At 43.9% G+C, this 131609-nt stretch overlaps 2 long non-coding RNA genes across 2 annotated transcripts; one reads left to right on the top strand and one right to left on the bottom strand.

The window, feature by feature from the left end:
- The first annotated feature begins 10478 nt into the window (after positions 1-10478).
- LOC122938194 lies at positions 10479-93086 on the top strand. Its single transcript, XR_006389987.1, has 4 exons — positions 10479-10597; positions 61198-61571; positions 91189-91313; positions 92321-93086. It is a non-coding gene; the product is annotated as an uncharacterized LOC122938194 (long non-coding RNA).
- LOC122938195 lies at positions 91398-114328 on the bottom strand. Its single transcript, XR_006389988.1, has 2 exons — positions 114088-114328; positions 91398-92448 (listed from the first exon to the last, which is right to left on the bottom strand). It is a non-coding gene; the product is annotated as an uncharacterized LOC122938195 (long non-coding RNA).
- Positions 114329-131609: the final 17281 nt, after the last annotated feature.

Here is a 131609-nt window from a genome sequence, read left to right as displayed (position 1 = left end):
GAGACCGTATCTCATCTGTATCCAGTCTAGAGGCGGTATCTCATACTATATCCAAGCTAGAGGCCATATCTCATCTTGTATCCAGCTAGAGCCTGTATCTCAGATTGTTTCCATGCTAGAGGCAATATCTCATCTTTTATCCAGGCTAGAGGCCGTATCCTCTTGTATGCAGGCTAGAGGCGGTATCTCATCTTGTATCCAGGCTACAGGCCATATCTCATCTTGTATTCAGGTTAGATTCCATATCCATCTTGTATCCAGGCTAGAGGTCGTATCCCATCTTGTATCCAGGCTACAGGCCATATCTCATCTTGTATTGAGTCTAGAAACCATATCTAATCTTGTATCCAGGGTAGAGGCTGTATCTCATCTTGTATCTAGGCTAGAGGCCGTATCTCATCTTGTATCTAGGCTAGAGGCCGTATCTCATCTTGTATCCAGGCTAGAGGCCGTATCTCAGATTGTATCCAGTCTAGAGGCCATATCTCATCTTGTATCTAGGCTAGAGGCCGTATCTCATCTTGTATCCAGGCTAGAGGCCGTATCTCATCTTGTATCCAAGCTAGAGGCAGTATCTCATCTTGTATCCAGGCTAAAGGTCGTATTTCATCTTGTATCCAGGCTAGAAGCGATATCTCATCTTTTATTCAGGCTAGAGGCCGTATCCCATCTTGTATCCGGTCTAGAGGCCGTATCTCATCATGTATCCAGGCTAAAGGTCGTATCTCATCTTATATCCAGGCTAGAGACCGTATCTCATCTTGTATCCAGTCTAGAGGCGGTATCTCATACTATATCCAAGCTAGAGGCCATATCTCATCTTGTATCCAAGCTAGAGCCTGTATCTCAGATTGTTTCCATGCTAGAGGCAATATCTCATCTTTTATCCAGGCTAGAGGCCGTATCTCCTCTTGTATGCAGGCTAGAGGCGGTATCTCATCTTGTATCCGGTCTACAGGCCATATCTCATCTTCTATCCGGTCCATAAAATTTGCTATTACTACTTTGTTTCTCAGTCAGAGGCATTTCCTTATCGGTCCTCTCTCATCGTGGTCTTCTGTTTCTAATTGTAAAACACGTTATCTGAAATACGCTCTAAAAATATTATTTTGTGGATTATCAAATGTTTTATTAATGTATTATTGTACTTCACTGTACATTGGGACATGGAAAGGTCTCTCAGTGGGTGAATGGGGAATGAGCCCCTAGATGTCCTGTTACCAGATTTATACTGCTTAGTGATCATTCCTTCCTTTCTGCGCTTTTTCTCTTTCTCTCTCAAAGTGTGTGTTCAGAGTTGGAGAAGAGATTATTACATGTGAGCACATGCACCTGAAGACTTTGGCCCTGCAGGATTTTTTTTAGCAGATTTTCAAAGCTTGCTTTCTGTGACCTCCTTGCAGCTGCAGGCTCTGGGCTCAGTGGGCTTTCCCCGTGTCCCACTTTCCCTTCTCCTTCTTTCAATGCTCTCAGCTATGCACCTGCGCCCCCTCCTTCCTGTCTCGTGGCGGTGAAAGCTGTAATTTCTATAAAGAAATGTAAACTAAAACAAAACACGGATCCTGGCCGCGTGCAAACGGACAAGAATAGGACACGTTTCTTTGTTTCTTAAGAGCTAGAGGAATGGACAAACGGTGCGCTGTCTGCATCTTTTGGAGCCACATTGAAATGAATTGGTCCGCATCCGATCGCAAAAAATCCACATCAAATTGGATGCGGACCAAAAATACGGTCGTGTACATAGGGCCTAAGGCTACATGTGCAGGACCGTATGTATTTTACACTCTGCAGACAGTGGACCCTCAAAATACGGATACCAGCCGTGTGCATCCCACACTTTCCTCAGTCCCTGTTAGGCCTCACGCACACGACCGTTGTTGTGTTCCGTTCCGCAAAATGAGGTTCCGTTGTTCCGTGATCCGTTTCCGTTTTTGTTTCCGTGTGTCTTCCTTTATTTTTGGAGGATCGCCAGACATAAAGGAAGGTAAAAAAAAAGTCTAAATCAAGTTTGCCATGCAAATGATAGGAGAAATAAGGACACGCGGACGCGGATGACAATCTTGTGTGCCTCCGCGTTTTTTCACGGTCCCATTGACTTAGGTCCGCAAACCGTTTTCCGTAAAAAAAATAGGACAGGTTATATTTTTTTGACGGACTGTAACCACAGATCACGGCGCAGAAAATCACGAAAAACGGAACAACGGACACGGAATGAAACAACGGTCGTGTGCATGAGGCCTTAGGCTGTATGATGGTTCGCTCCGTATCTGTATCTTAAAAAATATTGGTGACGCCAGTCGTGACAGGGGAATTCGCAGTCTTAAACTTGACTCCAATTTGACAGTTAAAAAAAAAAGTTGTCTGCGATTAATCAATCATTCATTCTTCAAAGCTAAACCCCTGTGCACCTCTAGAGACACACGGACAATTTATCAGCTCGCTTAGTCAGCATTGCTAACACCGATCCTCCGCGTGGTTAAAAGGTCAACTGCGTTTTTTTACCTCTGCTTAATTTCTATGTAATTGGCAATTGCTCCAAAAACAGCTCACACAACTTAAAGGGGTATTCTAACCATAGACATTAGTGGCGTATCCACAGAATACGAAACAGAAATACAATAGTTATCGTCCTAGCTCCATGTTGGGATCCTGGACCTGATCAGCTGCATTTTGTGCATTTTTTTAATAGTTTTTAATGCATTTATTTTGTGTGTGTTGCTTATATTTTTGCTATTCGTTTAATAAGCTTGTGTGCTTCTTTTAAATTTAAAGGGGTATTACCATCTCAGACAATGGGGGCATATCACCAGGATATGCCCCCATTGTGTGACAGGTGCGAGTCCCACCTACATCTAGAATGGATTCCTAAAGGTTGTGGAGGGCGCACTGCGCATGCGCAGCCACCCTCCGTTCATTTCTATGGGTCCGCCGAAAATAGCCAAGCGCTGGCCCCATAGAAATGAATGGGAGCGATGGCCGTGCAAGTGTGGTGTGCTCTCATTAACTTCTAAGGGGAGAGCGCTTGGCAGTGGCCGGACCACAGAAAACCAGGGGTCCTCTGGCCACCACCTTCCCCGCTCTGGTCTCGGTGTAGGTGCAGGTCCCAGAGGTGGGACTCGCACCTATCAGACAATGGGGGCAGTATCCTAGTGATATGTCTCTATTGTCTGAGATGGGAATACCCCTTTAATGTATCCACAGAATATGCAATAAATGGCTGAGAGATGAGGGTCTCACCTCTTGGACCCACACCTATCTACAGAACAAGGGGACCTCCAACCCCACATCCCATCTGGCAGCCGCCCCACCAAGATGAAGGAGGGTCAGGGACTCCAGTTCTAGAGATAGGTGTTGGTCCCAGTATCAGACATATGGCTAAGGTGGGAATACCCCTTTAAATGGGGTAGAAAAATCTGTCTGCCTTCTTTGATAAACAGCGCCCCTCTTGTCTATATTGGTTGTGTCTGGTATTGCAACTCAACCCCATTCACTGAAATACTATATACAGCCCATAGACAAGGGGGGCACTGAAGGGCAGCTATAGGGAGAACAGAGATATTAGTGGTGCCCATCTCTGAGGGACCTCGAAAGCCTCTTTGTCACATAATAAGTCATCATTTTTATAAATGACAGTTGTTTTTTTGTAGAAAACAGCCATATTTTTTTTTTCTCCGAATCCCATACAACACCTTCAATATGCAACTCCACCGAAAATCCCAAAAGTCCTCATTCTAGAAAAAGAGTATTTGCCAGCAGGTTCAACTCTACTAAACCAGACATACTGCTTGGTAGGTTCGATTCTGCTGATTAAAATGATACCTGTCTTGTGAAATTTGGTTGTGGCGTTTCTGAGAAAAAATACTTTTATTCTTCATACAAAAGAGACCCTCAGTGCTTGGAGGGGCGGGGCCTATCCCCTCACTGTGTCTGTTTTAGGTTGTTATGGCTCCGCCCCTTGGTGTACTGAAGTTCTCACTTGCCTAGAGAATAAAAATATTTTTTCTCGAGAACGCCACAACCGATTTTGACAAGTCAGATATCATTTTAATTAGCATGGTCAACCCTACCCAACGGTATGCCAAAATCAATAGGGTTCATCCTGCTGACAGATGCCCTTTAAAAAAAAAAAATTCCCCCACTAACAAGATTTCTCACCTATCCACAAGATAAGTGATAAATGTATAATTTCTTGTGTGTCCACCACTCCTTTCACTTCTATGGGACTGACGTGGCAGTCTCATAGACAATGAATAGCATGCCCTCCAGTACTCCATTTACGAAGGGGATATGGTGACCCCCATTCTTATGCTTGGTGGAGACACCATTGAACATACATTTCTCACCTATCCTGTGGTTATTGAGAAAAGTTTTCTGCAAGCATATCATACAATTTTCTATTCCAATTCCCCAAATTACTCTGCCATGCAGCTCAGGATCCTAGAAAAGCTGGGTGGCATGCCTTGGGGGAACCATAATGTGAGCCATATTGATTTACAGCTAAGAAGTGCCTGACAGGAGATGACAATCCTATATTTGTATATGTATCATCACTTTTCCATAGCTGCTGTGATATAGGTTGTAGGCCTACAACCCCATCTATATCAGTAAGGTGTAAGCTGATAATTGAGGCTCCCTTCAGCTCCTAGACCAGGTCACTCCATATTATTGGTCATGTTTTTTGGGGTGTGGTACATTGCTTTTCACTATACATGCCGCTTATATATAAACTATGGAAGATGTGCATGAAGCTGTGGGTATTATATAATAGCTTATATCAGGGGCTCCCCGCTGAGGACTCCATGCTGGCTACAGCCAGTCTAGAAGATTGTCCATCCGTGTGTATTAGAGGAGATTAGAAGCCATCTCCCTGGAATTTTCTTGTCTTTGGAGCTTTCCAATCTCTTCTCAATACGCAAACAGAAAATGAACCAATTTGTTACTCAACCAGATGTGAGATAGGCGGTAATCTCTCTATTACTGCAAAATGCAAATGACTACTCCTATAATGGGAGATCATCCTTGCCCCCATCCTTCCCTGGAGATCCCCCCCCCCCCCTCTGACTATCCCTGGAGATACCGCGATCCTTCCCATAGATATCCATCCCGGCTTCACACTTCCCTGGAGATCCCACTTTCTTTCTGTCCTTGTAGATCCATCCTTCCTAAACTGTAGATATCCATCCTTCCTAGGAGATCTTTTCTCTCATCTATCATTGGAGATTCTGTCATCCTTTCTGTAGAAGTCCACCCCTGCTTCCATCTTTCATTGGAGATTCATCCTTACTTCTGTGCTTTGAGATCACTCCATTTTTCTTCTAGAGATCCACCCCTCCTTCTATCTATCCTTGGAGATCCTTCCATTCTTCCTACTGAGATCCATCCCGGCCTCCATCCTTCCTTGGAGATCTATCCTTCCATCTATCCTTGGAGATTTCTCCAGCCTTCCTATAGAGAGCCAGACCTATCCTTGCTTTCATCTTTCCTTGGAGATCCATCCTTCCTTCTATCCTTGGAGATCCTTCAATTTTTTTTATAGAGCTCCATCCTTTCCTCCATCCTTCCTTGGGGATCCCACCTTCTTTCTATCCTTGGATATCCTTCCATTCTTCCTACTGAGATCCATCCCTGCCTTCATCTATCCTTGGAGATTTCTCCAGCCTTCCTATAGAGTTTAAGACCCATCCCTGCTTTTATCTTTCCTTTGGAGATCGAATCCTTCCTACTATCCTTGAAGATCCCTCCATTCTTTTATCCCAGGAGATCCCTCCATCCTTCCTATAGAGATCCATCCCTGCTTGCTTCTTTCCTTTGGATATCGATCTTTCCTTCTATCCTTGGAGATCCCTCAATCCTTCCTATAGCGATCAATCCCAGCCACCACTATGTTCCTTGGCCCATCATACTGTGTATGCCTGACATACTAAGCCAAACTATTGGAGGGGCAAAAGTCCTGGGTCCGGCACCACCTTGTGACATCCATGACACTTTCTGGCACTGTTATTTTGGTACTGTATAATGATTGTCAGTAGTAGATGGTGGTACTACTTGGGCTCTGTATGGAGATATTACCGGTATATATTATATAGGCAAAATCTGACAATAACGTTTCAGCACTGTATGATTATATTACTTGGGACACATATTTCAGTATTTTTTTGATGCAGGTATTTTTTAGCATGCTAGGGTGTTATTATTTGGACACCGTATACTGGTATTGTTTGGCACAGTCTGGTGCTATTATTTTAAAGAGAACCTGTCACCAAAAAATTCAATGCACTCTGAAAGCACCATGTTATAGAACAGGAGAAGCTGAGCAGATTGATATATATTTTTGTGGGAAAAGAGTCAGTAAAACTTGTAATTTTTACATTTGCGTCTGTAGCCCTGTGAAGTGCTATTGGTACGAGGAGGAGGGGTTATCACAGATAACTCCTCCCTCTTGTACCAATGCTGTTAACAGAAGGTAGAAAAAACATATAAATGTATAAATTACAAGTTTTACTGAATCTTTTCCCACAAAACTATATATCATTCTGCTCAGCTCCTCCTGCTCTATAACATGGTATTGCAGCATTGGTATTGTATTGCATTTATTGGTGAGAGGTCCTCTTTACCATAGTAGGGTATTATTTGGTCACTGTATGCTGATACTATTTTACTACAGTATACTGGTATTATCTTAATACAATGTGGTGGTATTATTTTGGCACAGTATGGTGGCAGTATATTGGGCAGTATACACTGGTACGGTGGCATTCTGTTAGCACAGTACGGTATTATTTGTGCACTGTATGGTGTTATTATTTTGTCACAGTATGTTTATTATTTTAGCACAGTAGATTCTTACTACCTAGCCACTGTATGGTGGTATTATTTTAGCACACAATGGTGTTGCCAGCGATACCAATACCAGCAGAACTAAATACCACAGTTCAGCCCAAAATTCTGCCGCCCACACTGCAATATTCAACTGTATCACAGTCTTGGGGACGGTGATACAGCTGAATTCAGGAGAGCAAAGGCCAAGTGCATAAGTACCTGATGCTTCTAGCATTAATTATTATGTAGACCTGTAAGGTCTATGGCCAATCCGTCCCTGGGTGGCATTATTTTGGCACAGTTTGGGCACTTTATCATGCAAATGTATGGACGCTGTAAAGTGAAATATTTTGGCATTGAATAGTTGTATTAGTGGCACTATAAAGTATTTTTATGGCTCATTTTAGCATCCGTACTCCTATTTGCAATCTTTCAAACACAAGATCCCCCCCCCCCCCACCACCAAGGCCGCAGCAGTGCAATAGTTAATTCTATATTACATCATAGTTCTCTAAATGGAAACACAATTTATTTTCTTCAAACCAAAATTCTGCAGAAAAAAATAAATATCTTTTTGGCTCGCGAGAAAGGGACATTTAAGTCTTTTGCAGTCTTTAATTTGGGGGTAAGCAGCTCCTCCCGACTTGGAGCGACACGTTGTGAAACCGGTAACTGAGCCCATTTTGGACGGCTTTTTTTTTTCCAGGAAAGCTCCGCAGCTACTTCCCCGAACATCATCCAGCTCTGTTCAGAATGTTTGGCACGCCAGGCTCCAGCTGAAGCTCAGACTCGGCTCGGGGGTCAATTCAGTTTATAGCAGCCGACTGCGCATTGCTGGGATTCAAGATGCAAAACCTCCAGGTCTGCAACTAAAGTCAAAGGCACATTGTGCCGGCCTGCGAAGAATCTGCAAACGCCAGCGGCTTCTTGAGATGATCGATTTTCTTTTTTTTTTTATAGTGTTAAAAAAAAAATTCAAAAATTTCTCCACCCTTCTTGGCCTTTTTCAAAACCATATGGCCTTTGTTCCCAGAGCAATGCCAAAAAGAAGAAGCCGTGGAGACGTGTCATCAATACATTCCTCCCATGCTTATGAAACGTGGGGGAAGGGGTGACTACGGGTCATGGCAGGGCCAGATTAAAGTTTTTTTTCCAAGCATTTAATACCGAGGGGGGTCCTATTCTTTGTCAGTATCAGTATGGGATCGGTGGGGATCTGACTGCCGGCACCCCCACTTATCAGCTGGTTGAAGAGGCTGCAGTTCTTTTACCAAACACAGCGCCACACATTATATAGTGGTTGTGTTTGGTATTGCAACTCAGCCCGACTCAGGTCATGTGACTGAAGAACGTGATGTCACTGGCCTAGGAAGAGGTTGTGGCACTTACCGGAGTTCCGTGGTCTCTTCAAACAGCTGATCGGTGGGGGTGCCAGGAGTCGGACACCCCACGATCTGATATTGAGGATAGATTGAATAAACTGGGGATAAATTGATGGAGACCCCCAATCTCGCCCTTTACATAGGACATAGAATTTGTTTTCATAAGCCAGGGCCCCTACATGAACAGATATTGATGGAAAATCCGTTTAAATTTTAGTTGTTTTTTTTATTCTGCGAAATGCACTTGCTTTTTACCCTAAAAAGGTGACATTTCAGAGATTTATGACTGACCCTTCTACATAGCCTATGATATTCATAGATGTGGTAGCGTCCTGCAATCCGGCTGCAGGACCCCACCCCCTGGCGCGCTCGCGCAGTGATACAGGAGAGGTATTTAATCATGTTTTTTTTAACAACTGGAAGCTTAAAATAGTGACGGGCTGTAAAAGCCTTCTTAACAGTTCCAAAGGGAACACACAGAGATACTGGAACAATACCGCGGGCAGGGTCTGATGGTAAGACCCTTTGTTCTCGCCCATCCTAATTCCTGGCAGTAACTGGCACTGGAAGCTTCACATGTTGTAATGGGCGACTCGGCAATTTTAGCAAAGGTTAAAGGGAGCACCTTGTGTGTTTCCTCTGAAAACAATGCCGCATACGTGCCAATAATACTGGCCTAAACAGTCCCAGATCCCTTTCAGACCCCAGAATGAAGATGTCCGTAATATTATTCAATTATTACATTCATTATTATTACATTCCTACAATTCTTTTTATTTTTTTGGGGAGTGCCTCCCCACCTCACTAATTAAGAATTCATAAAAATGGCAAAATATTTCAGGCCATGGAAAGATGTGGTGCTTCTTGTTGTCTGCTTGTTAGCTTTGCTATATAGACTGGGACAGAGTAAGCAAAGTCATCTCATCTTTAGAGGGAATGATATTTAATAACAAATAGTGGCTTTACTGGACTTACGGTTTCTGCCTGTTAGCTTTGCTGTATAGACTGGGACAAGGTAATGAAAGTCATCTCATCATTAGAGAGAATGGGATTTAATAACAAATGGTGGCTTTATTGCACTTCCTGTTTCTGCTTGTTAGCTTTGCTGTATAGACTGGGACAGGGTAATGAGAGTCATCTCATCATTAGAGAGAATGGGATTTAATAACAAATGGTGGCTTTTTTGCACTTCCTGTTTCTGCTTGTTAGCTTTGCTGTATAGACTGGGACAGAAACATAGAAACATAGAAACATAGAATGTGTCGGCAGATAAGAACCATTTGGCCCATCTAGTCTGCCCAATATATCTGAATCCTATGAATAGCCCCGGCCCTATCTTATATGAAGGATGGCCTTATGCCTATCCCATGCATGCTTAAACTCCTTCACTGTATTTGCAGCTACCACTTCTGCAGGAAGGCTATTCCATGCATCCACTACTCTCTCAGTAAAATAATACTTCCTTATATTACTTTTAAACCTTTGCCCCTCTAATTTAAAACTGTGTCCTCTTGTGGTAGTTTTTCTTCTTTTAAATATTCCTCCTCCTTTACCGAGTTGATTCCCTTATGTATTTAAAAGTTTCTATCATATCCCCTCGGTCTCTTCTCTTCCAAGCTATACATATTAAGGTCTTTTAACCTTTCAAGAGTAAGCAATGTCATCTCATCATTAGAGAGAATGGGATGTAATAACAAATGGTGGCTTTATTGCACTTCCTGTTTCTGCTTGTTAGCTTTGCTGTATAGACTGGGACAGGGTAAGCAGAGTCATTTCATCATTAGAGGGAATGGTGTTTAATAACAAATGGTGGCTTTACAGTACTTCATGTTTTTTGCTTGTTAGCGTTGCTATATAGACTTAGACAGAGTAAGCAGAGACGCCTCATTATTAGAGGGAATGGTATTTAATAACAAATGATGGCTCTATTGTACTACTGGAAAACTAGGTAGTAAGACTATACACTAAAAACATTTAGTTCCATGTATGCAGCTCCCCTGGTCTCCATTTCTTCCTACAGGCATAAACTCCCATTCATTTTAGCTGCCATATAATAGGCATACCCTGCCACACTGTGTAACTAACAGTCATTCGACTTCTTATGTCTTTTTTTTTTCTTTAGCTTTGAATCATTTTCATGTAGAATTCTAGGACAGGTTCTACATTTCTTCCTGTGAATGTTCCCTTTAAATGATATTGACTACATATAGAATATATACTAATGCAGATATTTGCATTGAGGCAGCTGACCTGTTCACCCTGATGTTTGTTCTTTTAGATAAAGCACAGAATGCTTTGAAGGCTGGGACACATATGGCATGCAGGCCGAGAAACCAGACTTGATTGGCTTGCAGAGATGCTGAATGTAATATTTGGATACTTATGATCCTGTACAAGTAAGTGGCTTCAAATGATTAGATTCACGTTTTTGGGATATAGTTGATTTAATGAGGATCTGTCCACTCTCCTGACTTGTCTGTTTTAGTAAATACGTACCTGTCTTCTTCAAGAAATAATTCTGGAGTATTTAAAAAAAAAATATTGCTGTGTTGTGCCATCCCTCTGTTATTCCTACTGGAAATGTATTTCTGACTTGACAGTGGGAGCAACCAGTTGGGTGTGTGTTCATATATACGCCAGCACTGTCAAATCAGTGCTGCCAGTACCAGACAATTCTCTGTTTGAAGGGGCAGCGGCCCTTGAAGGAGCACTGAGGCTTCTTCATACTACACCAAGTACAGCGCCGTACATTGTATAGTGGCCGTGCTTGGTACTGCAGCTCAGTGGCATTCACCTGAATGGGACTGGATGGATGGGACTTCACTGACTGAGCACCATGGTCCCTTATAATAGCTCATCAGCGGGAATGTTGGGAGTCAGAACCCCACCGATCAGATATTAATGACCCAGAATGACTTCCCAAGCATAGGTTCTCAATATTTTAGAGGGCCTGTCACCTCTCCTGACCTTCCATGTCTAAATAGCCTCATGCATTCCCCATGTAATAACAATTCTGGAGCATCTATTCTTATGGCTCCATGTTGTGCCATTCCTTTATTATTCCTTCTACAAGTTAGTAAATAATTTCTATTAGCCTTCAGTAAGGGTACAGAGGGGTGTGGTAACCAGTTGTGGGTGTGTACATGTAATGGCAGCACTGATTGGATAGAGTGAGACTGTACAGGGACACCCCCCCAACTGGTTACCACCCCTCTGTACCCTTACTGCAGACTGCTAGCAATTCCTTCATAACTTCTAGCAGAAATAATAAAGTAACAGCACAACATACAGACATAAGAAAAGATGCTCCAGAATCGTTATTACATGGGGAATGCACGAAGCTATTAAAACAGGCATGTCAGGAGTGGTGCTCTTTAAGTTACAGAAGATGGTTCTTGTCTGTCTCACAAGTCCATAGTGGAGATAGATAAATAAATAGATAGAAAGATAGATAGATAGATAGATAGATATGAGATAGATAGATAGATAGATAGATATGAGATAGATAGATAGATAGATAGATATGAGATAGATAGATATGAGATAGATAGATATGAGATAGATAGATAGATAGATATGAGATAGATAGATAGATATGAGATAGATAGATAGACAGATAGATATGAGATAGATAGATATGAGATAGATAGATAGATATGAGATAGATAGATAGATAGATAGATATGAGATAGATAGATAGATAGATAGATAGATAGATATGAGATAGATAGATAGATAGATATGAGATAGATAGATAGATATGAGATAGATAGATAGTTAGATAGATAGATAGATAGATAGATATAGATATGAGATAGATAGATATGAGATAGTTAGATAGATAGATAGATAGATAGATATGAGATAGATATGAGATAGATAGATATGAGATAGATAGATAGATAGATAGATAGATAGATATGAGATAGATAGATAGATATGAGACAGCCATGTCTCTTCTTGGTGAGGTAGAGGACTGTGTAGGTGACTGAGTGACAGAAAAGCAGAAGACGGGACATGAAGCAGAGGAGATGGGTATTTGCCTCGAGGATTGCAGTGACTGGATGTGTACAGAAGAAGGCTGGAGACTGAGGAGTTACACAGGAGCCATGAACGTCTCAGACTCTTTGGTAGTTGTCCTGAGGATATTGGGTGTTACTCGGGGGTGTAGCTCTGTGGGGTGCAGAGCCGGCCTCTGAGGACCGCACCAGTATTATAAATAGCACATGGTAGGTGGGGCCTGTGACAGATTCTTCATGGCTTTACTTAGGAATATGTCGATTGAATCAGCGCTTCCAGTAAATTTGAATTAGGTTTTCCAGCGAGTTTGTCTCATTGTCTCCTCCACCTCATCCACCGGTGACTTACCGATGACTGCATTGTCCTGATGTAATGATGAACGGCGCCAGGAATATCACTAATGCCCTTCTGCAGCCACGGGAAAGCTTTTTCTAATTAGATTTACCTAATGTTATTCTTACTGTCGCCTGACTCACGGCTGCGGCAGGAAAGGATTTATAAGCCGGGTCAGCACTGGGTCCTAAGTAATTGGCTGGGTGAGGTGATGGGAGGACTTGCTGGTGGGCGTCCTGTATATGGAGGGTGGAACTTAAATGGGTTTTCCAGGAATTAAAAAAAAATTCAATACTTAAATATTATTTTATAATAAATATTTTCACAAATACCTTTCATTACTTAGAATGGCTTGTTTTGTCTGGGGAGCAATCATTAGGAGAAATAATAAGGGTGGATTAAATGTCCATTGCGACAATATAGAACCACTATAGAAGTTTTATACGACTTTTATATTTATTTATTATTTTTCTATTACTTTTATATTTATTTTTCTATTACTTTTATATTTGTTATATATTTATTATTTACTGTTTTTATATTACCTTTTCATTTATTTATTGTATATTTATTATTTATTATAATTATTTTTATCATTCTGTGCTGTTCTGTTCTTCTATTATTCCTCCTGCATTTTTATAAATAAATTGACAACTGGGCCTTGCCATTCCCCTGGTCAATGGGTTGTGTCCCTACACAGTCAGCACAGATTGGATAAGGTCAGAATGAGCAGGGACACACTCCCAGTTGGTGACTCCCAGCTGTCAATTTATTCATAAATTTCCAGGAATGACAAAGGAACAAGCAAATGCAGAGTTATAAGAGAAGATGCTCCAGAATTGTTATTTCACAAGGAATACAAATATTTTGTCAGGAGAGGGGATCGGTCTTTAACCTTTTACTATTTGGATCGGTCATCGTCAGTGTAAATCTCCAGTGCCCCCGATATCATTATAGGAAGCCTCCTTTTTTTCTCATTCATTCTTCTTCATCAAGCAATCTAATCACTACAAGAGCTTGTAAATCTCCGGATCGATGGTGATGGTGGCTCATTAGTCGGACGGTCCCACCCGTTTATTTTACTTACGGGTTACATTGAGTTCGAGGTAATGGCGTTCATGGCGGAGGCCGTCTAATGAATAATCCGTCTGGATCCATGGCCCTGGGTCAGGCTTTAGTTCTCTTCCAGTTCAGTGGTCTGTCGCCGCTACATCTGAGGCTCCGCTTCATCTTTAGTCTGACGGGGAATTTTTTTGCCAGAAGGGACTTTGATATCACATTCTTTGAACTGTATCCTTACAGTTATTAAATAAAGTGGGACGATATCATTTCTTTTTTATCTTTTAGCCCCCCCCATCCCCATGATATAAGCCGAATGATCAATCATCCAGCAGCTGCCTGACCTGAATCACACTACAACGTTCCTTGAGCTTTCACCTTATTGTTAAGAAAGATTTAAGCAGCCAACACGCTTCAGGCACCGCTTATCTCTAGATAAAGAAGGTATATAGACTGATAAAATCCAACCTCAAGGAACCTCAGGACTATCTCCCTAGATGTGAAATCGCTTAGGACCCCCGCCCCCCCCCCCCCAATCATGGTCTCTTTTATAGTATAATTGGTTCTAGTTGATGAGTTCCCAATAATACCATAATATTCAACCAATTGCCCAGTATATAATTGTACGAGGGTAGAGAAATAAGGCTGCTTTCTACCAGAATCTACACCACCTTTTTCTATAGGTTACGTCTGGTATTGCAGCTTAGCCCCATTCGGATGCAATACCAAACACGGCTTGTGAACAAGCCTTGTGTTTTTACTCAACCTTTTTACTAGAGCTAGATTTTTTGGTATAAACATATAGGGCATTATTCTGGCTACTTTCAGCCACCACTAGGGGGAGATAATGAGCTTACTGCACCTAGTTATACATTGAACTCAATAATAACACAGTATGCAGTAAGCTCCTAAGCTCCCCCTAGTGGTGGCTGCAGGTAGCCAGAATCATATCCTCTAATTTGATATCTTTGCAGAGGGTTTTGAGCTCTGTAACAGAAAAAAAAAGGAGCTCCGACCGCCATAAAAACCTATGAAGAAATGATTCACTGCAGAATGTCGTAGCTAAAACTGAACTGGTGTTAAATGGCGAATGTTCACATTACGGCAATTTGTGTCTCGATTAAATTAGTCGCTGTGTGTTCTACAAATAGAGTCCATGTAATACCCACCAATTATCATTTTTTTTGCAAATCCTCAGGGTAACGACCAATTACCCGGTGTCTCCTTGGCCGGAGCACACGCTGGGTTTCCAGTAGAATCATCTGAATGTTTTTCTTGGGTGGAATCCAGTAAATAAATATGAAATGAACGTCAAGAATTTGAAACCGGAGACAGCGTCCCCTGAGGTTTTTTTCCCCGGCGTGTCATGCTGTCTCCATGTGACTGATACACATCTGATTCTGTGTGTGGTGACTGGAGAACGTTCCGGATCGGGGAGAATTGTCCCCAGGGCCCGAGGGGGTGCTTGTATTTATTGAATTACATTTCTATACATAGAGCGGACGTAGTAATGAGGGAGATGCGGATGACTCACTAATTGTAGATGGCAATTCCTGCTGCAACGTATGGACCATTCACCTACTGCTTTAGAAATCTGATTATCACTGCTGGTATCAAGCTTTACAGCCGGTATATTTCATTGGTATCGGTAATATACTCACTCTTTTGTGCTCCAGTGCTGTGGATTTTGTTCCTGCACTGGCAGAGATGCGCAGAACGTACAGCCGTCTGACCAATCAACCAGTAAAGGTGGCCATGCACTTCAGATAAGTATCTACTGAAGCTGCCAACCATCTAATGTGTAAAGCGGTGTCCAGACCTAATCCTTTCCCACCTGGAAGATGACTGGGAAATGAAGGATCAGGCAGTTGGACTTCAATATGACTGAGGTGCCTGGCAATGGCTTATTCTCCCCTCCCAGTAGAGAACTGGTGGTCCATGTCCTCTGGTATCTGGCCTCTCCTTGTAGGCCACAGCTGCCAGAGTACTCACCCCTCCTGCTGCACTGCGCTCCATGCCGCTTGCATCTCTCCCTGACCCCTTCCTCCTGCTCTGGCTGGTGTACATTCCTACAGAATGCACATGCTATTCCTGTCCCTTAAAGGGCCAGCACACACAGGCTAATCTATCTCCAGCCTATGGCATCTTTCCTTATAGGAAGGTTGCTGGGCAGTAGGTTCCTAGCTTATCTAGTTCCTACAATGGTGTTCTTATTGTGTGTTCTGACTGCTCATACCTGACTTCTACTTGTAAACCTTATTTGACCCAGTGCTGCCTGTTCTGACCTATTGCTGACTACTGTATTGACCCAGTTCCACTGTAATGCATGAACTCTGCCTGTCTTCACCTCTGCATGCCCTCTGAACACACTTCTTCCTTTCCACTTGGTGCCAGTCACCAGTATCTGTTGATCCTCCGTGGACACCAGCCTCTAATCAGAGACTAGATCTAGGTGTCATGGACTGGTGGTCCCTGCAGCACAGTCCAGATCCCTATATGGAGGTGACAGGGTGAATATCAGGGGACCACCTTGACAGCGTCCTTAGAAGAAGCCCAAAGACCAATCTGTTCTATGCCACAGTAGTACCTGTTCCGTTACAGTTTGTTACCCAATCCTTGGGTTGACTGACCATTTTTCTACACTACACCACATGATACCCAGCATTTCTAGATTTCCACCACCAAAAACCTTAGATCGTCTGGATTACCCTTACGTGGTACCATGTATCTATATCTTTTTGAGTCTTGTTGCTGAGCTTCTTGGCCACACTTTTATGACTCCATCTTTCCTTGATATCCTTCCCAGTAGATGCATAGGCATTTTTTTGTATTGGTTGTTCACTAGCACAATTGTACCACATCTACTCCCATTTGGTCTTTTTCATTCATGCTGAACATTATCCATGGAATTGCTCCTTGGACCAGGCCCCCAAAGGTGGCCATACAGATGGTGATGGTGATTAGTTTTGTACTTGAGTCCATGGCATTTCACTTAAACCATACATGCACATTTTGGATGGACCAACTATACGTTAGTCATCAGACAGATGGGTCCAGGCAAAGATATTTCAGGTAAAGGATAAACTAGTCTACCCTCTTCAATACTTGACTCTTGTCTTCAAAGTAATAAGGCAAAAGGACAAATAAGTAGTTGGGACCATAGTCTTGCGCCATGGGTGCTTCAACCACGATGGTAACCTCCACGTCAGTGTTCCCCAACCTGTGACTCTCCAGTTGTTGTAAAACTTCAACTTTCATCATGACTTGACAGCTATCGGGGCATGATGAGGGTTGTAGTTTTGCAAAAACTAGAAAGCCACAGATTGGACTGCTCTATATGGAGTGGACTGTGTATGTTCTTGAGTTTTTGTTGGTTCCTCCAGGTTCCTCACAATCTTAAGGAAACAATAATCATTCTGGTCAGTTCATTAGCTTCCTAGAAACTGACCCTAGTGTCTATGGAAGTTGGACCAAGGGTCCCAATGAGATTAATCAGTAATACATGACCTAATATTAAAGCCATAAAGACGGGAAAGAATTGAGCATACTTACCAACATTCTGTTGGTAAATTCGGCCTAGGCATGCTGCATACCCATCTAGGAATGCCCCCTTATGGTTGAAATTTACCTAAGCCCTATCCATTTTGAGGCAAGGACAAGTCAAATGTTCTAGCATTGTCTCTGAAAATTTCATACAATCCCAGCAAATTTTTTACTGTTGGCAACTATGATTGAGCCATATCGATATTATAAGGCAATTTGGAACATGTAGACATTGCAGTATCCCACTAAAAGTAACTGATTAATAGGATTTATCAAAGAGAGCCCCAATTGATCAACACTGAAAGAAATTGTTTCTATATTGTTTAGGTGAGAGCACTGGAAGGTTTGGAGGGCACTCACTAAAAATAGTGCACCAAATAAGGGTCTGTATGGTCCACATATGAGGTGAACCTACAATCAGGGAAGAGGTTTCCACACTGGACAGATCAGTGCTGTACAATGGACTCTATGGGGCACATTTATTAAGACCAGCGTTTGAGACTCCGGTCTTAATAAGCCCTATACCTGGAGGTGGATCCGCCGGAGTTATGAAGAGGCACAGGCAACTTCTTCAAGCATTAGAGGCCATACAAACCCCTCCTCTAAAATTTGAAAAATGAATTACAATGACACCATTTATAACCCCTCTAAGTTGCACTATTCGGGGTGCACTCCATGTTTGCCTTCCTGGTATGGAGGCAGCTGATGACATCTCGCATACATTGCTGGTGGAGCGGATTGGTGGAATGTTATTTTGCCACCCCTGTACCTTGTATAATCATTATGTATTGCACAAAACAACTTCACAAGCCGCCGCTATCACTTTATTGCTGTTGTGCTGATATCTCTCTCTGGCCTCATGGACGAAGCTTGTTTATCAAGCTGTCCCAACCGCCCCCCCCTGTGTACGCATGGGCAAATAAAGGCGACAGGGTGTCTGATTTCTTGAAAGTGCAGAATGGCACGATAAGATTTTTTGGCAGGTCTTTCACCCAATCAGGTCAGGTTCCTAAAAACTGATACGGCTGAACATTCCCAAGAAGGCCAATAGGGCAATGACATTTGAATTACGTTGTGACCCGAGTTGTGTTGGGTCAGATCTGATCACCCAAAGAGATAGAGAAATCTCACACCGCTTTATCTTGATAAGTCCACTTCATGGATTAAATATGTGATGTCTTCTTCTGCATTTCATTGAAACCTGTTGACATGTGTCATGAAGGGGAAAAAATTGTGTTCCAGGAACGTGGCAACAATAGATAAAAGGGATTCTAAAACTTAGATATTGATTACTGTTCCCCGGGATAGGTCATTAGTTTCAGATCGATGATGGGCGGGGGTCCTACACTGTTTCAGGTAGCTGCTAGTGTCGGAAATTATACAGCGGATAGAAGGTACCATCCAGTGTGTATTTTCTGCCACCTGTCTACTGCAGCTCAGGTCCCGTCACGGCCACCACACAGTGGACAGAACCTTGTGCTTCTGGTTGCATCCACTGTTGGTAGGACCTCCACGGCCTAAAAATCTTCTACCAATATGTGCACACAGGCCTTTCTGCTGCCTGAGGCGAAAACTGAAACAGCGCCTCCCCCCTACCCCAATGCCAATTGCTTAACCTAACCCCTTCCCTTCAGCCCATGGCCCTTCGGCTGCCTGCCCCTCTTGCCCCTACCTGGTGCTGCCTGAGGCGATCGCCTCACCTGGCCTCATTGGTGGTGCGCCCCTGTGTGCACCAGGAAACTGATGCATATTTTACCAGAAATAAGGGCATAGATTTCGTTTTCTGGAGCACAGGCCTTCTGAAGATGCGCCAACATTAGTAACAGGCCTGCATCTCTTTATTTTGGCACATCACACGTCGGCACACTTCTTTAGGACTGGAAAGTGTTCTCTGGCATTCGGGGGGAAATCTATCCGTAAATGTTCGATTTGTCTGCAGCGCCACTTCAGGGGAAATGAAGTATTACACAGTGTCCGTTTATATAAGTGGTTTGTCTGTCTAATATAGGACAGGACAGGTCTTCCATAGAGAGAGACCCTCTTTATAACAACTCTGGCTGAGGAGAGGAAGATCTTGAACAGATGACCCACCTCTATGAACCCAAGATTTGCTATGAAAACTGGTTTTCTAAACTGGACAGCCCATGAAAAATTGACCATTATAAAATCTGATGGTCTGCAGGGTAGATGATGATGATGATGGCTTTGACCTAGAGTTTGGCTTTTAAGTTCCTACAAACTGGCACAAATTGCTTGGGATCGATCTGCATAAAGGCCAACCCCAATGTTTTTCACCCCATTGTATCTTACTGAGCTTCATGAAAAGTAAGTGAAAAGATGGAGACGGTAGTGTGTTCCAATAAAATGTCCATTTATTAAATCACAGCAGTCAATGAGCAGAGCGGTGAGAGATAACTTCATATCTGATGAGAATTACTCAGCGAGCTGCTGACCCTCTAAATTGGATGTGATGCACTGTACTTGTTACTGCAGCCCGCCCTGCTAGGGAGGCCTTGCGTAATAATCACGCCGGGAGAAGATGGAGATAAATGACTTCTTGGATCCATCTCTGACTCCTGGGCGGCTCTGGTGCTTCGTGTTACTAATATACGCTGTCATTTCTACATGCAAGACGAGGAACAAGAGCAAAACTGCTTACCCTCGCATCATAACCATACGAAGATCAGAACGGAATTTGTCCGAAATCGTTCGGCACAACTCTGCTATATCATGAGGTTATATGTAGGAATTATTGTAATCACTGGGTAATAGGACATCTGCTACTGCACATACCTGACGTCCTCTCCGCCATCTCCATAGGGGAGTGTGCATGGACGCTGCTACATCTTAAATGGACAGGAGCGGACTGGAAACTTAAAGTGGCCCTGGAAAAAACTAAAAACTAAAAGTGGCCCGATTTTGTAGGCAGGTCCAAACAGAAGGCGGGGCAACACAAGTAGACGGGGTCAACAATACCATAGTGCAAAATACCATCCCAGCAGAACCAAATAACACAGTAGCACAATATACTGCCCCAAAAGCTGGCCCTCTGTGGTGGCCATAAATAGCGACCATCTTCTGTCCTCCTCCTCCAGTTGTCTATGGAGCAGGGGGCTTAGGCGGTGAGACGTGGGCCACAGTAGATTAATTCAGGAGGGCATGTGCGGTCGCTGGCCGAGTACATGAGTACCTGATTCACACAGCATTAATTACTGCTGAAAGTTCATTATGTACCCGGTCAGTGGCAGAGACGAGGGCTTGGGTGGCCCACCGGGAAATTTCCCTGTAGGGTCAATGGCCAGTCCACCCGGCACTTATATAAACCCGGCTCGTGAAGGTGTATGGTATCTGCTATTTTGGTTTCACCCGACCAGTATCTGGATTCTTCGGTCAGATTGCTGCCTGCCCTGACCCGTCTTGTTGTATTGCATGAGCTCTGCCAGCCTTGCCATGGTATGACAATGCTTCTGTGTATTGATCTGATACCTCACTTACCATTGGCTGGCCATCAGCGCTTGCAGTTGTGGACTACTCTGGGGAGTCGGAACATGAACTAGGGAGTCAGAGTCCAGATGAAGGGCCGTTGGATGAGTTAGGATAATCAGGCCCATTGGTTGCAATAAATAAAGTTTTTCTTTTCTTTAAATTGTTGATGGGAGTAGTAGTACATATAGCAGCAAGGCACAGTTCCATAGTATACCACAGTATGGTGTGCACCCAATAGCTGTGCATGGGCAGCAACAATGATGGTAGTGGTAGTACCATGTTTCTCTCTCTAAAGACACTTTGGAGTCTCCCCAATCAACCAGGGACATGTCATCCTGTTCTCATTAACCTTTTGTGCAGATTGTAGATACAGATGGCCAGTCCATCTCAAAGTGTGGCAAGTGTCAGAGGCAATAGTCCTTCCTACAGCAGTAAAGTCTTTTATACAATAAACAATTAGTACCTTACTGACATTTTGCATGGCCTGGATAGAGGTTCTGGACCATCTAAGATGGCTGATTGCTTTGGTTCAAGGGTACTCTGGTACTAGAGTAGCATCTTTGGCAGCTGTAGTCTCATAGATGGAGGAACTCTCATACACGTCCTTCCTGTAGCTCTGCTCAGACTAGAAACCTCAGTTAGCCAGGGGGCGGACCTGGTCCATCATCCTGGAAACCTAAACCTTCTGTCGCCATTAACCCGACATTGCTATTTGGGATACACAGTCTCAGAGACTTGTCAAAAGATGAGAGTCTTGTTACGAATCACTAGGGGACCCCATCACCCAAGGCAGAGATGCGGTTTTGCTGCCTTAGCCTTGTATCTAAACATACTGGTCAAGACAGAGTGACATGTTGGTTACCCCTGGTACCCAGCATCTGGAGCACATACCCATTCAGTCCTCTCTCCTTCCTTATGGCTGTGGCCTGCAATCAAACTCACTTGTAAGATCGGAAATATAACGCTAATGCAAATTCTACTGCTGTGGTTATTTCAGTCATGAGTTTCATATTGCAGTTCTGCGCTCGAAACAAGTGCTGGATTTTCTAGATTATAAGATTCCGGATTGACGGAATTTAAGATTCCCCTACCAACCACACAGTGCATGGCCTTTGATTTGACTCAAGAGCACAGAGCGTCTATACTAATAAAAAGATGATCCTTGCTCACCCAGAGAATAAAAGCTTGCCCCCTTGAGCCGTCCCTATCACTAGGGCAGGTTACTTCCTCTCATTGGGGTTAATGATGCTTAGCCGAGAAGGGAGTGAATTTCCTCTGTTCTGCTGTAGCAGGTAATGTAAACAGACAGGGTCTACTGAAGCAGGACATTTCACTTTCCTTGAGTGTGACCATGCATGGACTGAGGGGAACAAAGGTGATGGCATGTAATATAGTAGGCGGCAGGAAGGACCTCTCTTGATTGCTCTTTACAGCTCAATGGTGACACCTCGGCTAAAAATTCTTCAGGTCACTGAAACAGAAAAAAAAAAAAAGAAAACATGGGGGGTCGTTTATCAGGGTTCCAGGGCAGAGACGTAAAAACACACACCACAGGTGGGCCCAGTAGGCTTTGTTTTCTTTTGGAGGATTCCACCATTGATGGGTCTCTTTTGGTTTCATGAAGATAAAGTCAGAGGGCGGAACTAGTAAACACAAAGCCAGTTCATGTTCCTTGCTTTGACCCAACAAAAATAAAAGAGGTTTGGGATGGGAAAGACTTGTTGACAAGGATGATGGAGAATTGAATTGCTGAGAAGATGAGGTTAACTTTGTCCATGGACCTTCACTACCTGTTGGCCAATAACTATTATTCTCAGTTCCCTCATACCTGGGCATGTATATCTTGAACGTATTTTCAACGAGGAATAGGGGGAAAGCTATTGCCAGACACCTCTGGTGGTGGCTTATCTTCTGGTGTAACATAGGACTGGGCATGATAAGATTCAATGTGCCAGATTCTTCCTTCCCTCAGTGGAAACAAACATTATATGGTTGGCAATCCCATCAAAATCATCGGGTTTGGCCGAATCCCCCCATGCCTATGTGTATGGCCGTATTATGTACAATCTTTGAGTTGAAGGGAGACATAATGTATCACTATATGTCTCTGACTTCATTCATAGGCATTCGGACTCCGATAGTACCCCACAGGACAACTACGGAGGTATTCTCCCCTAGAAACATTGCTTCCAGGGTTAGACTACATATGGCAGCACATGCAATAGATCAGCAACCTCCGGCACTACAGCTGTTGTGAAAGTGCAACTCCCAGAATCCTCCTTTCACTTCTGTGGGAGTTACAAGAACAGCCGAGTTAGTTTGCATGCTGGGAGTTGTAGTTTCACAGCAGCTGGAGTGCCGAAGGTTGCTGATCCCTATGATAGATCTACATATCTACCAGAGTCAAATTTCTAAAGTTTTCCAAAAACATGCTTGATCTAAACTGGACCCTCTAGGACCAGTTTGGCCAAATCTCAATGATCTGGCCCTACACATGTACCAATATTTTCAGTAGAAGAAAAAGTCAGCAGGATTATATGTTTCCATTGCCCCAAAACAGAAGTCCTTGACCAATTGTTAAAATAAGCAAAGGTTAAAATTTTAGAAATTTAGTCCAATAAATTTCCAAGAACAGAACTGCTTTTCATTGGTTGCAAGCAAACATTAGGGTACTAGGGCTTTCATCATGAATCCGACCTCTTGATCCAGACCAAGAGACTTGCGACCCTAGACCATGGCCTTTGGGTCGGGTGACTTCTCCACTCTTGAGGCACAGGTTTCTAACGTGATTCGTCTTTTCTTAGACTGAGTTCCTTACTATCAAGTTATTGCTTTCCATGAAAACCTCCCCTTACTATTTTAAGCCTCTTCCAGGATTCAGAAGTGCGTCAAGCTTGGAATAGATGGAGGAATTTCCTTGTCACATTTCAGTGCCCGGTATGCATTACACACGTTTGAAATTCACATGGATCTTTTTTCCTTAAGTGGAATCTGCTGCAAAATAGCAGTGATGTCAGGGCCAGTGAAAGGGATCTGTGTGTAAATCAATGGCCGCCTTATGCAGGTTATCACAGGCCACTGTGTGTGCTCAAGGCCTAATTGACTCAAATCGCACAAAATCACAAAACAAACTGTCCTGGCTTTAGTTTTTCTTATTTTTTTCGGCAGAAGAGCATGAGTTTGGGTCGCTGACAGCTAATCAATAGAGCATTGACCTCTAGGGTTCCCTTATTTTTGAAGTTATTTGCCATTTTTTTAGGCAAACATGTCTGTCATGTAGTAATTTACACAAGAAAAAAGAGACAGCATTCTTCACTAATAACATGACGGGTCTGTACAAGAGATATGGGAACAGCTGATCTGGGGTGAAATCAGGATATTGAGTTTAAAGCACTTTGCTTGAAAAATGGAAATAGATGTTTTGTGGCTCAAGGGCCTATGTGCCATAGAGAGAGCTCATATGGCTGTGATGGTGTCCATGGGGGGAATGAGTCAGTTCTGATTGCCTTCATTGGTTCCGTGGTCTATTTGTATTTATAATGTTACCAAAAAAGTGATCAAGAACCTTCTACATTTTTGTGAAGTCGTCAACACGACTTCAGAAAATGTGCAACCTGGGTCTTTCAACCAGTACCTTAGGTATCCATGAAAATCAAATGTACCAAGGCACCAGAAATCTTTGGTAGACAATGTTTTGGCCTCTAAAAGGCCCTATTCAAGTTGTATTTGCCTGAAAAGGGCCTTTTAGTCCAAAACGTTGTCTATCGGTTCTTAGATAAATAAAAGCTTTGCATTAAAAGATTTCTGGTGCCTTGAAAATGTTGAGCTTTATGGACCCTTCTTGGGGAGTCTCACCTCTCTTTTTATCTTTCATGGAGAGGGAGAAAGGATGTCATTAATCCAGGACTGGGCCCTCCAATTTCAGGTTTAGTTGGCCCCCTATCTTTGGACAGCAGGTTCCCCAGTCTACAAGAGCTGTAATGCTATTAAACAACTGATTTGGTCTCATCTTTGTTCTCCAACAAGAAACGGGAGAAAGTTGAGGGTTAAACCTGAAATGGAATGAAGGTTGTGGCAGTGTGAACCAGCACCATATGGGAAGTCCTATTTTGCACCTCGAGAATGTCCCTGCTGTTGTTTAATTTGATATTCTTGAAATGTAACTAAATCTTGAGCTTGGACTAACCTACCAATGTATGAGGTCCCCTTTATCTTATGCCTCATTTATGACTGATTACTGTCTGAGCCCCGTAGTGTAGGCCTTAAGAGATGCTTGTCCTTTTGCCTCTGAAACATTGGTGTTTATTCTAGGAGGTCTCACCCTTAGCAAATAGAAATCATTTTCTTTAGAACTACTCAGATTGAACTGGTTTTCCATTGGCATTGTTATTAACACTATCTGCAAGGAACATTTTGACAAACGGTCATGACATTCCTCTGTTATGATGCAATGTCAGTTCTTAGGTCAGCAATTTTTCAGCCGCTTTCATGGATGATCATCACTGAAGTATTTGAACGTTAAGATCTTCTCACGCTTCTGTCAGACATGGTAGATCGTCCCGGTGGCTATGCAAGCCCACCATAATAGTGACTGATGGTTATTATAAAGCTTTTCTGTCCTTTTTTAATTTTTTTATAAAGAAGGCCATCGGAAACCGGCAAGAATAGTGGGGGCTAATCTCAGCTGGAGTCTCCTTGTCAAGTCCCACAGTTTTTGTATGGTACGGAGGTCACTATTTTTGAATTTTTAACTCCAGTTCTATTAAGATCTACTCACCAGATGTCGGTAGTCTTTGCAAGTTCCTCGTTTGTGTTTATACTGTGCAGATAGTTATAGTTGGCCATTGTTAAACTCTTCCAGTTGATGTTTGTCCCATTGTGTGCAGCTGTCACAGTCGTAGATAACATGTCTCACACAGCAGTCAATTGAATAAACTTTGGTCCAAAATCAGTGCAAACTACTGCTTCACTGTTTCGACTGCTTGGACTGGTTAGTTTTAGTTCAGGAATCTCAGGATCTTGATGCCAGATACTGTATTTCAAGTGTATTATGGCATCTCCAAGTATGCAGGAACATATACGTCCTACTAGACCAATATCTTATTGATGTCGATAGGCAAGCATATTATGTAGTGGTTAATACGCATAGGATGTGCAACATGCTGGTGAAGGTTTCGTGGACTGTTCCTGGCACCAGGGCTGGATTGTAAGGAGGGTACGAGGGTCACATTTCCAAGGACCTCCATCACTTTGATGACATAGGGCTTTCCACCACCCGTGCCTATGTATCTCTTAGCTATGTCTGTCTCTTTGGCTCTCTCTCTTTTATATTTATTACATTAGATAACCTTTTAGATAGGTTTATATGGCATGGCATTGCAAGGACTGACTCTGGAGGCAGAATAACTGTTGCAAACTTTTATAAGGACCCCAAAGGGTGATGGGCTCCTTCAAAAATTTTGCAATGGGAAGCAATATTTTCCAGTTATGGCCTTCACAGTCACTGTTAGCGTATGTACTGCTCACCTCTAGGACCTACACTTATCAGAAAAATGGGGGTCCCTTGACAATCCTGTTCGACTAAGAAAAGGTGAAGATACATTTGCGCATCTCTGGGCATCTTCATAAGTGCCAAAGACACCTGTAGAAACAGCAAAGTCATGCGGCCACCTCTCCTATAGGTGACTTTAATATAGGGTTAGGTAGGGTGTGGTTTTGTGAGTTGAAATGGGTGCTCCACCAACCTAAATTTGACTTTGGATGGTACCATCTTTGGTCACACTATGGGAAAAGCTCTAAAGTATAATCAGTTATGCAGTTCTTATTTTGATCAATGACCCGTAACGATGCAATGGGTCTAGTTTCGGTTTCACAGCCATAGTTCATGAATCAAAAAAAAAAAGATAATTCAAAGGACCTAGGATGGAAGATGTCCCAGTTCACAGCTGATCTCCTCCTAAGGCCTTACATCCTAGGGAGGGACATTTCTCAATAGAGGTTGCATAACTTTCTTTACAACCTAAGCAATGTGTTGTGTTCTATTAACATAGCTATGCAAACACTTTTATATGCAAGGAGGCCAGGGATTAGGTTAAAGTCTAGCACACATCACTGGCTTTCCTTTCTGGCTGAGGTCACAATTGACTGGAAGATTTCTAGAGCTTCTTCTGACTAATTTGCAGTTAAATACCCGTTACTCATTATTAGATGGGAATGTGTGAAAAGCTAACTGGGATTTAAAAAGGCAGACAACCCCCCTTCTTCAAGACAACTGCTAATGCTGGTTATTCCTTGACCAAGATAAGACCTAAATCTTCCTCACTGCCTGAATCAACAAGACACGAAGAGATAACTCATCAAATACTCTACAGCTGTCTACAATGTTGTGCATTAGCCCCAGGGCTAGACCAACTGTTCCCTACTGCAAAAACATTGGGGTGTGGGTCCCCCCTCCCCCCGCAGTGTTCTGAGTGTAATAATTTCTTAGCCTAAATACAGAAACAAGGAGCAAATGTGATGAGCAAACAAGTCTTGTTGTACTATGACTGGCCTTGGCATCGCAGCCCATGCGACTGACCAAGCATCATTGTATTTGTAGAGATTAGATGCATTGCAGATACCGTCAGGTATCTAGAGGTCAAGGAACAAATGGAGCAAATGGTTGTACCTAACAATACCATAGATCGCATAATTGCAACAAGAGGTTGAAGCTACTGAGCCCTGATGGACAATCTCTACAACTAGTACATGAGATTTATAGCCAGATGGGCGCTTAGGTAAAACATGGACCCTTGTCCCTGCTCCTTCCAACACTAGGACTTGGGTGCTACTGCACCTTATTGGTCTTACCTCTGGCTTTATCAACATTTCAAAGGGACTGTCTCATGAAGACAACCTCTGGCCCAAAGTTTAAGTTTGGCTTTGGAAACCATGGAGCTCCACTGTAGTCACTGGTGGGAAAGAGCGACCAACCATACATTTCTCCTGCAGGACTTCTGACTATAAACTTTCGAAAGCTGCCAAGAATATGCAGATTCATCCAACAGCTTTTATTCCTGAGTCTCCCATACACATGCATGCTCGGCTCAGCTAAGGGGAGAGGGGAGTAAGCCCCCGTCAGCAGACATCTCACAAGTGGAGATAGGGGAGTAAGTAGCTAAGGCCTGTATTACACCAACAGATTTTCTGACCAATCATTGGTCAGATGGCCTATTACACACACAGATCTTTTGTCATACACACCAACTATTGGTCTGATTGAGCAGATATTGGTCAGATAATATAACATTCACCTCAGGCTTAACAGTCACCTCTGGCAGCAGCTTATCTCCTCGAGAACTATAGGATTTGGCATGTTGAAGTCCAAATGCCCGATGCTTCTCTTCCATGACATATGCCATTGAGAAAGAGTCAGAAGGTCCCTATACACATTAGATGCGAGTCCTGCCAACATTAATCTGTATGGCCAGCTTAACTGGGGTCCTGCATGGGATAACGGATTCAGTCTTGTACATCCATGCATCATCATTAAGTGGTTGAATATAGTCCTGGCATACTACCTATCAGCCCATGGCTTAAAACTGATTAGACTTGAAGGTTCCAAGAGTTCTCAATCAACATCCTACGCTCCTCTATATCTTTGGCTTTAGTCTTCTGCTCTTCTGATCTAACATCATCTTCATCCAGTAGGATTCCTCACAAGGCCTTTTTGTACTGCTGAAGACTCATCACTTGAGGTCCTTGTTGCCTTGAGGATCATCTGTAAGTTAAGGAGGAAATACATTCCATGACTGAGCAGGAATGTCATCAATTCAACATGCACTACAAAGAGCAGTGTCAACAATTAGCTTTTATCAAACCTTCAGGTTTTTGTCCACCCCCTACAGGCAAGGAATCTTTCCTTTCAAAGCTTCAGGGAGATCAGGATTGAATGTTGATAAAGCAAACACATTTAAAAACCTAATCGTTAATTTACTCAAGACAAGAACGTTTAGACCTTGAGAACTTTTTATTTTTTTTATTTTTTTCGTAATCCACTATTGACTTTGTCATTTACAGAAAAAGCTTAATTTAAGTGGTTGTCCAACCTGGGGTTCGTTATTCCCATTTTACACCTTAATGGGGATTGGGGGGGGACCAGATTCGATCTACAGCACTGATTGTAAATATTTAGTGACTTGACTTGTCCACCCCACCTCCCAAAAAAAATAAAATATAAATTTCCTTATTGATTACTTATCACAGAGGCAGATAAGGATAAAATTGCAGTGCATATCATTTGTCCAATAGGACAAAAGCGCAGATATCTGGCCAACTTCCAAAACATCACAGATCAGGCACGGTGATTCGCTTAATTTTACCCAAAAATTTGTTTGGTGACGAATAACTTCATTATGAAGCAAATTTTTTTGTAACTAGCGGGTGCAGTGACAGGGAGCTGTGATAGCGCCGCCCCCGTCATCGTACCCCCCAGATGCCTCATTCATACATGATCGCGGCATCTGAGTGTAAAAACAGTGTGAAATTAACATAAACAAATTTTTTAATCAAACTTACCGCCTCCATTTGCTTGCGACGGGCCGGCTGCCGCCATCTTGCTTGAAGATCTGGAGCGAAATCTTACGCGGAGCGAGATTACGTCATATGTCACCACGCACGGGATTTCGGCCGGGATCTTCAATCAAGATGGTGGCTGGCCCGTCGCGAGGCGTTAAGGGTAAGTATGATTTTTATTTTTAGTTTTTTACACTATTTCAGGTTAAATTAATTTGCTAACACGAAGCACAAGGGAATTTGGTTTAGAGGCAAATCGAATTTATCCTGAAATTCGGATCGAATTCCACTTTGTGGGATCTGATTCGCTCATCTCTAGCAGTGATGTTTTCTTTTTGACTTCGACACGTTTTCATCACGTGGTCTCCTCGTCACATATCAGATCTTTATCTGCTTGATTGTGAGTTTATTTGCTAATTCCGGCACAAAAGACGAATTGTTTTTAGTAACTCGGCCTCGTGCCATCCACCGGCGCTGGCTCGGAATAGGAGATAGTTCTCTACTTTACAATTTTATTGATTCAACAGATTTTTGGTTGTTGAGAATCAGCATGTGTCATAGAGGCATGCAGTGAAACCCTGGTCGATATCTAAATGTTATGGCCAGATCCTCGGTAAAAGTCCTGGGCAGTACTGATATACGTTCCTGGGCTTCCATGCATGATCTGAATAGGGAATTACCGGAGTATGTTGTCTACCTCCCCAGGTCCTTTTCAATGCAATCATATTGATGTTATATCTGGGACTGTTATTCTTACACCATGTTTGGGACTATTGTCAAGTACCACTAAATTGTCATTGTCTGATGCTATCAGATTGAGGTTATATCTGGAATTCGATTTTAACTATGTCTGGAACTATTATATTAACAATATGTCTATGTATATGGTTCTACTATATTGTCACTATGTCTGGTGCTATTTTATTGATGCTATGAGTTTTGGATGAGGATGAGTTTTGCATCAATCTGACATTTCTATCTGTGTCCGCTATTCGGTTGTCAATGAGTGTATTTACTACTGTTGTATTAGCAGTATATCTGGCACTGTTATATTGGCTGAACGTCTGGTACTATTACATTGGCACTCAGTTTGGTACTTTTTCATTGGCACTACATCAGGTACTATTATTTTACCACTAGGTCTGGTACTCTGATATTAACGCTACGTCAGGTAATATTAAATTGGCACTACATCTGGCACTATTTTATTGGCACTGTCTTGTATTATTACATTAGCACTATTTATAGTAGTAGTAGTAGTATATATTCTCTATGTCTAGTAATATATTTTCTATATGTCTGGTATTATTTCATTGCCACTATTTCTGGTTCTATTATATTTTCACTTTGTTTGGTATTATTACATTGGCGCTACATCTGGTACTATTATATTGGCACTGTGCCTGGTACTATTATATTTTCACTATGTGTATATTACATTGACACTACATCTGGTACTATTACATTGGCGCTGTGTCTGGTACTATTATATTGGCGCTGTGTCTGATACTATTATATTGGCGCTGTGTCTGATACTATTATATTGGCGCTGTGTCTGATACTATTATATTGGCACTGTGTCTGGTACTATTACATTGGTGCTGTCTGGTACTATTACATTGGCGCTGTGTCTGGTACTATTACATTGGCGCTGTCTGATACTATTATATTGGCGCTGTGTCTGGTACTATTACATTGGCACTGTGTCTGGTACTATTACATTGGCACTGTGTCTGGTACTTCTATATTTGTGCTATGTCTGTTAGTATTATATTGGCACTATGCTCTAATTTTCTAGCAGCCATGAATATTCATATGAATATCCTACTAATCCAATAATGCACTTTCTCATTTTTGGGTGTTATCCATAAAATACACTGCCAATTGAATAGGTTTGACTCCTCTTATATACTCGAGTTCAATGATCTCCAATCTATGACTCTCCATCGTTTGCACAGCTATAACTCCTAGCCTCAACCGCTGTCAGAACATGCTGGGAGTTGTAGTCATATCCACAGCTACAGCTTAGAAACCACTCATCTAGATGATAGTAAATGGCAACAAAACAAGCTAGTCAGCTGCATCGACGTCCAGGGTTGTATCGAGCCGCCGGTCTATTGATGGCCATTGTGATTGGGTTTAAAAGCGTCTCCATTGACAGTCGGAATAGGAAGGACTCCAATCCCTATTGACTATTGGACTGTGTGATGCCCCTTTGCCCTTATTTCTAAAATTTCAATCATATTGAATGTAACAGGCCAGAGAACAGGATTAGAGGTTGTCTCAGTGCGAGGGGATTAGAGGTCCCACTTGCCCTCTATAGAGACTGGATTATCTATTGACTCCCTGCAGTCAGTTGAATTTCTCCTATTTTTTTGGGAAGACCAGGGCTTGGGCTTCTCAGTATTTTGTAAGTAGAGAAAAGCACCTCAGAGGGTCAGGATAAAAAAAAACAGCTCATAAGATCTCAATGTGACAAAGTAACAAAGCCCTCCGGCCCGGCCTTCGCCCGCAATACGGTGGTGTCACATCCTTGTGATGAAAGCCAGCCATTCTTCTGGCCTGCATTCTTTGGACCTGCTGTCCCAACAGATCTCTTCCTCTTCCTGGTTCCTAAATACTCTCTTTCCCCAGGATGTGCCACACTCACACCTAAGTGATAATATGAAGACAGCCAGCTGGACAAAAGGCATCAGCCTGCAGCCAGACGCCCGGCCAGTGTGCTCAATATCCTACAACTTTACTGTCTCAAAAAGTTGCTGTCCCAAAGGGTATTTCCACCCGAAATCAAAAAGTTCTAAATCCTTGAGTCCCGATTTTAACTCAGGTTATGGTGTGGATTTCCACTGCGGACTTCTATGTAAGGCTATGATTACACAAAGTTTTCCGTACTAAATCCGCACGGAATCGGTTCTCAGTCTCATTGTTTCCAGTGGGAAATCTGTGCTCTACTTCACAAATGTTGCAGAGAAAAAAAAGCATGTTCTTGGTGTGGATTCCACGTGGAAATTCCCATAAAAATTAATGGGAGGACTAAAAACTACACCAAACCAGCAAAAAAAATAGGGTTTCAACTAGAAAACGCACATCTAGCTGCACACATTGCAGATTATGCGTGGTTGTTCCATGCACCTTTTCTAAAGCTTTTTCCACCTATCTATTACTCTCATTTACTTGTAAATTTGTGCATTTTTATTTATCTCCAGTCCTAGTCCCAGTGGGAAGAAAGTGGAAAAAAAAATCAATTATCCTGGAGCTCATTAATTAACGTTTCCTGCAGTCCTCTACTTACTCCAGCACGCTCCCTGCTGCATTGCTCCAGGGTGTGATTAGTAATGCAATTGCTTAAAAGGTTATTCCCATCTCATACATTGATGGCATATGACTAGGATATGTCATCAATGTCAGATAGGTGTGTGTCCCAGAGATGCTCCTATCTCCAGAGTGGGCTCCCCTGAAATGAAGGAGAGTGCACCACACAAGAATTGTCATCCCCATTTAAAAAGCAGAGCGATGTCTTAGCTATTGTGTCCATGCATGTGTGGTGCTACAGATATCGGCTGGTGACTGACTCATGCAGCTTTAGATCTACTCCCCTGATCTAACCCCTCTCCATATATAGCCCATTTATCATCATTTCCTGAACTTGATCCTCCAACAAACTCTCCACCGCACCGAGGAGCACCACAGATACCAGCTGGTGACGGCTCATCCAGCTTTATATCCGCTCCCCTATGTCTCCAAGATGGCCGGACCATTGTACAAAACATGCACTTGTGAACTTCTGTGTCACCCCTATCTCCTCATAGATTGTAAGCTTTTGTGAGTTGGGCACTCGCTCCTCTTGTTTTAATTGTTGACTAGTTTGTTGCCATGTAATGTCATGCAGATACTGTACTACCGCAGGAAGGTGGGTCCAGTGGTCTATCTATAAAGAGCCCAGAAGTAGTAGTCACCACTGGTCCTAATATTAGTCCAGCATCAATACAATATATACATTGAATACAAAGGGTAACCCCCTTGTGGTTTGGGGTCTTCATGTCCATACGTGGTATAATTGTAATGGCAAACCCATGTTGACCTAGCGTTTTTGACCATAACATCATTATTTCATGCTTTGTTCCATGGATTATCTTAATAGCTCAATGATGAACAAAGAACTCCAAATTCAGCTAGAAGCGCATTGTTTTTTTTATTTCAAAGCCCATGTATACCTAAAGAACTGAAAAGTAGACTGAAGCTCCTTGATCCTTCTTGAAGACAAGTAATTCATAAGGTGCTCTCTGAGCCTAATATTGACTAAGGAACATTTTAAGGTGCTGTAGCTGGAAGCTCCTTGTGTCCTTGAAACCAAAAAACTCAAAAGGTAGATCAAAGCTGCTCCTTGGTGCTTCTAGAAACTAAAGTACTGAAGCTTCTTGGTCCTCATTGAAGATGATCAAATAACTTAGAAATTGATTGAAAGTTCTTAGTCCACCTTGAAGTAAAATAATGTCCTAAGAAATAAATTAAAGCTTCTTGGTCCGCCTTGAAACCCATGTTGACCAAGGAACTCAGAAATAGTTTGACATGATTTGGTTCTTTTTGGAGGAAAGCTAGCTTGAAGATCCTTATCCCTTCTTAAACCCAAAGATGAACAAAAACACAGACGGTATCTCAAAGCTCCTTAGTCCTCCTTGAAGTACTGTAGAAAGATGGTCAAAGAAAAAAGATTGACGATTGAGTCCTTAGTCCTCCTTGAAGCCAATTAGGTACAGTAGCAGAAAGCTCCTTGGTTATTCTTAAAGCCAAATAATGACCAAAGACTGCAAAAGTAGACTGCACCTCAGTGGTCCTTCTTGAAGCCAAGAAACTCAGTAGAGAGCTAGAAGCTACTTGTCCTTATTGAAGCCCCATGATGACTAGGGAATTCAAGAGCTAGCCTAAGGGCCCAGTTACACGGGTCAATATCACTATGCAATAATCCTGAATGAATGTTCACATGGGTATTCGTTCCCAATCTTTACATAGTCTTTAGCTGCTTAATATTGAGGTCTATGAGGATGAACGATAAGGATGAGAGTGATGCACTGGCGACAAATTATTATATTTTTTGTGTCTCATAAACCATCAGGTAATCTGACCAGCGGCTGTTTGTCAGGTGATCGGAAGCAAATTTGCACAGACCAGTTATCTGGCGCGAGCGTTTGTAGGAACGTGTGTTCCAGACAATAGGCCCGATAATCTGCCCACATATAATGGACCCTTAGTCTCCTTGGTTGTTCCCTTAAGGGGGTTTTCTGGAAGTACAATATTGGTAATCTATTCTCAGGAAATTTATCAGTATCTGATCGATGGGGGTCTGACTCCTGGCATCCCCACTAATCAGCTGTTTGACTAGGCCAGGGTGTTCCAGTGAGCGCCAAAGTCTCTTCCTAGGCAAATTAAGTCATGTTCATCATCACATGGCCTAGGGGCAGCTCAGACCCACCCAAGCGCAGCCACTATATAGTGCATGGCATTGTGCTGGATATACTGTGACGAGGCTTCAACCCTCACTGAAATGCCGCAGCTTCTGACCTTCACCGATCAGATGTTCATACGCCATCAATACTGAACTCCCACAAAACCCCTTTAATGTAAAATCGGTACCAATCGCCAACTGAACTTTCAAGTGCTGTATTATTATTTTTTTATATAGCCAACAGTCTTGACCCATTAGGCACCACGTCAGGCTATGGCTGCAATCGTGACAACCCCTGTAATGATACTAATTCATTTTGCCCTATCCTTCCGAAGACATAAAAAGACACGTTCCATCAGAGGCCACGTTTAGCGCCATGACACTCAATTTCCATCCATCCTTTTGCTGGAGAAAGATCTGATTTTAGAATATTACGTTAAACTTCCTAGAAAGCAGACATGTGAATAACTGAGGATTTACTGAGTGAGTGTCTCTTTCCAAACACAGGACTAGGCTCCAAAGGCCAAATCCAGGGGCCTCCTCACGGCGTAACTAGCTATCAGCACATTAGCCTGACTATTTCAAGTGCTGCGGGGCCCTTAGACATGAAGGTGAGAGCCAAGGATTTTTTTCCCAGATGAATATTATGTTTGTATCAGCTCAGGGCCAAGCAGCCCACGTGACTGCGATCGGTGGAGGATGACGATGTCATCATCACAAAGGCGAAGCTGTGTGTGATACAGACATGCAACATTGTTTCCTGACAACAAAAGCCTCTGCATCCCTCTCTGCAGAGTACAGCATGTGATACTATGATATTTACTGTACATAACCCATCCTCGGATCAGCGTGACCTCCAGCTCTGACGCTTACCTCATTTTTGAATATTTTTAGAATTTATTTCACTATTTTGATTATCATTTTTATTTTTGATGCGGGTTTGACACTCAAACGAGTAACAGGCAAAATTTAAAGGAAATGTGCCACCTATAAGTTTTTCTGCCAGTTAAAACCAGATAGTGAATGCTTTTTTCCTCATCAGTTTTTATTTTCTAATTGCAGATTATTATTATTTTTTTGTGTATGACTATGGGGTGACCATCTTGCCTGAGCTGTTCTTGACAGCATTTCGAGATATGCTTCACAGAAGCCACCATAGGTAATAGACACAATGGTTAATAGGGGACCTCATTGACTTCTATGGGAGAGTCTTTTAAGCATGTTTTTTAAGCATGCTGTGTGACCTGTGCAGAAGTCGGAAGGGAGTAGATAAGCTGTGATATCACCTATTGTGAATGGTGGGTCCCGTGTTATCTACATGTAGAAGTGCTATCTGCCATTGTAATCCTTCCTGTGATGATTGTTGAAAAGTGATCTGTACAGACAAGACATAGCCCCTATTATTAGGCTTTGTAGCCAGTAGGGAGGCAGGGAGAGCTAGAGGTAGAGCGTCCGAGAGAGAGCAAGTGCAAGAGAGAGAGAGATACTGTGAGTTTCTTGGTAACATATATATGCATTGTCTAGTGGGGTTGCTTTTCTCATTATTGAGAGTGCCTAGTATGCATAGTAAGTGTGTGGAGTATTGCAGGCCAGGAAATACCCCTTTGGGTTTCTGGGAAAGATATTCAAATTGCCAGCAGAAGTAGGATGGGCTAATTTTATTATATTTTCCCAGAAACTCAGTGGAGTGTTGTCTAGCCTACAATAGCCATTACTTATAATAATAGAAATAGTATCCACCCAGAGGTCCCCCTAACTAGAAAAGCTGATGCTATCTGCTTTGCTCTTAAAGATCTAGTTGCAGATGTGAGGCTGGCTTAGCAATTTTTCTAGTTTTGGTACATACTGTAAGTATGTTTAAAAGGTAGAATTGCTTTGCTCGGCTTTAATTAAAAAATAACCACCCAAAAAATCTGTTTAACACAAAATCATGATTTAAACAATATGTCAAATTCAGATGATACATTCCCTTTAAAGAAGTTCTCCACAATGGAACGGGTCACAGGATCACTAGCTGATTGTATGACCTACCATAATCGTCTTTTATTGCAGGGTGCCTCTTGTCAATTAAAATCAGTGGGCATCTATGTAATGACTGTAAGGCGTAATCTTCTAGTCTGTAATCTATAGAGGAACTCAGTAGAAAATCTATAATTCCCTTGGTGTGCCACCACAGGAGAAATGAAGTACTATACAGGTCTCAATAAATTCAGTTAGCTGATCATGTAATATATGGACCTTCTAGGTCCTCCAGAGAGAGAGTGACACACTCTGGAGTCTCTGCTGTGGGTGATAGATGAGGGTCCTACACAAGATAACCCCCCCCCAAACACACACACACAGAATTCCCCAACCGAACATTATCTTTCTCAATCCCGCCCATGCACAAGAACTCTCAGCTTGGCCGAGCATGCAGGTGCTGTGAATGGGAAAAGGGGAGAAAACCTTAAGTAGAAGTTTATCTTGCCAAGGATTGAGACAGTTGAAATCCACTGACAGTTTAGAGGACAGCTATCTCTCCCAACCCCCTTCCCATACACATGCATGCTCGGCTGAGCATATTCTATATCTGTTCTGAAGGTCGAGTGGTGAGGAAGCCACTTCCAGACATCTCTCCTCATTTGGTGGACAGCTATCTCTCCTGACTCCTTCCCAAGCACATGCATGCTTGGCTGAGCTAATACTACTTGTGTCCTGAACTTTAAAAGTGGAGGAAACCATTAGTAGAGGCTTATTTTTCCTAATTTGGTGGAGAGCTATTTCTCTCAGTCCCCAATACACATGCATGCTTGGCTCACCTTCATAAGTAAACTATTTAGTATAGGAAAAGATTAGTTGGCATCATTTATCCCTCCTAGATTATAACCCACTCCAAAAAGCTTTAGGACTTTTTTGGGGAGGGGGCGATTGTTATTAAATGGGTTGTCCCATCTATCCTATCTATCATGTCGGATATATGCATGTTCCACCTCTGGCACCTGCTTCTATCTCAAGATCAGGGCCCCACCATGAATGGAGGGCATTCACTAGCGCTAGATCGGCAATTTTGAGAGGTCCCATAGCGGTGAGTGGGATAGCAGCACATGCTCCATGTCTTCTTCATTCTCTGCTATGGGACCTCCAAAAACAGTAGAGTGCACTTGCTCGGCTATTTTTGTAAGTCCCATAGCAGTGAATGGAGAGGACGCCATGCATGCGTACCATGCTCTCCATTCTTGAGATGGGTGCGTACCAGAAGTCCTATTGATATGCAGGTGGGACAACCCCTTTAAATCTTCATATCACCATTCCAGCAAGATTCCTGAGTAATGTCTCAGCAGGTATTATGTGTACCAGCAGGAATGTTTCCACCGCATGGTGGCTCATTCATCGCCTTGTTGTATGTATTGAGCGATGCCAGTCCTAACACATGATGATCACCCGCCACACTCTGGGTGCCAAGTGTGCAGAGAGGGAGAGGCCATTCACCACAATGTCCTGTTTTATCCATGGCCATGTTTGAGTTGTAATGTTCACACACTTCAACGTGAGTCACAATTCATTAAGTAGGTCACAAGGTAGAAAGATAATCACATTGTGTAACTGAGCCGTATACCCTGAAGGAGACTCTTGTGTTCCCTTCTTCTGTAATTATTTGCTTGGTTAAACAGTGTCTTGAAGACAGTCTCAGTGGCCTCACCCTATAGAGTTCCTAGTTTGAGATGCTGTGACGAGTCATGGATCGTTGGTGCTCCAAAAATATGGCTTCAACCCCCAAGAGTTATCTTTCAGCATCCCAATTATCTATGACTGTATTGTCCTTGACAACGGGCAACCAAATATGGTTCTAGCTCATCCTGTGGCCCAAACTACGGAGGGGTTAAAAAAAAATTGGAAATGTTTATACTGTATGTGCCCACATCTATCAGATCCTATTTATGATCTTGGTGTTCATCCCAACTAACAATTTGTCCACATCTACCAGGTTCCATTTATAATCCTGGTGTGCATCACAGTCTTCTAGGACTTTAGGTGCCATTGTGTCATTACTTACAGTAAGTTCCTAAGTGTCAACTTGCTTTTCTTTTATGACCTGAATGTGCCAGTGTTTTTATACCCTCAAGTCCCATCTTGTTGCTGTTTCTCGACCATAAGTGTCAATTTGATGATTCTGTACTATCATGGGAAGGATTTACCTGTATCTCAAGCACATATGCACATCTAAGGCTAATCCTATAAGAAGCCACTTAGGACAATGCATTTGGAGTGTGGTGGGGAATCAGATAACCTGGCGGAAATCTACGAAAAAATTCTACATACTCCATGTGGATGTTCCCCAGTGTCAGATTCAAACCAAAGACCTCAGTACTGCAGGACACACTGCAAACCACCAAGCAGGGCCAACTTTGTAGGGCACAATAGGCATGTGCCCTCTTGATGTTGTGAGGATAAGTACGCAAGGTGACCAGCTTTAAAAAATTTTTTTGAGGAATTCTATCAGGAATTGTTTATCCTGTATCTGTCTGCCCAAGAATGGACAGAATTGGGATGATGTAAGATTGGACACATCTATAGGGGGAATCCACCACTCTCCCTGCCCATATCTATATATTACATTTAATTACCCTTTAAAGTAGGTTCCCCAAAAATTGGTACCAAAAGGGAACAGTGGCCCATTGAAAAGTTTGGTATGGGGGTAAGGGGAGGTCACTATTTATACAAGTACTGTGTGCACTGCTGAAATCTGGGATCCCCCGACCTGCACTATGCTTAGGAATGTTTGGCAATTGTATCTAACTGAGAAGAGGTGGAGACACATAGGACTGCATTGTCTAAAGTCTGAAGGCCCCTTTACAAGAAGGAAGCATTCCTTCCCAACAATCACCTGCTTGTAGGTTTAGGAGACCGCTGCATGTAAATGCACTCCACAGTATGGAGGAGGAGCGTTCGCTATAGCTATTGCTTGTCCCTATACAGAATCATTGTTGGCCAGCAGCAGAGACTGTTTAGACAATACGATCTGCTGCCGGCCAACAATAATTTAGGGGACCGCGTGAAAGATCCAATTACCTGATGAACAAGTGTTTTTTTTCGTTCATTTAGTAATTGGTGGCATCTGGCAGATCATCACTAACGAGCATTCCTACGAACATCGAGCGGTCTAAAGGGGCCTGTAGTGAGTTGCCGTCTAAACTATTTCCATAAGGCTACATGCACACAACCGTCCCTTTTTTTGTGGTATGCAAACCGTTGATCCGCAAAAAACGGAAGCCGCGGAACGGAACGGGCGGCCATTGTAGACATGCCTATTCTTGTCCGCAAAACGGACAAGAATAGGACATGCTATTTTTTTTTGCGGGGCCATGGAACGGTGCAACGGATGCGGACAGCACACGGAGTGCTGTCCGCATCTTTTGCGGCCCCATTGAAGTGAATGGGTCCGCATCCGAGCCGCAAAAATGGCGGCTCGGATGCGGACCCTAACAACGGCCGTGTGCATGAGGCCTAACTTTCATAATCTGGTTCTGCACAACTGATGTATATCAGCCAAACCTGCTGACTTTAGTGGACTCGGCCAACCATCTAATGTGTATGGGGACTCTCAATTTTCTCCTGATGGCAAATGCCTGGGGAGAGAAGGGTTGGGCATGTTGGATTTTAACATACCGAATTTTTTATGACCTTTGGGACATAAGACACCTCTAGAGGTTTCTGGCAGGGGCTTATTCCTCTCTCCCATTTGAGAGAACATGCATGCTTGGGGTATGGAATAGCTTGGAGCAGTGGGTGGGACTGAGAACTTAAAGTGGCCCCATGTTGTAGGCAGGTCCAATTTGACACAAGACAGAGCAACACAAGTCGGCAGGGACAACAAAAGTAGGTAGGGCCTGCAATACCATATAGGACCAAGCACAAAATACTGTCGCCCTCGCCGTAGTATTCAACTGTATGACTATCCTGAGGAGTTCAAGAGGGCACCTGCGGCCCTTGTAGATTTAGCTGAAATGCTATGTCAGAACATTCCCAGCTCTATTGCACAACCACAATTGTTCTTACAAAGCATCTTCAACTCTCTCCGTCATTACTCTAACTATATAATTACACGCATAAATCCCTTTCTCATTCTCTTACCCTTTTTTTTTGTTCTTTTTTAATCTTTGTTTTATTTTCCTAGTCTTGATAACATCACAGACTAACGACTTGTCTCCTTTTTATGGCCTTCCCTCCGAGAATCCCGAAATGTTAATACCTGCTAATTATAGGGAGAGCGAGCAGTGGGGATTTCGTTGGGATTACCGTGGCGTTGGTCTGCAGGTGAAATAACCTTTTCAAAGGATGAGAACAGTTTAGCCTTAGAAATGTCGGTTTTGCTTTGGTTGTATTTTCGCTGATATTTGAGAGGTTGAGATAACTTCCGTTACGCCAACATGCAGATGATTAATGAATTTGTCTCTACCGTCTCGTGTTGACGATGGCCTCGGTAAGGTCAGTCCATTCTGATAAAATTACAGCTTTTTCATTATTCGGTTTCCAAAAAGCCAAATCCTGGTACCTGAATACAAGTCTGGGACTTGTCCTCTTCTTTCTGGTGGTGGATTATGTCCTTAAGAACTAAAGATTGGGCATGAAACTTCTTTTCCCCAACAACTGCTATTAAGGAGAACTGAAAGACCCTCATACACGTTAGATGGTTGGCCGGTCCCACTAAAATCCAATGTGTATGGCCAGCTCTAGTTATTTTTATTTTTGGAAAATTTGGAAGATAACCAACATGGCCACCATTTCATTTTCCCATGAAATAATGGATCAGCAGTAATAAAACCCGTAGTTCTGTATCATGGACAACTCAGTAACCCATACAGTGGTGCACCTAGGCCATATAAGCACCTTGCATAATAGGGCCTGGTGCTGATTTCTTGCAGCATACCACTTCATCCGGGACAGATCTTGCTAACCAACACGCCCAACCCCTTTCCCATGACTTGTAGGAAGGAAGGACACAATTACCCCGGGCTCTTTCCTCTTGATAGCATAAGGTGGCATTGCTATTGGGAAACAGGACATGTTTAGCTTGACCCAGGCCTCCTCTTTCCATAGGCCTCATAGCAGTTGGATTAACTGTCTCTATGGTATGTATGCCCATTGGGGTAAATGGTTTTGGAAATTAAGGGCTATGGACAACATCTGCATGGAGTTTGTAGGTCCTCCCTGTGTTTGCCTGGGTTTCCTCCGGGTTCTCCGGTTTCCTCCCACACTCCAAAGACAGACTGATAGGGACCTTAGACTGTTGGGGACAGTGAGTGATGACAATGTCTGTAAAGCGCTACGGAGTATAGTAGCACTATATAAGTGCATAAAATAAATAAAATATACACCTTTGAGGCATTTTTTATGCTTGTATTTTACTCATTTTGGGTTAAAAATAATTTTTCCAACTGATCTTCGTTTAGCTTTTTCTGAGTTACAGGGGTAAAAAATCAGTCTGTTTTTAAGATGACATTTTCTGTTTTCTTTCAATCCTGTCATCTGGCGGCTCATGTGTCGTACTTATCTGTGGTCTCCTGACCTCATAAACACTTATTTAAGTCATATTCTTATCAGTTTGATAAGAATTGAGCTGTAATGAATGTTTATGACAGATTTTTAACCCCTGTGTTTTAGAAACAGCTGAATATTTTTAATAAAGATCAATTGGAAACATGATTTCTATCCCAAAATAACTCAAATGCAATATATATATAAATATATATATATATATATAAAATGCCTGAAGGTGTCCATAGCCTTTAAGTAACCCCTTTAATTGGATGGAAGGATACTGGTTTGACTTGAATGGAGAGGGGGAGACTGATTACAAAGTGGTTGGGCCTCCAGCGACCACTGGAGTCTGTAGAGAAACCTAACAATAAGTGTTCAATTTCCCAACAGCATCACCACAGGAGATATAAGGTATTACACAATTTCCATTCATTCTTAATTCTGCACTGGTTTATAGTGTGAATTGAACTTTTACCTGCCACATGGACTAAATTTACTCTAAAGCGAGGTGAAATGACGCAACTTATAGTAAAAGCCTGCAGATTTACAGATGTCTTGAGGTGTGCCGGGATCCCGTGAATGAATGTGCCTGCTTGTCAGTCCACTGCCTGAGACCTTTGTTCAGTCGCTGCTCACAAACATGTTTTCTATGAATGTCAGTACAGTGAATTCCCAGAACTCCAGTGTGTACAGTACACGTTATATATAGGCAGCTCGCTTTTTTTTTTTTCCCTTTTACTATTTCTGCATTACGCATGGCTGCCGCTGTCTCTCCAGTAAGTAATGGTTTTCCAGCCCAAGTGATTCCATTCCATTCACATGAGCACTGAGAGGGCTGTCACTATCAAAACCCAGGTCTTTCTGTCCTTGGCTCGTAAAAGGGAAATCATTGAAATCACTGGCTCATACCTTTAGGACACCACAAGTTCTCATGAGTCTGAGCTTAAAAAATGATCTAAATTGCCAAAGGGACTTTATAGTGGAAGACAAAATCATTCAAAGGGGATCTTCTGTGTACTGAGGCTTATTTTCCTGCCCTGTATGCAGCAGTTATTTGATCATTTTCTTGGTTTCTAGTCATTCTGTAATAGAAGTTAGCATGGGCCTATATTCAGCAGAAGATCTGAACAAATATAGCTGCAGTGTAAAGCATGGGAGAGCAGGAGGAGGAGTGTGTGTAGAGCAGAAGCATGGAGGAGCAGGAGCATGTACACCGGGAGCATGTGGCGCAGGAGCAAGAGCATGTATAGCAGGAGCAGGGGCATGTGGAGCAGAAGCAGGAGCATATACAGCAGGAACAGAAGCATGTGGAACAGGAGCATGTAAAGGAGGAGCAGGAGCATATACAGCAGTTACATATGCAGCAGGAACAGGAGCATGTGGAGTGGAAACAGTAGCATGCTGAGCAGGAGCATGTACAGCAGGATCATGTACAGCAGGATCAGAGGCATGTGGAGCAGGATCAGGGGCATGTACAGCGGGATCATGTACAGCAGGATCAGAGGCATGTGGAGCAGGATCAGGGGCATGTACAGCAGGATCATGTACAGCAGGTACATGAGTATATGGAGTAGGAGCAGGAGCATGTACAGCAGTTATATATACAGCAGGAACAGGAGCATGTGAAGCAGGAGCATGTACAGCAAGAATATATGGAGCAGGAGAATGTACAGCAGGAGCAGGGGCATGTGGAGCAGGAGAATATGCAGCAGGAACAGGAGTATGTGGAGTAGGAACAGTAGCATGTACAGCAGGAGCAGGGGCATGTACAGCAGGGACAGGAGTATATGGAGTAGGAGCATATACAGCAGTTATATATACAGCAAGAACAGGTGCATGTACAGCAGGAGCAGGGGCATGTACAGCAGGAGCATGTGGAGCAGGAGCATGTACAGCAGGAGCAGAGGCATGTTAAGTAGGAGCAGGAGCATGTACAGTCGTGGCCAAAAGTTTTGAGAATTACATAAATATTGGAAATTGGAAAAGTTGCTGCTTAAGTTTTTATAATAGCAATTTGCATATACTCCAGAATGTTATGAAGAGTGATCAGATGAATTGCATAGTCCTTCTTTGCCATGAAAATTAACTTAATCCCCAAAAAACCTTTCCATTGCATTTCATTGCTGTCGATAAAGGACCTGCTGAGATCATTTCAGTAATCGTCTCGTTAACGCGGGTGAGAATGTTGACGAGCACAAGGCTGGAGATCATTATGTCAGGCTGATTGGGTTAAAATGGCAGACTTGACCTGTTAAAAGGAGGGTGATGCTTGAAATCATTGTTCTTCCATTGTTAACCATGGTGACCTGCAAAGAAACGCGTGCAGCCATCATTGCGTTGCATAAAAATGGCTTCACAGGCAAGGATATTGTGGCTACTAAGATTGCACCTCAATCAACAATTTATAGGATCATCAAGAACTTCAAGGAAAGAGGTTCAATTCTTGTTAAGAAGGCTTCAGGGCGTCCAAGAAAGTCCAGCAAGCGCCAGGATCGTCTCCTAAAAAGGATTCAGCTGCAGGATCGGAGTGCCTCCAGTGCAGCGCTTGCTCAGGAATGGCAGCAGGCAGGTGTGAGCGCATCTGCACGCACAGTGAGGCGAAGACTTTTGGAAGATGGCCTGGTGTCAAGAAGGGCAGCAAAGAAGCCACTTCTCTCCAAAAAAAACATCAGGGACAGATTGATCTTCTGCAGAAAATATGGTGAATGGACTGCTGAGGACTGGGGCAAAGTCATATTCTCTGATGAAGCCTCTTTCCGATTGTTTGGGGCATCAGGAAAAAGACTTGTCCGGAGAAGAAAAGGCGAGTGCTACCATCAGTCCTGTGTCATGCCAACAGTAAAGCATCCTGAGACCATTCATGTGTGGGGTTGCTTCTCATCCAAGGGAGTGGGCTCACTCACAATTTTGCCCAAAAACACAGCCATGAATAAAGAATGGTACCAAAACACCCTCCAACAGCAACTTCTTCCAACAATCAAACAACAATGGTGAAGAACAATGCATTTTCCAGCACGATGGAGCACCGTGTCATAAGGCAAAAGTGATAACTAAGTGGCTCGGGGACCAAAACGCTGACATTTTGGGTCCATGGCCTGGAAACTCCCCAGATCTTAATCCCATTGAGAACTTGTGGTCAATCCTCAAGAGGCGGGTGGACAAACAAAAACCCACTAATTCTGACAAACTCCAAGAAGTGATTATGAAAGAATGGGTTGCTATCAGTCAGGAATTGGCCCAGAAGTTGATTGAGAGCATGCCCAGTCGGATTGCAGAGGTCCTGAAAAAGAAGGGCCAACACTGCAAATACTGACTCTTTGCATAAATGTCATGTAATTGTCGATAAAAGCCTTTGAAACGTATGAAGTGCCTGTAATTATATTTCACTACATCACAGAAACAACTGAAACAAAGATCTAAAAGCAGTTTAGCAGCAAACTTTGTGAAAACTAATATTTGTGTCATTCTCAAAACTTTTGGCCACGACTGTACAGCAGGATCATGCACAACAGGAGCAGGAGCCTAAACAAATGATGAAACTTGCAGTGGATTTTAGACTGTCTCCAAGCTCAGGGTCAGACTGAAACCTTTGCAATTTGTTTTTAAATTTTATATTTATTTTTTATCCCAGTATTGCTTTTTCTTATCTTTAGTTTTAAAACCCAGTTTTTATATATACTGTTAGGGGGTTATGACTTAATAGAAGATGTTCCTCTGTTCAGGATCCCCACTTCTTGACCATAGTGCAGATTGCCTACAAAAACCATCCCTCAGTCTGGAGGATGTGTCCCTATTGGTGTGCATGGACACTGTGTAATACTTCATCTCACCTGGGGTGGTGCTGCAGGGAAATTAAACACTTACTAACAGGTTTCACAACACTGAACACCACATTTTCTAAAAAATATTCACCGAATGTGAACAAAAGTCTCTGGAGCATACAAAATTTACAAAAATTTGAGTGTCACCAAAGGTCTTGACACACAGTTTAGCAGGGGCCAATGACATAATTGCTGAATGGAATCCAAACGACCAACCATCTAGCCACAGGGCGTATAACGCTCGGCCAATCATGCCATCACAGGGGATTAGAGATTGTCTTTGGCTCTCTACAGCATTAAGGACTACAATATGTTCATGCCTGAAGGCCACAATAACAAACATTTCCACTTTTGTTTGGTATGTTTTAATCTGCTCAGGTGGCCTAAAAAGTGCCTCCTGGATGCCCCTGGCTGTGTACATGGCTGTGTTTTATTGTGGAAGTTGTCCAGAGACACATAGCAACTAGAAGACAAAAGCCATCTTGGTACATGCTCCTGAGGGGCCGCGGTCTGTGAGGCGTGAACGATGTGGAGGATATCAGGAGAAAGGTTTTTGGTCAGATTGTCACAATATTTGAAAATAGTGATACTGCTACATTATATTACAATTGTAGCCCCTGCAGTGAAAGCAGTGGGCCTAGTGGATGCTGCTGCTGCCCGCTACAAGCAGGGACTCACAGCAGCAGGCATTAGTGCTGATCCCTCTGAGGTGAAGTGGACTGCAAATCCCATGAGTACTTGCACCTCCCTGTAGCCACTTGTAAGGGGTGGAAAGGCTAAGGCAGGAAGAGGAAGAGCAGCCATCTTAGAGACAACAGCAGACCTCCCAAGTGTCCCTCTTTTGGAGGGACAGTCCCTCTTTTTGACCCAAGTCCCTCTGTCCGTCTTTTCTACATAAATGTTCCTCTTTTTGATCTGAGGTATAGATTTTCATTACTACACTTAGAATATTGACCCAGAAAGTGTTTGTCTGGGTCCTATCTATATATTTGACCCCACCCTGTATATTATTCCATTACTTGATGCAATTTGAATTTTTGAAATTTCTACATTCAGATAATTGTTTCACTATTTCGTAAGAGAAAACTATTGATGTGCATAAACGTGCAGGAAAAATAGATCTTTCACGCAATGAACCATAAGTGTCCCTCTTCGAACGTCCAAAAATTTGGGAGGTATGCAACAGAATGGCCAGGAGATAGAAAGACTGAGTATTTCCACAGACAGAAGTGTTTTCTGTGTCTGTGCAGACATTACAGCATAGCCCAGACAGCTCCTGTATGAGAAGGGAAAGCTCCGCTACTGCACTAACCCTACAGCATAGCCCAGACAGCTCCTGTATGAGGAAAGATAGCTCAGCTGCTGCACTTACCCTACAGCATAGCCCAGACAGCTCCTGTATGAGAAGGGAAAGCTCCGCTACTGCACTAACCCTACAGCATAGCCCAGACAGCTCCTGTATGAGGAAAGATAGCTCAGCTGCTGCACTTACCCTACAGCATAGCCCAGACAGCTCCTGTATGAGAAGGGAAAGCTCAGCTGCTGCACTACCCCTACAGCATAGCGCAGACAGCTCCTTGATGAGAAGGGAAAGCTCCGCTACTGCACTAACCCTACAGCATAGCCCAGACAGCTCCTGTATGAGGAAAGATAGCTCAGCTGCTGCACTAACCCTACAGCACAGCCCAGACAGCTCCTGTATGAGAGGAGAAAGCTCTGCTGCTGCACTACCCCTACAGCATAGCCCAGACAGCTCCTGTATGAGAAGGGAAAGCTCAGCTGCTGCACTAACCCTACAGCATAGCCCAGACAGCTCCTGTATGAGAAGGGAAAGCTCAGCTGCTGCACTACCCCTACAGCATAGCCCAGACAGCTCCTGTATGAGAAGGGAAAGCTCCGCTACTGCACTAACCCTACAGCATCGCCCAGACAGCTCCTGTATGAGGAAAGATAGCTCAGCTGTTGCACTAACCCTACAGCATAGCCCAGACAGCTCCTGTATGAGAGGAGAAAGCTCTGCTGCTGCACTACCCCTACTGCATAGCCCAGACAGCTCCTGTATGAGAGGAGAAAGCTCTGCTGCTGCACTACCCCTACTGCATAGCCCAGACAGCTCCTGTATGAGAAGGGAAAGCTCAGCTGCTGCCCTAACCCTACAGCATAGCCCAGACAGCTCCTGTATGAGAAGGGAAAGCTCAGCTGCTGCACTACCCCTACAGCATAGCCCAGACAGCTCCTGTATGAGAAGGGAAAGCTCAGCTGCTGCACTAACCCTACAGCATAGCCCAGACAGCTCCTGTATGAGAAGGGAAAGCTCAGCTGCTGCACTACCCCTACAGCATAGCCCATACAGCTCCTGTATGAGGAAAGATAGCTCATCTGCTGCACTAACCCTACAGCACAGCTCAGACAGCTCCTGTATGAGAAGGGAAAGCTCAGCTGCTGCACTACCCCTACAGCATAGCCCATACAGCTCCTGTATGAGGAAAGATAGCTCATCTGCTGCACTAACCCTACAGCACAGCTCAGACAGCTCCTGTATGAGAAGGGAAAGCTCAGCTGCTGCACTAACCCTACAGCACAGAGCAGACAGCTCCTGTATGAGGAAAGATAGCTCATCTGCTGCACTAACCCTACAGCACAGCCTAGACAGCTCCTGTATGAGAAGGGAAAGCTCAGCTGCTGCACTACCCCTACAGCATAGCCCAGACAGCTCCTGTATGAGAAGGGAAAGCTCAGCTGCTGCACTACCCCTACAGCATAGCCCAGACAGCTCCTGTATGAGAAGGGAAAGCTCCGCTACTGCACTAACCCTACAGCATAGCCCAGACAGCTCCTGTATGAGGAAAGATAGCTCAGCTGCTGCACTAACCCTACAGCATAGCCCAGACAGCTCCTGTATGAGAGGAGAAAGCTCTGCTGCTGCACTACCCCTACTGCATAGCCCAGACAGCTCCTGTATGAGAGGAGAAAGCTCTGCTGCTGCACTACCCCTACTGCATAGCCCAGACAGCTCCTGTATGAGAAGGGAAAGCTCAGCTGCTGCACTAACCCTACAGCATAGCCCAGACAGCTCCTGTATGAGAAGGGAAAGCTCAGCTGTTGCACTACCCCTACAGCATAGCCCAGACAGCTCCTGTATGAGAAGGGAAAGCTCAGCTGCTGCACTAACCCTACAGCATAGCCCAGACAGCTCCTGTATGAGAAGGGAAAGCTCAGCTGCTGCACTACCCCTACAGCATAGCCCATACAGCTCCTGTATGAGGAAAGATAGCTCATCTGCTGCACTAACCCTACAGCACAGCTCAGACAGCTCCTGTATGAGAAGGGAAAGCTCAGCTGCTGCACTAACCCTACAGCACAGAGCAGACAGCTTGTGTATGAGGAAAGCTAGCTCAGCTGCTGCACTAACCCTACAGCATAGCCCAGACAGCTCGTGTATGAGGAAAGATAGCTCAGCTGCTGCACTAACCCTACAGCACAGAGCAGACAGCTCGTGTATGAGGAAAGATAGCTCAGCTGCTGCACTAACCCTACAGCATAGCCCAGACAGCTCGTGTATGAGGAAAGATAGCTCAGCTGCTGCACTACCCCTACAGCACAGAGCAGACAGCTCCTGTATGAGGAAAGATAGCTCAGCTGCTGCACTAACCCTACAGCACAGAGCAGACATCTCCTATGTTTCCAGTGACAGAGGAGAAAGATCAGCTGCTGCATTAGGCTACTTTTACATCAGCGTTTTTGCTGGATCCATCATGGATCCGCAAAAACGCTTCCGTCATAATAATACAACCGTCTGTATCCGTTCTGAATGGATCCGGTTGTATTATCTCTAAACTAGCCAAGACGGATGCCACTCTGAAAACATTGAAAGTCAATGGGGGACGGATCAGTTTTCCTTTGTGTCCGAGAAAACTGATCCTTCCTTATTGACTTACACCTCTGCTTGCAGAGTTTTTCTGTCCGCGATGGGGACGCAACCAAACCGAATGGAATACATTCTGGTGCTCTCCGTTTCGTTCAGTTCAGTTTTGTCCCCATTGACAATGAATGGGGACAAAATGGAAGCCATTTCCCCCGCTATTGAGATCCTATGATGGATCTCAATAGCGGAAAGGGAAATCGCAGATGTGAAAGTAGCCTTACCCCTACAGCACAGCCCAGACAGCTCCTGTGTGAGAGGGGAAAGCTCCGCTGCTGCACTACCCCTACAGCACAGCCCAGACAGCTCCTGTGTGAGAGGGGAAAGCTCTGCTGCTGCACTACCCCTACAGCACAGCCCAGACAGCTCCTGTGTGAGAAGGGAAAGCTCCGCTGCTACACTACCCCTACAGCACAGCCCAGACAGCTCCTGTATGAGGAAAGATAGCTCATCTGCTGCATTAACCCCTACAGCACAGCCCAGACAGCTCCTGTGTGAGAGGGGAAAGCTCTGCTGCTGCACTACCCCTACAGCACAGCCCAGACAGCTCCTGTATGAGAAGGGAAAGCTCCGCTGCTACACTACCCCTACAGCACAGCCCAGACAGCTCCTGTGTGAGAAGGGAAAGCTCAGCTGCTGCACTACCCCTACAGCACAGCCCAGACAGCTCCTGTATGAGAAGGGAAAGCTCCGCTGCTACACTACCCCTACAGCACAGCCCAGACAGCTCCTGTGTGAGAAGGGAAAGCTCAGCTGCTGCACTACCCCTACAGCACAGCCCAGACAGCTCCTGTGTGAGAGGAGAAAGCTCCGCTGCTACACTACCCCTACAGCACAGCCCAGACAGCTCCTGTGTGAGAGGGGAAAGCTCCGCTGCTGCACTACCTCTACAGCACAGCACAGACAGCTCCTGTGTGAGAGGGGAAAGCTCCGCTGCTACACTACCTCTACAGCACAGCCCAGACAGCTCCTGTGTGAGAGGAGAAAGCTCTGCTGCTACACTACCCCTACAGCACAGCCCAGACAGCTCCTGTGTGAGAGGGGAAAGCTCCGCTGCTACACTACCTCTACAGCACAGCCCAGACAGCTCCTGTGTGAGAGGAGAAAGCTCCGCTGCTGCACTACCCCTACAGCACAGCCCAGACAGCTCCTGTGTGAGAGGGGAAAGCTCCGCTGCTGCACTACCCCTACAGCATAGCCCAGACAGCTCCTGTGTGAGGAAAGATAGCTCATCTGCTGCACTAACCCTACAGCATAGCCCAGACAGCTCCTGTGTGAGAGGAGAAAGCTCAGCTGCTGCACTAACCCTACAGCACAGCCCAGACAGCTCCTGTGTTTCCAGTGTGAGAGGAGAAAGCTCAGCTGCTGCACTACCCCTACTGCATAGCCCAGACAGCTCCTGTGTGAGAAGGGAAAGCTCAGCTGCTGCACTAACCCTACAGCATAGCCCAGACAGCTCCTGTGTGAGAGGAGAAAGCTCAGCTGCTACACTACCCCTACAGCACAGCACAGACAGCTCCTGTGTGAGAGGAGAAAGCTCTGCTGCTGCACTACCCCTACAGCATAGCCCAGACAGCTCCTGTGTTTCCAGTGTGAGAAGGGAAAGCTCCGCTGCTGCATTAACCCCTACAACCAAGCCTGCATCCCAGGAGAATCTTGCCCCCGACTCTACTACCATCCAAGCTTCTGAATGCTGCAGCCCCCACCTGGTTCCCGGACAGAACAATCGTAATTGCACCAATATTAGAGCGCCAACGTTTTCTGCAACCGGGCCCCAACGTTCGGACTGGGTTAATTACTAGACAGTAGGGTATAGTAAGCTGAGGGCTAGAGGTAGATAGCTGGGAAGTGCATTCTGTCTATATACTCTAAAGGAGAGTGTGTGTGATCGCCATCGCTACTTACTGTTGCAGAATGCCGCCCCTTCACCAGGGGTTTGCCATCTGTGTTTTGTTCCTTTTCTTGCATTATCTTTACGTTCTTCACCGTTGTTCACCCTTTCCTAAATAAATAAAGACCCTCCTGCTATCCTATAGATTTGGGTGGAGGCAGTGCACCATAGTGAGGTGAGAACCACCATGCACCCCGCCTACCGAGGGCTGCCCAAAAGGGTGTTACACTTCTATACCGGTATTAGAGTGCAGATGTAGCAGAGTTGAACGTGTCATTGAACTGTTTCTTTTGTGCACCAACAGTTTTATCTGCAATTCAGTTTAAAACCCCAATAAAATCACCGTGAATACTACATATTCATGGAGCTTTAAAATGCCAGTGTCTTTGTCTACTTCTGTTTGCTTTTCTCACTAAAGCCCAAGACTGACTGTCTCCAGGCGGTAAAGGGTATTTCCCATTTAATTCTGGCGAACCATTGTCCCAATTGTGGAGAGGAAGACTCGGGGGCATTGTAATTGGCTGCTGGCATGACCCCGTCTCCTCCGAAGTCTGCAGTGAAAGTTAACCTCAGGGTGAGCCATTCTTTGGCTTGTCGTCGTGTGCCCGGCAGATGCTGAGGAAGCGGCGGTGACATTTTGCTCTGGTATTAGACACTGGGATCCATAAATAAACCTCCGATCAGAATATAGGACAGGGCGGGTGGCGCTGATTTACAGGGGGGGAAACGGTCCCCGCACACGAGAGCGCGGCCGGCGGTGATGTTTTTTTCCTGGCCTATTGTTAGATGAGGTGGATAATGCTGCACGCGCTGACTCACCAATTCCAGTCTCATTACACAGGGAACTGCGCTTACAATCTGCTTCCTGCTCCAGGAGATAATCTGCATCTCGTCCCCGGGACCCGGCCTGGAAGACCAGGGACACTTACTGCAAACAAAAATCCATGTTGTATATGGAAGGTGTGGGGGAACCCCTCCGATGTATTCACCACGGTGAGGTGTGAACTAGGTGCTATATTATATATGCGTACATACCTGGCCATGTGCTTTCACAGGAGTTATCCTATTATTAATATAAAAAAAATCAGACATCATGTAATACATGACAAACTCTTTCTAACAAAGCTAGGACCAGCCCTGTACCTCACATGGATCCAGAGATCTCCACATTCATTGATAAAAATAGCTTTGGTACATTTATTTTAAGCTGATGTCCTTTCTGCTGCAGCTCTCTCCCTATTACAGCTCAGGGGTGTGTCCTTTCTGCTGCAGCTCTCTCCCTACCACAGCTCAGGGGGGCCTGTCCTTTCTGCAGCAGCTCTTTACCTGTCAAAGCTCAAGAGACATGACCTTTCTGCTACAGCTCTCTCCCTATCACATCTGAGGATGTGTCCTTTCTGTTACAGCTTTCTCCCTATAACAGTATACCAGTGTGTTCTTTGTACTGCAGCTCTCTCCCTACCACCGCTCTACTCCCTATTACAACTCAGGAGGCATGTCTTTTTTGCTGCAGTTCTCCCCATCACAGCTCAGTGGGCATGTCCTTTCTGCTGCAGATTTTTCCCTATCGCAGCTCAGGGGCGGCGTCCTTTCCATTGCAGTTCTCTGCTTGTAACTGGCATAACTTATTTTGGGAGATAGGGCCGGTGGCAGTTGAAGGATGGAACTGAGCATGTGCGACCACTTCAGCCAGATGGACAGAGAAACAAGAATAAACAATAAACAGCAGGTGGCGCTATACAGATACATTTTATTGAATAACTCAGTGGCTATACAACATTTTTAATTACTTGCAATTACAAAAGTATTCAGATGCAGGTGCTGGTTTGAAAAATGTTGCATATTTTTTTCATGAGATAACCCTTTAAGTGCTGCTATTTCTGTGTATGTATATGGTGTATTTTTGTAAGGCTGTGGTGGTTCTCTGCTGCATATATTCAACCATGCCTAAGCAATGTGACATTGGGGAAATAGAGCCCCATACTCCATGATTGGTGGAGAACTCTACAGTGATTGGTCCATGAAGTCATAAGAAAGCATGAATGCCGAGACACCACATGGACCTTGTGCCCAATTCTGTATAAGTGACAGTTCTACCCACCAGTGCGGGGTTGTGTGACAGTGACCTGGGTCTTTTCTCTGCTGCGACCAAGACTGGTCGTGTTCCCTTTGGAGAACGCAGCCCACACGTCCATTTCACCCATTTGATTCCCACGAGAATTGTGTAATGCTCCGTTTCACCAGTGGTGGAGCTACAGAGAAATGACCTCCACAGATTACAGCCGAGCGCTAAGTTATACATTTGGTGAAAGTTGTATGTTTTTTTATATTTTTATTTCCAAAAGTTAGAGGGTGCACTTCTTTAAGATGTTCTGATTGTTCAGAATGGTTGGATACCTTTTGCTATCTCTGAATGGAGGTGATAATATGCAAAGAAAAATTAGCTTCAGAAAGTTGTAGGCTTTGTAGTTCTACAGGACCTTGACTTCTATTTTGCTGTACTTGGAAAAATATTCTGTAAGATACACAGAAGCAGGATCCTGTTAGCGGTTAATGTCTAACCGTTGGTGGTAGGAATAAAAATCCTACTATATCCATCATAACCTTACATCATCTCCTTTGCAATACACAGCATAACCTCAAACTCCCAGCTAGACAACAACGCACCTGAGATGTGGGTTTCGGCTATTTTGAAAGTACATACTGCTATAAGCTGCAATATGTCAGCTGCTCAAATGTAAGCCATATACATAGCAAACTAAGACCTTTATTGCCAGGTACACAGTTTTGGCTCCACTTATCCTGGTAGAATATAACTATTAGAATATCGTCCTCTACGTACATGAATATAACTACTATAATACTGCTCCTATGTACAAGAATATAACTACTATAATACTGCTTCTATGTACAAGAATATAACTACTATAATACTGCTCCTATGTACAATAATATAGCTACTATAATACTGCTCCTATGTACAAGAATATAACTACTATAATACTGCCTCCTATGTACAAGAATATATCTACTATAATACTGCTCCTATGTACAAGAATATAACTACTATAATACTGCTCCTATGTACAAGAATATACCCACTATAATACTGCTCCTATGTACAAGAATATAACTACTATAATACTGCTCCTATGTACAAGAATATAACTACTATAATACTGCTCCTACGTACAAGACTATAACTACTATAATACTACTCCTATGTACAAGAATATAACTACTATAATACTGCTCCTATGTACAAGAATATAACTACTATAATACTGCCCCCTATGTACAAGAATATAACTACTATAATACTGCTCCTATGTACAAGAATATAACTACTATAATACTGCCTCCTATGTACAAGAATATAACTACTATAATACTGCTCCTATGTACAGGAATATAACTACTATAATACTGCTCCTATGTACAAGAATATAACTACTATAATACTGCCTCCTATGTACAAGAATATAACTACTATAATACTGCTCCTATGTGCAAGAATATAACTACTATAATACTGCTCCTATGTATAAGAATATAACCACTATAATACTGCTCCTATGTACAAGAATATAACTGCTATAATACTGCTCCTATGTACAAGAATATAACTACTATAATACTGCCTCCTATGTACAAGAATATAACTACTATAATACTGCTCCTATGTATAAGAATATAACTACTATAATACTGCTCCTATGTACAAGAATATAACTACTATAATACTGCCCCCTATGTACAAGAATATAACTACTATAATACTGCTCCTATGTACAAGAATATAACTACTATAATACTGCCTCCTATGTACAAGAATATAACTACTATAATACTGCTCCTATGTACAAGAATATAACTACTATAATACTGCTCCTATGTACAAGAATATAACTACTATAATACTGCCTCCTGTGTACAAGAATATAACTACTATAATACTGCTCCTATGTACAAGAATATAACTACTATAATACTGCTCCTACGTACAAGACTATAACTACTATAATACTACTCCTATGTACAAGAATATAACTACTATAATACTGCCCCTATGTACAAGAATATAACTACTATAATACTGCTCCTATGTACAAGAATATAACTACTATAATACTGCCTCCTATGTACAAGAATATAACTACTATAATACTGCTCCTATGTACAAGAATATAACTACTATAATACTGCCTCCTATGTACAAGAATATAACTACTATAATACTGCCTCCTATGTACAAGAATATAACTACTATAATACTGCTCCTATGTACAAGAATATAACTACTATAATACTGCTCCTATGTACAAGAATATAACTACTATAATACTGCTCCTATGTACAAGAATATAACTACTATAATACTGCCTCCTATGTACAAGAATATAACTACTATAATACTGCTCCTATGTACAAGAATATAACTACTATAATACTGCCTCCTATGTACAAGAATATAACTACTATAATACTACCTGCTATGTACAAGAATATAACTACTATAATACTGCTCTTATGTACAGGAATATAACTGCTATAATACTGCCTCCTATGTACAAGAATATAACTGCTATAATACTGCTCCTATGTACATGAATATAACAACTATAATACTGCCTCCTATGTACAAGAATATAACTACTATAATACTGCCTCCTATGTACAAGAATATAACTACTATAATGCTGCCCCCTTTGGATGCAATGTTATTATTATGATATTTCCTCCTATGACATCATTAGGGACCTTTGGTAACATAGTGAGATTTATATTATGGACAGGACTCTTGGTTGTGAGAATGACCGTCCACATCGCCAGGCCCTTCACCCCAGTGACCTCTGGGAAACATCTTCGGATCTTACATTTTGGGGGGTTCTTGTATTTACCATTCATTTTATACGGTGGATATTTTTGGGGTGAAGTTTACTGCTCAGGTTTCTCACTTCTTTGCATGAACCAGAGATGTAGAAGAGCTGAATTTGCTACCTGTAAAGGACTGTGTTTTTCTCTTTTTACCTGCTGTCCCATGTAAACAAAATAAGCCACAATTTTTTCAAGTGACAAACTCAACCCTGCTGCATCTGTTCTCATGTAGGTTTACAGCTGGAAATTGACCTTTTTTCCAAAGTAGGATCCAATCTGTCCTCATCTAGTCCTCGGCAGTGTATCTGTCGGTAAAATCTTCTCATGCAGATGACATTCCCTCTCGTCTGTCGGAGTCTCAGTCCTTACAGCCATTTATCCTTCACGTCTCCTACTTCTTTCCATATATAGTATTTTCCCGAACATCTTTGGTTCTTTATTGTAGATTTACGTTGGATGTATGCCCTTAAGACAAACATCCGACACAGCCAGAAGCCAAGCTGTTCCTACCCTAGTGACCGAGGATGTAGTCCTGATGGGTGCCCCCGGACAGGCAGAAGAACCCCCTTTACAGGAAGCCTCCGCTCATTTATTTAGGCAAATATCTCCTTAATTAAAAGGGTTATCCCATAATTAATGTACAAAATAAAGATCAGACATCATATAGGACATGACAACCTCTTTCTAACAAAACTAGAATCTGACCTGTACCTTATATCAAGCTGACAGCTCGGGGGGCGTGTCCTTCCTGCTGCAGCTCAGGGGGCGTGTCCATGATCTCCCTATCACAGCTCAGGAGGCAGTTGAAGGATGAAACTGAGCATGTGCGACCATCGCAGTGAGCAGGACAAAGAAATAAGGAAAAGAACACACAGCAGGTGGCGCTATACAGATACATTGTATTGAATAACTCAGTGGCTATGCTAAATTATTAATTGCATGTAATTACAAAAGTATTCAGATCCAGGGGCTGGTTTGAAAAATGTAGAATATTTTCAACTACTTTAACACACGGCAATCATTTCTGCCTAAATGTAAAGACGTTTTATGATTCTGTCTGTTGCTGGGAAAGCTGGATGACAAAGTCAGATTTGCCATTCAGGAGCATGGGACAGTTGTGTGACCGTATCAGCGGCAGAGGTTCTGGCTGGGCTGCAGCGGGTGATTCCAGCCTCTGCATGGGGTTTATCTAGCTTCCACGTCCCCCTCATCTATGTATTGATGCATCTGCTGAGGGACTTGATGGTAACCCCTGTAAGAGGTGCAGTGGTGGCCACCCAGCTTTTCATGAAGCTGATATTTTTACCACAGACAAAAACAACTACTAGTTCCCATATAACACTGCCTTAGAGTTCCCACATAGCACTGCCATATAGTTCCCACATGCTACTTCCATATTGTTCCTACATAATACTGCTCTATAGTTCCCACCAAACACTGCCTCATAATTCCCACATAGCACTTCTACAGTCCCCAAATAATTTACCCCATATCTCCCACATAACACTGCCATATATTTCCTACATACCACTTTTCTATATTTCCCAAATAATTCTTATATTCACTACATATTTCTTCCATATAGTTCCTACATAATACTGCCCTATATTTCTCACATAATACTGCCCTATAGTTTCCACATTACACTATTGTATATTTCCTGTATAACACTTCCCTATAGTTCTGACATATTGCATCTATACAGTTCCTACACAACACTGCCCTATATACCCTACATATTTCTTCCATATAGTTCCTACATAATACTGCCCTATAGTTCCCACTACTCTATATTTCCTGTATAACACTCAGCTATAGTTCCCACATAATGCCTCTATATAGTCCTGTCCTGTAGTTCCCACATAACACGTCATTCTATTCCACACGTTTCTTATATATAGTTACTACATAATACTGCCCTATAATTCAAACATTACATTGCCTCACATTTCCCGCATAATACCGCCCTGTAGTCCCTACATAATACTTCTACATACTGTGGTTCTGTCGTAATTTAGCAATTCAGTTCCCAAATATTACCGCCATAAACAGTTATATAACCATGGCTGGTTTTGTTGTTCCTACCTTCCTGCGCCCTGGTCAATTGCCCACCCTTGGAGGAAGCTTGTGTGTGTGCGTGTGGGCAACCCCTCGCTGATGTAGCAGAGCTGAGTTTGTTATTTATAGCATTGGGACTAAAATAAATAAATAAATAAATAAATGCTTCATCGGGTTACCTCTTTAGGGTAAGATTTGTAAGGTAGACTTGTATGCAGTCTTACTGATGGTGGGGGGTCCCTACGGGTACCCTCTAAATGTCAAAGGTCAGAAGACCCCTTTAAACGGCTCTATGTGGAATGAAACATGCTGCAACGCTCCAGTTCAGTTTTTCCATGCTTTCAAGATCTCTGCTAGCTGTCAGCAAATAGGAACATAAACCCAATACCTCTGGTAGCTGAGGTGTATCCAGGCTAGGCTAATCCTCTATGAACTACAAATCGGAGACAACTGTCCGGACTGGACTGGATACAATTGTAACAGAATCTCAGCTGTGAGGAATATTAGATCAGTGCAGCCTCTGGATGTAAAGAAAGTGTGGCCATTCACTGACAGCAGGCAGAGATATTATACAAGCTATGCAATTACATAGTAACAAAGCTTTATGTGCATAAAACTGGAAAATCTCTTTCTAACAAAGCTAGGACCAGCCCTGTACTTCACAGGGATCCAGAGATCTCCACATTCACTGTTCCAATTGTTCTGCTAGATTACCTTCAGCCTGGCAGCTCAGGGGGTGTGTCCTTTCTGCTGCAGCTCTCCCCCCATCACAGCTCAGTGGGCGTGTCCATTCTGCTGCAGCTCTCTCCCTATCACAGCTCAGTGGGTGTGTCCTTTCTGCTGCAGCTCTTCCCCTAGCACAGCTCAGGGGGCGTGTCTTTTCTGCTGAAGCTCTCTCCCTATCACAGCTCAGTGGGTGTGTCCTTTCTGCTGCAGCTCTCTCCCTGTAACTGCTACAGCTTCCAACAGAGCGTATAGCTGGTGGCAGTTGCAGATTTAACCTGAGCACGCTCGACCAGCTCAGTGAGAGGGACAAAAAATAAAGAAAAGAACAAACTGCAGGTGGCGCTATACAGATACATTTTATTGTATAGCTCACTGGCTATGCTACATTTTTAATTACAAAAGTGTTAAGACCCTGGGGCTGGTTTAAAAAATGTAGAATATGCTTAGTGACACAACCCCTTTAAGGGCAACTGTCAATATCTCTGTGCTTAAAGGGACACCACGTACAAAGTCCAGCTGCTCTTCAGTGTGGTTGAATGCAGTCTGCTGCTCCCTGTTATAGCGACACCTGCTCTTTGCAATTTTTTTTTATTTCTCTGTCCACCTGCTGAGGTGGATGCACATGCTTCACTAGCTACAGCAGATAGGACACGCCCCTGAACAGCGGTGCACCTAGCCTTTCTACTGCCTGAGATCAAAACTGAAACAGCGCCCCCCCATGCCAATTTCTTAACCTAACCCCTTTGCCACAATGAAAGAGATCATTGCCCATGCGCCACCCCCCTCTTGTCTCTACCTGGAGCTGCCTCATCTGGCCTCATTGGTGGTGCACCCCTGTCTGCTGAACTGTGGTATAGAGAGATCTGCAGCAAAAAGGACACACTTCCTGAGCTGCAATAGCGAGAGAGCTGCAGCAGAAAGGCCACACCCCCTGAGCTGTGATAAAAAAAGAGCTGCAGCAGAAAGCCCACACCCCCTGAGCTGTGATAGGGAGAAAGCTGCAGAAAAAAGGACATGACCCCTGAGAAAGGCCACACCCCCTGAGCTGTGATAGAAAGAGCTGCAGCAGAAAGGCCACAATCCCTAAGCTGTGATAGGGAGAAAGCTGCAGTAGAAAAGGACATGACCCCTGAGAAAGGACACACCCCTTGAGCTGCCAGCCTGAAAGAAATCTAGCAGAGCCATTGGAGCAGTGAATGTGGCGATCCCTGGATCCATGTGAGGCACAGGGCTGGTTCTGGTTTTCTCACAGATCGTCATGCTCTGTATAATGTTTTCATCTCTCGTATCTCCAGCTCTGAGAACCTTCATTTACAATTACGTAAATGTGTGACTGGCCCTTTAAGAAAATGATGCGGGGGGAAAAAAGCATAGGGCACAAATTCTCCCTGTGATATTCTACAAATCCCGGTGTCATGCTCCACCCCGTCAGACCCCCAGACACAGTGTATCAGTATTACCTGACGTTTTCCTTTAAAGGGGTTTTCCAAATGTTTGATATTGATGACCTATCTTCAAAGGAGGTTATCAGTTTCTGATCGGTGGGGGTCCGAATTCTAGAACCCCCCCCAACGATCAGCTGAGGACAGGTCATCAGTCTTAAACACTCAGAACAACCCCTTTAATTACATCACGTTCTTAAAGGGCCGGTACGCTGAAGTAGACTGTGAGTGTTCCCTTAACCCTTTGTAGATATGGCGCAGAATCCCTCCAGTCAGCTGACGGTTCTTCTTCTTCTTTTTCAGGACGGGATTGGCCGGCGCTCCCCGGGTGGCATCGGTGGATTCTTGCCGTGGATGTACAATAATAAACATCTGTGGACGTCAACGTCTTGGGAGGAAACTGGATTCTTGGCTACAAGTTCTGAGGATATATTTGGAGCAAGTATCTATTCATTGCTTCTACAAACCCCCCCCCCATCATGGATAAATAGGATTGGAATTTGGAAAGCCTTCTGCCGAGTAACCGCATTCACTCATCCGGAAAATATGTTTTTTTTTTCTCTGCCGTATTCCTCATCTGATGGATATTTCCAAATAAATGCAATGCTTCTTATATCACTGGACACGTGTGCCGATCTGCAGCCCGCAGATACAGCGCCGGTACAGCCACCGCACAGGTATCAACGGACAACAATGTATCAAGTTCTTAAAGAGGCAGATTCCTGAACTTATATCATCAGTGTGTTGTGAGTCTGCAGAGAAAGATTGGTGGGTGGGCCGCTGCAGGGTCCTTCCCCTTATGTACCCTCCAAGACTGGGAAATGGCAAAAACATAATGGGCATGCTCACTACACACATGGACACACTCGCTACATTTACAGATCCACGCTTACTAAAAATACAGACACATACATATAATCACCCACTATATATATATATATATATATACACCTTCATATGCGTGCTCACTACAGATACGGACACGCTCTCTGCACTTACAGACACGTACATATGAACGCTCACTATAAATGCAGAGACATACATGTAAACACTCACCATATATACAGGCACATACATGCAAGCATGCTCACTACACATATTGACAGATACCTACCTTTACAGACACATGTATATGCATGCTCACTATATATCCAGACACATACATAAGCATGCTCACTATATATACAGATGCATACATAAGCATGCTCACTATATATCCAGATGCATACATAAGCATGCTCACTATATATCCAGACACATACATAAGCATGCTCACTATATATACAGATGCATACATAAGCATGCTCATTATATATATATATATATATATATATAGCCACATACATAAGCATGCTCACTGTATACATACAGACACATACATAAGCATGTGCATTATATATACAGATGCATATGCAACGGACGCCCCCACCAGCGCCCTCTATAACGCGACCCAGGTGTTAGAATGCAGAGTGGTATAGTGTGGCCTAAAATGTCTCTTTATGTGTGTCACGGTGCTCCTACCTGGATACGGCTGGACCCCAGGCTTTGGCTACGAAGCAATAAATAGGGGGAATGATTGAGGGATAAAAGAATAACTGGAGTCCAGACCTTGAGATGAAGTTCAATGGCAGCTTTACTTTGCATAAACGTTTCTTCAAACATTTTACAGGCTTTGTCTTGTTTCCAGCAGGCTTTAGCATGAAACTGGCAGGCAAACTCAACTCTGCTATATCTGTTTCTCTCTGAATCTGCCGTAGTGACAGGCTGGCTGTATAACTCAGCTTCTTCTGTATGCTGCACTTCCCTTTGTAGTCTGACTCTAGGTTATGCCAGGGAACTTTCCTCCTGGCTCATGAGGCTTCAATCTTTGGCCTCCATGGCCAGCAGAGCTTGGTTCTGCACACTGTTTCCCTAGCTGGGGGCAAGCTAGACTGCAACTAACTGGTCCCCATCCTTCCTCACTCACCTACAGAGGGGGGTTAGAATGAAATGGTACGTTCCATTCTATCTAAGTACATCTCTGCCATGTTTGCTGCCCCCTGCTGGTGAACCAGGCGCATTACATGAACAGTTACATAACATTAGAAATGCACAGTGTGGAGGACCTGTAATAAATACACATGCGGTTAGACCAATAAAGACAGTAGCAGGGTGTAGAAGTGGTAACACCACTCTGGGGTGTTACACATACATAAGCATGCCCACTATAGATATAGCCACATGCATAAGCATGCTCAGTAAAAATACGGACACGCTGTCTACATTTACAGACATATGCACACGGACTATAAATTTAGGCACATTCAGTACATATTCACGCTGACTATATATACAGTACATCTGCAGGCTGACTATATATACAGTACATCTGCACGCTGACTATATATACAGTACATCTGCACACTGACTATATATTCAGTACATCTGCACGCTGACTATATATACAGTACATCTGCACGCTGACTATATATACAGTACATCTGCACGCTGACTATATATACAGTACATCTGCACGCTGACTATATATACAGTACATCTGCACGCTGACTATATATACAGTACATCTGCACGCTGACTATATATTCAGTACATCTGCACGCTGACTATATATACAGTACATCTGCACGCTGACTATATATACAGTACATCTGCACGCTGACTATATATTCAGTACATCTGCAGGCTGACTATATATACAGTACATCTGCACGCTGATTATATATACAGTACATCTGCACGCTCACTATATATACAGTACATCTGCACGCTGACTATATATTCAGTACATCTGCACGCTGACTATATATACAGTACATCTGCACGCTGACTATATATACAGTACATCTGCACGCTGACTATATATACAGTACATCTGCACGCTGACTATATATACAGTACATCTGCACGCTGACTATTAACACAGTACATCTGCACGCTGACTATATATACAGTACATCTGTACGCTGACTATATATTCAGTACATCTGTACGCTGACTATATATTCAGTACATCTGCACGCTGACTATATTCAGTACATCTGCACGCTGACTATATATACAGTACATCTGCACGCTGACTATATATACAGTACATCTGCACGCTGACTATATATACAGTACATCTGCACGCTGACTATATATACAGTACATCTGCACGCTGACTATATATTCAGTACATCTGCACGCTGACTATATATTCAGTACATCTGCACGCTGACTATATATTCAGTACATTTGCACGCTGACTATACAGTACATCTGCACGCTGACTATATATACAGTACATCTGCACGCTGACTATATATACAGTACATCTGCATGCTGACTATATATACAGTACATCTGCACGCTGACTATATATACAGTACATCTGGACGCTCACTATATATTCAGGCACATACATCTGCACGCTGACTATATATACAGTACATCTGCACGCTCACTATATATTCAGTACATCTGCACGCTGACTATATATACAGTACATCTGCACGCTGACTATATATACAGTACATCTGCACTCTGACTATATATACAGTACATCTGCACGCTGACTATATATTCAGTACATCTGCACGCTGACTATATATACAGTACATCTGCACGCTGACTATACAGTACATCTGCACGCTGACTATATAAACAGTACATCTGCACGCTGACTATACATACAGTACATCTGTACGCTGACTATATATTCAGTACATCTGCACGCTGACTATATATACAGTACATCTGCACGCTGACTATATATACAGTACATCTGCACGCTGACTATACATACAGTACATCTGCACGCTGACTATATATACAGTACATCTGCACGCTGACTATATATTCAGTACATCTGCACGCTGACTATACATACAGTACATCTGCACGCTGACTATATATTCAGTACATCTGCACGCTGACTATATATTCAGTACATCTGCACGCTGACTATATATTCAGTACATCTGCACGCTGACTATATATACAGTACATCTGCACGCTGACTATATATTCAGTACATCTGCAGGCTGACTATATATACAGTACATCTGCACGCTGACTATATATACAGTACATCTGCACGCTGACTATATATTCAGTACATCTGCACGCTGACTATATATTCAGTACATCTGCACGCTGACTATATATTCAGTACATCTGCACGCTGACTATATATACAGTACATCTGCACGCTGACTATATATACAGTACATCTGCACGCTGACTATATATACAGTACATCTGCACGCTGACTATACATACAGTACATCTGCAGGCTGACTATATATACAGTACATCTGCACGCTGACTATATATACAGTACATCTGCAGGCTGACTATATATTCAGTACATCTGCAGGCTGACTATATATACAGTACATCTGCACGCTGACTATATATACAGTACATCTGCACGCTGACTATATATTCAGTACATCTGCACGCTGACTATATATACAGTACATCTGCACGCTGACTATATATTCAGTACATCTGCACGCTGACTATATATACAGTACATCTGCACGCTGACTATATATACAGTACATCTGCACGCTGACTATATATACAGTACATCTGCACGCTGACTATATATTCAGTACATCTGCACGCTGATTATATATACAGTACATCTGCACGCTGACTATATATACAGTACATCTGCACGCTGACTATATATACAGTACATCTGCACGCTGACTATATATACAGTACATCTGCACGCTGACTATATATACAGTACATCTGCACGCTGACTATATATACAGTACATCTGCACGCTGACTATATATACAGTACATCTGCACGCTGACTATATATTCAGTACATCTGCACGCTGACTATATATACAGTACATCTGCACGCTGACTATATATACAGTACATCTGCACGCTGACTATATATACAGTACATCTGCACGCTGACTACTTATACAGACACCTACAAATGCAAAAACACTACAATAGTAAAAGCCCTAATATAAACCATGACATACATTGTAGAATGAAAGACTCTTGGCCATTTTGATGTGCATCATGCAGTGAAATTCCACCATCCAGTAATGCAGAAATTCTGCTAATCCGCCACATGTTTCCAACATAAAAATGCATGACCGTCTTGATTTTTAAACAAGCAGAAACAGGCGGCTGAGCGGAGGGCTGACTGCACAGTGCAGATCTGTATGAAATCCGCATCATAATTCTACAAAAAATGCACATAAATCCGCACTATTTATTATAAATTTGATGACGTTGTTTGTGCGGTTTTTATGCTGTTTTTGATTTTCTGTTGACATGCTGGGGATTTTATAAATGATTAAAGTGATATTTCTAGAATGATTTATTATTATTATAATTATTATTATTTTTATTATGATTACTATGAATGTTTTATTATTCATTATGTATTATTACCTTTTATTTTTATTATTTATTATTGTTATTATTATTATTTATTATTAAAGTGCCATTCATTCCAAGGGTATATATGCCTAAAACAGACAATTGCAATAAGCGTGAACAAGACGAGTTAGGCTAATGTCACACTAGCGGCAGGACAGATATTCACCCGACGGAACAGCTTGCCGGAGGTCCGTGCCGCTAGTGTGAAAGTAGTCCTACAAACCGGCACAGAAGGAGAGAGTTGATCCATCTCTTTTGAATTTTAGAAATGTCTATTTAATGCCCACTCCTATGCTGTGATGGAGTCATAAGACAAACCAGGTGCCCACCAGTCCTGGTGCCAGCATCCATACTGTGCCAATGGTTGGAATGGTGAAGTCACAGTAACCCCCCCCCCCCCCTTCCCTTGCATAAGTAAAGTTTGGAGGGTCTCACTTGTCCACTTTGGAGACATGCCCTTGCTATACGTCCATGGAGCTAATGAAGGACCCCCTTCCCCAATCAGATCTGACTTTATTTCTCCATTTCCCAGTATGCATTATTCAGATGTTAAAGGGGTCTTCTGGTTGTTACAAGTTATAACTATTAGATTGGTGGGGGCCCTACTACTGGCACCGCCACCGGTCACAAGGGGACCCTGTACCCCTCTGAACACCCTGAAATGAACAGGCATGCACACTGCCGCTCCACTCTTCTTGGTGGGGGCCCTGCTAATAGCTCAGCGCTGCACCGTCTCTGGAACGCCCACAGAGACGAATAGCGAGGCAGCGCCAAAGCTCGACCAACTACTCCAGTCAGCGTTGGGGGCTCCGAGGGGTATGAGGTCACCTTCTAGTGATCGGTGACAGTAGGACCCCGACTGATCTAACAGTTAGCCCCTGTCCTGTGGATGGGCGATACCGTTTATACCCCGTAACTCCTTTTCCATCCAGCCCCTAGTGGCTCTTTGGGCAATAATTGCCTTTTCTCTGGATCAACACTGTACGAGGATGGGTGGAACCTATGTGATTATATGTTTTCTGGATATGGTGCTATTTTAGAGGCGTGAAGATTTTAGAGTATTCACCAGAAATAACTGCAATAATAAATATTGGATCATGAAAAACTTGGCTGAAAAATCCAGAAGGAAGCCAAGATAGGAAACCAGTTTACTACATAAGCAAAGTCGCAGGAGGGCGTATACAAGGAGGCATTGCAGCTCAGCCCCTTTTTACTGGTATGCTGCAATACCTGACATGACCTGTGAGCAAGAGGGGCGCTGTATGTGAAAACATGTTTTTTTTTTTATCTGATACAGTTCCTTTTGGGAATGGCAGGGCCCACCTCTGTCAGTCAGATAAAGGGGCACTGCTCACAGCAGCTCTCCATTTAAAGGGCGCGTCATTGACAATGTATGATATGGTTAGAGGTGTCATTGGAAATATCAGGGCTGCAATGCAAAAATATGTAATGGGGCCCCTACCAGCTATTGGAGTGTGCAGCCCAAGGATGCATGGACAGGAATTTCATAAGGGGGGCGCCATTGCACCCGATGGCCTGGGTACTTTTCTGGCAATGTTTGTATAATATCAGATTGTATCACGTCTGCACTATATGGCACAGTACATGGGCATCAATAGAAGGCACTGCAAGGGGCACTTTCCACTATAAGTCCAAATGTGTCCTGGGATTGACAGTGTTAGTGCCATTGGGCCCCCAGGTGCGACTGCTTGCTCTGCAGATTCTATACTTGCACCCCTCCACTTGGTTGCCCATTGACTTCAATGAGTGCAGTGTAATCCTAAATTTCCTCTCAATTCTCAGCACGCTTGGTGAGCCTACAGCTATTAGGGCATGCTGGGAGTTGTAGTTTTTTGCAACAACTGGAGGGCCGCAGGTTGAGCATTCCTGATCTAGGACAATGCCATCCGAATGGTGAGCTGGTCACTGAAGGTGTGGCCGCTGGGCATTGTCCTAGATCAGGAATGCTCAACCTGCGGCCCTCCAGTTGTTGCAAAACTACAACTCCCAGCATGCCCTAATAGCTGTAGGCTGTGCAGGCGTGCTGGGAATTGTAGTTTTGCAACAGCCGGAGGGCTGCAGGTTGAGCGTCCCAGATCTAGATGGACGACCCCGTTAAGATAAAGCATGAAATGAGCTCCATGATACAAAATTGCAAACTGGTTGCAACTTGCGTTGAGTTTTGTGGTCTGCACTGGCCACGATGACATGTAAGGGACTTCTCTAGCGACGGAAAGTAATTCATTTCTGTGCTACCAGAATGAGACGAGGCGCACAGTTCAGTTACTAGACCTTCCTGCCCGTTAACGTCTCTGTCGGTAAAATCGCTCCCTGCAGACAGGAATGATGAGCCCTAATATCATAGCAAAACTAACTGTAGACGTGGAGATTCATCTTTGCAGTTTTGTACAATCATTTTGTGAAAAAGCAACGGGTCCCGGCCGATTGTGCGAAACTGGGGGCTGATGGTTGTAAGGTGCGATATGTCTGCGCCATTTCCGTAGCAAAACATTTTTTTTAATTGACAGTTAAAATGGCTAAAGGAGTCTCCATCACATTAATCGCATGTAAAAGGCACCTCCGTATGTGTCTGTAGTACATCCGGAAAACGTAAAATGTGTAAAAAAAATAAAAATACAAAAATTTTACATAAAAATAAGTATCCAATAACCATAGACATTCCTGCCATGAAGCACACCTCCACCCTTAGGCGTCTGTCACCCATGCCGTTGCACAGGGTGCACCACTTGTCCCTACTGAAGAGGAGTGGGCAGGCTCGGACTGACCCACAGAGGTACAGGGGAATCCCCCGGTGGGCCCCTGAGCAAGGTGGGCACCTAGTTTCCCACCCCCTGCACAAGTGGCACATAACACAGTAGACTTACTGCACTACATAAATATATTCAATGTACAGCACCTCCACCAGCCTATGTTCATATACAAAACTTGTTAGATTATTTATTATATTTGAATGTATCCATACTGTGGGCCCCCAAAATACATTTTACTGGTGGGCCCTAGGTACCCCAATCCGCCACTGGGAGTGGGCATTCAATGCTTCCTTGATTTATGGATGGAGCAGTGTGATTTGGGCACAACATAAGGTGGGGTGACAATAGAAGGCTCCAACCAACCTAAGGGCAGAGTAAAAAGGGTTGTCCCATGAAAAATATTCTACAGTTTTCAAACCAGCTCCTGGATCTGAATACTTTTGTAAAATAAAAAATAATTGTATATCTGTATAGCACCTCTTCATTTCTTATTTCTTTGCCCTGCTCACTGAGCTGGCCGCACATGCTCAGTGTCATCCTTCAACTGCCTCCTGAGCTGTGATAGGGAGAGCTGAGACACGCCTCCTGAGCTGTGATAGGGAGAGCTGAGACACGCCTCCTGAGCTGTGATAGGGAGAGCTGAGATACGCCTCCTGAGCTGTGATAGGGAGAGCTGAGACACGCCTCCTGAGCTGTGATAGGGAGAGCTGAGACACGCCTCCTGAGCTGTGATAGGGAGAGCTGAGACACGCCTCCTGAGCTGTGATAGGGAGAGCTGAGACACGCCTCCTGAGCTGTGATAGGGAGAGCTGAGATACGCCTCCTGAGCTGTGATAGGGAACGCATGGACACGCCCCCTAAGCTGCAACAGAAAGGACACGCCCCCTGAGCTCTTCAGCAGAAAGGACACTCCCCTAAGCTGCCAGCTTGATATAAATCTAGCAGAGCAATGAATGTGGAGATCTCTGGATCCATGTGAGGTGCAGGGCTAGTACTAGCTTTGTTAGAAAGAGATTGTCATGTTCTATATGATATCTGATTTTCATCTTTTACATTACTCATGGGAGAACCCCTTTAAGGAATACCTCCAATTATGTCTTGCTGAAAGAGGTCTTGGAAGCTGAGATCTAAGCTGATGTATGTAGAATCTTTATGCTTTATGTCTTGAATATAAAAAAAAAATTGTGGCCCACATATAGACAGTGTAGAAGTACTAGGGGGAGTTGGGAGCTCAGGGGGCCTAAGAACCCTAGATAGATGATGGACCCCAGGACTAGGTCAACCAGGCAAATGCTCGAACTTACTGGGCTTAGGGAGGCCATGGTGATATATGTAAATGTATACTAAGGTTGTCACAGGTGGGGCAGAGCTGGTGAACCACTTCATGTCCGTCACCTTAGGGCTTGTCATTAAAGGGCTTGTCTCAAGTCAGCAAGTGGCATTTACCATGTAGACAAATTAAATACAAGGCACTCGCTAATGTATTGTGATTGTCTATGTTGCCTCCTTTCCTGGCTGGATTCATTTTTCCATCATAATATAGACTGCTTGTTTCCAGGGGTTACGACCACCCTGCACTCCAGGATAAAAAAAACGGCCTCTCTTTCGGCCGGGACCGTGGGAGCTCACATAGGACAGCTCTTTTTCCTATAGTGTGCAGGCACGACCACTGCTACTGGATTGCAGGGTGGTCATAACCATGGAAATGAGCAGTGTATAATGTGATGGAAAAATGAATCCAGCCAGCAAAGGAGGCAATATGGACAATCCCAATACATTAGTAAGTGCCTTGTATTCACTTTCTCTACATAATAAATGCCATTTGCTGAAGTGAGTGAACCCCTTTAAGTAGCGAGTACCATTATTGGGCGGTATTTCCCTAGTTTAATACAGTGTGGAATAAAAATTGGATTCATGGTCAAATTGTGCAACTTGCTTCTCTCTAGTCATGGACTTCCAAGCTTCCAGTGATGTCAGTGTATGCATCATCATTGGGAAATACTAAAAGTGACAGTTTACTCTTTCCTCTCCTCAATGACGCTGTAGACCCTGTGAAGTATTTGATGAGCACAGTAACAATACCTTTCTATAATGTTTATGTAGCAGCTCCGCTGGATACAAAAGAACAATGCAGCAAAAATTAACAAAAAAGCAAATACAGGAAAGCAAACAGGCAGTGACAGCAGAGGTCATGAAGCCATGGACCTGCCCTTCCATTGACAGCTGAAGCCACCTGCTGTGCACCCTCACTCCACCCTTTATCTAACACCCAGTACACCTAAAGCTTGTATTACACTGGCAACTCGCTAACAGACGTTTGTAGTAACACTCGTTTGCAATCATCTGGCAGTGTAATACTGTCGCGGATTGCCCGATGATCGTTCATCGGGCAATCGTGATCTTTCATCATGCTGTAAAATCATGATCTGCTGCCGGCAAATAACTAGAATGCATGGGGACAAGCGATGGCATAACGATCGCTCCCTTCCATACTGTGGAGGAGTTTGCTGTATGTAATAGCAGCGGTCTCCTCCGCTCTCTAGCAGGCGATTTCTGGGATGGAACGCTTCCTTACCAATAATCACCTGCAGAATTGGCTGGTGTAATACTGCCTTTAGGTATGAGGTTAAAGCCATCTCCTACAGAGAGACCTTCTAAGAACATTATTTTAGATTGATACAGAGAAACAAGTTGGATCTCTACAGACTTATCCAGGCTTCAGCTAAGCAATGTTTCCTAACCCCTAACAGGCTTCGAAAACAGTGTTCCTTTCCTTAAAGTTTAGAGTTGACCATTGGTCGAACATATTTGCCCTCACAAAGCATCCTCCTAACTTAATACCTTAATAGTCACAAAATAAATACGCCCATTGTCTTCCTCCAAGACTTATCCCTGTGTACTTTTTTCCTTTGTTATATTAAAAAGTCTGTGCAGACCCTCAACTGGAAGATCCACATAGTTCCTCAGCTGGAAGGTTCTTGTAGACCCTTAGCTGAAAGGTCCATATTTAGCTAGGAGGTCAAAGTAGACCCATAGGCATAACTACAGCCACAGCAGCCATTTGTAGGAAATAACAATATATTGGATTTTTGCTGTAATGAGGGTTTTCTGATACATGGAGCTATTATACATATCTTTCATTATTGCCTTTTATGCTGCTGTTGTAATTTTCTTACACTAGGTGGTTATGGCCCCGTCTTATTTTGCTATGGGGCCCTATGAATTATAGTTACACCCATACCCATACATTTTTTTTTTTTGACAGAAGGTCCATGTAGAACCTCATCTGGAAAATCCATGTAGATCCTTAGCTGAAAGGTGTATGAAGACTTCATATCATAGCTTGAATGTCCATATTCTGTAAATCCTTAGCTAGAAGGTTTATGTACACCCCATAGTTTGAAGGCATACGTAGACCCTCAACTAGAAGATCCACATAGTTCCTCAGCTGGAAGGTTCTTGTAGAGTCTTGGCTAAAAGGTCTATGTAGATCGTCAACTGGAATATCCACAGTTCCTTAGCTGCAAGGTTCTTGATGACCCTTATCTGAAAGGTCCATGTAGACTCTCAACTGGAAGATCCACATAGAACCATAGGTAGGAGGACAATGTAGACCCTCAGTTGGAAGATTCACGCAGACCCTTAGCTGAAAGAGTAACTACAGCCACAGCAGCCATTGCACTGGGAATGGGTCCCAGGGGTTGGGGGGCTCAATCAGGTACAAGAACATTGTACCTTTTTGTGTGAAACACAAAATATGGGCTTTTTGCTATCATGTGGGTTTTCTGATACATGGTGCTATAATACAAACCTTTAATTATTGCTACTTATTCTGCTGTTGTAATTTTCTTACACTAGGTTATAAGGGCCCCATCTTATTTTGCAATAGGACCCTATGAATTATAGTTACACCCCTATGTAGACCCCATGGCTATAATGTCCATGCTTTTTTTTTTTTTTTTTGCCGGATGGTCCATGTAGACCATCACCTGGAAGATCCATGTAGACCCTTAGCTGAAAGGTGTATGAAGATGTCATAGCTTGAATGTCCATATAGATCGTTAGCTGGAAATTTATGTACACCCCATAGTTTTTAGGTAAAAGTAGGCCCTCAACTGGACGATCCATATAGACCTTTAGCTGGAAGATCTGTGTAGACCTCATAGATTGAAGGTCTATGTAGACCCTCAACTGGAAGATCCAGGTAGACCCTTAGATGGAAGGTCTATGTACATCTCATAGCTTGAACTTCTGTGTAGACCTTTCGCTGGAAGATCCTTGTAGACCCCTTAATTTAAAGGTCCACGTAGACCCTCCGCTGGATCATGTCTATTACTTACAGTAAAAGCAGAGGAGATACAGCAAACTTTGGGATGAAACCCAAAATGTCTATTGAAGTAAGCCTTCCTACATTGCTTTGTCCTTTGTTGAATGTATGAGAAGGTCCATGCAAACCCTCAGCTGGAACAGATTGATGGGGAGGGTACAATGATTCCTCTTGAACATAGGCAACTAAATTGGTGGCACAAAATGGTCTTCTAGAGAGGCGGTCCTTTAAAAGTGACACATAGGATGATGTTACTTATGCTACAGGATTATGTCACAGTGGTCATTTCCAGGTGCCCCATGGGGGACTTTATCTATACTTGCAAAGTGACCTCAAGTACTGTTTACATTGGAGGAAGACCTACTTAATGATGGGTAAAAACGCTTGTTCCAAGTAGATCTTAAGATACTGATTAATTCTCCATTGCCATTGTTGAGTATTAGTGGACATAGTAGTTCCCGACGATAAGGAGAGTGATCCTGACAATAGCTATGTTATGGAATTGCTATGAATGCACTTTCCTACTGTACAGGAGTGGGGTAACCACAAGTGAACTTATAATAGAAGGATACATCACCTTACAATCCAGGAAGGCGTCTCACCTGGAAAGTGCAAACAAATGATTACTTTAATTTTCTTTAATTGAGGCCACTGTCACTCCAGTTACTAACTCCTGCTGACTGTTTCCACTACTGCAATCTTTTCTAATTACCTGTAGCCCAGGGTATAATTATAAATGCGCTCTGACCCTCCCAAGCCATCAGTGATAATAATTTTATTACAAAACAAGCAGGGAGAGGATCACATGTCATTAGCATGCACCTTTGTTTGGGTGACGCAGGCTATGTTCCCACAGTCCAGGACTCATCGTCTGTCTGCCACTGTGCTAATTGGGAGGTTTTTTTTGTTTTTTTTGTATGTAGTTATGTAGAATAGATTATGTAATGCAAGTCCAGTAGTTCAAAGGGAGTAACGCGTCTGTCTCAGAACGAGCTCTGTTAACTCCTTAATACTTCTGATGTGGAGCCAAGGAGGGTGTATCTAGTCAGCCTTAGTAGGCCCTCTCGGGCCCATGGAAAGGCAGGTAGGGGATGGGGGAGGTTAAAGTTGTAGTTTGGCTTTCCTTCATTTGGTGACGATAATTCAGCTCATTGCCCTCACCCTATGGCCCCTTTCACACGGGCGAGTTTTCAGCGCGGATGCGATGCTTGAGTTGAACGCACATTGCACCCGCACTGAATCCCGACCCATTCATTTCTATAGGGCTGTGCAGACGAGCGGTGATTTTCATGCATCACTTGTGCGTAGCGTGAAAATCGCAGCAAGCTCTATTTCGTGCGTTTTTCACGTAACGCAGGCCCCATAGAAACGAATGGGTTTGCGTGAAAATTGCAAGCAAGTGCGGATGCGGTGCGATTTTCACACACGGTTGCTAGGAGACGATCGGGATGGAGACCCAATCATTATTATTTTCCCTTATAACATGGCGCTGGAGGGGTTAAAAAAATAAATAAAATTTTTTAACTCACCTTAATCCACTTGATCGCGCAGCCGGCTTCTCTTCTGTCTTCTGTGCTGTGTGCAGTAAAAGGACCTGTGGTGACGTCACTCCGGTCATCACATGATCCATCACATGATCTTTTACCATGGTGATGGATCATGTGATGGACCATGTGATGACCGAAGTGACGTCACCACAGGTCCTGTTACTGCACACAGCTAAGAAAGAAGACAGAAGAGATGCCTGCTGTGCGATCAAGTGGATTAAGGTGAGTTAAATTTTTTTAAATTTTTTTTTAACCCCTCCAGCGCTATTTTACTATGTATTCTGTATTCAGAATGCTATTATTTTCCCTTATAACCATGTTATAAGGAAAAATAATACAATCTACAGAACACCGATCCCAAGCCCGAGCTTCTGTGAAGAAGGTCAGGTTTGGGTACCAAACATGCCGATTTTTCTCACACGAGCGCAAAACGCTTTACAATGTTTTGCACTCGCGCGGAAAAATCGTGCATGTTCCCGCAACGCACCCGCACATTTTCCCGCAACGCCCGTGTGAAAGAGGCCTAAGGGTTTAGCTATAGGGGATGCAGAATTAGCAGTCACACCTGGAGCCAGAGGGGTCCCAAAAGCCCCTCTGCCACATAAGAAAGCACTAGTATTATACCGACATATGGTAGATGGGCCGCGGTGGGGGGTGAGGTAGGACTCATGAGCTTCAAGTTATGCCTCTGCCTAGCCTTGTGTCTTAATACCCTGGCAGATGCTGTAGTGGGTCAAGTGGTGGTATTTGTACTCATCCCTGGTGTTTGTGAGGGGCTCACCTAAGAAGACACCAGTATTATAAATGACACATGGTAAGTGGGGGTCCTGTTACAGATTTTGCAGTGGGGACCAGGAACTTCAAGTTCCCTTCAAGTGCAGAGCAGCTTGTTGCCCCATCCATCCAGCACCGCCTTAACTCACAGATGTCTAATAGCCCTGAAGGCATAGCCCATTCTAGCCCTCGCTACATTATAGAACTAGTTCCCAGGGTAAGAGATTTGTGAGCAGAGTCTGATGTAAGGCACTATCCTGAGTGCCGTGTGTGTGTGCCAAGCCGGGAGCCGAGCAAGGCAGAGCTTGGTACAAAACACGCGCCTGTATGTCAGGGTCATTAAAGTAGATCAGTGAGTCAGAGACCGCGGGGAGCGGCTAGTCGGTGTGAGAATCGGCAAAGCTACCAGTGACATGTGTCTGCAGAGGAGTTCAGCAAAAAGCAGGAGGCACCTGATGTACCATTGCTTGGATTGCTAAGACAGGCATGCTTCAACCTGCGGCCCTCCAGCTGTTGTAAAACTACAACTCCCACAATGCCCTGCTGTAGGCTGGCTGATAGCTGTAGGCTGTTCGGGCATGCTGGGTGTTGTAGTTTTTCAACAGCTGGAGAGCCGCAGTTTGAGCATGCCTGGACTAAGACCTCAGAGAATTGGTTGTTATAATTGAGTACTGAACTCCAGAGAGGAGGCAGGCATCTGATCATCCCAACGTATACCTGGGAGAATCTTGGGTTCTCCGCTTGTTCTAGATCAGTTATGATACTGCTGCTCGCGGCATTACTGAAGCGTTCAACTGTAACCTGTTAGGGTTGTGCAGCGATAAGTGAAGCATCATTGTTTTGCAAGTCTGGCATCTGTGACATTAGCTTGCTATGGCTTGATACTGCTTCACCGTTCTGCAAGACTCCACCAACATTGCGGCACATGCCATACTGAGCAGATGGTGATGCCTGAAGAAGAGGTCACAAAGTGCCTATAAGTCCATAAAATGAACCTATAGGGGCAAGGTCCATATGACTTTGCCTTGTGCATTTAACTTTCATGCATTTTTTTGCATAGACGCAACTTGAAGCCCTCGGGACTCAATGCAAAATCTTAAACAAGTCCCCACCAACTATGTCATTTATAATTCTAGTGCCTTCTGATGTGGCGCATGCACCTCTGGACCACCTCAAATACCAAGATCCGATAAAACTCATACCCATGCACCCCTGTTACTACGTCCCTAATTGTAGGAGAATATCTCCTTTGGTTTGATGAGTTTTGTAGAAGTGTGTAGATGCCAAACCTTGGACTGTAAATTCACACGAACCCTCGAGCGCAGTGGTTCAGTTCATTTAAGAACAGGATGTGGTGTCGTCTGACTTTTATCACTCTTTCTGAAACCTTCTCCTTTGTATTTATTTGAAATTTTTCTTAAGGTTTCACCTGTTTCCTATATTAGAGTCTTCTGTCTTCTTAGTGGATAAAACTAAGAGGATTGATGGTCAGTCAGACTCTTCGTGTTCTTGCCCTTGGCCTGCAATTAGGGTAGTCTGTAACCCAATTTTAAAGCCAGATCAGGACTAGTCTAGTGGGAGACAAGAAAACTCCCATCAGTTGAAATTGCATAATATCATACAATGCCATGCAAGAAAATCTGTAAGATATAAGCTAAGAGACATCAACGCGTCTATGGCTTCCTTGAGAATGACCCAGAAGGTAGCAAGACAGTTGCATCAAGAAAGGACTATCTACTTTGGTTGACCCACCTCTCTTGTTGCAGAAAACACAGGTTACTGGAAGGTTCTGAGCTAAAATCTAGAACTTGATACCTTACCTACCATGGACCATGTTTCTTCTCATGTGATAGAGGGGTTAGGGCTACATCTGCATATTGCTCCTCTCCTACCTTTGCTAATTTCCTCCTGATCCTTACCATTTTTCGATAACAGATGACCATAGAGAGGTCAGGCTAAAAGATGGGGCTTCAACTTGGCCTCCTATTTCTGACAGAGGAGTGGGGCAGAGCTCCTGCAGCAGTTAGTTGCCTTACAGCCAGACAAGGATTTGTGGAGAGGAAATGGGCAATGAATGTTCTCCTAGGACTCATATAGAACATGTTATATAGTTCTCATAGTCTGATTACAACAGGAATGTAACAAGTATCCATGGTGCGCCATGTTAAAACTTGGTTTAGAACATGAATGGTTTATTTTGGTCTCCCAAATGTACCAGGATAATGTACAGAGTGATGTCACCATATGGCAATAATTCATAGAGGGATAATGTATGCAGTGATGTCACAGTATAGGAATAGTGTACAGAGTGATGTCACAGAACAAGGATAGTGCACACATTGATGTCACATGATTCATTTTCTTTTTGCTCCTCAAGCAATCCTGTCCTCCACATTACAAGGATAATGTACAGAATTATGTCATTGTACAGGGATTATGCACACAGTGATGTCACAGTACAGGGATAATGTACACACTGTTGTTACAGTACAGGAATAATGCAAATAGTGATGTCACGGTACAAAGGTAGTGCACACATTGATGTCACAGTACAGGGATAGTCTACACAGTGATGTCATAATAGAGGGATTATGTACATATTGATGTCACAGTACAGGGCTAGTACACACAATGATGTCACAGTAGAGGAATAGTGCACATAGTGATGTCACAGTACAGAGATAATAAACAGTGATGTCACAGTACAGGGATAATATACACAGTGATGTCACAGTACAGGGTAATAAACAGTGATGTCACAGTACAGAGATAATAAACACAGTGATGTCACAGTGCAGGGTAATACACACAGTGATGTCACAGTACAGGGTAATAAACACAGTGATGTCACAGTACAGATATAGTAAACACAGTGATGTCACAGTACAGGGTAATAAACACAGTGATGTCACAGTGCAGGGTAATAAACACAGTGATGTCATAGTGCAGGGTAATAAACACAGTGATGTCACAGTACAGAGTAATAAACACAGTGATGTCACAGTGCAGGGTAATAAACACAGTGATGTCACAGTACAGGGATAATAAACAGTGATGTCACAGTACAGGGATACTAAACACAGTGATGTCACAGTACAGGGATAATAAACACAGTGATGTCACAGTGCAGGGTAATAAACACAGTGATGTCACAGTACAGATATAGTAAACAAAGTGATGTCACAGTAATGAGATAATATACACAGTGATGTCACAGTACAGAGATAATGCAAACACTGGTATAGCTATAAGGAGATAATGCACAGTGATGTACGAGTATAAGGGTGATGTATTCTGTCATGGTACAAGCAGTGATACAATAGTACAAGTACAGTGCACAGCACGATATCCTTGTGCCCGAGGAAGACTGCAGTCTGCTTTGAATTATTATTGTTTTTATCTATTTATTGTCTTTTCTATTTATTTTTTAACAAATTCTCTTAATCTCCAGTGCAGCGCTCCATATTCCCTTTTTATTTTTGATATTTTTCACCATCATAGCACAGGGATAACGCACATCAAAAAAGTCCAATATAGCAGTGACCTCACAGCACAAGGAAGTTAAATATCATGATGTCACAGTACAGGGATAACGTAACAAGCAATGTCGCAAAAAAGGGATAACGCACTCTGCATTGGTGTCCATGGAGCTGTGCCCCCTTTCATACTTATCACTAACAGCACCCAGTGCTCTCGTCCTCACTGCGACTGCTATGGTAATGACACCCGTGTATTATAACAATATGGAAGATAATAGGATCAAAGGAGAGGAGGACATTGCTTGGACTTGTTGGGAAGGCGCAGAGGTCCTCCAGGGGTAGAGCCTACAAGCCTCATCTTTTAGCTGCAAATAGCATGAGGTTCCCCAGTTCACCTTGGTTGCTGCTTTGTCCTCATCTGTACATTACTAAAGGTGCTTCAGGCCTCAAACCGAAAAGAGCTGGAATAGCTACAAACGGCCCGCAGTGATGTCAGAGAAAACTTTGAGACAACACAGCTGAGTCTACAACGGTTTATTTCCTCGCTTCGAGCAAGGCTTCTCTCAAAGGTTAGCCGATAGGTAGAGCTTTTTCTGACTGATAGGCTGACAGGTGATTGAGAAAGTTAAAAGACAACTTCTTTGAGGTGCTACACCTCAAAGAATAGACACATATAAAATATTTTGGTCTATGTGTCTATTGGGATGCTTATCCATGTAGATAGGCAAACCTTAAAAAATTTATCTTAATTTGCCAATCGCGAACCCAATTCTACCATCTTTATCCATGTAGGATTTGGCATGGAGAAGATCTTCTATTAGTACCCACAAATGAGGTGGAACCTAACACCCTAACCCCTAAGCAAGTTTGTGTGCATACTGTGCTATCCAGGAATGTCAAGCTAATCATAGACATCAGATAGGTCATAGATATCACCCAACTCTACCTTCTGGTTGGTCACTTTTCAACATATATGATGGGATAGGAAGCTGCCAGATAGATTAGGCAAGTCATCTGGTCACCGTAGGCATGACATTTTCAGCACCAATTTGGAATTGGTGAGATCCACCAACTATCTTCATGTCTATTGCCAACTTTTGACCAACGTGGTAGTCTGTTCTGTTTACCATCTGCAGTGGTGACAAGGGTCAAGAGAGGTTCTTCAATTCTAGGGAAGACATTCTATAATTGGAAGCACAAGCCCAAAGCTGCCTGCTTTAATGGCTATAGAGTGTTTTTGATTCAGTATACCCACCTTCTGTACATCACCGAAAGGGTTCTGTAATTTTTTTTTAAGCAGGTCAGTAAGTATTGGGGCACAGAGGTAGCAGTCGCACCCAGTCACTGGTACTTGAGGGGCTCAGTGGCCTCTCTGTCCTAGTATTATAAATGCCACTTGGTAGGTGGTGGCCCAGGAGCATAAGGTTACTTAATATATGCGATTCTGAATATTAAAGCCAGAAGAGTGCAGATAATTATAGGTCGGCTTTGTGTGATTTTATTAGGTTACCAAAATGCTTTCCCATTACAGCCCAGGACTAGATCTCATTATCACCTTTTTTTCGCAACTAGAAAATTAAGAGGAAAGAATCAACACCGTCTCAGGTTACCATTTCCTGCGATGAATTTGACGAGATGTTAACACCCAGCTCAACAGGATGACTGTGGTTGGATCAGCATTGGGGGGAGGGGGGGGGGGGGTAAATCAAAAGTCGGATTAACTTAGAGAATTATAAAGGGCGTCCCTCGATATATATGTTTTATGATAAACTAACAGACACATTGATCACCTGTATGGAGATTGTGCCAAAGGTTATGTTGAAAGTTATCTCCTATCAACAGGATAATAGATGTCAATCTGATTGGCAGGGGTCCCTACTGATCCCGAAAGCGGAGGTCCCATTCCCTTGTCTAAATGGAGTGGTTTTGAACATGCACACAGGCAAAGGGGGGAGGCTTCTGCTCCAGCCAGTTGTCTTACAGCCAGATGTATGACAGTGAGGAGGAGGGACACGGCTAAGCTCCTAGGACACAAAGAGAAGATTTATTTATATATTTTACTGGTTAAATTGTAATATGAGACAGCATAGGACTGAAGGAAATGAGGAAAGGAAGGAAGGTAGAGGTAGATTATTGATTGTTTGTATTTTTTAGGTTTTGTGCCGCCCCTGGGCCGACCTGTAAAAGTAAGCATAGCTGCTGTCCAGAGCTCAGACTCTGCTCCTTCGTTCCCTGGTCTTGGCTGCCTTGCTGGCAACATTTGGTTTGATGCTACTCCCCTTGCGCCACATGACCAATTGACAACGCAAGGGTAGCAGGTCACCAGGGCAGCCAGCGATCCGCTGCAGAGGCATCACATCGGATGTTGACACCAGGGGACCCAAGTAAGGCAGCTAAAGCCAGGGAACGAAGGAGCTGGGACCAAGCACTGGGTAAGTGTGCTTTCCCTTGCAGGTCTACCCCCAAAAGATGGCAACCGCTTTAAGGAGCAGATGGGCAAATGAGCCCCTTCAGGTGCAACTCTTTTTTGGAAAGGTCTTTCGTAAAAATAAAGCTCCGGCCAATGCGCCTTTACATTCATTTTATGCTCATTTATGGTAACATCAGCGTCGAGACTTTTTTAGTACTATAAAAAAAGGTCATACTGAGCAGCTTGTGGTTAATGTTGCAATAAAAATTATACTCTGAATGACCTCTTTTCCATCTGGTATGATTACTTCTCATTAATTCCGTCACTCCGAAACATTGGCAATTCACCTCTAAGATTGTATAACAGTCACTCATAGATCTCTCCATTCCCACAAATAGTTCATCCTGTGTACAGACTGGGCAGAAGCTACTGAAGCCTGTGTCATATACACAGAGAGATGCCAGACATATGGAGGACAGAAGAGGTTTCCTGCTGTCCACGGATATTACATTTCGGCTGGCAATTCATTGGGTTGGGTAGAGAATGTTTAATAGTTTCGCCAGATCCTGTAAAAAAAAAATTCCACAATGGGCAAGGCAGGAGGCATCTAGGAATCTTTTTACCAGCCCCTCTGTAGAAATAGCTTGCACAGTTGTTCTTGGTTGGTAATTGTTGGCTAAAGCATGGTCCAAATGCTCTAATGACAGAGGTTTAAAGCCTTGCCTACCAGTTTTCGTGGAAACTTTATGAATTTTTAGTGTAGCATGGGTGCACACTAGCCGGGCATTATGGTACACACCTCTAAACTATGAACCAAGAACTCTCCCGACCATATTAGTTGACACCAATGAACTTGATCTTATCCAAATATGTTTAGATAATTTTAGCTTGATCCTTTGCACTTCCAATGGAAGGTTTTGTAATGCCATCCATGGTCTTCACAACACCAAAACTTTCCTCAGATTCTCAGATCTGCCACACCCTGCACCCAAAGTAAATTTATTCAGTGTTGTTCATAGTGATAGGTCACTCACTAATCCCAAGAATGGGAATGTCGGGTCCCATGGGTGTAACTAACAAGTAGGGAGTCCAGCAAACAAAATAGCCCATCTCCATCCAAAGGTAAAAGGCAGTTGGAAGGGACTATTGAAAATCTGCTGCAGGTGGAGAGACTAAGCAGAAAACAGAGAGGTGTTTATACTGTATTGTAGCTTCATCCGTTTTATTTTGTTATAGGGCCTCATGATCCCCCATTTACAGAGAAACTTTGGTCACACGTGTAATCACTTCTCATTGTAATGAACAGGAACCCACCAACTGGCCAACCACCTAATGTATAAGAGGGTTTCTCGACTCTCATGACATCATAGGTCAAGGGAAAGATGGGTTGAAAATGTTGGATCTTAACATGCCTGCACGGGTGGACTGGCCATAGACCCTACAGAGAAATTTCCTGGTGGGCCAATTCCCAGAGGCTTATCTGAGCTCTCCTCATGGCCACCAGTCAAGCAAGTAATGATCTGACGCTACTAGAGCTGGGAGCGTCATATACCTATGTACCTGGCTGGTGGCTACAGGGGCCTTCCTGACTTCTGTATTCAATTGCATTGTAATCCTGAGGCAACTGGGGTAGGAGGGCAGAAGGTGGTGCTGGCCACCACAGTGGGGCAACTTCTAGGGAGGTATTTTCTGGTGCTGGGGCATTATTTTGTCGTGCAGTATGGTATTTGTCTCTGCTGGGGTGGTATTTTGTGCCGAAAAATTGATTTGCTGGTTCCACCTACTTGTGTCGGCCCCACCTCATTTTTTCAGTTCTGCCTTCTGTCACTTTGAACCTGCCTACGAAATGGAGACACTTTTTTTTTTTTTTTCCAGGGCCACTTTAAGTTCTCAGTCCACCCCTGCATGCCTGGTCCTTTTTTTCTCAAGGGATATGACCACTGCCATAGGTGTTTGCAGTGTCTTATTCCCCTCTCCCTACTGAGAACTCATATGACCAAGCCCAATGTGTGTGTATGAGGGGGAGGGGAGTCAGAAGAAAAAGTTGTTGGCCAAAGGCTATCTTAAGAATGGAGACTGAAGTGAATGGAGAGCGAGCCCTGCATGCACCGCCACCCACTGTGAGTCTTTCGAAAACCGCATGCTCTCCTTTCATGGTGGATCATGGTAGGAGGTGGGACCTGCACCTATCGGATATAGTATATCCTATCGATAGGCCCTAAATGTCCAGATGGGAATACCCCTTTAAGCGCCAGTATAGCAGGTATGATTAATGGTGACCAGTGTCTCCCAGCGCTCTTACATCTCAGCGAGATAGCAAACTTCCACCATAATCATTGACCCTCATGAATTGTTTTTCCAATTTTACAAAAGAAGGTCAAAGGCGACCTGAGGGGAGCAAGGCGTTTTGTTTATAATAAAGCAGACCTTTTTTTTTTACCGTATTTTTCCCGGCGAGCTGTAGAGGCGTACAGTTTATTTTAGGATTACAGCAACAATATGGGAGACTGTGTGCCAGGGCAGAATTACACATGATTGCGTGAACCTGAAAAAACTGTGTTGGCACATTGCAGACACATTACAACACTGACTCGCGGCTTCATCTCACAGAACGTTTAATCCTTTAGTGCCCTGAGCGGACACGGCCGGACGGAGAGCACGTACTGAGGTCAGCCTGCTAAAGGGACATTTTCCTACTAGATATGAAATGTTTCAGGATTTAAAGGTGTTAAACTGAAAAAAAATTATAAAAAACGTTTTTGGAAAATTATGTGACAACCCATACGGCTGACATTGCAGTCACCACAGAGGTCACCAGTCAGCTGTCTTTAGGCATAAATGTGTAAATCCAGGCAGGTTTGCTGGTAAGGATTCAATGGTTGCTGTGTGACAGCCCCTGGAAAAAGCTATAACGGAATCCATATAGGTTGTCAGTTGGCTTTTCCCTAAACAGATAAAGGTTGTACTTCGGTACGCCAAAAAATTGGGTCAGTGGAGGTCCTATCTATGGGAGACAGGGGGAGTACCCTGCCCCCCATTCTGCAAGCCGGTGGTGACCACATATAGGGGGCGCTGCTCTCTACTGAAATCTATAGAAGTTCCGGAAACAGCCAAGTATGCTTGCTTCCTCTCCATTGCCGATTCTTCTAGTAAGTGTCCAGGACAACTGGAAAAAATGTGGGTCAGAAGACGTCTGCTCTTCAGATAGATGGGGTCCCAACAATGTCCACCTATCGGGCATTTTTAGTTTTTTGCTGTACTAAAGTCACAGTTTTTTCAGAACTTAAGGGAAAGGGATGGTTATCTTCTCAACCCAACATATTTCCGTATGTATGAAATGTGCCTTTGTGTGAGGTGATGTGGTGAGCCAGGCAGGATGCTACAGTGCAAGGTGACATCTCCACCTGGTACCATCATTGCACTGTGATATTATAACCCCTGAGTTAACCCATATGGTGGCAAGGTGAACCTGGTGAAGCGCCGCAGAAGTGGCTTCTTAAAGGGCAACATAGTGGCATTGCAGCTTTGTGACACTGGGTCCAGATCCAAATAGGGTTAGCAAATGGATTAAGCTTTTATGCTTCTCATGTGTTATAGTATCGTTTGGGTTCCCATTGACATTGCAGTACCATTGAGCATGGCAGAACCTTCACTGATGGCTATATTTGAGGTACAGATGAGTGAAAGAGAAAGAGAGACTAGTATGCTACTCTAGGCGATGTATATGCATGGTCTGGGTGGTACTTTTTATTATTATGGAGAGCACCTAGTATGCAAAGTATGTGTGTGAACTATTATAGGCCAGGCAGCACTCATCTCGGTTTCTGGGAAAGATATTCAAATTAGCTTTTCTAAGCCTATATCATGCCGGCAGATGTAAGATGTACTAATTTTGAGGCAACTACCAAGGGAAAATCTTATTATGAAAAGCACTGTTTGAGGCTACCACCAAAAATGGATACAAAAAAATAGAAGAAAATTGATTGTCCTAGGAGACCAGGGAGTGTTATAGACCAATTTTTTTAGGACAATTGGAGCATATTTGATTTGGGTAGAATCGATTTGTACTCAAATCACATTTAAAAAAAAAAAAATTAAATCGCTCAAGAAATTCACTTATCTCCAATTTGAGGGAAACATGGATCTCGCGGGTATTTACTATCTAATTCTAATTCTGTTTCCCCCAGCAGACTGAGAATGGTTTGGACACCTGGGGAATCAGGATCATCTGCCTCTTTCCACCGGGAATTTCGCCCTTTGCAGTGCATGGGGTGAAACCCCTCAGCGTCTCATTGCAGATTTTTGCCACCAAATCACCCCTTGTGGCTATACCCGTCAAGAAAAACTGCTTTGATTGGTTATTGTGGACAGCAAAAAGGTTTTTTCATTTAGACAGTTTCATAAATTATAATAATATACTGTAGCTATACCCTGCTGTATATAAGGAGCCTCCGTCCTTGTAGTCGTAGTCAGTGCCCTTGGGGCCTGACTGGATACTGGAAGTGTTCGGATGAACTGCGCTCATCTCTTCCTCCTAGAGAACTACTTTAATTCTACCACTTTCTATGATTATTATTAGTGTTGAGCAAGGCAAACAAATTGACTTTCATCCGAATTTCAGGAAAAATACGATTTGCCACAAAGCAGAATTTCCTCAAATCTATTTTTGCAGAAATGGTGATAAAAATAAAAAAATACATACTCACCTCATCCATTTGCATGTGAAGAGGCCGACGCGGCCATCTTGATTTCAGAACGAGTAAAATCTTGCACGGAGTGACGTGTGACGTCACCACGCCAGCCAGGCACAGTGACATCATCAGTGATGATGTCACCACGGCCAGCCAGCGTGATGACGTGGTGTCTTCAATCGAGATGGTTGCAATGGCCTCTACGCAAGCAAACGGATAAGGTACCCACTTCACCCATTGCCATCTTGATTGCAGAACGCGCAAAATCTCACATGGGGTGATGTATGACATCAGCACTCCAGCGACGCCATCAGTTATGATGTCACCAAACCCCAGCAAGCGTGATGACGTCATCACGTCACCGCGCGGTGTCTTCAATTGAGATGGCTGGGACGGCCTCCCAACGCGAGCAAACGGATAAAGTATTTATTTATTTTTTAGGTATTATTTATTGTTATTTTGTTACTCTGATTAACCCCTGAAAGGCCTAATTGTAGCCTCAGATGCCGCGATTAGCGATGAACGTGGCATCTGAGGGGTTCAATGACGGAGGGCGGTGAGATCGTCGTTCCCCGTCATTGAGCCCTCTACATACAAAGGAATGCGCTTTGTGCAGAGGCGTAGCTATAGGGGGTGCAGAGGTAGCAGTCGCTACCGGGCCCAGGAGCCTGAGGGGCCCAAAGACCCTTGTGCTGCATAAGAAGACACACAAAGCACTGAGGGAAGGGGGGCCCAAGCCTAACTCTTGCACCAGGGCCCATGAGCCTTTAGCTACGCCCCTGGCTTTGTGACAAAGTAATTCGTCACAAATCAAATTTCTTTGTGAAATTCGACGAATTACATTTTTCATAACTTAATAAAAACCACAAAAAAACGAAAAACTAAAATCATCTTGCCACCATAACTGCAGTGGAACTATCATATATATATCAGACTTTCCACCGTGGTTTCCTGCGGCAGCCGAAGGGTCACTTACAGCAGCACCTGCGGCGTCGGAATCAGTCATGTTGCAGTCATTTCCCCTCAGTGTCTGTATCGTATGAGTTATGTCAGTTATTTTGGCAAGTGAGCAGCGATCTGAGCTTGTCAGCGGCTATGGGTGTGGGGCTGACGCCTGTTCATAGTCATACAAGGCATCTCTCTAGTCATTCTACGAGGAACTCCATGTCTCATATGCCCCCTACACTCCTTGCATTAGTTGTGTGACCCCTTGTCAAATTAATTTGGTTCAAAGGGGTTGTTCATTATTAGAAAAACATGTCTGCTTTCCTCCAAAAATTGAGCCATACCTGTCCATGGGTTGTGTCTGGTACTGGATCTCCACTGTAATTCCACACACAACTTGAGAGCAAATGTGGCACAAGAAGGCAGCTATGTTTTTCTATCAAAGAACAACCCTTTAGAACCATATATTGAGTTGCATGCGCAACTGGTGTAGGACAAAAAGAGTGGGATATGAAATTGGGAAATCAACCCCAATATCTTTACCCATTCCCTCCAAGCTCTACCTGTATGGGTAAACCTGTCTGATCTTACCCTGTTCCCATACAGGAGACAAACACATTTTTGAGACCAATAGCAGTGTTGAATGATTTTTGGTGTCATGGCCATTTATAGGTCAACCAGAGAGTCTCACAAAATACTCATCCAGTTGGTCAAAAATTGTTGCCATTAATAGCTTCAGGACAAGTACCAGACTGGTTGACCTGTCAGTCTATGTGTAAGAGTGGCTTGGGGGTGATCTCATCTCTCTGGCTATCTACCAGCACCCAATAACCCCAGCAGTTGGTGTTACTATGCACCTTTGCACTGTGGCAATGCCAATGGTTCGGGGGGCCCAGCTTAGGATTGGAGTATAGCATTGATCCATTCCAATGAAAGCCTCACGTTGGATCCAGTTCTGGTCCATACATCATCTGAGGTTGAAGTGGCCTGTAGGAATATGGCCTGGAATATGACCCCCCACATTACTCCCACAAACTAATTCACGGTTGGTTCCTGTAGGAGGTTCTCCCCTTCCCAAATATCCATCTTCAGAGCTGAAAATGTTGTGAAATGACTTATCTGGTTAAGTGGGGGCTTGGTCTTTAGAGCTTAAGCTTAATTGGTTTGATGGGTGGCGCCAACCAATAGTCCCAGCACCCTTGTATAAAACCTTGAAGCAAGTGAACTGTGAGCTCTTCAACTTGATGCGTAGGAAGCAGGAAAACTGGTCAAAGGTAATGAACTGAGTGACTTTGACAGAAGATAAAGTGAGATGTCTAGATGACTGGATCAGAGTGTCTCCAAAATGGCAGGTCCTGTGGGATGTTCCCGATGTCCACTGGTTTAGTACTTAGGACCAAAAATGGTCCAAGCAACAGGGAGATGGACGCTCAAGGCTCACTGATGTGTGCCCGATCTAGGACACGGCAGAGATCTTGTAAATTTCATATCTCCATGGGTCAAAGCTGTTTTGCCAGCAATACGAGGCAGGTGATTTGAATGTTTTGGCTCATCGGCGTAATACATTGCTGTTGATTTTTCTTTAACACTTACATTTAATTTATTTGCAGACGATGGTTTCCTCTTATAGTCACTGGTGATTTGCTAAATTTTCCCAGGCATGTTTTTCTATGCACAGAAGTGATTTAACTTTCCGTCCTCAATCAGATCTCTCCTTCAGCTATCAACATTTAATTAGTGCATCTCCCTCTGCTCCTCTCCACTCAGCCTTATAACACATTCACTGGAAATCTTATCCTCGGGCAAAAAATAATAATCTCTGTTACCTTTCCCCTGCCATATGCAGCGTGTATCATACTAATGATGAGGTCTTCACTGCACAGCGCTCCTGATTACCAGCTGCCTCCAGAAGAAATAATAGTTCAGATGCTATGGGATTCTCGCCCAATGCCAGTTTCCCAGACTCCTCCACAAGTTCTCCAGTTCACCTTTGGACTCGTACACGATAGACCATTGCTCACTGGTGCAGATGTGAATTTATTTCCTAGTACCCGTAATTCCATTGAATGAAGTAAACTTACCGTTGCCCACCACCCAACAGTGAGGAATGGGACCACTGGGCACTAGAATCCTAAATGTTTCCAAAATATGTTGTTAAAGCCTTTGGAAATTCTCTTTTAATGCACTCAATAATCCAGAAAAACATAAAAACCGGTTCCACAGAATATGCCCATGTCAGGGTCTCCTTCCCAGGAATTGGTACTTTTAAGAAAAGCATTTCTCATGAAGCCTAATCTCATGCTCTGTTTCATGGCCTGTTTTACTGCCAATATTTTTTTTTTTTAATCATTACATTTACATTAAAAAAAAATACAAATCACAAAAAGAAAAAGAACCTTCAAAAAAGTATAGTAAGAAAAACCCAACAGCCTTAATTTTGTTGGTCACCCTACACAACTTTGGCCGGTTCTATGACCAATCTCTACCCATACATATTTCACTCAAGGACATTTACCGATCCCTAGTTCAGGGGTTAGTTGATGTGGTGTCAAAAAGAGAGAAGTTTAACTCCAGGGACTTTTCCTTATTTCTTCATCTTTCAGATTTCTTGAAGAGGGGGTAGAGGTTGGACCTTGTGCCTACTAATCCAGCTTTACTCGATCAGACCCATTCACAAGTACCTGTTAATAGGGTTTTGCTTACACAAAAAAAAATATTATAAAGTATGATCTGGTTTAGAGAACCCACTTTCAAATACTACGTTACGGAATTGCCCCATTCAGGACCCTCTCTGTAGGACCCAACATGTCTGCACATTATACAGTCATAACATTGATTTCAGTGGTAACGGTGTAATACTTCATTTCATTTCTGCTAGAAGTTATGAAGGAATTGCTAGCAGTCTGCAGTAAGGGTACAGAGGGGTGGTAACCAGTTGGGGGTGTGTCCCTGCACAGTCTCACTCTATCCAATCAGTGCTGCCATTGTCAGACTGTGCAGGGACACACCCCCAACTGGTTACCAGTGCACCCCTCTGTACCCTTACTGCAGACTGCTAGCAATTCCTTCATAACTTGTAGTAGAAATAATAAAGGAATGGTACAACATAGAGCCATAAGAATAGAGGCTCCAGAATTTTTATTACGTGGGGAACGCATGTAGCTATTAAAACAGGCATGTCAGGAGTAGTGACAGGTCCTCTTTAAAAAATTTTACCAAAAAAACGAAATATGGTTGTCACCCATTTTTCCTGCATGCCTGAATGATATTTCCGCTATGCTCAGAAACTTTAGGAAGGCAGGCCTTGACAACCCTCAATATTGGCTGTAACTAAGCTTTCACCGAGGCTTGATATGACTAAGAGGGGGTAAAGGTATGTGTAGAAGAAGATGATACAAGAAATTTACTGGTAACATGTTTTTGGGGTGAGGGGCCCAGTTTTCCCAGGATTATTATGTTTCCGCCATGTTCCTCTCCATATACTAAATACCCAGGTTTGCTTAGTTGAACTTTAGGAATGCACTGCAGCCCTTGAAAACCCTCGATATTGGTTTTACCGGTAATTCAGCTTTCACAGAGGCCAGATATGACTAAGAGGGGGTTAAGGGATAGAAGGAGATGATACAAGAAATTCACTTGTAATCTTTTTTTTGGGGGTAGGGGCCCTTTAGGAAATTTAGGAAAGTATATTAGCCTGATTGTCTGTAACCCAGTAACTGCATCCAGCTTTCTTAGTCAAGTCTGAGCTCTGTGTGTGACTAATAAGGGAAATTCCACTTCAGTTAGGATATTGCTGTTGATACCTTAGGAATTTTATTTTTTTTATCTGGCTTGAACTGTGCCTCAGCAAAGTGGAATGTGCATCCTACTGAGGTTGAATTAAGGATCTGTGACTGTTTTTTGAAGAATTATGATTAATTTGATTTCGGTTTTTTTTTCTCCTGCCTGCAGCTAAGTTGTCGCCTTCCTCCAGCACGTTGCCATCAAGATCATTTACTGAATGACAGCCGAGCTGCATCAGCAAATATCTGCAATATTTGCCTTCATAGCATCTGAAGGGCACCTGTCACTTGCAGGTAAATGAGACCAATGGTGGGAAAATACATAAAAAACTTAATGCAATTGAGCTGAGATTGACAAAGTATAGACTATATGTGGTGCTTGGTCAATCAGCACACAACCAAGGTGGTGCACCCTTTATTTTAGGTTCTGCAGCAGGTTACATGTTGAGGCAAGGTCACATTAATACTGGGTGGCATCTCCCCTAGCTGTGATACAGGCTGCCACTGTGGTATGGTAGTGGTCATACAGATGCTAGATATCCTACTGTGGTTTGTTATTCCAAGCTTTTTCAACCTGGACCTGTATGTAGTTCAGCCAAGGTGGTTGTTGGAGGCTGTGCATGACAGATCCTTCACCCCTTCCAGTCCCAGACATTCTCAATGGGGGAGAGATCTGGTGATCGAGCTGGCCATGGGAACTGCGGTGTGCGGGCAGCGTTATCTTGTTGGAACACCACATCTTGTAACTGGGTCAAAAATGGCAGTAGGACTGGTTCCACGATGTTCTGGACATACTGAAGGCTGGGGAGTGTTCCCTTCATGAATATCAGACATGGTAGCTAATGACGTCCCACATCATGATACTGGGTGCGGGTCCTGTGTGTCTCCGCACTATGCATGATGGCAGTGGGCGCTCTCCAGCCTTCCTCCAAACTCTGATGTGGCCACCTGCTTTCATCACTGAACACTATTGTTTGCCATTCATGCCTCCATTGGGCTCTCTCGTGGCACCAGTGCAGGTGCTCTTGGTGATGATGAAAGGTCAGTGGCAAACGAGATATTGGAGTGTGTGAACTCAGTCCCGCTTCCAGCAGACAGTTTCTTATAGTCCAGGCAGTCACTGTAAGGACTACTGCAGAAGCAATTTGTGATGCTATGGCTGTCCTTAGCTCTTCATATATGGCGATCTTGGCATGCACCTGTCTGTCTTGACCGTCTCTCTAATTGTGTGAGCACTCTCCTCTGACCACTGTCAACACCACCGATACACTAAGGAAACTTCTCATCCAACTTTTTCCTAGATTTGACGGATGGACCATCAAGCTTCTTCGAAGTCTACAATTTGGCCCTTTACAAAGCCTGTTAATTGCATAAATGGTGCACGCCTTCGTCTAGCAGTGAACAGTCCAACAACAGCCAATCAACAGTGCTGTAAGAGAAAAAATGAAAAACAGTGATGTCAGACAAAAAACAACAGTGATGCAAAAAAAAGTCTGTAGAGCTTCTTTATGTAAAGAAAGGATCTTGGCATGTTGATCACTACATGTAACACCCCCATCATTGCCATATTGTATAATATGCTTTTTCACTTAAATTCTTCTAGGTGTTATTTTGTTTCATTTTCCAGTAGTGTACATCCACCAGCCACTTTGTGGTCTTGCCTGATATAGAAATGATGTCCCTGGTGCCAGGTGAACTGAGATACCTCCCTAGTTGTGGGACATGACTGGTCAATTCAATAGGTGTAAGTGATCTCAGTAAATACGCCTAATGGACAAATGAGTGAGCCTGAGGGCATGCCCATCGCACTTTCTTGCCTCTCCATAGACATAACATGCGTATCACCAATAGGGTTGGGATAAGCTTCTTCTCTGTGACTTTCGCACTGCTTATCTTAGGAAAAGTAATGGGTTTAGACAGGTAAAAATCATATATGTTGGATCCTTGTTTCTCTGTTATTGAAGACATCCACTAACTGATCATACCTTATAAATATGAATGGAGATGTATACTTTTGCAAACAACTTTTACTGGTCAAATATATGTAAAATAAAACAATGAAGCAATTGTTCAGTGTTGATTCCAATTATTTTTTACCATTTTGTGTATACAGCACATACTGTATGTGTGTTTATGGTTACAGACTACAAAGTACCCCTGTGTGGTCTGATACCACAGCCATGTGTTACTCTCTTCCCTATTTTCTACTATGTGTAGGTTTGGAACAAGAAAATCTATTGTATGTGAAGCCAATGAGGAGTCGGCAGGGTTCTTCATGGGCGTTACAACCCAGTAAAATAATCATGCCATGTTTTATATTCTTTGCAGGATGATAATGAAATTCAATGCCCTCCTTTAAGCATTAGAGATGGTGTGACCCACCACCATGAAGGGAGCTCACCTCTTCAAAAGTCCACTTATAGCTGAATTTCTCTCTCTATGAACATACCCTGGCCTTCCCCATTGAAACTCTCTTTAGATTTCCAATTAGGGAGTGACCACATTTATATTGTATCGTACAAGAAAACCTATGTGACAAGTTGTACATACCTTAAAGGCAGCCCATGGAGTAGTAGAAGAGGGTTCCTCATGGGCAGCACAACCCACTTCAAAAATGCTCCTCTTCAAAGACACAGTATTAGAAATCCCAAAAGTCATGCTACTTTCCTATTCTTTGCAGGTTACTAATGAAGTGCCATGCCCTCCTTTAAGCATTGGAGATAGCATGCCTCATCGTCATAAAGGGGCTTCATTCTTTTTCAAAATTCCACTTATAGATGAATTTCTCTCTCTCAACACAACTTGGCCTTCCTAATTGAAACTCTATTCAGATTTATAATTAGATAGTTACCATATTTATATTTTACTGTAGAAGACAATCGATGTGATAGGTTACACGTTTCAGAGAGGCAGCCTATGGGGTAGTTGAGGAGTGTTTAGGGCTCCTCATGGGTGGTGGAACTCCTCCTCTCCACAGACACAGTGTTAGAAAGCCCAAGAGTCATGCCAGCCTTCCTGCTCTTTGCAGGATTCCATTAAAGTGCCATGTCCTCCTTTAAGCATTGCACATGGTGTGACCCACCACCAAATAGGGGCCTCTTCTTCTCAAAATTCCATTTATAGTTAAATTTCCCTCTCTATGAACACAACTTGGCCTTCTTGTATTTGTAATTACAGATTGACCACATTGGTATTGTATAGTAAAAGATAGGTTGCATTTCCTTTAGAGGCTTTCTATGGGGTAGTAGAGCAGTGGCCAGGGTTCCTCATGGGTGGCACAACCTTGTAAGAATCTTAGAAATCCCAAGTCATGCCACTCTCCTATTCTTTGCAGGATGCCAATAAAGTGCCATGTCTTCCTTTAAGAATTGGAGAGGGCACAAACCACCACAATAAAAGGGCTCCATCTCGAAATTCCACTCACAGTTGACTTTCTCTTTAAGAAGACAGCTTGTCCTTCCTCATTGAAACTCCTTGGATTTATAATTAGGGAGTGACCACATCAATTTGTAATCTTCCTCATTCACCACAGTCAATGTAGAATCCCACAGGACCAGGAATGTATGTGTATATCCATGCAAGCAAGATTTCTTCACCCACAAATACCACACAGAAGAAGGAAATGATTCAAGCATGGTTATCACACAAGTTTCCTTTAATCTCCCTGCTCCTTCGTTACTTTCTCAGGAATCCACATCCGGCCCAAACAGCTTATCCCTTCCCTATACTATTCCACAACCACCACCCCCCCTTTTTCCTTCTCTTCCCAAAAGAAAGTGACTTCTAGGTGAAGTCTGGCAGAGAGAAGGAACTCATGCCAACTTATATAAATGGAAAACATACGGTGTGCATGAGCGAGAGAACCAGCATTGTCTACTTCCTCAATGACATGTTCAATAGGCTGGAGACGAGGAATGTGCCCTTGAGGGGGGTTAGAGGAAATCAGCTGTGGTTTTTAAATCTCGGCTTGTGTTCTTCTTGGACGTAGCTCTTCCAAAACACAGCACTCCTTTAAATTGGCTCTTGGCAGCTCCGACTTCCCGGCTGCGGCCAAGTTGAAAACCGTCAGACTGGTGGGCCGGGGCTGAAGATTTCATTAGATCTTATTACTCAGCGTTCTGGAGCAGATGGTCAGTGTGTTCACGTAGGACTCTTATTCTCTCCCTCTGTTTTTGTCTATGGTCAGGCATGTGTTTCCGACAGCTGATCCCTCCCCGGAGAAAAAAGGCGAAAATTAGAAAAAAAGAAAGAAAATTGAAAAGACGGGATCTGGTTTCCCTCATTTCCCTGAAAGTTAGATGACGGTATGGAAGAGGCTCTGTAATAAGTAACTTGTGCCGCGCCACAGAGGATATGATAGGGTTGTGAGTGTAGTCGGTAATTTGGGTTTCGCTGATGAAAGCCTGGATCATTATCCACAAACTCCTCCACTCTCAACTCTTCTCTTTAATCTCGGATATCAAAGCCATTCTTAGCTTTTTGTCTCGTGTGTTAGTTTTTTTTCTTTTTGTTTCGTACACATACTGTATATTGGATGAGCGGCAGCCAGGACCTATTCATCCCTGAGAGGCCATTCATCCACGACTGCCACTTATATCATTTGTGTCACAGGCCTAAGTCATTAATTCGGTAATCGCTGCCTCTCGGGTTTCATATCACAGGTAACAGGGACATCTATCACCTGTCCCACCCATTGTGTCACCCGCACGTTTGCAAGAGAAAGAAATAAAACGGCTGATTCGACTCTTCCAGGAATCGCAAATCTCCTGGGACTTTTTACATTGAGTCTTTAAATGCTCGACTTTGATGTCAATTTTACTATGAAGGCGAGAAATGGTGTCGTGTAAGTGCAGGGGAACATGAGACGGGGTGGGCTGTATGGGTAGGGCTGGTTTGGGGAACATTGAGGATGAGATGTCATCTAGGTGTTAGGTATTAAATGTGATAATAGAGTGTAGGCAACGGGAATGGAAAATGGAAATATGGTGGAACTTATGTAAATATTATAATAATATCATATACGCTATATGGAGAAAAGTCCTGGAACCTCCTGGAGCTTCTATGACATCTCATTCTAAATGCATAGGCCTAATATGGAGCTGGTTCCACCTTTCCTCTTCTGGAATGGCTTTCTAAATGATGATTAGATAGATATATAGATAGGAGAAAATCAGACATCATATAGTACAGGACAATCTCTATCTAACAAAGCTAGAACCAGCCCCGGACTTCACATGGATCCAGAGATCTCCCCATTCATTGCTCTGCTAGATTTAAGTGATGCTGGCAGCTCAGGGGAGTGTCTAGTGCTGCACCTCAGGGGCCGTATCTTTTCTGCAGGAGCTGTTACCCTATCACAGCTCCAGCTATGTAGTTGAAGGATGAAACTGAGCATGTGCGGCCTTCTCGGTGAGCAGGACAAAGAAATAAGAAAAAGAACAGACAGCAGGTGGCGTTCTACAAATAGATTTTATTGAATAGCTCAGTGGTAATACTAAATTTTTAATTACATGCAATTAGAAAAGTGTTCAGATCCAGGTGTTGGTTTGAAAACTGTGCTATGTGATATTTTTTGTGGGACAACTCCTCTAAGGGCTCTTTCACACTTGCGTTCTTGTCTTCCGGCATAGAGTTCCGTCGTCGGGGCTCTATGCCGGAAGAATACTGATCAGGATTATCCTAATGCATTCTGAATGGACAGTCCGTCCTTCAGGATGCATCAGGATGTCTTCCGTTCCGGTACGGAACGTTTTTTGGCCGCAGCAAATAGCGCAGCATGCTGCGCTTTTTGCTCCGGCCAAAAATCCGGAACACTTGCCGCAAGGCCGGATCCGGAATGAATGCCCATTGAAAGGCATTCATCCGGATCCGGCCTTAAGCTAAACGTCGTTTCGGCGCATTGCCGGATGCGACGTTTAGCTTTTTCTCAATGGTTACCATGGCTGCCAGGACGCTAAAGTCCTGGCAGCCATGGTAAAGTGTAGTGGGGAGCGGGGAGCAGCATACTTACCGTCCGTGCGGCTCCCGGGGCGCTCCAGAGTGACGTCAGGGCGCCCCAAGCGCATGGATCACGTGATCGCATGGATCACATGATCCATGCGCATGGGGCGCTCTGACGTCATTCTGGAGCGCCCCGGGAGCCGCGCGGACTGTAAGTATGCTGCTCCCCCGCTCCCCGCTCCTACTATGGCAACCAGGACTTTAATAGCGTCCTGGGTGCCATAGTAACACTGAAAGCATTTTGAAGACGGATCAGTCTTCAAATGCTTTCAGTACACTTGCGTTATTCCGGATCCGGCGTGTAAATCCGGCAAGTGGAGTACACGCCGGATCCGGACAACGCAAGTGTGAAAGAGGCCTAAGTCCACCTAGCTCAGTTAGTAGTGTGTTAGCTGAGGAAGTGAGAGGAAGCCGTGTGTGTTCTCTCCTCAGAGAAATTGGCCTAAGCTGTAGAGAACCATCACTATCTCTGAAAGGCCAACAGAGAGAAGACCATATCTACTTCATTGTACTCCAGGAAAAGAAAAGGAAAGAACTAGAAGGTCCAGAATCTGCATGGCCGAGCACTGGGACCAGTCAGTAAGGTATTAGCTGTATAACTTTACTGCAGTGATAAGGACATTGCTAATACACCTTCACACTTGGCCATGGTCCTGGCCAGCTGTATCTTAATTCTGTACCCATCAGCTGGAAATGACAGCCACCATTGAAATAATAGTAAGATTCTGCAGAGATAGACTTTGTAGATAAAGAGGGAAGGAGTACTACAACCCCCATCTTTTTCTATATCTATACATTGTTATCTGGGATGATACGCACTTAGAATTGTTTGGAACTGTGTTTTGATACTGTTAGATGTACTACAACTCCCATTCAGCACTTCAGTACTATTTTGTACATCTGGCCTGGTTACTGACTCCAGCCCCCTTCACCGGCCACAGCTTCTATCTCTTATATGTATTCATCTATAGATGCAGCAGAGCTGACATTGTGACTAGACAGAACATTCTGCTAATAGCAGTGTCTGCGGGTTCTCCATAAGACAGAAGGTAGGTCTACTACTACATCATCGCAATGAGCGAGTAATAAGCCTCTATGAGTCACGGAGTTAAAGGTCACCTTCAGGTCCGCTCCATATGTATATGTAGGTGGCCTCTCTACTTATTATGGTGACTAATTTGTTTACCAAGTTAATATGTTTTGTGCACTTTCCATTCTAGCGACGAGACCTTGGAGGAAAGGGTTAATAAGGCCACGTGTATGCTTAATAAGTTCTACCTGTACCTTTAAGAAGTACGCTTAGTAATGCTGATGCAGATGGTGGTCTTCATGTTATTCAGTGGTAGTTGGTGGTCTGTAGGAGGGGGGCCCCTAGTGCTCATGAGCCTCTTGCAGTGACGCCACTAGGAGATGGCACTGCAATAGGGGCTTGTTATAATGGGCTGTCTGCCGCCAGACGGTGTGTGACACAGAAGGCCAACCAGTGATGCCTCGGTGGCAGCCTGTATGTAGTCATTTCCATCTAAAACCTATATAGATAAACCAGCTCCACCGGTCCATTAGTTCTGTTTGCCGGTCTGCCTCCTGTTTTTTTTTATCAGCGCCCATATGGAACCTCTGCAGTACCTGCCACAACCTGTAGAGGGCCCCCTTCATATCTATGAGGTGAGGACTTCACACACATATAACATCTTTACAGTGAGACTGTAACCGCCACTCGATCATGGTCCCAACCTATGGATGACATATCTATAGATGCTGGTCACGTAGATCGCGATTACACGCGTGGCACGCAGATAGGTCAGCAGTAAAATCCCGGATTTCACTCATGAACGCGCCTCTATTACGCCACTCTCTACGGCTTAATTTTCTTAAAAGCTTTTCGACATGGTTGAGCACTCCCATTGACCATCTTCATGGATCCCTTTGTGCATCTACAGAGGCCAGGTTTAGATCTAGCGAGAGGTCACGTATAGAGGTCAGGGGTCATAACCCTTGTTTGTATGGACATTATGTAATGAAATGTGTAATTGGTGGATACGATTCAGCGATGCTCTCACCAGATGTACCTGATGAGGACTATGGATGAATGTGGAGCTTCTGAAGGACAAGCCATGCAATGGCGGAGACAGACTGGGGATTTCCTACCTACAGGCTAAGTGTACTGGACTACGGCATGGGCACAAGGGCAGCCACATAATGTAAGCGCTGTATGCCAGTATCATGTGGGCACTATATAAAACTGCAAGTAAAAAGTCAAAACTATAGGTGTTTCCAGTGAAATAATAATGTTCCTGTAAAGTGTGGGAGGAAATACGAAAATATTCACAGAAAGACAGAATACAAATGTGCCAAATACCTCCACGTCACCTGTGCACTTCCACCACGTGAGGACGGAACATCTCAGAAGACAAAACCACATGGGAACAATTCATACAGGTTAATGCGCAGTTTGTCAAGAAAAGATGCCAGAGGACTGAAAAGGTTTGTGGGGGGTCTATGTTACCCCCCTATTCTAGCACATAGAAAAGGAATTCACAGAGCGCACTGCAGGAAGCTTACATTCTGTATTGTCATCTGGCTGTGTGGTATGTGGAGCTCCTGGATCTACTGGCCGCTCCAAATGTTTGACACGTGAAGAATTTGCTGGGGTGTGAGAGAGAAAAAATGAACATGACTCTGAGCCTTATTTAGGCATCCAATGGTTTTAATGCGTGAAGGAGTCCTACCTGTGGGAATACCTGAAATGGGGTGTGTGCAGGAGGTCCTCTCAGAATTTGGTGGAAAATAAACTTTTACGCTTCATGTAGATTGGGATAAGCAGAGTAGAACTGGCTTACTTTGGACCACCAGAAGAAATAAAACTGAGGACCTAATCTCAAAAAGTTGTAGCAATCACCCTTATCAATAGCTGTGTTTGGGTGGTTACTTTGGTCCAAGATTTAGGACCCAACATCCAGAACTTGTTCAGAACTTTAATTCTATCATAAACTCTGCTGGACGTCAATGGGGCTAGGGCCAATTATTACCACCTTGAGCCACCACTACTTATATTGGTAGAACTCAGACTTCTCAATAGTTGACTTGTATGTCGGTGGTATTATGTTGCTACATTTAGGGGCCACCATCCAGAACTTGTTCAGAACCTTAACTGCATCATAAACTCTGCTGAACCTCATGGATCTTATTGGGGCAAGGCCAATTATTATCATAAGACCTGGGCCCACCATAGTTTTCTTCTGTCTGATGGGCAAGTCCAACTCGTGTAAGGAATGTGTGGTTTGTCCAGATTATTGGGAGGGTAGATGGGTCACATGGTCCAGGGCCTCCACCACCTTGAAGACCTAGTGGTACCTCTAGTCTGGTCCAGCAGTTTCCTCTTACGCCATGGAAGTCATTATTTGTATTGGTAGCACTCATCCTTCTCAATTTTTGACTTGTATGTGGGTGGTATTATGATTGCATTTAGGGTCCACCATCCAGAACCTGTTCAGAACCTTCATTGTATCATAAACTGTACTGGACCTCCTGGAACTGATTGGGGAATTTTAACTTTCAGAAATAAAGAAGTTCAGAAACTTTTCTCAAACATACGCCAATTTCTCACATCCGTGTTTGCTCAAAAGCAGAAGTGAAAAATTAATTATAAAATATAACTCTGTATAAAGAAGGCAGGAAAAGCCGGGCACTGCCCAAAGTACAAAGTGTACCAGCTAAAAAAGGGTACTGTGCAATATCAACAAGACAAACTCACTCTGATGAAGAATAATCGCAACTTTACCCGATAATAGCGACATTGCTGGAAAACACAGAACGAGGCGAGGCTAAAACGGGGTCAGTGGTCATGTAGATATGGAAATAACAACAATTATCTCCTCACCGAGGACAATTCATATGTGTAGAAGTAAAAGATAGAAAACACAAATGCCATGATGATACCAGCAGAACCCAATACCACAGTGCAGCACAGTATACCGCCCCAGCAGAACCAAGTACTACAGTGCAGCACAGTATACCGCCCCAGCAGAACCAAATACTACAGTGCAGAACAGTATACTGCCCCAGCAGAACCAAGTACTACAGTGCAGCACAGTATACCGCCCCAGCAGAACCAAGTACTACAGTGCAGCACAGTTTACCGCCCCAGCAGAACCAAATATTACAGTGCAGAACAGTATACTGCCCCAGCAGAACCAAGTACTACAGTGCAGCACAGTATACTGCCCCAGCAGAACCAAATACTACAGTGCAGCACAGTTTACCGCCCCAGCAGAACCAAATACTACAGTGCAGCACAGTTTACCGCCCCAGCAGAACCAAATATTACAGTGCAGAACAGTATACTGCCCCAGCAGAACCAAGTACTACAGTGCAGCACAGTATACTGCCCCAGCAGAACCAAGTACTACAGTGCAGCACAGTTTACCACCAGAGTAGAACTAAATACTACAGTGCAGAACAGTATACTGCCCCAGCAGAACCAAATACTACAGTGCAGCACAGTATACCGCCCCAGCAGAACCAAATACTACAGTGCAGCACAGTATACTGCCCCAGCAGAACCAAATACTACAGTGCAGCACAGTTTACCGCCCCAGCAGAACCAAATACTACAGTGCAGCACAGTTTACCGCCCCAGCAGAACCAAATATTACAGTGCAGAACAGTATACTGCCCCAGCAGAACCAAGTACTACAGTGCAGCACAGTATACTGCCCCAGCAGAACCAAATACTACAGTGCAGCACAGTATACCGCCCCAGCAGAACCAAGTACTACAGTGCAGCACAGTTTACCACCAGAGTAGAACTAAATACTACAGTGCAGCACAGTATACTGCCCCAGCAGAACCAAATACTACAGTGCAGCACAGTTTACCGCCCCAGCAGAACCAAATACTACAGTGCAGCACAGTTTACCGCCCCAGCAGAACCAAATATTACAGTGCAGAACAGTATACTGCCCCAGCAGAACCAAGTACTACAGTGCAGCACAGTATACTGCCCCAGCAGAACCAAATACTACAGTGCAGCACAGTATACCGCCCCAGCAGAACCAAGTACTACAGTGCAGCACAGTTTACCACCAGAGTAGAACTAAATACTACAGTGCAGCACAGTATACTGCCCCAGCAGAACCAAGTACTACAGTGCAGCACAGTTTACCGCCAGAGTAGAACTAAATACTATAGTGCAGAACAGTATACCACCCCAGCAGAACTAAATACTACAGTGCAGAACAGTATACTGCCCCAGCAGAACCAAATACTACAGTGCAGCACAGTATACCGCCCCAGCAGAACCAAATACTACAGTGCAGCACAGTTTACCGCCAGAGTAGAACTAAATACTATAGTGCAGAACAGTATACTGCCCCAGCAGAACTAAATACTACAGTGCAGAACAGTATACTGCCCCAGCAGAACCAAATACTACAGTGCAGCACAGTATACTGCCCCAGCAGAACCAAATACTACAGTGCAGCACAGTATACCGCAGAACCAAATACTACAGTGCAGAACAGTATACCGCAGAACCAAATTCCACAGTGTAGCACAGTATACCGCCCCAGCAGAACCAAGTACTACAGTGCAGCACAGTTTACCACCAGAGTAGAACTAAATACTACAGTGCAGCACAGTATACTGCCCCAGCAGAACCAAATACTACAGTGCAGCACAGTTTACCGCCCCAGCAGAACCAAATACTACAGTGCAGCACAGTTTACCGCCCCAGCAGAACCAAATATTACAGTGCAGAACAGTATACTGCCCCAGCAGAACCAAGTACTACAGTGCAGCACAGTATACTGCCCCAGCAGAACCAAATACTACAGTGCAGCACAGTATACCGCCCCAGCAGAACCAAGTACTACAGTGCAGCACAGTTTACCACCAGAGTAGAACTAAATACTACAGTGCAGCACAGTATACTGCCCCAGCAGAACCAAGTACTACAGTGCAGCACAGTTTACCGCCAGAGTAGAACTAAATACTATAGTGCAGAACAGTATACCACCCCAGCAGAACTAAATACTACAGTGCAGAACAGTATACTGCCCCAGCAGAACCAAATACTACAGTGCAGAACAGTATACTGCCCCAGCAGAACCAAATACTACAGTGCAGCACAGTTTACCGCCAGAGTAGAACTAAATACTATAGTGCAGAACAGTATACTGCCCCAGCAGAACTAAATACTACAGTGCAGAACAGTATACTGCCCCAGCAGAACCAAATACTACAGTGCAGCACAGTATACTGCCCCAGCAGAACCAAATACTACAGTGCAGCACAGTATACCGCAGAACCAAATACTACAGTGCAGAACAGTATACCGCAGAACCAAATTCCACAGTGTAGCACAGTATACCACCCCAGCAGAACCAAATACTATAGTGCAGAACAGTATACCGCTCCATAAGAACAATATTCTACAGTGTAGTATGATATACCGCCCCAGCAGAACCAAATACCACAGCGCAGAAATTTGCCATCTGAGGACAGCTATAGCTGCCGGCCAGGAACATAAAGTGCCCAGCATTAATTAATGCTTGGTGCATCAGGCAGTTGTGTACCCAGGAGGACACTGGCGGCCCCCTGGACAACGGCCCCTGTAGGGTCTGTGAGCCCATGCTATTTAGTGGTACAGTCCTGAAGACTCCTGCATAGATCACAGGTGACAGACATCTTGCTGAAAACTACGAATACATAGAAGTAGACCCATCTACTCGGAGAATGAATATGCTTACCGGAACGGTAAATTTGAAAGAGCGAAGATTTACAGAAGGAAAATAATCACTATTGCCAGATAAAAAAAAAACACAGAATTTATATATTTTTATATATTTTCTTCTTGCCCACAGACCACGAATGATGACCGATAACAAGCTCTAATATTGTCAATGAGACATCTGTATTGGATTACAAATAATGTTTTATTTTATTTTTATATATTTTTTTTTACTAATTTGGAAACATGACAGAGGAGCAGAGAAGACTCAGCGTGGACCGTGGGGAGGCTCACAGGGTCCTGTAAAATGTAAAATGAAAATACGTAATTATTACTTTATTATAAATATATTCCAAAATACCTTACATTAGTTATAATGGCTCGTTTTGTCTGGGGAGCAATCATTAGGAGAAATAAAATGGCCTCCCTCCTATTAGTACACACAAAACCTGTCCTAATCACACAGCAGGACAAGTTACTTCACAACACTGAGCTAAACAGCTGCCTCATCCTCCTCTCTGCTCTGCTCGTCAGGGGTTATGATCCTGAATACAGTTTAATATGATCTTTAGCTGAATCTCTGTAGGAGCGGAGTTCATGAGGAGACATGAAGGACACAGAGGAGGTGGGGATGTGGCTGTGTCCTGCTATGTGATCAGGACAGGTTGTGTGTGTACTAATAGGACGGCAGCCATTTTATTTCTCCTAATAATTGCTCCCCAGACAAAACCAGCCATTATAACTAATGAAAGGTATCTGGTAATATATTTATAATAAAGTAATATTTGTGTATTTTCATTTTCTTAATTCCCGGATGAACCCCTTTAACAATGACCTACTCCCTTTACGTCATGACAATTGGTCACATGACGCAAGGGGAGCCGGTCACCGTTGCGGCGAGTGATTGGCTGCAGGTGGCGCCAAACCTGATGTTTACAGTGAGGGAGCGGTGCAGGGAACCAGCACCAGGAAATAAATATGGCTTTCCTAATGTATCTGCGGATCTGACGACTTATATTCTGCTGGACAGATGCAGAGACAAAGGAGCTCGCAGAGAGGAGGCGTCCTCCGTGAAAGAGAAGCATGCCGCGAAAAAGGGGAATTAAAGTGAAGAAGGGCGGTATTGGTGAGACAGGACGGATCTGAGAGGCCGGCTGAGCTACTTTCACTTGTCTTATGTGACAGTCTCATTGTCAGGCCCCATTCATAAATGTCTCCTTTAGCCGCTGCACACAATGGCTTAACCCCCCCCCCCCCCCCTCCCGGAGCAGCAGCAGCAGCTGGTTAGTACAGGGCGGTATTAGAATTAACCAGTTGTAACCTATTTCCTACTTGAAAAGCAGCAACAAATGATCACAAGCTCTGGAACGCTTCAGGGACTCCCGGGCGGCCACTTGTTACTTAACTTACATTGTACGATATAAGGCGGTAGCTAATTATGCATATGTAGCGGTATAGCTAATTATATAAATATGGCAGTATAGTTAAATATGTATATATAGATAGGGCTGTACAGTTAATTATACATACTGTATATGGTGGTGTAGTTTATTATACATATATGGCTAAACAATAATTATACATATATGGTGGTATAACTATACACATATGGCAGTATTCCTAATTATGCATTTATGGCGGTATAGCTAATTATGCATATATGGCAGTACACATACATATATGGTGGTATAACTAATTATACACATATGGCGGTATAGCTAATTATGCATATATGGCCGTACACATACATATATGACAGTATAGTTAATTATACATATATAACAGTCTGGCTAATTACGGTACTTTCACACTTGCATTGTGAGGATCTGTCAGGCAGTTCTGTCGCCGGAACTGCCTGCTGGATCCGGAAATCCGTGTGCAAACGGATAGCATTTGTAGACGGAGCCGGATGCGGAACCGTCTAACAAATGCACTGAAACACCGGATCCGGAAAAACGGATCCAGTATTTATTTATTTTTGCATTTTTAAATGTCTGCGCATGCGCAGACCAGAAAACCGGATCCGTTTTACCAGAACACTTGGTGCTGGATCCGGCATTAATGCATTCCAATGGAATATAAAGCGGGTTCCGGCATTCCAGCAAGTGTTCTGGAATTTTGGACGGAGAAAATACCACAAGAGTGACTGAACTGAAGACATCCTGATGCATCCTGGACAGACTGCTCTCCATTCAGAATGCATGGGGATAAAACTGACCAGTTTTTTTTTCGGTATTGAGCCCCTGGGACGGAACTCAATACCGGAAAACCTTAACGCAAGTGTGAAAATACCCTTAGACATATATGGCTGTACAGCTAATCTAATATATAAAGATGAGTGTGTGTGTGTCCGCTAAAGGAATCCGCACCGTCGCATTTGCAATCACGAAATTTGGCACACAGGTGTCCGGTAAAGGTTTTAGACCGGGTCTCAGCTCTCTAGCACGTATCGTTCCTGAGATATTCCCAAAAAATGCAAATATGGCACCGCACCATCACATGACCAACATTAGCCAATAGAAGCCTGCAGGTCTTCCTCCACATATTCCAACTGCCATACACACGGTCACATGTCCCTTATCAGCCAATAGAAGCTCGCAGGCCCTTAGTCTCCACATACACACAGTTTTACACCAGGTTTCCATAACAACTCAGACATTTTTATTCACTGCTGTAGATCAGCTTTAATGGGGCAGGGCGCTGTGGATGACACTATTAAAGAGAGTCTGTCACCAAAATATGACGTTACACACCACTTACATGGCTCTCTAGCACACGTATCCATGATTCAAACGGTACCTTAGTCATTTTCTTCTGACTTTCACCAGCAGGAAAAACGCCGTTTAATCCATATGCAAATGAGGGCTCGCAATTGCCCAGGTGCGGCGTTCGGTGTGTAGGTGCCCAGGCTGCTCTGCCTTCTTTCTACATTACTCCTCCTAAGCCTCTTCCTTGGCCCGCCCAGCACGTCCCTTGCATCATCCACAGGACCTGCCGAGATCCCGCATGTGCGCAGTGCACCGCTGGCACAGGCATGCAAAAGGTGTGAAACCAGTGACTAGGGGGTGGACCAGAAGCTAATAGGAGGACTGGAGGCCGACACGGGATATCGGTGGGCAGGTAGGGTGACCATTCAGGCCACCCTCAAAAGACGGACTTAAAAACCCCACCCCCAGGTCCCACTAACCCACCCCCCAAGCCAACGGGGATCGAAAAAATTAAGGTAAAAATCAACTTCTGTCAGCTGCAGGGGTGGGAGGGTCGGTGACTTTCTCCCTGCAGCTCTCAGATATCACAGTGCTGCTGTCTGAGAGTGAGCTGTTTAAGAGGACATCCCTGTGTCCATCCAGGACGGCGGCCATTTTGTTTTCTCTGATGATTGCTCCCCAGACAAAATGAGCCATTATAAATAATGAAAGCTATTTGAGAATATATTTATAATAAAGTATTATTTAAGTATTTTCATTTTTTTTAATTCCGAGAAAACCCCTTTAATAGATAAAATATACCCGTGCAAAGCCGGGTCCTTCTGCTAGTTATACATAAATGACAGTATAGTTAGACATATATAATGGTAGTGTTACCCAATACTGATGACCAGTCTAGTGTTTTATGCCGATTTTTTATTTATTACTTTTGTTCTGGAGGAGCTTACAGTCTAATATTGTAAGAGAATTAATGGCAAAATGTATTTTTCTTATAGGGGCCTTCCCACCCAAGTCCACAGGATATACCGTACATGTCTGGTAGCTGAGAGATCTGCACCTATCTCCCCCCCACCCCTGTAAGGTGGTGACTGCACACGTAGGTGGTTTCCTCCATTCACTTCTATGGGAGTTACGGAAACAGATGAGCAAGCAGCCAGCAACCCCTTTAAATTAAAGGGGTATTTCCACCTTAGAAATACCTTTAGCATATTCTATAAATGTCTGCTAGATGTGGGTGCACCCTATGGGACCTGCACCTATTTCCAGAAAGGGAGTCTTCCAACCCCCATCCCTCCTGGAGAGGTGACGGCTTGCCCCACTGTTTCCCATAGAAGTGAATGGAGAGGACACCTTATACGTGCAGCCACCTTTCCATTCATTCTTTCTAGGCCGGTCGGGGGTGCGGGGAGCTGACAGTTTGGAAATAAGTGCAGGTCCCAGAGGCGGGATCAGACATTTATGGCATATACTGTGGGTATTTCTAGGGTACGAATTCTTCCATAATTTAAAGGGGTAGTCTTACCGCTTGTTCGGCTGTTTCCGTAACTCCTGTAGAACTGAATGGAGAGAGTTGAGTACATGTACAGAGACCCCTTCATTCCGCCCCCACCTGGAGGTTACCAGACAGGGCCGGTTCTGCGGGACCCCTAATCTGGATATAGGTGCGGGTATCAGACATTTACGACATACCCTGAGGATAGTCCATTAAGGTGGAAATAACCCTATAATTTAAAGGGGTTTTCTGTTTTGGACAATCCCTTTATGTTAGGAGGCCCTGGTGATAGACTGATCGCAAGGATTCCTGCTGCTGGAATCATAGCGATTTTCAAGTAGGTACTTGTATTCCCTGCAGCGCCACCACAGGGCAAGTGGGGAATTACAAAGTATTCACTGAAGTCTATGGGCTGTGACCTGCTGGGTCCTCCAAAGTCAAAGATGAGGATCCTGAATGAAGACCCCCCCCCCCCCCCACCTCTACCAGACAACCAGTGGGATCATTGACTGAAGACATTGGTCCATGGTCCATTGAGGTTCTTCTTTCTTATGTCTGGACCTATTACCTGTCCTCCATGACCCGAGCCACCATACATGATGACATCTCTGTAAAGTTTCTATGTGTGTTATAGGAGAGACCAGTGTGTTAAAAAAAAAAATAATGCTTTATTTTAAAAACAGCACCACACCTGACTACAGGTTGTATCTGGTATTGCAGCTCAGCGCTATTAAAATGCATAGGGCTGAGCTGCAATATCACACACACAACCTGTAGTCAGGCGGGGTGCCAGTTTTTGGAAGAAAGCAGCTATGTTTTTCATAGTGGGAGAAATGTTCATTAAGTGTGGGTTAACAACCTCCAACTCCCAATATCCTCCATTGAATTCTGTTCTGAGAGCAACCAAGCAAGTCTGCACACTGGGAGTTGTAGTTTCACAGCAGCAGGAGTAGTTGAAGGTAATTTCACCCCTGAACTAGTGCTAGCGGGACACGTCTCTTCTGCTCTGCCCAACCCCGGCTGGCCAACCATCTAACGCAGCATCTTCCGGCACTCCAGCTCTTGTGAAACTACAACCCCCAGCATGCACATTTGCTCAAGACTCCCATGTGAGTGAATGGAGCATGGTGGGTGTTGTAGTTTTGCAACAGAGTCCCGGAGGATGTTGATCTAATGTGTATGGAGGTGTCCCGGCGAATGAGGTGGGGGGGGGGAGAAATGTTGAAATCTAATGCATCTGATTGGACATAAGGCAGTGTTTGGCAACGGGCCAAGCATGCATGTATATATACAGTATATAGAGGAGTCAGAAGGGATAGCTTTTTGTCTGATCTAAAGTGCACGGGCAGCTACTACAGGCATAGGATCCAGTGGTGGTTGCAAGGCTTGGCGTCCGGTAGGCCCCCGCTCACCGCTCTCGGCGTGTAGGATAATACAAGCTCCGGCTGAATGTTAAACAAACACGGGGCACTGTATATAGACTTCCCTTCCACTGTTTAGGAACCGGAGACAAAATAAACCAAAGTTGAAGAGAACATTGCGACGAGCACTTTGATGGCGCTGCACTTGGAAAACCTTTCAATGGGTGAGCGAGGCAGCGAGCGGTCATTGACCTGACACGTCCAGGAACTCATCTTCTTCTCCCGGAACTCCTGTCTCCTGTGACATGTGACACCTGCCGCACTTGCATCCCTTCTAGAAGAACCCAAGGAGATAAGGGGCAAATCAGGGCAGTGGCTGTGACCTCAAACATCAGGTCACAAAGTTTACTGACGCTGTAAAGCTAATCCCTTTAAAAGGTTTAAAATAAACTTGTCTCCCCGATCCCCTCCGCCGCCCCCAGACGGATCATTCCGGACCATCTCTCTTCGGGTTTATTTCCATTTCGTGACACGTCTGAGATGGAGGCGATGGTAGGCCGTGTCATAGGACCCCTGTTAGTATAGTATAGTATAGTCTGGAATGGTAAAGTTAAAAGGGCGCTCCACCCCATGAGGAAATAGTAGGGATCAGAAATGGGAGGTTTCTAAGTAGGGTATTGTATATTATTTGTGTTGTGATGATTGGTTTTATGCCAGAAACATAATATAACAAACCTACGAGACCTGGGACCTCTTGGGAGTGACTACCTTCCTGCTGCATGTGCAAGCTCCTCCCCCTTTTTAGGGACAGCCAATCACAAGAGTGATGTTAGTTACTGTGCTATACATAGCTGTCATAGGCAGAGGTGTAAAATGACACAACTGGGCCCCTCACCTACCATGTGCTCGGTTATAACAATGGTGGAGAGGAACCCTTGGGCCCTTACAGACTCTAGGGCCCGGGGGCGACTGCTACTTCTGTCACAGGGCAGTTCAGGCTATGTCACCGTTTTTGGTTCCTTCCTAAATCATATAGCACAAAATACCGCCCCTGCAGAACCAAATGCCACAGTGCAGCACATAATGCTGCCTCCCTCGCCACAGTATTCAACTGTATCACCGTTCTGAGGATGGATTTCTTCTCATTGGTTTCTGCAGATGCGAGCTCTCGTGCCTGTGTGCGCTCTCCTCAGCTCCCTATATTATAGCGTCCACCAGGACAATTCTACATAGACCCTGAAGAGCACTTTATTCTGGGTCACGATCCACTTCCCACCTACTTTTTACCTACTGCTCTGCCTGTATGAGTTTCAGTCTTCACTGTGGTTTTGGCATTCTGTTCACGAACCAAGAAGAACCAGATGGTTCAATCTATCGGTCCAACAAAGCAAAGCGAGTGCATAGAATTGCGGGAGGACATATTTGCAAAAAGTATGCAGGACTGTATGTGCGGAGGTTGGTTACCGCAGTATCCAACAGTATCCTCCATGACAAGACTTTCATTTTACCAACCAGACTGGACAAGCCCGCTGTAAGTGTGCCCCAGGCTCCCCGCCCTGCCTTTCACTTTGAAAGATTCGCCCTAATTTTAGCCTTCAGTCTACCAGGGGGACGTTATACCAATGACTCTATCTATGTTAAACTGCTTTAATAGGCACTATATGGCGGCATTATTTATCTGTCACTATTTTCGGTAGCTCTATTTCTCCCACTATTTTATGAAAGGCATTAGGAATTATGCTATGTTGCGAGCTGCTAGATGTATGCCACTATTTTAGGTGGAACTATACTTAAGGTACTATACGTATCACTCTTTATACTGTACTCTGTCCTTACGCATTACGCACTATTGCAGGGCTTTTCATGGTGTTACTTTGGGGGCAGATATACTGTATGTATCCCACTATTTTAGGGAACACATTATCATTGGCTCTATATCTTTGACACTATGACGGCATTATTATTTTTTTGCTACCATGTTAGGCAGTACTATACTGACGGCACTATATTTCTGACACTATTTTAGGTAGCACTGTTTTTCTGGGGCATTATCCTATGATACGGTAACATTTTTTCTGTACATTTTTTATCTATACCCTGTACTGTAATGCCTTTATTTTGGAGTTTTTGTATTCTCTATGCTGGTGTAATACTGTAAATTTCCCCCATGGTGGGACTATTAAAGGATTATTTTATGATGTTGTTTTGGGGTCTACGATATGTATGTCACTTTGGGGCAGCTACATCTATGTATATAGCACTATTATAGCGTTACATTGGGGCAGCTACATCTATGTATATAGCACTATTATAGCGTTACATTGGGGCAGCTACATCTATGTATATAGCACTATTATAGCGTTACATTGGGGCAGCTACATCTATGTATATAGCACTATTTCAGCGTTACATTGGGGCAGCTACATCTATGTATATAGCATTATTATAGCGTTACATTGGGGCAGCTACATCTATGTATATAGCACTATTATAGCGTTACATTGGGGCAGCTACATCTATGTATATAGCACTATTATAGCGTTACATTCGGGCAGCTACATCTATGTATATAGCATTATTATAGCGTTACATTCGGGCAGCTACATCTATGTATATAGCACTATTTCAGCGTTACATTGGGGCAGCTACATCTATGTATATAGCACTATTATAGCGTTACATTGGGGCAGCTACATCTATGTATATAGCACTATTATAGCGTTACATTGGGGCAGCTACATCTATGTATATAGCACTATTATAGCGTTACATTGGGGCAGCTACATCTATGTATATAGCACTATTATAGCGTTACATTGGGGCAGCTACATCTATGTATATAGCACTATTTTAGCGTTACATTGGGGCAGCTACATCTATGTATATAGCACTATTATAGCGTTACATTGGGGCAGCTACATCTATGTATATAGCACTATTATAGTGTTACATTGGGGCAGCTACATCTATGTATATAGCACTATTATAGCGTTACATTGGGGCAGCTACATCTATGTATATAGCACTATTATAGCGTTACATTGGGGCAGCTACATCTATGTATATAGCACTATTTTAGCGTTACATTGGGGCAGCTACATCTATGTATATAGCACTATTATAGCGTTACATTGGGGCAGCTACATCTATGTATATAGCACTATTTCAGCGTTACATTGGGGCAGCTACATCTATGTATATAGCACTATTTCAGCGTTACCAGGGCCGTCTTTAATATTGATTGGACCCTGGGCAAAAATGTCCTTGGGCCCCCTGGATCCCGCCTTCCCACACCTTAGCAGGCAATCCCGCCCTCCACCACAACACACAAAAAATCCACACATCTGGTAGAGTACAGTGAATGACTGTAAATACTTCCAGTTCTGAAGACTCCAGCAGCTCAGGATCAGTGCTCTGGGCTCAGGCTGGAAGTGGGCACCGCTCTGCAGGAAGGAGACCAGGGCTCGGCGCACCCCAGCACCCCACAGTATGTAGTATAGCACCCTATAGTATACAGCACCACACAGTATGCAGTTTAGCACCCCACACTATACAGTACCCCACAGTATATAGTAGAGGAGTATAGCAGCCCACAGTATAGAGCAACCCACAGTATACAACACCTCACAGTATACAACACCTCACTGTATACAGCACCCCAAACTATACAGTACAGCAGTATAGCACTCCACACTATACCGCACCCACAGTATACAGCCCCCCACACTATACAGTACAGCAGTATAGCACTCCCCCCCACTATACAGGCCCCCCCACACTATACAGGCCCCCCACAGTATACAGCCCACCACACAGTATACAGCCCACCACACATTATACAGGCCCCCACACAGTATACAGCCCCCCCCTCCATTATACAGCCCACCACACAATATACAGCCCATTACACAATATATAGCCCACCACACAATATACAGCCCACCACACAATATACAGCCCACCACACAGTATACAGACCACCACACAGTATACAGCCCACCACACAGTATACAGCCCACCACACATTATACAGGCCCCCACACAGTATACAGCCCCCCCCCCTCCAGTATACAGCCCACCACACAATATACAGCCCATTACACAATATATAGCCCACCACACAATATACAGCCCACCACACAATATACAGCCCACCACACAGTATACAGCCCACCACACAGTATACAGCACCCCACTGTACAGTAGTTTACAGTATATTAACATAACAGCCCCTGTCACCTTTTTCTGATGTAATCTTTACACAAAAAAGCTCCACAGTTAACTTCTGCAACACTCCACAGGACCTGTGATGACCTCATAGCCATGTGACCAGTAATTGCTAGGTTACTGGTCACATGGTAATGATGTCATTAAGGTCCTAGATCAAAACTCATTAAGGTCCTAGAATTAAGATCATTAACACAGTACGATCATGATGCCTGTGTAGCCGACAGCCTGACTCCCCGGGCAGTAGCTAGCAGGGCTCAAGAGGCAGCTGCCTTGGGCCCCCCAGGAGCAACTGGGCCCAGGGCAGCTGCCCCTTTTGCCCCTTGGTAAAGACGGCCCTGAGCGTTACCTTAGGGCAGCTACATCTATAGCACTATTTTAGAGAACACTATGCCAGTGGCTGTATATGTGTGACACTGCTTTAAGGAGTAATATATAACAGCATTATTTACCTGTACAGTAAGATTTACTATTAATTATTATTTTATTTCAGTCACTTATATAGCGCTGGCATATTCCACAACGCTGTACAGACATTATCATCACTTACCGTCCCCAGTGGGGCTCACAATCTAAACTTCCTATCAGGAAGGAAACCCAGGCAAACACAGGGAGGACCTACAAACTCCATGCAGATGTTGTCCTTGGTTGGATTCGAACCCAGGACCTCAGCACTTCGAGTGCTAACCACTGAGCCACTGCCGTAGGCGCTCTTTGCACTACCTGTACTGCCTGTACATTTGCGGTAGACTTGATGCCATTTTTGGAAGCAGGTCGTCAGCGAGGCAGCGCTCCCGTCCATGAGACTCGGAGGAGAACGTCTGGTTTCATAACCTTGTAGCTGCTCGACCTTGATACAATCTTCTCCTCGCCGGCTGCTCTGTGTTCATCCAAAGCAAACGCTGTCAGCGTATAAAGTGCTTTATTAAAGTTGTTATTTAGTCTGAAAATGAAAGGCGCTTTTATGTGGCGGGATGTGAAATTGACGATATTATTCCTCCTTAATATTTACTGTACAGATTACCGCTTTCATTTTTAATGCCTTTTGACTGTTGAATGAAGAGATTATGTAATGGCCTTTACATGTCAACATCTTAAAACTCCAGAGTTCCCAGACAGAAGGGATTAGGATCACAAGGTGGCCCCTTTATGATATTTTAATGGAGTTGAAAAGTGTAGCCTTCATAGCAGGCGGATTGCGGTATACATAACTTTATTACCATTGGTGATATACACAGAGGTGGCTGTTATCACCCTATACCATGTAATGCAAACTGCACAAGTTTACCTGCTGCATGTCTATATGGAGGCCATATATGCCCACATTACAGATCCTTAACAAGGCCGTGTGCATGAGCCCTAGGTGACGAAGGTGAGCTGACGAAGGCTGGACTGGCCGAAACGCGTCCTAATGTATTATATCTTCTTGAGATGAAATAAAGAATAGATGAACTGAAGATTACAAGATTTATTCATCACAAGCTCTAGGTGAGCTGGATATTAATGCGCTAAATATACAAGTGATTGCTCCCTACTGCTCCATGAACTTCTTAAAGGGCATCTGTCAGCAGTTTTGTACCTATGACACTGGCTGACCTGTTACATGTGCGCTTGGCAGCTGAAGGCAACTGTGTCGGTCCCATGTTCATATGTGTCCGCATTGCTGAGAAAGATGAAGTTCTAATATATGCAAATGAGCCTCTAGGAGCAACGGGGGCGTTGCAGTTACACTTAAAGGCTGTGCTCTCTCTACAATTGCCGCACCCTCTGCACTTTAGGAGAAGTCAGGGCCAGGTATGATCACACTTTCACTGCCCGGCCTTGTCAATCATAGTGCAGAGGATGCGACAGTTGCAGAGAGAGCAGAGACTTTAAGTGTAACGCCAACTCCTTTGTTGCTCCTGGAGGCTGATTTGCATATATTAAAACTTCACCTTTCTCAGCAATGCAGGAACATATGAACATGATGGGACCAACACAGATGTCTTCAGCTGCCAAGTGCACATGTAACAGGTCAGCCAGTCTTATAGGGACAAAACTGCTGACAGATGCCCTTTAAAGGGCATCTGGAAGCAGTTTTGACCATGCTAAACTGTTAGTACTAGGTAGGGGCTGGGGTGAGCAGTACAAACATACCTTTGTGACTATGAAGTTTTGTTGTGCACTGTATGTTCTTAAAGGGAGTCCCTCTCTCCAACCCCTACTTAACACTGTCAGCAGTTTAGCATGGCCAAAACTGCTGACAGTGCTAGGCAAGGGTTGGGGCAGTACAAATATCGTTTTTGTGGAACTTTTTATTATCAGGAGTAGTGAGAAGTATTACTCTACACTGTACCTTCTTAAAGGAAGTCTGTAAGCAGTTTTGGCCATAGTAAACTGCTGACAGTGCTAGGTAGACGCTGTGGAGAGCAGTACAAATATAGGGGGTAATTTATTAAGACCTGCGTTTTAGACGCCAGTCTTAATAAGTCCCTGCCCTGGTGGTGAATCTGCTAAAGTTATGAAGGGGCGTATCCAGCGCTGGTCTAAATGTAAGCCCGCTTCCTTGCTGTCTTACATTGAGACCATTTTCTATGCCCAAAACAGGCATAGAAAATGATGACTGAGACAAGCCTGCTGGCCAGTCCCTCACCGCACCCACTTTTTTAGACCTGGCATGAGGGGGGAGAAAATTCGCAGATTGCGGCGTAAATAACCTTTGTGCCACAATTTGTGCCAGAAATACGCCTAATACAGGTCTATTTCTGGGAAGGAAATGACCCTCATAGTTTTTGTGGAACTACTCTCATCAGGAGTAGTGAGGACATGAAGTTTTATTCTGCACTGTACCTTCTTAAAGGTATGGCCAAAACTGCTGACAGTGCTAGGTAGGGGCTGGGAGATCAGTACAAATATAAAGGGTAATTTATTAAGACCAGCGTTTTAGACGCTGGTCTTAATAACCCCTATAGCTGGCGGTGAATCCGCTGAAGTTATGAAGAGGTGCTGGCCTCTACATAACTTCGGCGCATCCACCGCGGGTCTAAATGTAAGACAGCTCCCTTGCTGGATTAGATTTAGACAATTTTCTGTGTCTAAAACGGTCATAAAAAATGATAAATGAGACGGGCCTTACGGCCAATCCCCTTCCCTGCCTACACAATGCCCCCTTTTTTAGACCCAGCATAAGCAGGGAAAAGGTGCAGATTCCAGCGCAAAGGATCTTTGTGCTGCAATCTGCTCGAGAAATACACATAATTTAGGCATATTTTTATTTGATAAATTACCCCCTAAATTTGTACTGGTCTCCCCAGGCCCTACCTAGCACTGTCAGCAGTTTATCATGGACAATACTGCTGACAGTCGCCCTTTAAGAACGCCAGGTTTGCATGTGTATGTGTCACGTCTCGGTGTGGAAGGGAAACCTACACCAAACGTAGGAGGAAAAGGGGTGAAGGGAAAAGGCCTGGACACTAAAGAAAATGAGCTGGTCACCTCCTAGAGAAACCCTAATCAAAGTCCTGACTGACTGCCAATATGAACTGACCCCCCAGAGGTAGGTGAGTTCATACACAGGAACATAAAGTCCTAATTCACCCTGTAGTAGCCCGGTACTAATGTCAGGACAAGAGACAACCTGTTCCTCCAAAAAGGTAGGACGAACAGGAGTCTCCCTTATGCCTTAACCCAAATGACAGGGAAAAGAGCAACACAAGAAAACCCAAACAATAAACAAAAGGGGAAGAAGACACTTAACTACAAAAGGCAATAGAAGCACAGGAACTCTGCCGAGATCCAAACACCAGACTGAAGCTATAAACTGCACAGCAAGGTGGGAAAAGCCACAATAAATAGGGAAGGATAAATGACCACATAAGCAACACCTGAGGCAAGGGGTGCGGCCATTACCAGAAACAACACAGCACGAATTGATCCACAAGGAACCTTTCAGATCAAACCATGTGTTGCCAGTCCCACAGATCTCCCGGCACCTGTCACAGGAACATCTGTGATAGTACGGTAAAGTTGGAAGAAATTTCTCTTGGTTGAAAGAGAGTTTAGAAGAGAGCTAGATGGGCAGCTGTAGACATTTATGGCACCAGATTTTAGCATACTCTTACCCTTCTGCACAGCTATCCAACTGTACTTCCAATGGATCACTGAAACTACGTGCATGCCCCACTCCAGGAAAGCCAGAAGAGCAGCGCAGACGAAGCAGAGAAACTGGTATAAAAGAGATAAAATTACTGTGATTAGGGCTATACTAAACTCCCCATATCCATTAGCTGTAGGACCTTTCTCCTGAGCCCAGATCACCTCTTTAAAGGGAACCTGTCACTATGAAACTGAGAAATAATCTGCAGATGACATGTTATAGAGCAGGAAGAGCTGAGCAGATTGATATATACTGTAGTTTTATGGGGAAAGATTCAGCATATTTTGTAATTTATTCATTTAAATTCCAGCTCTCGAGTCCAGGAGGCGGTCCTATCAGTGATTGACAGCTCTCTCTGTATACACAGTCATAGAGGGAAAGCTGTCAATCACTGATAGGACCGCCTCCTGGACTCGAGAGCAGGAATTTAAATGAATAAATTGCAAAATATACAGAATCTTTCCCCATAAAACTATATATCAATCTGCTCAGCTCTTCCTGCTCTATAACGTGCCGTCTGCAGACTATTTCGCATTTTCATAGCGACAGGTCCCCTTAACATTTTTTGTTATTGCATTGGGCCCTCTGACCGTGACCTCTGTCTATGCAGAGCGTGTTTAGGATGCCGCGGCTACGCTTAGACCCAGAAGGCGACAGCAGGAGGGCGAGCTTCAGGTTTTTCTGAAAATTATTGGAGGAATGAAGGGGTTAACGATCAGGCTTTGGCAAGGTTCGCACAATGCGGCGCTCTGTTCCCGCCAGGAGAGGTGCCTCGCATATTTGCAGCCTTACACATTACCCGCGGTCTGCAGTCAGCCCATTCTTCTCTCGCCGTAGAATAAGCGCGCCTTTTTTTCCCTCCGCTCGCCGGAGGTTCGCGTTCTTGCTCCTGAGGTCATGAGTATTGAATGAGTGTGTAAACACCGCTCTACCTGGGCGTATGTCACCCGGCAAGTCATGGGAAATGATCTGTGATCACCACGGGACCGAGCGTTAAGAATGACTCAGTCTAATGTGTGCCTTGGCACACTCCGGAGCCCTATAGCGAAAACAATATTTTTTTTTTCTGGCAAAGGGCATGTTGGCCTATCCTTTGATTTTCCCACATAGACAGGATCCTTGTTCTGTAATACTGCTGCTTGTTCAAGGAGAACAAAGGCGCGGGAAATGCAGGTAGAGACCGTGCGTTACGATTAACAATATCAGACGCCGGCCCCTGGATATTATAATCTGGCCTCTTTCACGTCCCTCCAGTAAACGCACATCACTTATGTCTCATAGCTGCGTACTTCCAAAAACAGCGCCACCCCTGTCCGCAGGTGGTGTGCAGTATGTATGATGGCTGCAATGCCAGACACATCCTGTGGACAGGGGTGGCGCTGTTTCTAAATGAAAACAGACATGTTTTTATATTGTTTCTATGTGTTTCTATATTTAATGTCTTGACACAAATTTAGATTTTCACTAAGTTTTCTGCTTCAGTGTTTTTGGATCTTTTTGTCGGGAGTTTCTATGTTACACTGAAATACAATTATAAGCATTTCAGAAGTTTTTTTTTACATTTTCTTGACAAATCCAAAAACTCACTCAGGGACATTTATCCAGACCGGCGCCTTCATATGCCAATCTTGATCTCCCTGCACTGGTGTGAGATGCACCTAAATTATTAAAGGGGCTATCCCATCACCAATGTAAAGATGAAAATCTCTAACAAAGCTAGAACCAGCCCTGTACCGCACATGGGTCCAGAGATCCCCCCAGTCATTGCTCTGCTAGACTAGATATAAAGCTGACAGCTCAGGGGGCGTGTCCATTCTGCTGCAGCTCAGGGGGCGTGTCTCAGCTCTCCCTATCACAGCTCAGGAGGCGTGTCTCAGCTCTCCCTATCACAGCTCAGGAGGCAGTTGAAGGATGAAACTGAGCATGTGCGACCTTCTCAGTGAGCAGGGCAAAGAAATAAGAAAAAGAACAGACAGCAGGTGGCGCTATACACATAATTTTTTTCGAATAACTCTTTATTTTAGTTTTCATGGGTCAACCCCCTTAAGAGACAGATGCCTCTTAACAAATCAGGCCCAACTCTGCCCTCCTGCTAAGCCACGGCTGATGACAACCCGTTCTTGTCTGATCAGTGCTTGGAGTTTATCACAATTGCTGTTTTTTTTTTGTCCACCCGTTTTTTGAGGATCGGCCAAAAGTTCTGTATGGGGGATTGAGATCTGGGGAGTTTCCTGGACATGGGCCCCAAATTTTAATGTTCTGCTCACCAAGCCACTTAGCTATAACGTTTGCCTTGTGAGTTGTGACGTGGTGTCCATCATGCTGGAAAAGGCCTTGTCTATCTATCTATTTATCCATTTATCTATCTATCTATCTATCTATCTATCTATCTATCCTATATTATCTATTTATTATCTATCTATCTATCTATCTATCTCATTTTCTTTTTTCTTTCTTTTTCTATTTCTCTTTAATTTATTTATCTAAAAACCAGTCAGCCAGGAAAACTGAACCTGAGAAGGGCACAGGACAAATAGAAGGAAGTAGTACGACTATTGTGAATGAATATTAAATAAGTTGTAAAGGGCAGGTGTAGGTGAGAGAGGATGAGGTAATGAATGACTAAGCCAAAGGCTATAAAACCAGTTTAAAGAGGCCATATGGTATACATATGTATTTTCAGGATATTGAGATTTAATGGGTTGTGCCCCAGTTACATTTTATTTTAATATAATTTATCATGTAAAACTAGTTCTGATATATTCTCTTTACTTCATTATAATGGCGCCCCCAGGTGTTTTTAATCTGTATAGTAATGTGTATGTCCACCTACTGAGGTGGTCGTACATGCTCGATTCCATCCATTAACTGCCACCAGCCCTATCTGCACTTAGAAGTTGTGACAGGTACAGGAAAAGAGCTGCAGCGGAAAGGAAAGTCCCACTGAGCTGTGATAGGGAGAGATCTGCAGCAGAAAGGACACTCCCACTGAGCTGTGATAGGGAGAGAGCTGCAGCAGAAAGGACACACCCACTGAGCTGTGATAGGGAGAGAGCTGCAGCGGAAAGGAAAGTCCCACTGAGCTGTGATGGGGAGAAATCTGCAGCAGAAAGGACACACCCACTGAGCTGTGATAGGGAGAGAGCTGCAGCAGAAAGGACACTCCCACTGAGCTGTGATAGGCAGAGAGCTGCAGCAGAAAGGAAACACCCGCTGAGCTGTGATAGGGAGAGAGCTGCAGCAGAAAGGACACTCCCACTGAGCTGTGATAGGGAGAGAGCAGCAGCAGAAAGGAAACACCCGCTGAGCTGTGATAGGGAAAGAGCTGCAGCAGAAAGGACACTCTCACTGAGCTGTGATAGGAAGAGAGCTGCAGTGGAAAGGAAAGTCCCACTGAGCTGTGATAGGGAGGGAGCTGCAGCAGAAAGGACACTCCCACTGAGCTGTGATAGGGAGAGAGCTGCAGCAGAAAGGACACACCCCCTGAGCTGTGATAGGGAGAGAGCTGCAGCAGAAAGGACACACCTACTGAGCTGCCAGCTTGAAATACATCTATCAGAGTAATTGGAGAAATTAAGGCGATCTCTGGATCCAGGTACAGGGCTGGTTCTAACACTGTTACAAAGAGATTACCATGTACTACATGATGTTTCCATTTCATTTTTTTACATAAATCCTGGCACAATTCCTTTAGGTCTGATTGCCAGGGTAGTGCATTTTTGGAAAAGGTTGCAGCACAAGAGAAGCCTTGGTATTCACAGCTGGTTGTACCATCCAAGAAACGTTACTGGACCCTGTGAGAGAGTCGGCTTGCTTTAGACCAGAGTGCTTAGACTATCTTATAACACAGTATCTGGGACCCTCAGTGATCATCTATAACCTGTGGGGAACCTGGTGACCAGTGTCCAGTTTCCCTGCAGCGCCACCATTGGGGACATGATGCATTACACAGTGTCCATTCACATCTATGGGTTGTCTGTGTGATGCAGGACAGGACAGATCCTCCAGAGAGAGGGACAGTCTCCTCTTTACTATTGTTTGCCAAATACCAGTGCAGGACCCATCCCCCCCCCCCAGATGAGCTCAATTGGGAAAAAAAAAAGTAAAAATGGATGGAAATTGGATGAAGATCATGGAACAGACTTCAGCTCCTTCTGTTTGTGGTGGAAAATAATAGCTGCATAATAGGGGCCAAGCTGATGTTTGCTAAGAGGACTCCTTCTCTTCCATGTTCGCAGTTGTTAGTCCCTAGCGGTCACGAATCTTTCTGATCCCTTCTTAAAGGGCATCTGTCAGCAGTTTTGTACCTATGACACTGGCTGACCTGTTACATGTGCGCTTGGCAGCTGAAGGCATCTGTGCTGGTCCAATGTTTATATGTGCCCGCATTGCTGAGAATGATGAAGTTTTAATATATGCAAATAAGCCTCTAGGAGCAACGGGGGCATTACCATTACACCTAGAGGCTCCGCTCTTTCTACAATTGGCACAACCTCTGCACTTTGATTGACTTTAGGAGACGTCATGGCCTGGTCCTGTTAATTAAAGTGAGGAGGGCGCAGCAGTTACAGGGAGAGCTGAGCCTCTAGGTGTAACGGCAACGCCCCCGTTGCTCCTAGAGGCTCATTTGGATATATTAAAACATCTTTTTTCTCAGCAATGTGGGCACATATGGACATGGGACAAACACAGATGTCTTCAGCTGCTAAGCGCACATGTAACAGGTCAGCCAGTGTCATAGGTATAAAACTGCTGACAGATGTCCTTTTATGACCGACATAGCATTAGCTTTCTTATTGTATGGGTGGAAGTCACCACTCCTGACTTCTTCCATTTTACCTCAACTCCCTCCTGCTGTAACCCAGCTATTTATATTGCTATAATATTTGGGTTACCTCTTTAGCACTGTCCTGCCGTAACCTAATGTATTGCTGTTACCTACTTGAGATTTCCAAGACAAATCTTTCCTGGTATTGTCCTCTTGGCACAGTCTTCCCCTAGTCTTTCCTCCACTTCTCCAGGCATCACAATACACCATGTTCTGGTTCTGTAGACTTTTCTCATCACTCATCACTTGTGTCCTGTGTTGCCCTCAAAGTTAAGCTAAGTTCACATTTGTGGCGTCAGGACTGGAGCCTCCATTGAAGGTTCTCTCATATTTAGTGGAAAAACATAGTTCAGCATGATGAAACTTATAGATCTCAATGGTGTCTGTCGGGTTCTTTAAGTGTTTATCATATCATGGATCCAGCTCTCAGTCATTTCAGGTTTTCTTCTCCTGTGACAGACGTGTAAAACCCAGCCTAAATTTGGCTTTTTTAGGTTGACTTCTATCATCCCAGTAGTTTGTCAGGTTTTGATATGGCCTGTTATTTGGGCAAGATGAACCTGGCAGGTTCCTCTGATCATTACATCTATGGTAAGCTAAAAGCAACCCTCCAGTTCAAGAAAAAAAAAATCACATTAACTGGGGAATGAGCAGAACACTTAACTGGTGCCCTCCTTTTCATCTGAAAATCCACCAGTTCCAGGGAAACTCTTCTGTCATCCAAGATGGCGCACCTCTTCTTAGACTACCTGATGCATGCTGTGAATTTGGTAGTCCATGACACTTTCTGCCTTTGGATTGGACAGCCCTGGTCACTTGAGAAGTGCTGGCTAATCTGAGGGCAGCTAGAAGTGCCTTGGAACCACCAGGTAGTCTGAGAAGTGTGACTGGTAGTCTTGTGACTGGTTCACATCATCCAACACCACCCATCCTGGAGAAAGGAAAACATGGCTCATGTTTGCTCTATCTGCATTCCACCAGTTTTCAATAAGAAGGGAGCTATAGACTGCTCATCTATATTGTAGTGTTCCTGGAAATAAGGAGGTTAAAATGCTTCAAACTGCCCATTGGGAATGAGGATTGTCATCTGGAGCTGGTCCCTACGTCCATGAGTCCCACAGAAGCTAAAGAAGGTTTCTCTATAATGGGTATACCCTTGTCTCCAATGTAATCTGCAACCCCTCCAAATTTTTAACATCATCAAGAAACCTGAGCAAACATATGGAAAAATGTCTGATTCAGTGATCCAATATTGGTCAAAAGTAGTCACAAGCACCACTTTAAAGGTGTTCTGTGCTATGGACAATCTTGACTTGTTAGAATGGCCTCTTGGCAATACGTTAATCACGAAGTGTCTTCATGTTGGGCCTACAGCAATCAGCTGTAAATTGTGGAGAAACCTGAAAGTAAGTGTTCAGCTTCCCTGCGGTGCCCCCGCAGGAGAAACTAAGCATTACACATTGCTATTTTGTGTGGCTGCATGTTCTGTGTAATGCCTGAAGGTACAGGTCCTCTTGAGCAAGTGAAATTCTAGGTAACCCCTCTCCACTCTGCCCAACAGATGAGGACCCTGAACAAAGGACATCTAATAGGGTATATAAAAAAATAAGGTTTCCTATGGAGAACCATTTTAATTTAGAACTTTACAAGATTTCTAAAACTTTTAGAAATCCGGTTGCAGTCCCCCAAATTGAGCCCAAAATTTTTGAAACATTGGACAATTGTGGCTTAAAATGTTTTTAGGACATTTTATTTTCCCTATTCTTGACAGCTGTTGGACCACAAGATGTGAAGAAACTGTCATCATTATGTTTCATTTTATAGCAAATTATATAAACTGATAAAAATCGTCTTACCAAGGAATATAAAATAATAAATGATGAGTAAGATCCCTCCTGTGTAACTCAAGTATATCTCCTCACAGAATCTGAGATGTTTGACATTTCTTCTTAACTGAATTAGAACTACTGTTTTCTAGTATCAGTTCTTTCTTTAGATAACCATTCTCCTCACAGTGTGATTCAGTATCTGCACTTTTGTCTTGGGTATCTTGGTTATAAATAAGAATTTTGAACGCATGTGGATAGGTGGACTGGACATCACATAGGATTTGGCAAAGGCATAACTTGAAGTTCAGTGCAAGTTCTATAACAGGACCCCGAAACATGAAAGTCTATTTAAGAGATGATGTGCCCTCATTAGTTGCACCAGAACCCAAGTGCAACTGATACCTTTGCATCCCCTACAGCTACACTACTAGGGTTCGGTTTCAGTCCACACTGATAATTGTAGTCTCAGCACACTGTTGCACAGCATATTGTAAAGTTGGTAGCTATTAATTGTGGGCCATCTGTCATTGATACCCTCATTTCTCTGGTCTTGAAGACTTGGTCTTTCATGTAGCAGTTGTGTTGCTCTAAAAGAAGACTCTGGTGACTGATATCAATTACCGGTCAATGAGGAATGGCTCCTTCATGGTCAAGACACATAGACAACTCTCATTGACAGAAAACACTTTGATGAGTTGTCTGTTTGGCTAGAAGGGAAAGGAGGTTGGCAGATTGGAGATGTGGACATTTTTAAGTTTCTTCTAAAGGGATTTATTCATGGAGAGATGGAAAGTGAAGCGTGTTTATGGTCCAATGGCAATTTTGCCAAAATGTTGGTCTTGAGCGGACAATATCATGAGTCCTTCAAGCAACTTAAACATATTTAATTTTTTTTGCACTATCTTATCAACAAAGGACTTCCATGTTCTACATATAAACACTGACGTCAACTGACTTATTGTCTACAGGGAAAACCATTGTAGTTAACAAGCTGTTAAGTAGGGGCAATGCAACAGTGATGCTGTCCATTTTTGGATCGTTCTAACCTTCAAAAGGTTATTTGACCATTGACTACTGTCTTACGTCAATCACACGTCATAGGAGTCTCATTGATCAGCGTCTACTTGGTGGACTGGTCCAACAGACTACTAGGGGGTACTTTAATTGGCCAAGCCCAACTTTGGTTCCAACTGCCTGGGTTGGACTGGTCCACCAGAATGCAAGGAAATTCTCTGGTGGTCCCAGCCAACATTGATTCCAACTGCCAGGGTTGAACTGGTCTACCAGAATACGAAACGAGCCTTCACTGGGCCCTAGTTCTAATACAGAAATGGGCCCAAAGGTCCAGTAGATGACAACAGCTTCAGCTACACCTCTGATCCAAAGGGAGAAATAGCACAGTTGCAGTCATGGATGCCTTTGCTTCTTTGTGCATGAATACTATATGGCATCTCTATGATCTACATGAAGCATAGCATTAGGTTAATGATGTGCCATCATTTGCTGCTAATTCTTCATTTCACACTTGCCAACTGTCTGGGAATGTCCAGGAGAGAAAAAGAGGAAACTTTCCCAACCTCCCGGAATAGCAAGCAAATCTTCCTGGTATTGCATCTTCTTTAGTGTGCAACTGAACTTGTAGAAAGATGTTTTCATTGGTGGGGGTCCTGGTGCTGAGACCCCTTACCTTTCATTAAAAGTGGTAGAAGTTCTCAGCACTTTTAACTAGAAGAAACTGTGCTCGGCAGATCACTTATGCCTCATGGTATTGGTATTTAGTAGGGGTCCCCTATCCCTACCAATCAAAAGATGTAAAAAGTTACATGTGCAGTTGCCCGTTAAAATATATTTGTTTACTTAATAGGATCTGGTCTGGGATCTGTATTTAGGCTACTTTCACACTAGCGGCACGGACCTCCAGCAGGCTGTTCCGTCGGGTGAACAGCCTGTCAGATCCATCCTGCCGTTAGTGACCGCGTGCTCCCGGACTGCCACTTCACCCCCATTGACTATAATGGGGGCGGGGGCGGAGTTCTGGCGGAGGCACGGCAGCGCACGGCGAGAGGCTGCCGGAATAAAACTACGACATGTTTGACATTTATTCCGGCAGCCTCTCGCCTTGCGCTGCCATGCCTCCGCCAGAACTCCGCCCCCGCCCCATTATAGTCAATGAGGACGGAGCGACAGTCTGGGGGAACACGTTCACTAGCGGCAGGACAGATCCGACAGGCTGTTCACCCGACGGAACAGCCTGCCGGAGGTCCGTGCCGCTGATGTGAAAGTAGTCGGTCTTGTTTGGGTTTGTATTAAAAGGGCCTGTTGTTTGTATTAATTTAGAGGTTATGGTCTGGGGTCTGTTTTAATTTAGGGAGTCTGGTCTGAGGTCTCTGTTACCTAAAGGTAGTCTGGCCTGGGGTTTGTATTTATTTCGGGGGTCTGCTCTGGGGCCTTTTGTACTACAATAGGTCTGGTCTGGGGTCTGTATTACTTTATGGAGTCTAGTCTGGGATCTGTATTACTTTAAGAAGTCTAGTCTGGGGTCTCTATTACTTTAAGGAGTATAGTCTGTGGTATGTATTACTTTAAGGAGTCTAGTCTGGGATTTGTATTACTTTAAGGAGTTTAGTCTGGGGTCTGTATTACTTTAAGGAGTCTAGTCTGGGGTCTGTATTACTTAAATGAGTCTAGTCTGTGGTCTGTATTTCTTTAATGAGTCTAGTCTGGGGTTTGTATTACTTTAAGGAGTCTAGTCTAGGGTCTGTATTACTTTAAGGAGTCTAGTCTGGGATTTGTATTACTTTAAGGAGTTTAGTCTGGGGTCTGTATTACTTTAAGGAGTCTAGTCTGGGGTCTGTATTACTTAAATGAGTCTAGTATGGGGTCTGTATTTCTTTAATGAGTCTAGTCTGGGGTCTGTATTACTTTAAGGAGTCTAGTCTAGGGTCTGTATTACTTTAAGGAGTCTGGTCTGGGGTCTGTATTACTTTAAGGAGTCTGGTCTGGGGTCTGTATTACTTTAAGGAGTCTGGTCTGGGGTCTGTATTACTTTAAGGAGTCTAGTCTAGGGTCTGTATTACTTTAAGGAGTCTAGTCTGGGGTCTGTATTACTTAGAGAATCTGATCTTGGGTCAGTATTTTTTTTTTGGTGTCTGTATTAGTTTAGTTGTCTAGTCTGGGGTCTGTATTTGTTTGGGGAGTCTGTTCAAGAATCTGTATTACTTTAAGGAGTCTAGTCTGGGGTCTGTATTACTTAGAGAATCTGATCTGGGGTCAGTATTTTTCTTTTGGTGTCTGTATTAGTTTAGTTGTCTGGTCTTGGGTCTGTATTTGTTTGGGGAGTCTGTTCAAGAATCTGTATTACTTTAGGGTGAATTGGTTGTGGTCTTTATTTAGGGGGGTATAATCAGGGTTCTGTAGTTTGGGCTCTGTATGTATAAGGTTTGGTCTGGGGTCTGTATGTATGGTCCAAACTAAGTAATGGAATTAGTTTAGGGTATCTGATATGAGGCCTGTATTTGTTTAGGGGTACACAGTCAGGAATCTGTATTAATTTAGGGTCCAGGGCTCTTTATTTAGGGGGTCTAATCAGGAGTTTTTAGTTAGGGTGCCTTGTCTGTATTTGTGCGGTTTGTTCTGAGTTCTTCTATGGGTTCGTTTATGGCCCGATAAAGGGGGCCATGAGCTCTTTTTATATGGATGGGCCACAAGGTGAAAATACCTCACTTTTCAGTATCTACCAGGCACATACTGTATGGTTTTTCAGAAGAACAAGCTCATCCTTCCCAGTAGAAGATCTGGGGGCAGTGCACTTGTGGGCACTATTTTTATGCCTTTGGCATCAATCACTTACAATGCTAAGGTGTTATCTAGAAATAGAAGGGTCTCAGATTACTGGCCGGTACCCACGTCTAAATTCGATGGGTAAGATATGTGTGGAAGTGCTGTGTAATGGAAGTAGCCCGATCTGCTCCTGCCTGTGCATGGAACTGATATGACCTATAAATGCTGAGTGAGGTAAGGGGGAGACATGGAGCAGAAGTTACAGGAAGATAGTGGTCAGCATTCTTTGTCACACACCAAATGGCCGGTAACCCTAGAGATCATCGGGGTGTTTCTGGGGCAGAGCTCATTATTTGTCTGGATATAGGATTTCATGATAAGCGCTACAGCTGTCCAGAATACTTGCTTTGAGTCACACGGCGGAGCGGTTAAATATCTATTTCATGTGTCAATCATCTGGTTCATGGCCACAGATGGTGGGTGCACTAACATAAGCGCATGTGCATAAGTGTATAATCTCCTGAAATACTCTGTGCAGCAATATATGACCCTCCTCCTTCCACCTCTGCTTATCTGCCTTCGCCAGCTCATACAAGTATCATGAAATAGCTCTAAAACACTCTGTGCTGCTGGATTCCTCTATTATAGTGCTATATCTGTTCTATCCATCACAAAGTTGCGTAGACACAGGTCACTCCCTTCCAGCACATTCATCTCCTAAAATACTCTGTGCTGCTGGGGAGCCTGTTCATTTTGATGTTACCCCTGTCACATCCAACACTGCCCTTACCAGTTTAATTATGCAAGTGGACAGGTCACAAAAGGTGAGTATATTCTTTCCCTTCAAATACTCTGTGCTTTTACAGGTCCTCCTTCTGGGGGAGGGTGGTGGTGGTGGTGCGTTGCCATCAGGTTCCTCATCCTTCTGCAATCCATTTGTCCCTTCGGGGGGATCAAGACTTAGTACTTTGAGTTCCAGGGGTGGCTTTTGTTGTCACTTTTTAAAAGCTTCGGTGAGAGAAGGCCACTTGTCCTTAATCCTGGTCAAAGGATTAGGGAATGGTCATGGAGTCCTTTCTCCTGTCATGGGGGCTTAAAATAGACCACATTCTTCTACACTTTTTGCAATCTACATCCATTTGTTAGATGAATGTGGCCAGGTGTATTATCTCCTGAAACCATTGCTTATCTCTCTTCACCTCCTTATGAAATAATTCTAAAATACTGCGCTGCTGGGTTAGCTTGCACATTCTGTCCTGGGGGAGCCAGACCTAGTACCTTGAGCTCCAGGGGTGGCTTTTGTTGTAACTTGGTTTTCCAAAGCTTCGGTGAGAGTTCACTTGTCTTTAATGCTGGTCAAAGGGTTAGGGCAGTGGTTCTCAACCTTTCTCATGCCGTGACCCCTTAATACAGTTCCTCATGTTGTGGTGACCCCCAACTATTACATTTTTTCCCTTGCTACGTCATAACTAGAGTTGAGCGAACACCTGGATGTTCGGGTTCGAGAAGTTCGGCCGAACATCCCGGAAATGTTCGGGTTCGGGATCTGAACCCGATCCGAACTTCGTCCCGAACCCGAACCCCATTGAAGTCAATGGGGACCCGAACTTTTCGGCACTAAAAAGGCTGTAAAACAGCCCAGGAAAGAGCTAGAGGGCTGCAAAAGGCAGCAACATGTAGGTAAATCCCCTGCAAACAAATGTGGATAGGGAAATGAATTAAAATAAAAATTAAATAAATAAAAATTAACCAAAATCAATTGGAGAGAGGTCCCATAGCAGAGAATCTGGCTTCACGTCACCCACCACTGTAAGAGTCCATTTTCATAAATTTAGGCCCAGCACCCAGGCAGAGGAGAGAGGTCCCGTAACAGAGAATCTGGCTTCATGTCAGCAGAGAATCAGTCTGCATGTCATAGCAGAGAATCAGGCTTCACGTCACCCAACATTGGAACAGTCCATTGGCATATATTTAGGCCTAGCACACAGGCAGAGGAGAGGTTCATTCAACTTTGGGTAGCCTCGCAATATAATGGTAAAATGAAAATAAAAATAGGATTGAATGAGGAAGTGCCCTGGAGTCCAATAATATATGGTTATGGGGAGGTAGTTAATGTCTAATCTGCACAAAGGATGGACAGGTCCTGTGGGATCCATGCCTGGTTCATTTTTATGAACGTCAGCTTGTCCACATTGGCTGTAGACAGGCGGCTGCGTTTGTCTGTAATGACGCCCCCTGCTGTGCTGAATACACGTTCAGACAAAACGCTGGCCGCCGGGCAGGCCAGCACCTCCAAGGCATAAAAGGCTAGCTCTGGCCACGTGGACAATTTAGAGACCCAGAAGTTGAATGGGGCCGAACCATCAGTCAGTACGTGGAGGGGTGTGCACACGTACTGTTCCACCATGTTAGTGAAATGTTGCCTCCTGCTAACACGTTGCGTATCAGGTGGTGGTGCAGTTAGCTGTGGCGTGTTGACAAAAGTTTTCCACATCTCTGCCATGCTAACCCTGCCCTCAGAGGAGCTGGCCGTGACACAGCTGCCTTGGCGACCTCTTGCTCCTCCTCTGCCTTGGCCTTGGGCTTCCACTTGTTCCCCTGTGACATTTGGGAATGCTCTCAGTAGCGCGTCTACCAACGTGCGCTTGTACTCGCGCATCTTCCTATCACGCTCCAGTGCAGGAAGTAAGGTGGGCACATTGTCTTTGTAGCGTGGATCCAGCAGGGTGGCAACCCAGTAGTCCGCACACGTTAAAATGTGGGCAACTCTGCTGTCGTTGCGCAGGCACTGCAGCATGTAGTCGCTCATGTGTGCCAGGCTGCCCAGGGGTAAGGACAAGCTGTCCTCTGTGGGAGGCGTATCGTCATCGTCCTGCCTTTCCCCCCAGCCACGCACCAGTGATGGACCCGAGCTGCGTTGGGTGCCACCCCGCTGTGACCATGCTTCATCCTCATCCTCCTCCACCTCCTCCTCATCCTCGTCCTCCTCGTCCTCCAGTAGTGGGCCCTGTCTGGCCACATTTGTACCTGGCCTCTGCTGTTGCCAAAAACCTCCCTCTGAGTCACTTCGAAGAGACTGGCCTGAAAGTGCTAAAAATGACCCCTCTTCCTCCTCCTCCTCCTCCTCCTGGGCCACCTCCTCTTGCATCATCGCCCTAAGTGTTTTCTCAAGGAGACATAGAAGTGGTATTGTAACGCTGATAACGGCGTCATCGCCACTGGCCATGTTGGTGGAGTACTCGAAACAGCGCAACAGGGCACACAGGTCTCGCATGGAGGCCCAGTCATTGGTGGTGAAGTGGTGCTGTTCTGTAGTGCGACTGACCCGTGCGTGCTGCAGCTGAAACTCCACTATGGCCTGCTGCTGCTCGCACAGTCTGTCCAGCATGTGCAAGGTGGAGTTCCACCTGGTGGGCACGTCGCATATGAGGCGGTGAGCGGGAAGGCCGAAGTTACGCTGTAGCGCAGACAGGCGAGCAGCAGCAGGATGTGAACGCCGG

Source organism: Bufo gargarizans, chromosome 5 (assembly GCF_014858855.1).
Source record: "Bufo gargarizans isolate SCDJY-AF-19 chromosome 5, ASM1485885v1, whole genome shotgun sequence".
NCBI classification, from domain to species: domain Eukaryota; kingdom Metazoa; phylum Chordata; class Amphibia; order Anura; family Bufonidae; genus Bufo; species Bufo gargarizans.
The sequence above is the reverse complement of the archived record's forward strand: the minus strand, read 5'-3'. Positions and strand labels throughout refer to the sequence as shown.